General features: G+C 38.6%; 6 protein-coding genes, 1 long non-coding RNA gene and 1 pseudogene across 19 annotated transcripts; 3 read left to right on the top strand and 5 right to left on the bottom strand.

The window, feature by feature from the left end:
• Window positions 1–44,584: 44,584 nt before the first annotated feature.
• LOC141643852 (uncharacterized) lies at window positions 44,585–49,325 on the bottom strand. Of its 2 annotated transcripts, XM_074453175.1 has the most exons (6): window positions 48,908–49,325; window positions 47,087–47,184; window positions 46,912–46,977; window positions 46,515–46,729; window positions 45,774–46,484; window positions 44,585–44,775 (listed from the first exon to the last, which is right to left on the bottom strand). In XM_074453175.1, the coding sequence occupies exons 1-6, from the start codon at window positions 49,264–49,266 to the stop codon at window positions 44,764–44,766; spliced, it is 1,461 nt and encodes a 486-aa protein (XP_074309276.1). In that variant the 5' UTR covers window positions 49,267–49,325; the 3' UTR covers window positions 44,585–44,763. The 2 variants fall into 2 exon arrangements, with proteins under 2 accessions (XP_074309276.1, XP_074309275.1); XM_074453174.1 differs by having other exon boundaries at window positions 45,774–46,729.
• Window positions 49,326–53,362: 4,037 nt separating this feature from the next.
• On the bottom strand, window positions 53,363–56,433 carry LOC141631771 (multiple organellar RNA editing factor 9, chloroplastic-like). Of its 2 annotated transcripts, none has more exons than XM_074444400.1 (4): window positions 55,870–56,433; window positions 53,926–54,023; window positions 53,752–53,787; window positions 53,363–53,619 (listed from the first exon to the last, which is right to left on the bottom strand). In XM_074444400.1, exons 1-4 carry the CDS (start codon window positions 56,145–56,147, stop codon window positions 53,543–53,545), a joined length of 489 nt encoding a protein of 162 aa, XP_074300501.1. In that variant the 5' UTR covers window positions 56,148–56,433; the 3' UTR covers window positions 53,363–53,542. The 2 variants fall into 2 exon arrangements, with proteins under 2 accessions (XP_074300501.1, XP_074300497.1); XM_074444396.1 differs by having other exon boundaries at window positions 53,752–53,817.
• Window positions 56,434–57,542: 1,109 nt separating this feature from the next.
• Window positions 57,543–59,506, bottom strand: LOC141631783 (multiple organellar RNA editing factor 9, chloroplastic-like). Its single transcript, XM_074444407.1, has 4 exons — window positions 59,115–59,506; window positions 58,242–58,339; window positions 58,067–58,132; window positions 57,543–57,899 (listed from the first exon to the last, which is right to left on the bottom strand). Exons 1-4 carry the CDS (start codon window positions 59,447–59,449, stop codon window positions 57,730–57,732), a joined length of 669 nt encoding a protein of 222 aa, XP_074300508.1. The 5' UTR covers window positions 59,450–59,506; the 3' UTR covers window positions 57,543–57,729.
• Window positions 59,507–63,956: 4,450 nt separating this feature from the next.
• LOC141643866 (uncharacterized) lies at window positions 63,957–65,036 on the bottom strand. The gene is made up of 3 exons (XR_012543787.1): window positions 64,949–65,036; window positions 64,154–64,195; window positions 63,957–64,039 (listed from the first exon to the last, which is right to left on the bottom strand). It is a non-coding gene; the product is annotated as an uncharacterized LOC141643866 (long non-coding RNA).
• Window positions 65,037–65,061: 25 nt separating this feature from the next.
• Window positions 65,062–83,664, top strand: LOC141643865 (uncharacterized). Of its 10 annotated transcripts, none has more exons than XM_074453188.1 (35): window positions 65,062–65,188; window positions 66,235–66,331; window positions 66,780–66,973; window positions 67,328–67,939; window positions 68,032–68,157; window positions 68,263–69,462; window positions 69,654–69,821; window positions 69,912–70,010; window positions 70,110–70,469; window positions 70,712–71,116; window positions 71,567–71,800; window positions 71,901–72,005; window positions 72,348–73,064; window positions 73,402–73,617; window positions 73,745–73,960; window positions 74,089–74,277; window positions 74,421–74,636; window positions 74,769–74,987; window positions 75,109–75,324; window positions 75,448–75,642; window positions 75,747–75,962; window positions 76,088–76,300; window positions 76,414–76,623; window positions 76,758–76,973; window positions 77,103–77,318; window positions 77,451–77,654; window positions 77,789–77,995; window positions 78,073–78,177; window positions 78,594–78,968; window positions 79,248–80,324; window positions 80,514–80,765; window positions 81,045–81,149; window positions 81,229–82,245; window positions 82,525–82,704; window positions 82,784–83,664. In XM_074453188.1, the coding sequence occupies exons 1-35, from the start codon at window positions 65,147–65,149 to the stop codon at window positions 83,474–83,476; spliced, it is 11,112 nt and encodes a 3,703-aa protein (XP_074309289.1). In that variant the 5' UTR covers window positions 65,062–65,146; the 3' UTR covers window positions 83,477–83,664. The 10 variants fall into 10 exon arrangements, with proteins under 10 accessions (XP_074309289.1, XP_074309293.1, XP_074309291.1 ...); XM_074453192.1 differs by having other exon boundaries at window positions 81,229–82,236; XM_074453190.1 differs by having other exon boundaries at window positions 80,520–80,765.
• Window positions 83,665–84,186: 522 nt separating this feature from the next.
• Window positions 84,187–84,911, bottom strand: LOC141643867 (mitochondrial import receptor subunit TOM9-2-like). The gene has a single exon (XM_074453198.1). The coding sequence runs from the start codon at window positions 84,836–84,838 to the stop codon at window positions 84,527–84,529; it is 312 nt and encodes a 103-aa protein (XP_074309299.1). The 5' UTR covers window positions 84,839–84,911; the 3' UTR covers window positions 84,187–84,526.
• A 17,889-nt stretch (window positions 84,912–102,800) lies between these two features.
• LOC141643863 (uncharacterized) lies at window positions 102,801–106,207 on the top strand. Of its 2 annotated transcripts, none has more exons than XM_074453185.1 (2): window positions 102,801–104,868; window positions 105,348–106,207. In XM_074453185.1, exon 1 carries the CDS (start codon window positions 102,801–102,803, stop codon window positions 104,139–104,141), a length of 1,341 nt encoding a protein of 446 aa, XP_074309286.1. In that variant the 3' UTR covers window positions 104,142–104,868; window positions 105,348–106,207. The 2 variants fall into 2 exon arrangements, with proteins under 2 accessions (XP_074309286.1, XP_074309287.1); XM_074453186.1 differs by having other exon boundaries at window positions 105,354–106,207.
• LOC141643864 (fructose-bisphosphate aldolase-lysine N-methyltransferase, chloroplastic-like) lies at window positions 104,217–117,370 on the top strand (annotated as a pseudogene).
• The last annotated feature ends 4,526 nt before the right edge of the window (window positions 117,371–121,896 follow it).

Here is a 121,896-nt window from a genome sequence, read left to right on the forward strand (position 1 = left end):
AAAAAGGGAATAAAAGAAATAAAAGAAATTAACGAACAGGAATTAGCGATATTACGGATATTAGTCGAATTAATACGTAAACTAATTACACTACGTCAAGGCGAAAAGGAGTTCGGGGACGAAATCACCCTGGAACAGCGCAGCGAGCACTGCGCCCTTTGGAAGAGGTGCGGCGATTCTTTGTCTGCATTCCAAGGGTGAGTTACAGGTTTGTTTAATCGCAAACCGTTAATGTTAATTATTAATTTTAATGGATTGATTTAAATTAATTAACTCGGATGAAAGTAATTTAACGAGTTAATTTCATATGAAGGTGTCATAAAAGCAATAAAACATGGATGAGACGGAAATTAATGAATTAATTATGTGAAGGGACGATGTTAATGAATGAGTAATACAACAAACTAAACAATTAATTAGACTAAACATGATGAATGATGGCGAATATGGATGCAAATATATCAATGACGAACCTCAGAAACCCAATATGAACAGATTGAACTTCTAAAATTCGGGTTTGAATATTAATGACGAAAACCCGTAAATATTGATTATTAGGGATTTAAGTCGGATTTATGACAATTAAAACATGTTAATGATGATGAATAAAATACATATGAAATTATATACATGTGAATTATTAATGTCGACAATTGTACGAACGAATTAAAGAACAAACAAAAGAAAACAAAACAAAAGACGAATTACAGAGGACGAGGAAGAAGAAAAGAAGCAGGAACTGCGGCAGCCTCACAAAGAGGCGCAGCAGGTGCTGCGCTCCTTTGAAGAGGCGCAGCAGTTGCTGCGTCTTTTCTCGACGTCTGTCTACTGGAAATCCGCAAAAAAGGTTTTAAAGACAGTTTTAGAAATCGGTTTTAAGGAGGTACTTTCGACGTGAATCTTACAATGATGATACAATAAAATAAATACAAAAAACAAAATAAGGATTAATACACCCTCAGACTTACATGTTGACGGAACGAGATGAACTAAGAAAATCGATTAGTGATGCTCGACGCGAATGCAAGGAAAGAATGCCCTCTAAAGAGGAAAACGATTTAACAAATTGATTAATTAGATTGATTGAGTGTAGTGGTCAAATTGGTCGGTCATGCAACGGAGAGGTGGTACCGGAAGGATCCGAGCTTACGTGGTCGAAGGTTCAAGCACGTAGGCGCCAATTAGTAAGAACGAAGTCTAGAATGCAAAGGGAGAAGAGAAGGGCGGACACTCGCGTGAGAAATATGAGGAACGAAAGCTCCTATTTATACTAATCACGCGGAGGTTTAGGGTTTCGGAGACTCTTTGGAAGTGAATCTCGGAAAGATATAAAAAAGATACGTAAATCATGCAAAGAAGGGCTGGGAAGAGGCGCGGCGCCCCACTGCGTCTCTTGGAAGAGGCGCAGACTCTTGCGTCTGTTCCCGAGGAGGTTTCCTCTGTTTAAGAAAGATTTCCGTGTTTAAGTTATGGTAGGACGGATTTGATTCGATTATCTTTTGAATATTGCGGGATATTATTTGCCAAAAGATAAAATTTGAGAAATATGGAATAGAATTATCCGGAACATTCGAACATTCGACTCGGGATTTAACGGCTATCGAGAAAATGGAGACGGTTTTTGACCCGGACTCGAATGCACTCTAATTATGTCAAAACGACCGTATCGGGACGTAGATGACAATTAAGAGGTTGACATTAATATTTGAGCAATCACTTGACGATAATCTTACGAATTGTCACAAATCGTTCCGCGAATCAAACATGCGGCCCAATCATCACTGGGTGGTTTGCGAGAGGTGCAGAAACGAGGTGTCTCTGAGCCCCCACTTTGACCGAGGCTTGGACAAGGCGAAAGTCAAAGTATAGCCATCAGTTCAATCGAAGATTACAACTCGACGACTATGGCGACGCGAGGCGCTCAAGGGGTCCGAGCCAAGGACTGTCGTCGGGAACATTTTAGAGTCTGTCGACTATCGGGGAGGGTCGTTTAAAGTCCATTAGACTACGTAAGGAAGCTCGCCACCATAAGAAGAGACCATACCGAGATACCCCGGGTGAAGCGGGACCAAGACGCTTCGGAAAAACTCTTTGGTCCGAAGATAACTTGGTGTCCGAAGGCATTAGGGGTCTGAGGGAACTTTGGTCGAACTCTGCGGGGAACAAGAGATATATATAAAAAAATAACAGCAGGACGTCGGTAGAAGCTGCTGGGAAATGCTTGCGTCGGTCTCAAGCGAACTTTGGCGAAATTTAGAGGCTGAATTTGCTTGCGTTGGTCTCAAACAAACTCTTGTTGGGGAATATACTGATGATTTCGGGGGGAATCTGCTTGTCTCCGTCCTCAAGAAAACTCTCGTTGGGTGATTATTTTGACGACTAGGAGCATCTTGATCGTCGTGGGAGAAACTTCAAGTGAGCAGTACTGCAAAATACCACTGCGCTGGATAAAATAAATTGAGCAATATCGAAATCTTTGCTGTGGGGCAAAATGGGTTTGGACAATCGCAAAATCTTGTCGTCATTTGGGAGAAACATGGGCCGGAACGAAAGAAAATCGCCGAAACGGACCAAAATGACAAAATAGCATCGAGGAAGAGGCAAACCAAAGATGGGCCCACAAATAACGAACTCTCAACGAACTTTTGAAAATTCGTATGGAGGGAACAAAAGGAAGAGGCGCAGCAAGAGCTGCGTCTCTTGGAAGAGGCGCGCAAGACGCCGCGTCTGTTCAATTTGGCGGTCTGCGTAAAAACGCGAAATCAGAAAGGTTTATGTTCATTTTATTCGAAACATATTTTCTTCAATTTCTCTCTCAAATCTTCACCATTTCCGTCAAGGTTGGATTCAAAAGCTTGCTTGAAATATGACCAATCGAGGTATGCGTTTTAATCTTGCATTAATCATTCATTTTTGTCGAATTTTGAGCCGCAATAATTAGGGTTTTCGACCCATTTGATCGAAAATTTGGGGCTTTTCCCCCAAATGGATTTGTCTTGCCAAATTGATGCTAGGAATGGATAATAGGCAATGTTAGGAACATAACCATGTATTTGTTTTGAATTTTCATCGAGTTTTGAGCCCTTGGGCGAATTTTGAGACGGTTTCACAGCTAAACCGCTAATTGCTTCGAAAATGGCCTTAGGATTGCCCATTTGTGATGAAATTTGATATTTAGGACCCTTGGGTGATGGGTAAACGTCCTGTCACTTTGGAATTTTGGTTTGTGACAACTTTTGCAGGACACTCTTCTAGGGCATAACCGCCATTGTAGCGAAATGTTGCCGAATTTTCGACTTGAACCCGGAACTAGGCTTTAACTCGGACTTGACTTGACCCAATTTGTCACATGAATGATTGGGTTGGTGAGAACATGGCCAAGGATGGCCAGAAATGGGGAATTCTTGGGCCTTGGAGGCTCGAAATTTTCTTAATAAAGGCTTGTCGTCACGTGACGCGGCCTGAATTCACTTTAATGCTGCAGGTGATGATGCTTCTACTTCTGGGAGGACCCCCATGGATATAGACGCTGCTGCTGTTGAGGAGGCTTTGGAGCAGGCCTTCACCGCCGCGATGATGGCTGCTGCAGACGAGGTTCCCGAGGAGGAGGTGGCCGACGAGGAGGAGATTCCGAGACGGGCCCACCTCGGACGAGGGGGTCGTCAGCTGAGGGGAGCTCCCGCGTGGGCTGAGACCTGGGAGAGTAGGCACCTTGTGTGGGCTGCCGAGGGTCACTTGTCCTACAGGACGGTGAAGAGTTTGGTAAATAGGAATTCCCTAACTCATTACCTACCCCTTTCTTCTTTTGTTTAATCTACTTTCAAATTTACTCAAAACTAAAGATAGCTTTATTTCGAATCATAATAGGAGGCTGGGAACATCCGGTCGTTCTCGGGGTATACGACGGCGATGGAGCACTACGAGCGGTGTCGGCGAGAGGAGAGAGCCATGATCGAGCGTGGAGCGTTCGGTCCCGGGTTCAGTCCGGAGGGATATCGTGAAGAGGAAGTTGCGGGCCAACCTTAGCCTGGTTCGTGCTTTCTTGGATCGATTTTGGGATACGACTTCCACGTTTCACATGCCTTTTGGTGAGGTGGGAGTCACCTTGGAGGATTACGGCATGATTTACGGTGCCGTGCGGGACCGAGGAGATGGTGTGGCGGAGGGGTGGCATGAGGCGGATTCGGCCGAGGCGAGGAGGTTGATCGGCTGGAAACTGTCGCCGAAGGCTGTTGCGATGCCGGGCTTGGTACCCAGTACCTATGTTCGAGATTACTTTGCGGGGAAGACCCCGGCATCGGTGGTGATTGATGGGAGGGAGACTGCTCCTCCTGTTGGGAAATGTGTCCTCAACAATAGTGCGATCACATGATTTAATATCATAATTAAATCTCAAATTAAGAATACGTGAGGGATGATTCTTTATACGATGTCGACCGTCATTAATCGGTAATGATTGGCTAACTAGAGTTTGACATTCTTGTCGTGTGACGGTGGTGGTCAGTTGATCCCTTTAGGTCACACCTATAGGATGAGGCCCAAATAGATTTAATTAATTGTATGCGTCTGATTAATTAATTCCTTAATTATGGGAGTGTAATTTTGCGTCTTATTTTAATGTGATTAAATAAAGATTAAATTTAGTAATTAAGTGTTATATTACTAAATTAGTTGAGATATTAATATAAGTTTTGAGGTAGAGGTAATTAGTTATTTAAAGTTACAAGAAGTTGTAATTTTAACTAACTAGCAATTATGGGACCCATTATATAATGATGTAATGGTAGTATACTACTCAAAAGTGGAGTGTATATTATATTATTAATTGTAATATTTAAGTGTTAAATGATTACATTAATAATTAAATATGTAAGATAGTTAAACATATGACTTATAAGCATTTGTGGGACAAATGACAAAAGGCAAAAATGGTCCATAAAAGGACCAATATTTCGACAAAGACAAGAGCAAAAGATGCTCCAATTTGTCTTGTTCATTTGTTATAACAAAGTGATAGTGACTTATCCATGACATGTCTTACAAAGTAAAAGCCTACACACTACCTACAAAAACAAAGCAAGTAAAAACAAATGACAAAAGATTCCTCCTTTGTCCATGTAGCCACCGGTTTTGGCTAATAAAGAGGGGAATTTTGTTGCTCAATTTTACTATTACTTGTGTTTTTGCTTGAACATCTTGATATCTCTCTAGTTTTCTCATGCAAAATTCTTACAACCTCTCAATAAATACTAATACACCAAATCTATTACTAGAAGTAGTAATATAAGAATATTAGTATTATTAAGGTAATATTTCTACTATATATCTAGTTAATATTAGTAGAAATTTTTGGGATTCATCTTGGGTGCAATTTATTGGAGTGGCTTCTAAACTTGGAGTCTTAGGAGGATCATCCATCATTATAAGCTCAAGAACAAGTGAAGGAAGGTGACCTTACTTGTGCCCATAATTTCGAACCAATATACAATGTAAGGAACATTGTTTTTCTTATAAATCTTTCATTTTGTTATGCATGCACTAGATCTAAAGAACAAATAATTAACAAGTTAATTAGTTCACTATTAGAGGAGTCTAATAATAGGTATATGAACCTAACAAGTGGTATCAGAGCATAAGGATGTTGCATGCATAATCGGTTATTGTTTTTCCGAGTTAAAAGGTTAACATATAAAACTTAAAAATTTGTGATTTATAAGTATAAGCCACGAAATCACTATGCATGTTATATATTCTGGTCCTAAAATGTTTTTAGGTCATTTTTATGATTCATGGAAATTTATTGCTCATTTTAAGGATTTTTGGTCATTTTATTACATTTTTATGACTAAAATGGGAATTAAAATGCTAAAAATAGTTAAATTTCGTTTCTGGCCTTGAAAAATTTATATGACCTCACATGCATATTTTACAAGTTGTGTGTAAAAGGACGAGTTAATTTGATTAACTTTGCATGATTTATGATTTTTATGAGATAAAAATGGATTAAAAGAGGTAAAATGGTTAAAATTAGTTAAATTTCGAATTAAGCCATGATCTTTTAATATGATTTCACATGCAAGATTTACAGAGAGTATGTAAATTTCTAGATTTAAATATCTTCTTTAGCATGATTTATGGATTTTTGAGTAAAAATGGCATAAATAGTGACTATTTTAGCAAAAATTAGCTAAAACGTATTGCATGGCTTGAGAAAATTATTTTAAGTTGCATTAATATCCCACTAATCAGATCTAAAGTTGGAAAAATTATTGGTTTAATTTTCGTATACTTTATGTATTTTATGAGATAAAACCGATAAAATGCAACCATATTTTCTCAAAATTAATTCGAAAATTTTAACCATGTTTTTTGACATTATGAGGGTCATGGAATTATTCCAGAATGTTCAAAAATTTAAAATTCAAATTTTGAAACTTTTATGATTTAATTTGGATTTATTTCATATAAATAATGATTTTAAGGTCAAAAATGAGCATAAAATTAAATCAAGTTGAATTATTATCAAAAATTTAGTGATGACTGATTTTTGAGTCCTAAAATGTGTTAGGATAATTAACTTGAGCTTAGATGTGATTTAAGTGTTAATTAGTGATTTTAAAAGGTTATTATCACGCATTTCCATGAAACCTAAGGGTTATATACGACATAAGTTAAATAGGGCGATTTGGCACATGATTTTGCATGATAGGTACATATTATAATGCTGCATATTTCAATTGTTGAATGTCTTTTATTTATATAATTTTGAATTATGTAATTTTATCTTAGTATGGCCTTAGTTTTAATTAATATTACCCGTAATGAAAGGGAATATTGATTCGGTTGTAATTTAATGTGATCTCGTATCACTTTTATTTTTATTTCATTAGTTTTTTTCCATTTTACAAATGTATAATAGGAATAGCTTTGTATTTTTATTATTATTATTTGTAATCATGGAGCATCTTCAAAGACGGTGCCATTCGGAAAGGTGATCCGACAAAGACGGTGTCTTGGGAGGCGTGCCGATTGAAGATTCAAGGGACCAAAGGAGTTGGTTTCCGAATATGTAATAGATTATTTGATTTTCTATTTTAGAAAGGCCATACTAGGAATTTTATTTATTGCTTTACATTTCTTTTAATATGTTGCATGCATTGCCAAATCGCCATAACAACACATGCATATCATATCGAGTCATCGACCGTGTCAATTATAATTATCGTAGTTCACCGCTTTAGTTCACTTAAAACGTGATAGATAATAAATTGACAAGACCTCTCACATATTAAAAATTGAGAAAAAGCCTTACCAAATAGTAGAAACTCATGAAGTACCAATTTCACAAGGGAGTTAATCCGGCTTCACCGTAATACAAACCTTGTTACGTTGGCGAAATGGGGTAGTAAAAAGTTATTACATCGAAATTTGGATTGAGCTCAACGGAAGTATTGTTGACCGTAGTCGCATGTGTTACGGGCTAAAGATGAGAATTAGAGTAATTTTTATCGACCGAGAGTTCTAAAAGTAGAATTGATTAAAAGGTTAATCTACCGAGTTATATTAATAAGGGATGAATCGGCTCACCGTGCCCAAGTTAATATGAATTTGGATCTTGGAATCATTTATGTAGTTGGGTGGAGGTCACTATATAAATGCAATACTTGTAGTTAAATTTACGAGTATTATTAAAACGATAGATGTAAATTAATTCCTTCATTTCCTATTTTGTAGTAAAAAAATTTGTTTTTATCAACCGCAATGGCAACTCCAAACGCGTCCGCATCCACTAGTTCCACCCCGCTTTCCAATGTGTCATGGCTCCGATCCTTCATGGATCGATGTAAGTTAGAAAAGAATGGGTCCAATTTCGCCGATTGGGATGCACAACTTCGCTTGGCCGCGCAAGGTGACGACAAGCTTCGTTACCTTACCGAGGCATCTCCCACCGAACCACCTAATACTAGGTCCGCCGCTAGGCAATCCTATGAGGATTACCAAAAGGAGTCGGCCGCAATGAAAAATGTATTGATCTTTGCTATGGAGGCCGAACTCCAACGAAGTGCTATAAAGATTAGCACCGCTCATGAGATCTACATGAAGCTTGTGAACATGTTTTCACGAGCTCCTAGGGTCATTCAATATGAAGCGGCTTCCGCATTCTTTGATCTAAACATCAAAGAGGGCCAAAAGGTGAGCCCACATGTGCTCAAGTTGATAGAGCATGTTGAGACCTTGAAATCGCATAAGGTGGAAATTCCCGATGAACTCGTGATTGATCGAATTCTTCATTCCCTAAGCAAAATCAAAGCATATGTTCAATTCCGGGTGAATTTTAATATGCAAGATAAGAAGGTTTCCCTTGATGAGTTGCACAAAATGCTTGTGCAAGCCGAAAGGGATATGGGGCTAAGTGTTAGCACCACCAAAGATGTGCTCAATATCAATCAAAAGAGCAAAGGAACCTTCAAGAAAAGTGGGAAAAAGGGAAAGAAGCGAACTCCCAACAGGAACAAAGCTAAGACTTATGAAGCAAGCTCCTCCAAGCCCAAGTACAGTGCCCCATCCGGGGACAAGTGCCACTATTGTTGTGGTGTTGGGCATTGGAAGAGAAACATTCCAAGTATCTTGGCGACATCAAAGCTGGAAAGGTTACTCCAGTAGGTATATATGACTATCCCTATCTTTTATGTTTCAATCTCAATTAGTATGTGATACAAGTTGTGATGATTACCCTTTTTATTGTAAATGGGGCCCCCTCCTAGCAAGGACAAAGGCAAGGAGAAGCAAGTCTAGAGGATCACGAGGGAAGCTAGAGTAGCAGAGACCATGGTGATGGATCAATGGAAGCTTGGCTTTTAATTTGCTTTGTCTTTAATTTTATGATGAATTTCATGTTTTTAGAACTATTTTGATTTCCTTGTGTGACTTGGAAATTGGTTTGTATCCTTTAAACACGGGTTGTATTTTGGATATTGGTGATTTGGTTTTCAACCCAAATCACTTGCTTTATTATGTTAAATTGTTCTAAAATCATCATCATTAAATTACTTGCGTAGAGAAACATTAGATAAACAACTCAAATTGATCAAGTAGACGATTATGATGATGGGATCATTATATGTCCATAAGCTATGAATCGGATTCTCCTTATGTCCTTGTTACTTAAAGTAACAACTTGTTTATATAAGATCAACTCTAAGAGTTGTAATGAGTTTTTGAATTCATCGAGTAGGGAATTCTCAATACCAAATGGACATATTATTCTAATTGGATGGTCAACCGTGAGATACCTAGAATAGAGAATCTATTAAACCAGATTACATGGATCGATTTGTCATATTATCAATTTTGCCATGTTAGGATGGCCTTTTGAAAGTTAATATATAGTCTTTGAAAACTCCTAATACTCCGTTAAATATATGTTTGTGTCTCACAAAGCTATCTCTCAAGAAATTAGAAATATCTCTGAGAGATAGAGTGGGAGAAGATTGTATCATCACAAACATCTCTTATAGTTGAAATGTTACTTTGTGAAAGTAATAGAGTTATAGAGTTGGAGTGTACATGAACTATAGTCTATGAAGATAGATTAGAAGTATAGTTCAGTGGGAGTTTATCGCACATGTCTTATTGTTTAAAAATATTACTTTGTGAAAGTAATAGGATTATGACCATATTACATACGAGCCGAAGCATTACAATCCGAAAATTGTTACTCAAGAGTAGATTTACTTGAAGGCGCGGGTCTCCTTAAAGGTAAATAGAGCTTTAGAGTACACAAATGCATAAGATTTACATAAAGATGTTGATCAAGACAAATTGTGTTAGGAATTGCCACATTTCATTAAATGAAGAATGGCAAATAAAATTTCGCTTTTCTAAAATGGGAATTTTAGAGAAGGAAGTGTTTTAAAAACACAAAACCTTAGATGAAGATCTAAGAATCCTAACATATTATGCGTAGCTATCTTAAGTGATCACAAGATGGTCTTAAGCTAGCATTAAAGGATTATACTTTTCGTTCATGTGATTATAGTGAATTGTTTCATTCACATGATTGTAGAATCATGATATACATGAAGTTAAGTGGGAGCTATAATTGTTTCTCCATGTCTTATATGTAGATAACATATTACTTATTGAGAATAATATACCAATGCTCTCTTCTGGTAAGAGTAATTGGGAGACATGGAAAGGGATGCAAAGTACTCTAGATTTTGAATCTATGTGAGAATAAATTGGCATAGAATTGAGAGTCTTATGAAGATAAGTTCTATCGTATCTGTTTAACATCAACAAAGTTGAATGGCTTATTCATGATGATGAAAGTGGAATTACTATGATGAAATCATAGTCGTTCACTGAACCCATTAAGTTGTTGATTACATGAAATCGATTACTAATGTTTCCGCCATTAGAACGATTATGTATGCCAACAGACGCCTTTTTCTTTGTGATGTAACATATGCTAGGTGCATGATAAGTCAATAATAAGTTAATTCATAAGATGGGCTTGTGAAAGCCTTAAAGTACAATTGATGACTTGTACACATGTTTGGATGATAAACTAAGTTAAAGTGTTGAAGGGTTGCACCAACTTTAGTTTCCAAGCTTAAAAGGATTTGATGAAATCCTAAGTAAATGTTATTGACAAAGGAGTAAGAAACTAAGAAATGTGTTTTAGTTTCGCGCATTGCAAATTCTACAAAAGGAATCTAAGTTAGTTGTGATAAAATGGTCAACGTAAGGATTAAGGGTGAATCCCTCTACAAATGACTTTATCACATGTTATGCGATAACAGTGGGAGCTTCTTTCAAGTTAAAGAGCTCGGGTCTAGTATGAAGTCTAGACATATACTTAGAGAAATTCATGTCATTAAGAGATGACATTGATGTCATTAAGAGATGACATTAAATGGAAGGAAATAGCAATTAAAAGGTTGCAATATATGGATATCGGGTATATCCACTTTCCAAGCTTTTATTGCATTTAAACTGGTGTTTATAATACACTAGAGATTATAGAATATGAAGTAGTAATAGTGTATTGACTATTCATATGTGATAATCACATTTATCGTTTGAGTTTTATTAAACTCACCCGCTACTTTGTCGTATCCGAATGGGTTGTAGAGACAAATTGAACCCCATTAAAGTGAACTGGATTGACATGGTATTCGTCCCTAGTTACTCATATGAGGTGACGTCTCGAAGTGACTAGAGTGTGATGCGATTGATGGCAAGTTCAAGTGCCATAGAGTCATGTGGGATGACTAGTCGATCACATAGCAGCGGTATGACGGGACAACAATCGTCGGGCGATGACCGCTTATAGAGTTCGGTAATTCATAAAGCCTGGTCGTGGCAAGAGCTACTATAGTATTCTTATGAGTCAATTCTTTTGACTAGAGACTATTCGCCCAAGTTGGCACAACTTCCGATTAGCTTTGATTTATACTCTACGATTTCGTAAATGAGGTCAAACTGGGTATATTTTGGGTTATGATGGGTGTGGTGAACGAGAAGGGAATAGGGCGATAGGAATTGTCCACCCCTTGTCGGGTTGTTTGAAATCTCAAGGCCACTCGAGGAGTAGTTAATTGGAAATGCGTGGCCACGCTCGGAAGGTATCTATGATAGATAATTCCGGTCAGACGAGTTAATCTCCGGATCGAGAAAACCACTCAAGATATGATCAAATGTAAGTACGACCTGCAAGACACCTTGCATTGAGTGGGAGATTGTAATAGGACAAGAGAATTGGTGACGCACACTTGTCGAGGACAAGTGGGAGATTGTTGGGAAATGTGTCCTCAACAATAGTGCGATCACATGATTTAATATCATAATTAAATCTCAAATTAAGAATACGTGAGGGATGATTCTTTATACGATCGATGACCGTCATTAATCGGTAATGATTGGCTAACTAGAGTTTGACATTTCTGTCGTGTGACGGTGGTGGTCAGTTGATCCCTTTAGGTCACACCTATAGGATGAGGCCCAAATAGATTTAATTAATTGTATGCGTCTGATTAATTAATTCCTTAATTATGGGAGTGTAATTTTGCGTCTTATTTTAATGTGATTAAATAAAGATTAAATTTAGTAATTAAGTGTTATATTACTAAATTAGTTGAGATATTAATATAAGTTTTGAGGTAGAGGTAATTAGTTATTTAAAGTTACAAGAAGTTGTAATTTTAACTAACTAGCAATTATGGGACCCATTATATAATGATGTAATGGTAGTATACTACTCAAAAGTGGAGTGTATATTATATTATTAATTGTAATATTTAAGTGTTAAATGATTACATTAATAATTAAATATGTAAGATAGTTAAACATATGACTTATAAGCATTTGTGGGACAAATGACAAAAGGCAAAAATGGTCCATAAAAGGACCAATATTTCTAACCAGACAAGAGCAAAAGATGCTCCAATTTGTCTTGTTCATTTGTTATAACAAAGTGATAGTGACTTATCCATGACATGTCTTACAAAGTAAAAGCCTACACACTACCTACAAAAACAAAGCAAGTAAAAACAAATGACAAAAGATTCCTCCTTTGTCCATGTAGCCACCGGTTTTGGCTAATAAAGAGGGGAATTTTGTTGCTCAATTTTACTATTACTTGTGTTTTTGCTTGAACATCTTGATATCTCTCTAGTTTTCTCATGCAAAATTCTTACAACCTCTCAATAAATACTAATACACCAAATCTATTACTAGAAGTAGTAATATAAGAATATTAGTATTATTAAGGTAATATTTCTACTATATATCTAGTTAATATTAGTAGAAATTTTTGGGATTCATCTTGGGTGCAATTTATTGGAGTGGCTTCTAAACTTGGAGTCTTAGGAGGATCATCCATCATTATAAGCTCAAGAACAAGTGAAGGAAGGTGACCTTACTTGTGCCCATAATTTCGAACCAATATACAATGTAAGGAACATTGTTTTTCTTATAAATCTTTCATTTTGTTATGCATGCACTAGATCTAAAGAACAAATAATTAACAAGTTAATTAGTTCACTATTAGAGGAGTCTAATAATAGGTATATGAACCTAACACCTCCTCCTTGTACAGCTGAGCAGAGGGCTCGTCTTTGGCTTTGGTGGTTCTTGTCTTCGATTTACCTCGGAGACAAGGGTGAGAGGCTGTCGACGAAGCTTCTCCCCTTTCTTTCTGACTTGAGTTCCCTAGGGCGTTGGGACTGGGTCACTGCTGGTTTTGCGGTCCTCATCCGCTTTATGAGGGCCATGGTTCGTCCGGAGTTGATGGAGAAGGGGACTTCTCCTGGCGCCGTCGGACCTGGGCTACTGTTGGAGGTATGAACCTTCCTTTAGACCAAAGTAAACTCTTTTCTTCGTTGAATCACCAAAGATCGTTATTGATATTTATGCTTTGTAGGCGTGGGTGTACTCTTACTTTCCGGGCCTCGCGCCCAAGAGGACGGAGCCGCTGGAGAGGGCCTACCCCGTAGTGAGGGACTGGGTCATGTGCCGGACGAAGAGCAAGCGCTCTTCCCACAATGTCTACCGGCGAGATGTGAACGCTCTTCAGCCGAGCAGCGTGAGTATCCTATTTGTATGTATTTATTCTTCTTAGACTTTGTTTTGAATTGATCATAGGAATGACTTTTGCCTTCATATTATCGCAGTGGGTGCCCAGACCTTGGGCGGAGTACGCTGGAGCGCCTCCTTTTGTCGCTGAGGTCCTTCGACCTAGGAGCTCGAGTCGGCTGCTGTTGTGGACGTCGATGGGTCCTGTGTGGTATCTGGGCGAGCGGTTAGCTCGTCAGTGCTTTCGGGGCGCGTTGACGGTTCCGTCGATCCTCCCAGGACGATGTTTAGGGAGCCTTCGAGGCCGAGAGGAGGCGGACTTGGGCTGGTGCCAGTGGCGACGACCTTCTTCTCCCTGACGAGGATTACTCGGCGTTCCTTTACGGGAGGTTGGCGTATTGGCCGGTAGTGGTGAGTGTCTTTTGCTTCTTGTTGGATTTTGATTTTCGAGAATTGCGACGAAAGATCATCGATTAACGAGAGCCATTTGTCTTTGTAGGAGGTTGAGGCGGCGGGCATCGAGCCCCCAGAGTACCCCGAGACCCTTGAGTACACTGACGCTACTGGGAGGACGACGATCTCCGAGCTGCGTGACTTTGACGTGGCTGTGACGGACGCTGGCCTAGATGACTGACAGCATCTGATTCGGAGGGTGAGTTCTTATCTTACGCAGCTTTCGTGTAAGAACACATTTGATTGAACTTGTTCAGTTTACTGAAAACTCTTTTGAAATGTAGGTCGCGCCATCTCGGTTTGTGGCACTCTGGAGGGTGGCCAACCGGCTACGAGCTACAGCCATCGAGGCACTCGTCGGCGGTCGAGGTCGTCAGGTATGAACCTCATTTGTTTTTTCATTAATCTTTGGTTTTTCAGTTTTGTTTGAATTGATTGACATGAGCCAATTTCTTGTTGTCCACAGGCCGATCGTGAGCTGGAGCGAGAGTTGACCCAGTCTCGGGAGGAGACGGCTCGTTTGTCGAGGGAGCTCGAGTTTCGGGATGCCGAGATCGCCGCTCTTATGGCGAGGGTTGCCGAGTTGGAGGGCGCCCAGCAGTAGTCTGCTTGGTTTTGATTTTGAACATCCTTTTTTGGATTTGTTTGGGGCGCAAGCCCCCAGTTTACATTTGGACTTGTTTGGGGCGAAGCCCCCAGTTGCACATTTGAACTTGCTTGGGGCGAAGCCCCCAGTTTGCTTGTATATTTGCTTCTTTGTATATACGACGGCCTGAGTGCCTTTTGTTGCTGGGTTGCGTTATTTGTACCTGCAGGTTAGCCTTTGAACAGGTTTGGTAGACAACGGTTTACACCGTCATGCTGCCGAAATTTACATAGACAAATCACGTAAAACATACATTTTTATATACACATAAGGCCTTTAATTAGTGCAAAATGAGACTCGAAGGGATGCGAAAATGCAAAAAATTTGTCGGAAATGACCGGACGTTAGGGAGGGTTACCCCCGAAAAAAAAAAAGAAAAAAGGAAATCTATAAGTTAGAAATTAGAATTAAAAAATATTAAGAAAACGAAATGACTATAAAAAAAAGAATTAGAATGAAAAAAACAAATATAAAAGTGTGAGAAAAATGGCGGAAAATGTCGATATCGCCTCGAAATGCGCGCTTGCGGATCAAGGAAACCTGAAGCATGGTAAATTACTCGGATTTACCAAAATAAAATCCCGTAGGAATAGGAAATTATTCGCTCATAGAATTAGGAAAGATCTAAACGCGGGAATCACAGAGATAAGGCTGGGGAAGAGGCGCAGCATGAGCTGCGTCCCTTTGAAGAGGCGCAGCAGGTGCCGCGCCTGTTCCCAAGCAGGTCGGTTCTGACGGATTTTTGGAAACAACAAATAGTATAAATAGAAGCGTCGACGAAGCTTTAAATCATATAATTCATCCGGCTCCTCTTCGTCGATTTACACATAAAAATTCCCAATAAATTTTCAAGAGAAAATTATCATCATGAATACCCTAGAGATTCGCTTGAAGGAATGGACTAATGAGTTTTCGAATATTGAGAAACATGACATGGGTGCTTATAACCTTGGATCTTTGCTGAGTTTGAAACTCATTAAGGTTGTAAAACCGTTCTTGGACGCTTGCCTTGATTATTGGGACCCGAATTACCATGTTTTTGCGTTCCCAGGAGGTGACATTTGTCCTTTTCCGGAGGAGATTGCTGCTATTGGCGGGTGGGACCCTGAATATTTACCTGCCATCCCTTCTACTGCTCAGGGGTATAAGGGCAAGTTTAGAGATTTGCTTGGACTTACTAGACTTGAGGTAGATCGCCTTGTTACTCCAAAGGGCGTGAGGATCTTTGGACTTTATAGATCGTTTTATCAACAGGGCCGACCCTACTGTCTCTTATGTTGCTAGGAGGAGAGCATTTGGCTTCTGTTTGCTTCATGTTTATGTCTTTCGGGGACATGTTGATGAAGACTTGAGAGGTGATCCTCGTCTATTGGGTCTTATTGAGCAAATGGAGAGCTGCGCGCAGAGCCCACTTGTCTATGTTTGGGGGAGATCATCTTGGGCTTGGATAATAGGAAATCCAACCGCGATCTTCCATTTTTGGGGAGTCCCGTGATCCTACAGGTAAAAGACACCCTTCTTTGTTTTTTTTTTTTTTTTTTTTTTTTTTTTTTTTTTGTTTTTGTTTTTTTTTTTTTTTTTTTTTTTTTTTTTTTTTTTTTTTTTTTTTTTGTTGGTGTCTAATACCTGTTTTTTGGTAGGTTTGGCTCATGGAACGGCTCCGGTTGCTCGAGCCCCCAGTTCATGCACTTTCCTATCATGCCCGTATGATTTCGATGAGGACACGGCTGTACATGGTGGACTTCACCCGGGTCTGCGATTATTGGAAGAACAAGCTGAAGAATGATGATGGCCCGCTGATCAGATGGGTCGTTCCGTGGTGGCACCTCAAGTCTGTCACTGGAGTGTCTTCTTTGGATCCTACTAGGTCCGTCCGCATTCCTGGATTGGAGTTTATGGTGTGCATCTTTCCTGAGAGATTGATGAGGCAAGTCGGGTTGAAGCAGATGATCCCTAGGCTTGACACCGTTCCGCAGACTGCTATGGCGCTTACTACAGAGAGCCGAAGAGAGTGGGCTATGAAGTGGGCCCAAAGAAACATGTGGTTCTTGAACTTCTCCTCCAATGCCTTGTGGGTGTCGGACTCTTATCTGATGTGGAGGAAGGCTTCAACTTCGGAAGAGCGCGAAAGACTGAGGAAACGCGAGCCCGTTGACTACAAGGTGCGCGAGGGAGAGAAAGAGAAGGAGAAGCATCTGACTGAAGGAGAAGAAGAAGCCGGGTTCCAAGTCATTCATCCTTCGAAGAAATCGAAGACTACTCCTGTCGCAGAGATGGTGGTTGGCAAGAATGGAAAAGTCAGGCCTCGAGAAAGACCGTTGGTGATTAGGTCTGAAGTGGTGCAAGAGCGCCCGGCTCGAGGTCGTGACAAGAAATATGACAAGAACGACAAGGGCAAAGGAAAGATGGAGGAATAGCCCAAGTCTTATTTATTATTTGATTATTATTATTATTGTTGTAATAAAAGGGAGGGATTTTTAGAATCCTAGCCTATTCTATTTTTTTATATTATGCAACGTACTATTATTATTAGAAATTGAATGAAATAAAAGAGGTTAAGTGGTTACGAAACCGTTGTGATTTTCCTTAATTATTCTTGTCGAATTTCAAATGCAATGCAAATGTCATTCTATTTACATTTTAAATATAATGGTGGGTTGAATCTTGTGAAGGATTGCCTACGTATTCACTTTAAGAAAGCGAAATCAAACCCTTGCGCGTAGTTCAAGTAAATGCAAAAGAATAATTGTTCGAAGCAAGAGCTTGTTAATGAACATGGAAAATAGGCATGAGCCTTTGCTTACTCGGGAGGTGCGAATTTAGTTTGTTTGATGATATGAGGATGACAAGTTTGCCAAGATGCACGAGCATAGCGACATTCAAATGGGCCAGGGGCCGTTTATTTAGTGCCACAGGAGCGACACGTAGGTTTACGCGAGGCGCGTTTTTGTCCCTATTCTAGGCATAGTATCGTTTCAGCTGGTCGAGATTTGTGGGGTTTGAGAACTCATTCCCATCTAGGTCTGTGATTCTAACCGCACCCCCTGGGAGTATTGATTTGACTAGATATGGTCCGGCCCAGTTAGGTTTGAATTTTCCCCTTGGGTCGACTGGTAAAAGAGCTCTGACCGATTTGAGGACTAAATCTCCTTCTTTGATGTTTCTTGGCCTAACCCTTTTGTTGAAAGCTCGTTTGATACGTGCCTGATATGTTTGGACATTATGTAAGGCACGAAGCCTACGTTCATCCAGGAGGATGAGTTCTTCGTATCTATCTTTCTTCCAATCGGCCTCCGGGATTTGACTCTCTAGTAGGATGCGCAAGGATGGTATTTCTAGCTCGACTGGTTGTACGGCTTCCATGCCGTAAGTCAAATAGAAAGGAGTAGCCCCAGTGGGCGTCCTGACAGATGTTCGATATCCCCACAAAGCGAAGGGTATTTTGCTTGGCCAATCTCTATAGTTGTCAGTCATTTTCTTGAGGATTGTGACGACATTTTTGTTAGCCGCTTCTACCGCGCCGTTAGTCTGTGGTCTATAGGGCGAAGAGTGGTGATGCTTGATCTTGTATTTGGCTAGCAATTGTTCGGTTTCGGCCTGGAAGTGGGACCCATTATCACTGATGATCTCATGTGGGCAACCATATCGACAGATGATGTTATTTTGGATGAATTTGGCTACATTTTTGGCTGTAAGAGCGGTGTAGGAAGCCGCTTCTACCCACTTGGTGAAGTAGTCAATTGCTACTAGAATGAAACAGTGACCTCCTGTTCCTGCTGGGGTTATTTTCCCAATTATGTCAATTCCCCATGCGGAGAATGGCCAAGGAGATGTCATCGTATAGAGTAACGAGGGAGGGACATGTTGTACATTCCCGAAGATTTGGCAATTGTGGCAATGTCTCACATATTTGATGCAATCGGATTCCATTGTGGTCCAATAGTACCCTAGACGTGTGATTTTCTTTGCCATCATAGGTCCACTCATGTGAGGACCGCATTCTCCGTCGTGGACTTCTTCCATCACCTTTCGTGCCTGTGAATGATCAAGGCAACGTAGGATTACACCAAGAGGTGTTCTTTTGTATAATTCTCCTTGCATGAGGACGTATTGCGAAGACAATAGGCGTATAGCTCGTTGTCCCCTCTTATCCATATCTGGTGGATAGGTACCATTAAGCTTGAAGTTCAAGATTGCTTGGAACCAGGGCTCCTGTGCGATTTCTTCTTCATTGGTAATTTGATGGACATAAGCCGGCTCCGACCGTCGTTCGATACACAAAGGCATTTCCATCATGTAATCTGGCATGTTTATCAAAGATGCAAGTTTCGCAAGAGCGTCTGCAAATTGATTTTCCTCTCGAGGTAGGTGTAAGTAGGTTACGTGATCAAAGAATTGAGCGACTTGGTCTATCCTAGCCTGATAGGGTGCTAGGCTCTCACTTCGGATTTTCCAGGATCCCGTGACTTGGTTGATGATTAGTGACGAATCTCCATGCACTCGGAGGTTTTTGATGCCTAAGCTTACTGCCGCTTGTAGTCCAATTAGACAAGCCTCATACTGCGGCGTTGTTTGTCACCTCGAAGTCGAGTTTGACAAAGAATCGGTGTATGCTCACCTTCAGGAGAAATGAGCAACACTCCTATTCCAAGTCCTCTTAGGTTGGATGCTCCATCAAAGTATAGGTCCCAGGAGTCTACATCTGTTTGAAGTATATCCTCGTCGGGAAACGACCAAGTATCTATGGTTTGTGCGTCGTCGATGGGATTTTCTGCGAAGAATTCGGCGACGGCGCGACCCTTTATTACTTTCAGTGGTACATATTTGAGGTCAAATTCCGAGAGCATCATGGTCCATCTTGCCAGGCGTCCGTTGAGGACGGGTTTCTCGAAGAGGTATTTGACTGGATCCATTTTGGAAAATATCTTAACGGAGTAGCTAAGCATGTAGTGACGTAGCTTCTTTGTTGCCCACACAAGAGCGAGGCATGTCTTTTCGAGTTGTGAGTATTTGCACTCGTACTCTAAGAACTTCTTACTTAGATAGTAAATAGCTCTTTCTTCACTTCCTACGGTTTGAGCTAGCATTGCGCCCATGGCGGTTTGGTTCCGTGAGATACAAACCAAGAGGTTGATCTTGTTGTGGTGGCATGAGCACTGGTGGTTTAGCCAATATCTCCTTGATTCGGTCGAATGCTTTTGACAATCATCATCCCACATGGTGTGGTCTGTTTTCTTGAGTTTCTTGAAGATAGGCTCGCAAATCATTGTAAGTTTCGATATGAATCGACTTATGTATTGAACTTTTCCCGGGAATCCTCGACTTCTTTTTTCTGTTTGAGGTTGTGGCATTTCAATCGAGCTTTGATTTTGGAAGGATCTATCTCTATACCTCGTTGGCTAACGACGTATCCTAAGAGTTTACCAGATGTTACCCCAAATGTGCATTTCTGAGGGTTGAGTCTCATGTTGTACTTCCGTAGCCTTGCGAAGAACTTGCGAAGGTTCGCAATATGTCCCTCTCGCTCCTTGGACTTGACGATCATATCATCTACGTATACCTCAACTTCTTTGTGCATCATGTCGTGTAAGAGCGTAGTTGCGGTGCGTTGGTATGTAGCTCCGGCGTTGATCAATCCGAACGGCATTACTGTGTAGCAATAGGTTCCCCATTGGGTGACGAACGCGGTCTTATGCATATCTTCCATGGCCATCTTGATTTGGTTATAACCCGCATACCCATCCATGAAGGATAGTAATGCATGGTCTGCGAGATTGTCCACCAATATGTCGATGTGAGGCGGAGGAAGTCATCTTTTGGACTTGCTTTGTTCAAATCCCTAAAGTCAACACAAACTCGGATTCTCCCATCCTTTTTGGGTACGGGTACTATGTTAGCTACCCAGTCAGAATACTCGGAAACTTTGATGAACCCGGCTTTGAATTGCTTATCCACTTCTTCCTTAATCTTTAGAGCCCATTCTGTTCTCATTCGTCGGAGCTTCTGTTTCACAGGCTTGAAACCTGGCTTAATCGGAATTCTATGTTCGGCAATATCCCTGTCGATCCCTGGCATGTCTTTGTAGGACCAAGCGAAGACGTCTTTGAATTCATTTAGGAGGTCTATGAGGTCGGCCCGTTCGGTAGAGCTCAAGGTAGTCCCTATCCTAAGTTCTTTGGGTTCTAGTTCAGTTCCTACATTGATGGGTTCGGTATCTTCAATTACTGGTCCCCCTTCCCTTTCCTGTAATATTTCTTTGGCTACGTAGGGAGGTATTTCGGTCAAGTCTGGGTCTTGGTCATCCTCAGTATCATCATAAACAGAATTGCACTCAAGATAACGCAAAGAGTAAGCAGAACCTGATTTATTCATATTAAAATTTGAGTAAAGTTGAAACAAAGAAGCCAACTGATCCATGGTCGGTGGCGGTAAAAGGAACAGTAATTGGGGCATTTCCCGAACTACCGTGACTACTTGATGCTAGGCTAGGAGAAACGAAGGGAGTGGGGATGACAACGGGAGTAGACTCTCTAATGACTTCTCTAGACTCCGACTCTGACTCCGACTCCGACTCGAACTCGTCGTCTTCTGGTTCTCCTTTGAACATCTCTCCTTCTCCAGTAGTGAGCTTGAAGAGCCTTCCTTGATTGTTGGTCCATTTGATGGATTTCCTCCATCCTTTCTGCTGTTTTGTGTCAAGTTCTGTGATCAACGCGGTGGGGTTGAAGCGATCGTCCTGAAGTATCATAGTAATGATCTCATCCTGCGCGGCCCTAATGAATCGGTCCTCTCCAAACAATAGGCTAACGGCTTGTTCGTCAAAGCAAGGTGCTTGACGGGTTTTGACGGTAGGAACCGTTTCGGGAGGGATGAAGTAGCAATCGTGAAAGATCTCGATTCCGGCTAACTTCCTCTCAAGGTAATGCCAAGGTTCGGGAAACCCGTGAAAGAGTTCTGAACTTCCTTCTTGAACGAAGTATCCATTTAAGGTGGGGAGATATGGCCTCATTTGGACTCCTACATACTTGCGATTTTGGACTTGAGCGAGCATTTCGAGAACTTCTTCAGTTGTGGGTTTGTACCCTAGTCCAAGTGGTATTCTCGATGAGTTGCCTTTCTTGTATGGCGCGAAGGTGTTCTTCCGAATCGGGTTCAAAGGCATTCCAGGGAAGTATCCCTGATTTTTGAGTATGTGGTTGACCACCAAGTTAGAGTAGGGATTATAGTATAAAGGTGCCAACTCACTTTCTATGACATTTACACTTTGGAAGCCCCCAAGTTCATATATGGGATCCGTAAGGACTTGATTGTTTGATTGCTTCTCAATTATTGCCTTGATGGGCGACGAAGTGATCGTCACAACTTTGCCATTGAGCGGGATCTTGATCTTTTGGTGAAGGGTGGACGTTACTGCTTTGGAAGCATGAATCCAAGGCCTTCCCAGAAGTATGTTGAATGAAGCTTCGATGTCCACTATTTGGAAGTTGACTTTTCGCTCGATTGGTCCCGTGGCTATGGTTAGGCTAGTAAGTCCAACCACTTTTCGTCGTGTACCGTCGTATGCACGTACACCTTGATTGGTGGGAGTCCAATCCGACTCTTTCATGCCTAATTTGTACGCCGTTTTGAGGGGTATGACGTTGACCGCGGAGCCATCATCTACCAAGGTCATTGGCACATTCTTCTTTAGGCAAATGACGGTGATGTATAAAGCGAGGTTGTGACTAGCGCCAAAAGGTGGCAAGTCTTCATCTGAGAAAGTAATAGGATTACTTAACCTCGGTGATTCTTGGAAGACCAAGTTGACTACATCTTCGGGAGTAGAGTTATGCGCTACATTCAGTTTGGCCAATGCTTGCAGTAAAGCTTGGCGATGCGGGAATGAGCTTGCCACTAGTTGCCAGACTGAAAGATCAGCCTTGGTTTTCTGTAATTGCTTGAGCAAATGATCAGTGGGGTCGTCTTCGTTGTCATTTGGTGTGATGACATTGGTTGGACCGTTTTGAGTGGTGCTTTGGTATGGACGACCCGAGCGAGTTAGGTGATCCACATCTTGGTCTTCGCCATTTTGGACTATTTCTTTGACTAAGGAGTTTTCAATGAGATACTCGTCCTCGTCGTCATCGGCCCAAACCCCATTGATTGCAGCTAGTTCCTTCATCCTCATGATGTCACTTTCTAGTTGTATGATTTGATTGACTAGCTTGTCGACCACGGTGACTACTTCTTGCATGGTGGCGTTTTGAGAGAAGGTTAATGGTGCACGTTCTTTAGGCGTTGCCCTAGGATCACGTAAGTTTGTTGCCATATTCTCTAGTTCCCACACTTGTCTATCTACACTCCTTGCCCATGCGATGAAGTCGGAAATGGTAGGGGAGATGGTAGAGTAGAGTCTTTCTTTCTCAATTGCATGAATTTCATTTTCGGTGGGAGAAATGAGATGTGAGCAATCTAAGGTAGATTCGTCACTTGTAATCACTAGAACTCCAAGAGGATTCTGAGTGTTGTTGGGTTTACCTCCTGGTGGAATTGGAAGTCGACCGTCTTCAATCATATCCTGAAGCACGTGTTTCAACTTGTAGCATTTTTCTGTATCGTGCCCCTTGCCCCTATGGTATTCACAGTAGGAATTTTCGTCCCAGAATTTGGACTTCCTTTCAGGTTCGGGAGTAGGCCCAATGGGTTGGAGTTTACCTTGCTTCATTAGTCTTTTTAGAGCGTTGGAGTATGTATCTCCAAGGTTTGTGAACTTCCTTGGTGGGCTAGTTTTCTTGGATGGCTCGAGAAGGTTAACTTCGTCGGTCTTGCTAGTAGAGCCGTATGAACGACTTGTGGACCCTTGGTATCCTCGACCCACCGTTTTGGACAAGAGTCCTTTACGGATGTCGTCTTCAATTCGTGTCCCCGTGATGAGTTAAGTCTTTGAAGGTTTTGATGTTTTGATATCTCAAATGGTTGGCATATATGGGCTTGAGATTGTCCACGAACTTTTCCACAAGAGTGGCCTCATCCGGGCGTTCAACTAGTTGGGTACTAGTCTTCCTCCACCTACTTAGGAAGTCGGTGAATCCTTCTTTGTCATTTTGGGTAAGAACCTCTAGAGTACGCATGTTGACTTGGATCTCGGCATTATCCGCGTATTGTTTCGAGAACTCGATGGCGGCGTCCTCCCAAGTAGCGACCTTTTTGTGATCTAAAGTGTAGAACCATTGCTTTGGGATGGTGTCGAGAGATGAAGGAAAGATCCTTAAGAACATCTCAGGTTTGATGCCTTTGATAGACATGTAGTCCTTGAATGCGCGGATGTGGTTCAAAGGATTCTCTTGTCCTTTAAACTTAGGGATATCCGTCATGCTAAAGTTAGTGGGCAATTTGGAATTGACGGCTTCATACTTACGATTGTTCTCCCTGTAAATGTCATTCCCCTTAAGGTACATCAATTGCTCCTCTAGGTATTGGAGCCTTTTCTCAGCTGCGGTCGTCCCTTGGAAGGGGTTCTCATCTTTAGACTCATCATCGGAAAATTGTAGTACTTCTTTTTCAGGAGAAGGTAACTTTCCCTCTACATCAAAGATGCGGCCTTCGATAAGTTCGAGGCGGTCATAGGTTTGTTCTTGAGTGATTTGCATTTGGGCTATCGCGGCTAGGATTCGATCACTATTTTCTTGAAGTTGCTGGAGGTTCGTTTCATCACTTGACCCAGGCATCTTGGAAACTGGATAAGAGATCGACGACGAATCAAAACACGATCGACCATTCTATCACACTTGCTAAAAGAGGAAAAGTTTTGACTCGTGAAGTGGGTGTGTGCCACTTGTGTTGAGTGATTTTTTTGAAGAAAGAGAAGGTCTTTGAAGATGTGTGTCCTAGCCAACTGTAGTGTAGTTGTAGGAGTGGACTCGAGGTGAGGTTTGAAATGGGCTTGTGGCCCGAATTTTGACGCGACAAACGGACAGAGTTTTGACCGGATTTTACGCTAATTAAAGGCCCCTTTTTTTTTCGAAATTTTTGATTGAAATTGGGTTTTGATTTTTTGAAAATTCGTCATGATTTGTTTTGAAATGGTGATCACGTAAGGTTTACACATTTATACAAGCATTATAACGGGATGCTGAGTGCATTTAGAAGGGTTTTGGTTTAAAGGGTGGGTTGCCATACCGAACCATCAAACCCGAAGTCGTGGGAGAGGCTCGTGCCAAACAAGAGTAAGGCCGATTCTAGTCCATTTCCTCAAGTAGTGAAGGCCCTTGATACAAACAAGAGTAAGCATCATGGTATGGATGACGTCAATCGCTATTCATCCTTAGGCCCAAATAAGAATTAGGACCGTTTAGACGGGACGATTGGTCGAAAGGGTTGGGTTGGGCCTAGGAAGGCCGATTTAAACGGTCTAGGAAGACCGAGTTATGAAAACCGACAATTGTCTTGTACAAACTTATTCCCTAACCTTGTTCAAGTTTCACCCTAGCTACACGTAAGTGTATTTCCCAGCCGGAGTCGCCAAAGCGTGGACAGACGGGCCGCCCACGGGGGCGCTTGGTTGAGAAACGAGGGACAAGCGTTTGCATTTTGTATGGAGTCGCCACCAATTTTTATGGGAAATTGGAACCGTTCGAATACCTCGTGTCATGTCAAGACACAAAGTAGTGACATGAACACTAAGCAATCGTTACCCTTAGCATTCTATGTCTAGAATGACTCTCGTGGATGCCAATGAACACGGGTGCTCACGGAGATCTGGAGTAAGGGGTGAGGGTACGTATTAGGAAGCTCTTTTGATCGAACACCTAATCCCGCCCGCCTCGATAGCGGCCTCTACTAATGATTAGGGAGTTTATTCGTACTTGATATATCGTCGGCTATATGCATGCAATGCAACACCCATAGATTAATCCTAACATGTGAAGATTTACTAAGTCGGTTAACAATTAATTAGCATACAATTGGGTCGAAGTTGGATTTAATGTCGATTTACATGTGGAAAACATACAAGCAATAGGATAAATGAAATAAAAGAAGAATTACAATAATGAAAATTACAATAATTACATCGGAAAAGGCGATTTATGTCGAAAATACCTTTAAAACGGATGATTTAAGAAAAAGGGAATAAAAGAAATAAAAGAAATTAACGAACAGGAATTAGCGATATTACGGATATTAGTCGAATTAATACGTAAACTAATTACACTACGTCAAGGCAGAAAAGGAGTTCAGGGACAGAAATCACCCTGGAACAGGCGCAGCAGGCACTGCGCCCTTTGGAAGAGGCGCAGCAGTTGCTGCGTCTGTTCCAAGGGTGAGTTCTGGCTGTGAAGCCGGAACTGCAAACCGTTAATGTTAATTATTAATTTTAATGGATTGATTTAAATTAATTGACTCGGATGAAAGTAATTTAACAGGTTAATTTCATATGAAGGTGTCATAAAAGCAGTAAAACATGGATGAGACGGAAATTAATGAATTAATTATGTGAAGAGACGATGTTAATGAATGAGTAATACAACAAACTAAACAATTAATTAGACTAAACATGATGAATGATGGCGAATATGGATGCAAATATATCAATGACGAACCTCAGAAACCCAATATGAACAGATTGAACTTCTAAAATTCGGGTTTGAATATTAATGACGAAAACCCGTAAATATTGATTATTAGGGATTTAAGTCGGATTTATGACAATTAAAACATGTTAATGATGATGAATAAAATACATATGAAATTATATACATGTGAATTATTAATGTCGACAATTGTACGAACGAATTAAAGAACAAACAAAAGAAAACAAAACAAAAGACGAATTACAGAGGACGAGGAAGAAGAAAAGAAGCAGGAACTGCGGCAGCCTCACAAAGAGGCGCAGCAGGTGCTGCGCTCCTTTGAAGAGGCGCAGCAGTTGCTGCGTCTTTTCTCGACGTCTGTCTACTGGAAATCCGCAAAAAAAGGTTTTAAAGACAGTTTTAGAAATCGGTTTTAAGGAGGTACTTTCGACGTGAATCTTACAATGATGATACAATAAAATAAATACAAAAAACAAAATAAGGATTAATACACCCTCAGACTTACATGTTGACGGAACGAGATGAACTAAGAAAATCGATTAGTGATGCTCGACGCGAATGCAAGGAAAGAATGCCCTCTAAAGAGGAAAACGATTTAACAAATTGATTAATTAGATTGATTGAGTGTAGTGGTCAAATTGGTCGGTCATGCAACGGAGAGGCTGGTACCCGGAAGGATCCGAGCTTACGTGGTCGAAGGTTCAAGCACGTAGGCGCCAATTAGTAAGAACGAAGTCTAGAATGCAAAGGGAGAAGAGAAGGGCGGACACTCGCGTGAGAAATATGAGGAACGAAAGCTCCTATTTATACTAATCACGCGGAGGTTTAGGGTTTCGGAGACTCTTTGGAAGTGAATCTCGGAAAGATATAAAAAAGATACGTAAATCATGCAAAGAAGGGCCTGGGAAGAGGCGCAGCAGCCACTGCGTCTCTTGGAAGAGGCGCGCAGACTCTGCGTCTGTTTCCCGGAGGTTTCCTCTGTTTAAGAAAGATTTCCGTGTTTAAGTTATGGTAGGACGGATTTGATTCGATTATCTTTTGAATATTGCGGGATATTATTTGCCAAAAGATAAAATTTGAGAAATATGGAATAGAATTATCCGGAACATTCCAGAACATTCTGACTCGGGATTTAACAGCTATCAGAAAATGGAGACGGTTTTTTGACCCGGACTCCGAATGCACTCTAATTACTGTCAAAACGACCGTATCAGGACGTAGATGACAATTAAGAGGTTGACATTAATATTTGAGCAATCACTTGACGATAATCTTACGAATTGTCACAAATCGTTCCGCGAATCAAACATGCGGCCCAATCATCACCGGGTGGTTTGCGAGAGGTGCAGAAACGAGGTGTCTACAGTACGCTCACTTCTGCATTTTTTTTAGGTTCTCGAGATTCTCAATGATCTATTTGCAAGAGATGGTGTTCAAATAGCCGTTTTTTCATAACCCGTCTTTGAAATAAAGAATATGCGCTATCTCGTACGATCTCACGAAGCCGCTGACGCCGAGTCGGCTCATTGAACTATAATGTAGACGTGGTTCGTGGTTTCTAGTTTTTTTCTTTGGATCAATTGGTGGAACGATCACAAGTTGATTCGTGAAACCTTTTTTTTAGGGCAAACGGTGCTCTCTACGCCTTGTCCATGTCCATTGCTTGGTTTAAGACCCATCTGAGCATAAGCCCAAGGAGCGCTATTAGCAACGTAGTTTAAGAAGTGCGAAACGAGTGACTAATCGGAAGCACGAAACTTTAAGTCCGAAGGAGCCGGGCGACTCATAGGCAGTGGCTTGGTTAAGGGAACCCACCGGAGCCGTAGCGAAAGCGAGTCTTCATAGGGCATTTGTCACTGCTTATGGACCCGAACCTGGGTGATCTATCCATGACCAGGATGAAGCTTGGGTGAAACTAAGTGGAGGTCCGAACCGACTGATGTTGAAGAATCAGCGGATGAGTTGTGGTTAGGGGTGAAATGCCACTCGAACCCAGAGCTAGCTGGTTCTCCCCGAAATGCGATGCGGACTACCTGCACCTGGACAGAAAGACCATATGAAGCTTTACCCTTCCCTGACGAAACAGGATAGATCGCTTGCCGCATTTGGTTTCAATCATATCAAATACCGTACCAAAATCACGGGGTTTTGTGAAAAGTGAGGAATAATCGGCTGAGAGAGAATGCTTGGTAGCATGGCTATTAAATGATGACTTTAGTTTACTAGAGGCTTTAATATTTTTTGTAGATGGACTGAACCGAATGGTGGCAGGGAGAGATCCTAGTAAGAAATCGTAATATTCCGGTTTCGTACCGCTCCTAGATCATGGGAAAGTTTGAGCGGGGCACAACCCATAAACCAAACCCGAAATTCTCAGAAAAGCGATAACTGTTCGGGTAAAATACGGGTCGGGTCTATTTCGGGTTTGAAAAATACGGGTTTATACGGGTTTTAGGTCGAGTTTAGGGTCAGAACGGGTCAGACTAACGCCTTTTTAAAAAAAATCATTTTCTTTAATTCTACTTATAAACACATAATTATTCTTAAATTTTTATTATTATCTAGTTTAATATATGATATTAGTAAGATTAAATATTTTTTGCTTAATATTTTTAATATCAGACCGTTATACGAACGGTTCGATACGGGTTTCGGGTAAAAAAACGGGTCGATCAACATTTTTTTCTGTCAATTTTTAAAATTTCTTTTATATCGTAATTCCTACCATTTATACGTTTTTTCTCATCTTGCTCGTCTTAGTCAACTTAATTGTCACCATTCTCGCCATCACCACCTCGTCATCATCATCATTACCCTTACTAACTTTATAAGTACGACAATGAGACTCAAATAAGATGACAATGATGACGTGGCATGTGATCAGAGGTGATGAGGTGGTTGTGCTGACGTGGAGTGCGGTTCCACGTAATACGATGAAAGTGACGGTGTGGTACACACTTCGAAGTGATGACGTGGCATGTGATCGAGGTGATGACGTGGCAGTGCCGACATGGAATGCGGTTTGATGTAACACGATGAAAGTAATGGCGTGACACACACTTTAAGGTGATGACATGACATGTTGCCTGAAATGATAACATGGCAATGCTGACGTAGAATACAGATCGACGTAATATGGTGAAAGTGACGGTGTGGCACACACTTTGATGTGATGACATGGCATATGGTTCAAGGTGATGACGTGACATTCCGTATATATACATATCTTTCTTTAAAATTTATAAGTCAATACCTGTAACACCCCCATATCCAGAGGAGCCTTAACTAGGCCTCCCTTAGCATATAAGGGCGTTACCATCTCGGTTACCCGAGGAAAGTAGTTATCGAACGTCAATAAAAGAACTATTAAGTTATATTACAAGTGACTCAAACCAAAATACAATACAAGGTACAACTCAAAGGCTACTCGCTATGACCATCATATCTCGTGGAGACTCATCCCTGCCCGGACTCCAGCTATCCACAACATCAACACCTGCTAAGACCGACTGCTCACCATAAGGGATCACGGCAGACACATAACAAACAAACAACCAAATAAGGTCAGTACTGAGACAAGATAAAACAATGGCAACTACAATCAACAATACAAACAATGACATCAGTCACAATCGCAATCACAACACCCCAACCAACTCTGTCTCTGACTGTCCACTGGACCAGCCCTGCCAGTGGGGGACCGCAGCCGTTCCCACCTAAGCCCCGCTCATCATACGAGCGATAACCCTGTCCCATTAATGTGCACATCCCATTCCGTGGCGGGTTCCACGAAGGGCGAAACTAGGGCGTGAAGTCACTCCCGCAAGCGACCCCACTCAGCCGAGAACGCATCTCGAGAACCATAGACAACCAATCACCACCACAATCACGATACAACACAATCACGATATCAAACAACCACAATACTACCACGACGACCGACACACTAGACCATCTACAGAAACTGAGTAGGCGAACCTACCTTTAAGCAACCGCAACCAATCCATGTCGACAGATAATACGTCCAGCGATCAAGCAACGCCTATGGCCACCATACAAATATCTATTACTAACAAGCAAACCCTAACTATAGAGACAAGGACACGGATGATGATTGTGACATACCTATAGGGAGAGACAAGGCAAAAGACCGCTACCCGACTCAAGGGAGTTCTCCTAAGGCACAAGGATCTTCACGAAGGCTCCCATGGAGGTTTTGAGGTGAAGGGAAGGGAAAGAGGCGACTGAAGGATAGGAGGAAAGTGGCGGAAGTGGTTTGCGGATTTAACAAAACGCGATATAAAACCCTCGTTGAAAACCCGGCACTCGATCGAGTGCAGGACCTACTCGATCGAGTGGCCCCTACTCGATCGAGTACCCTAGCTACTCGATCGAGTAGCCTCTACTCTATCGAGTACCACTCTTAATACGCACCCCAAGATGGTTTTGGCATACTTCCCTAAGGTTACTCCCGCTCCCAAGGACAGTCAACGTTGGTCAAAGGATCCCTAAAAGGGCGGGTATTACAGTCTTCCCCCCTTAAAAAGAACTTCGTCCCCGAAGTTCAACTCACCTCTCCCGCTCATGGCACGGAACCAACACAATCTCACCAATCTTCCCGGTCAAACCATCGCTCCTTTTAAACACCATTCCCCCCCCCCCCATGTCATCATCATCACCGTCCACAAATAACCCTATCGACTCTTGCCACTATCATGCAAGCTTTATCACAGTCAACCGTTATTTTATATACACATAAAACATCCGACGCATAGTGCGAATCGTTACTCACGATCTCCCAACATACACTAATTACTGTCCAACTATCAATCTAGAACATGTCTCATATCAACTTTCATGTGATACAACTAATGCCACCATGTTACTTGGCAACGTGATTCAAATACGATCACACTCACTTTAAAGAACCAAAGAAAGTAAGCCGTTATAATTTCAACAGCATTTTTTTTTTTTTTTTTTTTTTTTTTTTTTGCCACACATGACACCAACCACATTATACACCACTACCAACAACATTATGAACAAGTAAAACATTATTCACAACCAACAACATTATAAACAAGCAAAACATTATTCAAAAACAATCTTTTTATTTCGCGACATTACTCTTCCCCTCTAAAAAGGAACTTCGTCCCCGAAGTTCACCACCCAAATTACTACGCATTTTACTTATTATTTGATTCATGTCATGGGTTAAAACATGTTACCTATCGCGGACATTACTCGTTGAGCACGCACTCGTTAAATTAGCAATTATACACTAACCCCCGGACTAGTTAGCTGCCTTTCAGAAGGCACGATATTATGGTATGCACAAGCATAGGCGAAGTTACAACGCCGACAAATAGATCGTAAGGAGGCGTATGCAATATTAAAGTAACAAGAAATTATTACCGCCTTACTAATTGTGACAAATACGCTTATAAACTTCAAGCACGACTTCCAACATATGAATTTAACAGTTCAAAGGTGTTACTACGCACTAATAACCACATTAAACATTAAACTTGCCATTATAAAACAATTGAACATTTTAATTTTCAAAAAAACTTTTGTAACAGTGCCACTCGATCGAGTAGGTAACGGTACTCGATCGAGTGCCATGCTACTCGATCGAGTGTCTTGGCTACTCGATCGAGTAGCCCGAGATCAGAATGTTTCCTTTCTTCCTTTCCTGCAGCTACTCGATAGAGTGTGGGGTACTCTGTCGAGTACCTGCAGGCCAAGTGCCCTACACAACCTGTCATAGACCGACATATATACACACGATTGTCTCACAAATTGAGTCGGGATGATGCCCCGACCCTTAATTATCCTGCAAAAGGTTAGAGTAGCAAATCCGGCCCTATGGCCTAACGATACAAGTTCTCAAATAAAGTTTCCACTAAAAGAAAACAGCCGAAAAATCTAACTCCGCTACCAACAACTACTACTAATAACAATCATGAATGAAGATAGAAACAAGGAGTATCACTCCTCCTGCTGCTGCTGCTGCTCGATCATCACCTCATCTTCACCACCACCACCTCTAGCCATACCCGCACCTGATGAACCCACTCCCGCATCACCTCCTGCTCCTGCTCCCGGGCCCACGTACCACGGGGTCAAGCCACCGTAAGGGAAGGACTGAGGTGCCCCCCACGTCGACTGATCCACCCCGTAGGAATGGAAAACCCCTGAGTAGTTCCCAACTCCACTCCACCAAACTGGATGCGGTCCCTCGGTCCCTATCCCCTGAGTGTATGCCATCTCGTGCATGTTCCGGAGTGTCAAGGTAGATGACACTCTCTCCGCTGTAATCGGATCGTGTCTCGGGGTGTCGAGGTAAAGGTAGCATGGAAAAGGCCGCTGCCGCTGCTTCTTCTTTGTCTTCTTTGGGCGTGGCGTGGCCTAGTCTCCGAGGCCCTCTCTCTCACTCGACGGGGTCCCCTCACCACTCTAGGTCTCTCTACCGCCTGAACCCCCGCATTCTCACCCTTCGTCGGCTCCGGCATCTCCTCGAGAATGGCGCCGTCAATGAGATAGGTCTGTAGCTGGCGAGGTCCGTCATCATCCTCCTCCTCCTCGTCATCGGAGTCCACCGTCACTACCGTCGGCTCCAAGGGCTCCGTGGGTGGGAGGTGCTCAGGAGCTGGAACCTTCATCCAACTCATGCCATACACCCTCCATGCTAGGCTACCGTCAGCCAAGGTCCTCAACCATTTCAAGTCGAGATAGTATTCACGATCCATGGTAGGCACTGGGGTAGCTAGAGGCACGTACGCCGAAGAAGCCTCAAAGGAGGTTAGCTTTTTTCCTAACCGAGTGGCAATGGCACCACAACTCAGGTACCGGGAAGAGGAAGAAGCCATCAAGGCAAGGGCAGCACAAACTATAGAAGGAGCATTAAAGACCACCTTTCTGGCCCGCTCCGGGTTGAGGTAGGACATTAAAAGCAAGACCTCATGGTTATTCAATTTACTCATATCCTTTCGGTCGTAGAGGAGGTTCGAGAGAGAACGGAGAAAGACCCTCAAGGTAATATCTTTGAACATCGTTAATCGGCATGTTGCTCGAGGTGGGAGCTTGCTTCCCAGTCAAGCAAGGCATTAGGCGGCAGACACCGCACTCAGCTGGAATGTCAGTGATGGAGTCCTTGGGAGGCTTGGCCAACCCAAGGTGAGAGGCAAACAGGTCCATAGTCAACAGAAAACTGGTATTCATCAATCTAAACTCAACAGTCTGACCCGCGGGGTCATAGTTAAAAGAGCTCAGGAACTCCAAGGTAAGAAAAGGGTAAGTATGCTTCCTCAGCCTATACAAGCCCGTAAAACCCAAGGTCTCGAATATGTGACGGACATCCGTCTCTATCTCCAACTCCTCTAATACACTGGTGTCTATACACTTTGTAGGTCTCAACTTGCGTTTTTGTAAGGCTACAAAACGCTCCCTTTGCTTGAAGTCAACAAAAACAACTGTAGGGTATTCGGGGACTGCGGGTACCACAGGTCCACTTCCTTCCCCTAACTCAGGTGGGTTACCCCTCCCCCGTTTGCTTTGGCGGTTTCCAAGGTTTAGTCTCGGCATCTGCTTTAGACATATGTTCAAACAATTTGTATAAACACGCAAGCATATACTTCATGTAATTTGAATTCAACATATTCAGCTAAGTACTCGATTTCACCAACAATTTGACATGTGAGGTACATACTTCATGCTACTAACCTTGAATGTCACATTATGTACACACATTCGTCAACAGTTTCCAATTTTGACATACAAGTTCAGTTTACTACTACTTGCTAGCCATAGTTGTGAAAGAAATTATCATGGTGACTATATATACTTAACAATTTTAGGCATCCTAGCATGATTCTAAGCTCATTCTAAGTACGCTGTTAAACACATGTGAAGCAGTCTTACTAGTTCATGAACAAGAATAACTTATAACATGTCGTTATGACCTTCATATTATGTCTAGCAACTCAATTAAAATCTTCAGACGGTCTTTACAGCTGTGACAATTTGGGCATATTTTCATCAATCATCGATTCTATTAGCATAATGAAGTTCAACTCATGCTTATACTGTCAATTACAACACAAATTGTTCAATTATAAATCACGAATTTCCATTTAAGGCACTTTTTAAGACGGAGTTTTAAAGCAACTTTCTAAAGGTAAAATCATCAAAATCTATCTTTCAACATGATATAATCAATACTTAAGGCTCAACTCTACCATCAAATCATTGTAAAACAACCAAAGATCAATTTCAATTTTGGAAACCCTAGAAATTTCGATTTCTACTTTGCAAATTTCTAATCTAATTTACAGCAATTAGTCACCAACAAGCAAGAATAGGAGGCATATGAACCATATTTCAACCATCAAAAACAACAACTTACTAATGTGAACCGAGACTTTCAGATTATTTCATCATTCTAACACATTCAAAGTAACAAATCACATAAATTAAGAAGAATAACATACCTTGATTGATTAGTAAGGTAAAGAAACGAATTAAACAAGAAAATCAACCCCAAGAATTACTACTAGCCCAAGAGAAAGAGAGGATTTGAGAGGGAATAAGGGATTTAAGAGTGATTTAGGATGGGTGTGTCGAAATATAGAGGAATAAGAAGAAGAAATAGAAAGATGGAGGGTTTTAAGAAAACCCGTAGGAATTACTGCACAGTAACCTACTCGATCGAGTGCCTGGGGTACTCGATCGAGTACCACCCTACTCGATCGAGTAGGAGCTAAATCATCGAGTAACTGCAGGAATTTTCCCACGTCCCGACATCATAGCTTCCTAACTAGATCGAGTGAGGTCTACTCGGTCAAGTAAGCACTCGCACTCGGTCAAGTATAGTTAAGTACCCGATTAAGTACGAAGTAACCTAAAGATTCCTGCAAAAACAACACCGCGTGTCGATTCCAACTAAGTTCGGAATTCGGCACTCATTATCAAGTTCGTTCACGCATTACTATTATTAACAAAGCCTATCATATTGTCAACTGGAGTTTATTCCACTTACACTACACTCATCACCCTACTCGGTTTACCTGCTACCGAATCTTCCATAAACATAATCACGTCATCGTATTACATTTAAGCTTACTTTATATATATTACTACCAAATTGAAACATTTAAATTAACATTAGTTCATTCTTTCATTTGACATGTAATTGCATAATTTTCATAACAAATTAATCTACCAGGTCTCACATTCTATCATAAGCAATTTATCTTACATAATCAATTATTACGCAGCGGAAAAATTTCAACTAAATAGCAAAGCATATACACATTACCATATACCATGGTTCGGATTATTACTCGTCTATACTATAATTATCATTATAGTCATCGTGGTAGGATCTATAATCTCACTTACAACTTTTGTCATCATAAATTTTATGGCAAACACCTAAGTGTTCACTATTCGTATTACACATTCGATTTACACTTGCACGCATCTCCATGACGTATAATTTCGTCACATACCTTATAGCTATCATATAAGCTCACTAATCATCCAAAGAACCTCACTAATCGCATCGACAATTATCATACACGGCCTGATATATCGCTAACACACCCCTATTAATTCTAACAGAGGCTTAACCGGAGGTAGCTCCGGCACAATTAACATACATAGCACACATAGACATACGGACTCCACATTCCCATCCCATGTGACTGGCTTAAGTGTCATGGGGCCAAGATTTTGAAATGAGGGCGCCTACTCACCCAAAATCTAGCATCGGTAGGGGCTCCGTTACACATACACCAGGTTCATTTTATTAGACTCCCTACGTTCATTATGTTCATTTGTTACAGGTTCCAAAATCGTCGCTCTGATACCACTTTGTAACACCCCCATATCCAGAGGAGCCTTAACTAGGCCTCCCTTAGCATATAAGGGCGTTACCATCTCGGTTACCCGAGGAAAGTAGTTATCGAACGTCAATAAAAGAACTATTAAGTTATATTACAAGTGACTCAAACCAAAATACAATACAAGGTACAACTCAAAGGCTACTCGCTATGACCATCATATCTCGTGGAGATTCATCCCTGCCCGGACTCCAGCTATCCACAACATCAACACCTGCTAAGACCGACTGCTCACCATAAGGGATCACGGCAGACACATAACAAACAAACAACCAAACAAGGTCAGTACTGAGACAAGATAAAACAATGGCAACTACAATCAACAATACAAACAATGACATCAGTCACAATCGCAATCACAACACCCCAACCAACTCTGTCTCTGACTGTCCACTGGACCAGCCCTGCCAGTGGGGGACCGCAGCCGTTCCCACCTAAGCCCCGCTCATCATACGAGCGATAACCCTGTCCCATTAATGTGCACATCCCATTCCGTGGCGGGTTCCACGAAGGGCGAAACTAGGGCGTGAAGTCACTCCCGCAAGCGACCCCACTCAGCCGAGAACGCATCTCGAGAACCATAGACAACCAATCACCACCACAATCACGATACAAAACAATCAAGATATCAAACAACCACAATACTACCATGACGACCGACACACTAGACCATCTACAGAAACTGAGTAGGCGAACCTACCTTTAAGCAACCGCAACCAATCCATGTCGACAGATAATACGTCCAGCGATCAAGCAACGCCTATAGCCACCATACAAATATCTATTACTAACAAGCAAACCCTAACTATAGAGACAAGGACACGGATGATGATTGTGACATACCTATAGGGAGAGACAAGGCAAAAGACCGCTACCCGACTCAAGGGAGTTCTCCTAAGGCACAAGGATCTTCACGAAGGCTCCCATGGAGGTTTTGAGGTGAAGGGAAGGGAAAGAGGCGACTGAAGGATAGGAGGAAAGTGGCGGAAGTGGTTTGCGGATTTAACAAAACGCGATATAAAACCCTCGCTGAAAACCGGGCACTCGATCGAGTGCCGAGCCTACTCGATCGAGTGGCCCCTACTCGATCGAGTACCCTAGCTACTCGATCGAGTAGCCTCTACTCTATCGAGTACCACTCTTAATACGCACCCCAAGATGGTTTTGGCATACTTCCCTAAGGTTACTCCCGCTCCCAAGGACAGTCAAAGTTGGTCAAAGGATCCCTAAAAGGGCGGGTATTACAGTCTTCCCCCCTTAAAAAGAACTTCGTCCCCGAAGTTCAACTCACCTCTCCCGCTCATGGCACGGAACCAACACAATCTCACCAATCTTCCCGGTCAAACCATCGCTCCTTGTAAACACCATTTCCCCCCATGTCATCATCATCACCGTCCCACAAATAACCCATCATTATCGACTCTTGCCACTATCATGCAAGCTTTATCACAGTCAACCGTTATTTTATATACACATAAAACATCCGACGCGCAGTGCGAATCGTCACTCACGATCTCCCAACATACACTAATTACTGTCCAACTATCAATCTAGAACATGTCTCATATCAACTTTCATGTGATACAACTAATGCCACCATGTTACTTGGCAACGTGATTCAAATACGATCACACTCACTTTAAAGAACCAAAGAAAGTAAGTCGTTATAATTTCAACAGCAATTTTTTTTTTTTTTTTTTTTTTTTTTTTTTTTTTTTGCCACACATGACACCAACCACATTATACACCACTACCAACAACATTATGAACAAGTAAAACATTATTCACAACCAACAACATTATAAACAAGCAAAACATTATTCAAAAACAATCTTTTTATTTCGCGACATTACTCTTCCCCTCTAAAAAGGAACTTCGTCCCCGAAGTTCACCACCCAAATTACCACGCATTTTACTTATTATTTGATTCATGTCATGGGTTAGTTTATGTTCTTACTGAAATAAGTGCATTTGACCAAATGAATCAAATGCCATCTGTATAAAACTTTCTTTACGGTTGCCAAAAAAAAACTTTAAAATCAATTGATAATGGAGAAAATAGTCTCTTGAGCTTTGATACCATATTAGATGGTGTAAGCGATATTGGGCACACGCCGCACACCTAAATGAAGGAAAGAAAGTTAGTTCACTTCATAAACCCAATAAGGGTCCATTTTTAAGCTAAAACTATTAGAAAATATACTATATACAGCGTATTATTATTGAATAATATTTGTTACAATTAGTATTGTTATATTGCTGAATTATATTTTTCATAATCACTACATTAGAGATGGAAGTGGGCACGTGGGTCGTTGGGTTTATACACCTCAGCATGACCCATGTTCCATTCTAACACAACACTACTGGAGTACTGGATTGACATGCACGACCCAGCATGGTACGACCACGACCGTGCTTTAGGCCGAAATTTGAAAAAGAAGATTGTGCCTAGCCCAGACACGACACAGGCACAAGACCCACTTAGACACGCTTGAATACGCTCAAAATACAAAGAATTAAGGTTGAACTAGAGCAATTGTTTAGACACGCGCGCCCAAACACAACACGTTACACGCCATGAGTCGTAGCCCGTGTCTGAGTCATCATTTCTATTTCACTAGTACAACACAAAGCCAACTTTCCATTCCGTGTCATTTTTCCCTTTAGGCACGGTCGGTCACTCTGCCAAGATGAGATATGACCCGGCACGACTCGACCAGCTTGACTAATTCCACTAAAGATAAACCCCTTCCTACCTAACCGCGGTTATTAACCTTTTTGTACTCCATAATAATTATTAATTGCTTTTCAAATCTGTAATCGTACAAACACAACATGCATGTTGGCATGAGAAATAAGTTATTAGTAATAAAAAATGAGTGATTGTTACAGAAAAGAACAAAAAGTGTGCTTCAAATACAAGTCTCCAGCGTGGACTCTTGCGTAACAAATTATTGTAAGCACAAATGTTGGTTCAAGTATGAAAGACAAAGCAATAGACAATTCGTGCTAATTATTTATTAGGGGTTGCTGTTAGCAATCGGTGGTTGGAGCTTATTACAATTTACATCCTTTGAATATTATGCCAAGATTATTACAGTTAGTCTCTCTTATGACGGTTCCAAATACAATTATTTTAAAATAAAAAGTAATACCTCATAAAATGTTATTCATAAATAATGGTCACATTTTCTCATTAAAATGACCACATTTGGCTCCGTCACATTTCTTTACGAAAAAAAGTCTGTCAACAACAACAACAACAACATCAGAGCCTTAATCCCAAAATGATTTGGGGTCGGCTGACATGAATCATCTTTTCGAACCGTCCATGGGTGCACGCACGCCTCAAAATGCGAATAGAAAAGGGAAGATGAAAAACAAAAAGGAAGAACGAAAATGTAATTGAAAGTCAAGGTGAACTTAGGGGTTTTAAAATCGAATTCCGTCTTTCTTTTATAAAAACTTAAAATTTAAATCGAGAGAAAAGATTAAAACGATTTTTAAAAACCGAAATAGAGTGAAGGATCCGGAATGAACCAGATGAAATCTATAAGGAAGTGGTTGGTGAAAAAGTGTAATAAAGGAGAGAAAAATAAATTAATTAATTTCTTTAAATTAAATAAAAAACACTAAATATGTCAAAAAACATCAAATACTAAAAATCCACATGTATCCTTTCCCTCCATTTTGCCCTCTCCGTCACCATACTCTCCTCAAGCCCAGTAACTCTCATATCGTGCTCTATCACTCTCAACCATGTCTGTCTCGGTCTTCCTCTACCTCTAGGGACCTTTTCTGTTCTCCAAGTCTCCACCCTCCTAACCAAAAGTGCGTCCATAGGTCTCCTTCTCACGTGGCCAAACCATCTTAGTCGGTTTTCCATCATCTTGTCCTCTATTGGCGCCACTTTTACCTTTTCCCTAATCACCTCATTCCTTAACCGATCTTTCCTTGTATGTCCGCACATCCACCTCAACATGCGCATCTCCGCCACACTCATCTTTTGAATGTGACAATGCTTCACGGCCCAACACTCGGAGCCGTAAAGTAGTAAGGGCGAGCCTAATTGCCGTGCGAAAAAATTTTCCCTTTAATCTTTGGGGCATATCTTTATCGCATAGAAACCCCGAAGCACTCTTCCATTTCAACCATCCCGCTTTAATTCCGTGAGCCACATCTCCGTCTAACTCCCCATCTTTTTGAATAATAGATCCTAGATATCCGAAGAAATCCGAACCCTCAACAACATTCCCATCGAAAATAATACTCCCCGCCTCTGTCGATCTCAACCCCGCCACCTTAGTGAACGGACACCTCAAATACTCGGTCTTATTCTGCTCGGCTGAACCCACGAGTCTCTAAAGTCCGCCTCCACAATTCCAACTTTCTCTCCACCCCGTCTTTTGTCTCATCAATCAACACAATATCATCAGCAAACATCATACACCAAGGGATGTCGTCCGGAATATCCCTTGTCAACTCATCCATAACTATAGCAAAGAGAAAAGGACTAAGTGTGGAACCTTGATGCACCCCGATGGTAATAGGAAATTCTTCCGTTCTCCCAACATTAGTGCGAACACTTGCACTAGCCCCCTCATACATGTCCTTTATGAGGTCAATATATTTTCGCGACACACCCTTTCTCGCCAAAGCCCACCAAAGTACTTCTCTTGGTACCCTATCATATGCCTTTTCCAAGTCAATAAAAACCATATGTAAGTCCTTCTTCTTGTCCCGATGGTATTCCATCAACTGTCTCATGATAAAAATCGCATCCATAGTCGATCTCCGGGGCATAAATCCAAATTGGTTATCCGAGATGTCTACACATCTCCTAAGCCTTTGCTCGATTACCCGCTCCCATAACTTCATCGTATGACTCATAAGTTTAATTCCCGATAATTGGAACACTCTTGAACATCACCTTTGTTCTTGTACAAAGGGACAAGAGTGCTTCTCCTCAAGCCGATGGCATCTTGTTGCTCCTCCAAATCTTGTTGAAGAGCATGGTTACCCATTCGATCCCTTTCTCCCCAAAGCACCTCCAAACTTCTATGGGTATACCATCCGGTCCCTCCGCTTTCTTTGACCCCATCTTCCTTAACGCCTTTCTAACTTCACTCTTTTGTATTCTACGCACAAATTCCCGATTAATCATGCTTAGTGTTACCTCTACATCCCCAAAACCTTGTTCCTGATGTCCATTGAATAAATTATCAAAGTAAGAACTCCATCTAGCCTTTATTTCGGTATCCGAACGAGAACCTTGTCGTCCATATCTTTCACACACCAAACTCTCCCAATATCTCTCGTCTTTCGGTCTCTTATCCGAGCGGTTTATAGATATCCTTCTCTCCTTCTCTCGTGTCCAACCTGGCATACACTTCTTGGTAACTTTTGCCCTCGCATCTCGTACGGCCTTTTTAGCGGCTCGTCTAGCCTCCTTGTACTTTTCAAAGTTCTCATCACTCATGCATTTCCCTTAACCTTATAGCATTCACGTTTAGTCTTTATCGCTTGTCTCACCACATCGTTCCACCAAGATGTGTCCTTACTTGATGGTCTATTCCCTTTAGATTCCCCTAACACCTCTCTCGCCAAATCCTTTACAACATGCTCCAATTTATCCCACGTTGCATCAATATCTTTCTCCTCGCAATCCGACCAAATATCGCTACTTCCAACCTTATCCAAAAACGCTTGTTGGTTTCCCCTTTGTAGCTTCCACCACTTGATCCGTGCCTCACCGATTATCTTTCTCTTCCTCAAGTCTCTCTTACCCCGAAAATCAAGAACCACTAGTCTATGTTGTGTTGCGGCACTTTCCCCGGGTATGACCTTGCAATCGGTGTACTCTTTCCTCCACACATTCCTTACCAAAAGGAAGTCAATTTGACTAGCATTACCTCCACTTCTATAAGTCACCAAATGAGAATGTCTTTTCTCGAACCAAGTGTTCATTATACCCAAGTCATATGCCAAAGCAAAATCCAATATGTCACTTCTTGCTTCATTTCTCTCCCCGAACCCAAAACCTCCATGAATGTTCTCAAAGCCAACTCGACTAGTACCCACATGCCCATTGAGGTCACCACCAATGATCAATTTCTCTCCAATAGGGACTCGTTCTACAACCTCTTCCAAATCTTCCCAGAAGGCTCGTCGAAAGAAGCATCCAAACCTACTTGAGGTGCGTAAGCACTTATAACCGTCACCACCTCATCCCCGACTACAAGCTTAATGCTCATAATCCTATCACTCTTTCTCGATACTTCTACCACATCATCAATGTAATCTTTATCAATGACAATACCCACTCCATTACGACTTTTGTCTTTACCCGTGTACCAAAGCTTATAACCCCAAGGCGCTATCACCCTTGCTTTATCTCCGACCCACTTTGTCTCTTGTAGACACATTATATGCACTCTCCTCCTTTTCATAACCTCCCCTACCTCGGCCTAATCTCCTGTCAAAGAGCCAACATTCCAAGTACCAAAACGTAACCTACTACCCTTCCTAAAGTCATGTCCCGATTTCTTTACCCGTTCTTGACCATGCTTCCTAGATCCAAACCTATTTGACACCACACCCATACTTCGAGGTGGCGCGCCGCTTTTGGGCGACGACCTAACAACCCTTGCATATTTTTCACTACACCCGGGTCTAGAAGATGTAGCGCACCCTTGCCTATTTGACACCACCCCCAGATGTAAAGATGGCGCGTCGCTTCCGGGCGACGACCTAGCAACCCTCACATACTTTTCACTACACCCGGTCTAAGAAGTGCGGCGCGTCGCTTCCGAGGAGACGCCCAACGATGTTCAAATTCGATTCATGTCCATAAAATGTGACTAAGTTTTTATGCTGGCTGCCACAGACCTACCGCAACCCTCCTCCTTTATCCGGGCTTGGGACCGGCAGCGAATGCCCGAAAACACTCATAGGCGGAGTTGAAAAAAAGTCTGTCACAAATGAGAATTTGCATTTCGATTATATCTTAGTCTAGAGATTAAGACAGAGATATTGCGAACAATAGGTTCCTGGTTCGAATTCCTCTCTTCTCTATTGTAATACGATTAAGTATCCTTATTTGTTTTCTTTTCAATTTTCACCATACTTTTTATTTGTTTATATTTGAGTTAAATTAAGTGTCGCTAGATTTTAATATCGTTTTATTTTGAATTTTTAAGGTTTCAAACAATAGAGTTTATTCTCGGTAGATTTTGTATTACTTGAATCAAACACTTATTAGGGGTCGTTTGGTTCAAAGTATTGGAATGGTATGGAATGGATTGTGATACTATAGTGGTATGGAGTTAGAACCCCATACTTGCTCATGAGCGTTTGGTTCGACCTTGGAATGGATATAGAGGTAGTAATAATATGGAATGGAGTTAGAAACTTGAGTCAAAACATGGGTATGAGATTCCAAGGGGTTGGAATGGAGTTAGAATCCATTGGGTATCTAACTCCATTCCAAAAACCTCCAACCAAACACTAGAATGGATTGAATCCATTCCAATCCATTCCAAAAGCTCCAACCAAACACCCCCTTAGTCTCTTTTGATAACGTTTTAGGTTAACATTACGTTAAACTAAAAGTATCAACTATTGAAACAACCATATTAATTTAAATGCGAAACACACTAAAAGAAAATGTTAAAAACAACTACAAACTCATAACCTAAGATATTTATTATGTACAAAAATACCAAGTAAATGTGTTTACATGAGAAGAATGCCCAAAAAAATAATGAAGTTAATCGTCGATTTCATTTTCTATAGTCTGTCGATTTCAATCAATTTTATGAAAAATTGTGTCAAATCAAACTTGATTATACAGTTCCACAATTCGTATAATTTAGAATTGCTTATCGTTCATTGTATTAAAAACATTCTCATTCTTCTAATTTATAATCAAAAACTCGATTATAATGTCCCGCCCAGACTCAGTATACCATACTGTACTTAACATGAGACGTAAAAGAAAACCTTGTAACAGTGTAACTACACAAGTATCAGACCTCTAGAATTTGTGAATTAATGTTCGAAATTAAAACGTAAACTACTATAATATCGATCATAAAGCTAGTGTAAACCTATTTCACAAATGCAGCGAATAAACTAATCCAAGTCCTAGTAGAACAATAAATACTGGCGTCTAAACCCAGATTCATATAAAGTGAATCACATAAAATAGAGCAAGACAGCAGAAGAAAACAATATACCTAACGGCTGACACGATTCAGGCTCGATTGTATTAGTGCTGTGCCTCTCTTTAAGAAGGAAGATTTCGACATTCGTGAAGCAGCCCAGAGAAAAATCTTGTTTCATAAACGTTTTCCGTTCTGGGGTGTTCTCATTTAATAAAAGGGGTCTACTTCTAATAGAATACCGGTCTTCACTGTAGAGAGAATCAGTGAAAAAAAAAAGCTTATAACTTCTCGAGGTTAAGCATTCAACAACACGATCGCAAGGTTAAGCAACTTCTCTGAATCAAAGCCCTACACGAGATATTTTACTCTTTATATGAAAATAAACAAAAGAGTGAAGGCTATCCAACTGAGAATTTCTGGACTGCTGAATCAAGTGAACCGTGTCAATATCTTCCCTGCAGAAGAAAGAGGCAAAAAGCGATAATCAGGTCATACTGACAACAATCAAGGAAGCAAATACATTGAACACCAAGTTAAACCCGGGTCAGCTGACAGAAACCTGATTAAACCCATGCCCAAACTAGGGAATAACCCAAAAATGACCCAATCTGAATGAGGAAATAAGGCTACGACAGGAGGTCGTATGATAGTTTATGCATCTCATTTATTGTCATTTAATAATATTAATGAATGAGGTGCATAAATTTGTAGACGGTCTTATTTTAGAATTTATTTAGAATGGTTTAAGCGTAGAACAACTCACTTCGCATTCTAATGTTTTTCCCATTTCCAAATTCCAACAAGAAGTGGTGTCCAATTTGACTATTTCATCAATAAAACCACATCCGACCGTTTCACATTTACATTTGTTTATCAGAAACTCCACAAAATTATACCTCAACAGAACAAATAGGGATTTTCTCCGTATCCCCATGCCCCAACATGTGCCCTTGATTTTTTAAAATCATCCAATATACATTACTCCTAAACTCAATGAAATGTCTTTCAAATAACCTAAATGCTCAAATTTGCCATTTCAAATTTTATGCGTACGCACTTTTACCTATTTAACCCACCCAATAATTCAAAAACCTACTTAACAATCCATGAAATCCCCATAATCACTTCATATTTCATGAAAAAGGCACTAACGGTAATTTGTGGTTGTTAAATGTGGGTTGTGAGGGTTCTCATCGAGTAAGGTGAAGTTAATGAGTGATAAAAAAGGTTGAAGGAAGGTTGTTAGAAGAGGATGAGAGTTAACGTAGTGAACAAGGTCACAATATTTTATTTGGATCTCTTCTATAAAAAGACGGGGCTATGAAACTCAATAAAGCAAAATAGAAGTTCCCGACTCAAAAGACTGTTTAGATATTCTATTTTTCTGACAGGAAGACACTACCTAAGTTAAAAGTTAAAATAGAACTGAAAAATAAAAGAAAACATGTCTTACTTGATTGAATCCCGTTTGTGCACCAGGAGAATTGATTCCATGATCCATAGGATTTTCTCCATGAGGTATATATCCTGCTCCAGGGCCATAATTATTCCCACTAGGTCCTTGTCTGTATTGCGCAGCTTCATTCTGCTCAAAGTTTCCAGCCCCTGTTTGACCGTTGGCTCCTGCAACTGGGGATGAAAAGCTGCTCCTATTATCACCAAGGTTTCTCACTTGACGAGGTTTATAATCATCAAAGTTTCTCATTTGATTGCCCCTCTGTCCTTCGGGTTGGTTATGTGCATAGTTTCCTAAGTCACTGCGAAAATTCACCGGTGGTGCATAACCGCCATGATTTCCCGGCTGATTGCTCATCTGACCTTGGGGATGGTTATAATCACGGTTGTAATTCCCTTCTTGTGAAGGTAATAAATTTCTTTCACCACCCTGGAACCCATCCCTTCCTACGCTTTGATAATGGGCACCACCAGGCACGGGAGTACCTCTATCTCCTTGACCAGATGGTCCATAGTTATGCTGAGGAGGATAATTCTGCTGTGGAGGATAATTCTGATAATTCTGCTGTGGAGGATAATTCTGATAATTCTCCTGTGGAGGATAACTCTGCTGTTGTGGAAAACCCTGTTGTGGGCCCTGCGGTGGATACCCTCTTCCGCCTTGTGGCATAGATCCAAGTTGATTATAAGCAGGAGCAGGGTTTCCTACCTGATTATAAGCAGGAGCGGGGTTTCCTACCTGATTATAAGCAGGAGAAGAGTTCCCTAGCTGATTATAAGCAGGGTTTCCTTGCTGATTAGAAGCACGATTTCCTTGCTGATTGTAAGAAGGATTTCCTTGCTGAACAGGCATTGGATCCCTTGGAGGCCGATCATTCGGCGTAAATCTCTTTGGTCTTACATTGTGGACAGGAGGTGGTCTAGGTATAATTTCTCCATTAATGTACTTGTCTCCTGCTTATACAGACATATATAAGTGGTATATCGCTTTCAAAGGTAAAAATAAGGCATGTATTAACCAAAGAATTCTACCATCAGTTCATCACGAGAGGGAATCAGAAACAAGAAATTACATATTTGGGACTTGGGATGACATCTTACAGAAAAGTGATGACAAGGAGTAACACACTTCATACCTCCATACTCCTTGTTCACGGGATCTATGTAGGAATCTGGCAATACAAACGTAACCCCAGGAAGGCCTGCAAAGATTTAATTTATGATAAGTGATCTGTTTTCATTTTATTAACATTCTAAACATTATACTGTTTGATTGGTAAAAATTTAGTCATTCATGTAGGTACACATTACCATCAAACTTCTTAGATGTCTCTTCATCCACCTCAACTTGAAAACCAGTATAAGTAGTTGTGCTGCATGCATATATCTTTCTTTTCGCCTCTTCGACACTGATAGCATATAGAAGAAAAATGGTAAACCATACACGCCATGAAACAACTCACGCTTAAATTAAAGCCACTCAAGTAGCATAGACTAAACTTTCCATTTCCGAGAATAGAAATTTGAAGAATACGTGGATTTTTTAGCAACAAGACTGTTTGCTCTTGAAGCTAAATCCAAGTGAATAGCTTTATTTGACAATTCTTATTCAGCACATGCGACAACAAAATTAATTAAAATTATTTTACATTGAAGTTAAAAAAATGACAGGACATCAGGCAACTAGAGGTCAATTTCCAAGGCTACCCTGGACTATGAGTAGCAAGTAGGTTGCCCGCAGAACACTTCCTCGTAGAACAACCTCTAACAATAAGAACCGACACGGGGGAGAAATCCGAGATGGAAAGTTGAATATTTTGCAACACTTCACTTCACAGTTCACACGCCTTCAAATAATATGATACTTACACTATGGTGATTAATTCCGTAGGTCAGTGGCAGTGATATTTCATCACCGCATCTTCATATGACCTCTAATCAAAAGGATACATTATAAACGAGATGGAATAAGTATAACACAATCTCGCTAACATTCTAACAACACAATCCTCCAGCTCCCTAACACACAAAAGCAAATTACCAATCATCTCACTTATCATCTCCCTCATTTCAAGAAAAATAAAGGAATAAACTTCAATGTCTCTCAATTCTAAACCTTGCCCTATCTCACACAAAGCAATATAATTCCAACATAAGCGATCATCCGCATCTTCACAACAGGGAAAAAAAACATAATCTCCCCATTTAATTTTCATTGTCTCATTTTTTTCTTCGTTCATTCCAAATTAATTGTCACTTTCTAAATTTAGTATATAAATTGAGTAAACCTCCATAACTACCACTCCTACCATCGTAATAACATTGCTCATTTGCTCCCGTTCTTTTTTAATTCAAGGGGTAGAATTGTCAACTTATCACTTTTCCTTAAATCATTCCATTTCCGCCATTACAGTAACTTGTATTCATTTTCCAAAATCCCCCTTGCATATTTACAAAATAAAAACGTATCCAACTCGACAAAACAGAAATAACCAGACCTAAAGTAGGGCTTTAGGGATTAGGACTTTGACAAATCAAAATCAGCTGACATAAATCAATCAAAGTATGCATACATTTTCCGAAATCTCCCTCGCATATTATAAAAAAATAAAATAAAAATGTATCCAAGTCAATGAAACAAAAGACGAAACAGAAATAACTAGGCCTAAAAAAGGGAATTAGGGTTTAGGGCTTCAACAAATCAAAATAAGCTGACAGAAATCAATCAAACTAGGTATAATGTTCCAAACTAGCTCGCATATTTTGGAACGGGTTTAGGGCTTAGGATTTCGGAATTTAACAAGCCAAAACCAGCTGACAGAAATCAATCAAATTAGGTAAGACATTTTCCAAAATTTCCCTCACATATTAAGAACAGCGTTTCGGGTTTAGGGTTTCGGAATTTTAAAAATCGAAACCAGCTGACAGAAATCAAACTAGGTTATATTAATTAATCAGGTATAGATTTTCCGAAATCAAAAAACCGAAACCGGCTAACAGAAATCAATCAAACTAGGTAAGCATTTTCCGAAATTTCAATCACATATTAGGGATTAGGGTTTCGGAAATTAAAAAAAACCGAAACAAACAGACATAAATCAAACTATGTTAAATTAAATAATCAGAAATTACCTCCCAAAAACTTGAGCAGCAGTTTGAACATAGGTCTCAATCATCTGATCAGGAGGAGGTCGTTGATTAGGATCTTTGCCGAAATCCATGACAATTAAAAAATGATTGTAATCGCAACCTTCGAAGAGGATCGTGTCAGCATCGATCTTATCGATGTCGTTGAACGATCGCTGAGCGTAGGAGTACCAGAGTTGTTGAGTCGAGTGGAAATGGCGGACAGCGGAGATTGTGACGGCGGGGGTTTGATTAAGGGTGGTGGCAACGGCGGAGAGGGCGGAGATGACGGTGGTGCGGCGGGTGGGGGAGAGGAGGGCGGTGGAGAGAGAAAGAGCGCGGCGGAGACGGAGCGCGTGAGCCATTTTGGTAGATATTTTTGGGGGAAGTGAGGAAATGTGGCTACGGATTGGATGCTGCTTCTTGTATTTTGGGGTTTTAAGAAGGTTTATCAGTTTATTTTTCTCAGTTTGGGTATTGGATTTAAGATGTTAAACGGGTCGGGTTTAATACGAGTTGGGTTGGACTTTATTTCAAGAATTTTCAAGAAGATCAGGGTTTGTGATCTTTAGTTATTGGATTAGAATGTTAAGTGGGTCGGGTTTGAGAGAAAAAGGATTACGCATCTGAGGTAGTACCTCAGATGTTGTAGTTTTTGAACATATACACACTTTTTTCTGAGCATATTACCATTTATAAATATAATTTTTGAGCAATATTATATTTTTTTAGTGTAATGTTTTAGTAAATGTGCTCAAAAAATTTATATTAAAGCAGAACTCAAAAATTTTAAAATAAAACTCGGAAAATAAACAATAAGAGGTACTACCTTAGATGTATAGTCTATGAACTGCAGGTTTGATATGAGTTGAGCTGGACTTTTTTCCGAATTCTCAAAAATATCAAGGTTTATAATTGATTCACAAATTTCGGGAGTGTGTACGAGTTTGAAAATGTTGAATTCGTTTTATCTTTTGGTATTAGACTAATTGTATGTCCAAATTAACGAGAAAAATAACATTATTTTTATCGGAATTACTTTTTTTACATACGGATTTTACTTTTTTCACATACATTTTTTTCCATTAATTAATTTTCCACCTGATACCCTTCTACCCTAAAAAGGTTCTGGGGAAATGCATGAGTGATGAGAACTTTGAAAAGTACAAGGAGGCTAGACGAGCCGCTAAAAAGGCCGTACGGGATGCGAGGGCAAAAGTTAACCAAGAAGTGTATGCGAGGTTGGACACGAGAGAAGGTGAGAAGGAGATCTATAAACTGGCTCGCATAAGAGACCGAAAGACGAGAGATATTGGGAGAGTTAGGTGTGTGAAAGATATGGACGACAAGGTTCTGGTTCAGGATAACGAGATAAAGGCTAGATGGAGTTCTTACTTTGATAATTTATTCAATGGACATCAGGAACAAGGTTTTGGGGATGTAGAGGTAACACCAAGCATGGTTAATCGGGAATTTGTGCGTAGAATACAAAAGAGTGAAGTTAGAAAGGCGTTAAGGAAGATGGGGTCAAAGAAAGCAGAGGGACCGGATGGTATACCCATAGAAGTCTGGAGGTGCTTCGGGGAGAAAGGGATTGAATGGGTAACCATGCTCTTCAACAAGATTTGGAGGAGCAACAAGATGCCATCGGCTTGGAGGAAAAGCACTCTTGTCCCTTTGTACAAGAACAAAGGTGATGTCCAAGAGTGTTCCAATTATCGGGGAATTAAACTTATGAGTCATACAATGAAGTTGTGGGAGCGGGTAATCGAGCAAAGGCTTAGGAGATATGTAGACATCTCGGAAAACCAATTTGGATTTATGCCCGGGAGATCGACTATGGATGCGATTTTTATCATGAGACAGTTGATGGAATACCATCGGGACAAGAAGAAGGATTTGCATATGGTTTTATTGACTTGGAAAAGGCATATGATAGGGTACCAAGAGAAGTACTTTGGTGGGCTTTGGCGAGAAAGGGTGTGTCGCGAAAATATATTGACCTCATAAAGGACATGTATGAGGGGGCTAGTGCAAGTGTTCGCACTAATGTTGGGAGAACGGAAGAATTTCCTATTACCATTGGGGTGCATCAAGGTTCCGCACTTAGTCCTTTTCTCTTTGCTATAGTTATGGATGAGTTGATAAGGGATATTCGGGGACGACATCCCTTGGTGTATGATGTTTCTTGATGATATTGTGTTGATTGATGAGACGAGAAGAGGGGTGGAGAGAAAGTTGGAATTGTGGAGGCGGACTTTAGAGACTCGTGGGTTGGTGAGTAGGAGTAAGACCGAGTATTTGAGGTGTCGGTTCACTAAGGTGGTGGGTTGAGATCGAGAGGCGGGGAGTATTATTTTCGATGGGAATGTTGTTGAGGGTTCGGATTTCTTCAGATATCTAAGATCTATTATTCAAAAAGATGGGGAGTTAGACGGAGATGTGGCTCACAGAATTAAAGCGGGATGGTTGAAATGGAAGAGTGCTTCAGGGTTTCTATGCGATAAAGATATGCCCCAAAGATTAAAGGGAAAATTTTATCGCACGACAATTAGGCCTGCCCTACTTTACGGCTCCGAGTGTTGGGCCGTGAAACATTGTCGCATTCAAAAGATGAGTGTGGCGGAGATGCGCATGTTGAGGTGAACGTGCGGACATACAAGGAAAGATCGGTTAAGGAATGAGGTGATTAGGGAAAAGGTAAAAGTGGCGCTAATAGAGGACAAGATGATGGAAAACCGACTAAGATGGTTTTGCCATGTGAGAAGGAGACCTATGGACGCCTTTTGGTTAGGAGGTGGAGACTTGGAGAACAAAAAAGGTCCCTAGAGGCAGAGGAAGACCGAGACAGACATGGTTGAGAGTGATAGAGCACGATATGAGTGTTCTGGGGCTTGAGGAGAGTATGGTGACAGAGAGGGCACAATGGAGGGAAAGGATACATGTGGATTTTTAGTATTTGATATTTTTTTGGCAGATTTAGTGTTTTTTTTGTTATTTATTTGATTTAAAGAAATTAATTTATTTATTTTTCTCTCCTTTATTACTCACTTTTTCAACAACCACTTTCTTATAGATTTTACCTGGTTCATTCCGGATCCTTAACTCTATTTCGGTTTTTAAAAATCGTTTTAATCTTTTCTCTCGATTTAAATTTTAAGTTTTTATAAAAGAAAGACGGAATTCGATTTTAAAACCCCTTAGTTCACCTTGACTTTACATTACATTTTCGTTCTCCCTTTTTGTTTTTCATCTTCCCTTTTTTTATTCGCATTTTGAGGCGTGCGTTCACCCATGGACGGTTCGAAAGGATGATTCATGTCAGCCGACCCCAAATCATTTTGGGATTAAGGCTCTGATGTTGTTGTTGTTGTTACCCTTCTACCCTAAAGACTAAAACCTAAGCAAATTAACTTTTCTATCAACTTTTTTACCAAAAATTGAATTTATTTGTTCCAAGAACTTGAACAATGGATCATAATTTTATTAACGAAGTAATTTACTTGTTTATCATTTGTGAATATTATATGTTGAGTTCAAATCGTTATGAAAATCGGTATTATTCCCTCAAGTTTACTCCCTACGCAGCCGAGATAAAAAGTGACAGGCCTCGATGGCTTGCTAACCAATCTCAACTGGTTAATCAAACTAATCATCTTTGTTTAGTGCTAATCTCTTACTCCACTATGACACTCCCAATTACCCAATCGTGGTAAAGCAATTACCTTATACGGAGTATTTGATTACGATTAAGAATAACAATCCATCGTGGGAGTGTAATTGGCTAAACCCCACAACTCTTGAACGTAATTACTTAAACATTTGGTAGTTAATGTCAGAATTGATTTTGTGGTCGGTGCGGTAGTTTATGTCAATTAGTGGTGGCTGGAGGATGGGATATGTCGGAGGGAGGGTAGACCAGTGGGTGGAAGGGAAATGGTGGGTAATTAATTTTGATTTAAGGCATGAGATAAAATGACAAGGGTAAAATTGTAAAAAGTATATGTAAAAGAGTAAAATCCGTATGTAAAAAAGTATAACCCATTTTTATTTGTGTTTCTTTCAATTTTGGCAAGCCAATAGTTCTATGCATTGGTGTAAATCTATATATCCCTACTGTTTTAATATATATTTTTTTTGAAATCCCAAAATGGGTTGAACTTATATTATCAAGATCAGAAACCGCACAAATATCAGCCGGGAGAGGGCAAGATATTACCCCAACTCCGTCTCCCTAGATGCAACGAGCCCAAATAAACAAGTTCATGCGCTACACTGTTGAGTTTTCTACTAACAAAAGACCAATGAACTAAATGAAAAACATCACAAAACGAAAGAATAAATCGATCAGAAAATGAGTAATTCTCATTTTTAGTGACTTCATGGTTCTGTACTCTCATTTATTTTGCTAACGACTAGTAACTTCCATTTCGAAGTAGTCTAATTTCTGATCGATTTATATCGCAAGTGGCTTTTCAAAATTAGAAATGAATGTGTCACATTTACAAGGGTCACACGAAGAAGAAATCTCGCCCCATTTTAGTGCAAAGATGTAATTCCAGGCACATCCGTTGGATGAAATGCAAAAACCTGTTGAATAGGCATTGGATCCCTCGGAGCCTTGGAGGCCGATCATTCAGCTTAAAATCTATCTTCTACGCTGGACAGGTACTTAGGAGGTTGTCTAGGTATAATTTCTCCATTAATGTACTTGTCTCCTGCTCATCCAGCCATAGATAAGTGGTATTTCACATTCAAAGGTATATAAGGCTCTATTAACCAAAGAATTCTACCATCAGTTCATCACGAGAGGGCATCTTACAGAAAAGTGAGAGTAACACAATTCATACCTCCATACTCCTTGTTCACGGGATCTAGGTACGAATCTGGCAATACATACGTAACCCCAGGAAGGTCTGCAAAGATTTAATTCATGATACGTGATCTGTTTTCATTTTATGAACATTCTAAACATTATACTATTTGATTGGTAAAATTTAGTCATTCATGTAGGTACACATTACCCTCAAACTTCTTAGATGTCTCTTCATCCACCTCGACTTGAAAACCAGTATAAGTAGTTGTGCTGCATGCATATATCTTTGTTTTCGCCTCTTCGACACTGATAGCATATAGAAGAATAATGGTAAACCATACACGCCATGAAACAACTCACGCTTAAATTAAAGCCACTCAAGTAGCATAGGCTAAAATTTCCATTTCCGAGGATAGAAATTTGAAGAATACGTGGATTTTAGCAACAAGACTGTTTGCTCTTGAAGCTAAATCCAAGTGAATAGCTTTGTTTGACATTTCTTATTCAGCACAAGCAACAACAAACTAGAGGTCAATTTTCATGGTTATCGTGGACACTGAGTAGCAAGTAGGTTGCCCGAGAACACTTCCTCGTAGAACAATCTCTAACAATAAGAACCGACACGGGCGACATCCGAGATGGAAAGATGAATATTTTGCAATGCTTCACGTCACACGCCTTATTCAAATAATATGATACTTACACAGTTACACTATGGTGATTAATTCCGTAGGTCAGTGGCACTGGCAATGATATTTCATCAGAGCATCTTCATATGACCTTTAATCAAAAGGGTTCAATATAAACGAGATGGAATAAGTATAACACAATCTCGCTAACATTCTAACAATACAATCCTCCGGCTCCCTAATTCAGTAACACATAAAAGCAAATTAGCAATCATCTCACTTATCATCTCCCTCATTCTTAGTTTAAAAATGCGCAAGGCACACAGAGGCGCTAGGGTGCCAAGGCGACGAGGCGCGCGCCTTTTTGACACGAGGCGCGCGCCTTTTTGACACGAGGCGCCCTATTTTTGATAACAAATTTGTAATTTCCAAATATAATTTTGGAAACAATAGCTTTTTTAGGAGTTTTCAAGTTGGCTAACATGTGAAAGGACTAAAGTTAGGGATAATGGAGAAAAGAAAATGTGAGCCTTGTCTAAAAGATATGGAAAGTGCATACTAGTTAGCCTTGTTAAGTGAGCCTTGTCTAAAAGGAGCACCTAAAATGGACGAGGCTTTTTGGCTAGTGCCTCATCCAAGGCGTGCTTTTTTAAAATGAACCTGCATTTCAATGAAAATGAAGGAATAAACTTTAATGTCTCTCAAGTCTAAACCCACAAATAACATTATACCTCCGGTGGTACAATGACATCATACAACCAAGTTATATCTTATCGAGCTTATGTGTAATTTTTTTGAGCTTTCTTAAAGTTATTTTTTTATGTTTAAGTGAGGAGTTCAAAAATTTTATGGTATAGCTCGACTTCTTTAAAACAAAACTCGAAAACTCTATTATATAGCTCGGGTTCTAAAGCATACAACTGGGTACAACTGGTTGTAGGATCTATTAACTGGTCTAAACCTTGCCCTATCTCACACAAAGCAATATAATTCCAACATAAAGCGATCAACGCATTTACAACAGGGAAAAAAAAACATAATCTCCCCATTTCATTTTCATTGTCTCATTTTCCTTCTTCGTTCATTCCAAATTAATTGTCACTTTCTAAATTTAGTACGTAAATTGAGTAGACCTCCATAACTACCATTCCTACCATCGTAATAACATTGCTTCCATTCTTGTTTAATTCAAGGGGTAGAATTGTTAACATATCACTTTTCCTTAAATCATTCCATTCCCGCCATTACAGTAACTTGTATGAACTTGTATACATTTTCCAAAATCCCCCTCGCATATTTACGAAAAAAAAAACGTATCCAACTCGACGAAACAGAAATAACCAGACCTAACGAAGGGCTTTAGGGTTTAGGACTTCGACAAATCAAAAACAGCTGACAAAAATCAATCAATCAATCACATGGTCGAAACTTCCATCATTTAGGGTTTCGGAATTTAAAAAACCGAAACCAGATGACAGAAATCAATCAAACTAGGTTAAATAAATAAATTAATAAGAAATTACCTTCCCAAAACATTAGCAGCAGTTTGAACATAGGTCTCAATCATCTGATCACGAGGAGGTCGTCGATTAGGATCTTTGCCGAAATCCATGACAATTAAAAAATGATTATAATCGCAACCTTCAAAGATAATCTCGTCGGCAGCCTTGTCCATATCGTAGTACGATCGCAGAGCGTAGGAGGACGAGAGTTGTTGAGTCGAGTGGAAATGGCGGACGGCGGAGACGGAGAGCGTGAGCCATTTTGGTATGTTGGGGTTTAAAGAAGGGTTTATGGACATAAACCTAGGGATGGGCACGGGTCCAAAATCGGGTCAATGTGTACTGCATTAGAGGACACCACAACAGCCACCGTGCCGCACCTCCTTCACAGCCACCCATACGCTGATTTGATTTGATTGCAAATTACATTTCCACCACCCAAAAAGCCAATCCAAACCCTAACCAAACCAAATCAAAAACCCCCTAAAAGAAAACAATCAAATTCAACTGATAACTCAAAAAGCAATGTTCTGTTGAATAAAACGTAATTTGTGAATAAAAGATTTGTTCTTTATTCAAATTAAGTCCATAATCAATGAAGTTTGTTGGATCAGGTTATGTCGCGTGAGACATAGAAAAATTAAGGTTATTAGGTGTTTTTTTTTATTAAGGGTATGCAAATGGAAATTACGTGGTAAAAAGTACTAAAATGAGTAAAAAACGTACTGCGAAAATAAATTACGTATTTTTAACCCAACATTTTATCATAAAAAATCAATGAATTTTTATCGTATGATTCTTTAAACAAAAAAAATTCCTTTTTATATCATAAAAAGATTGGAGACAAAATTTGTGTAGATTGTGAAATATTAAATGACATAAATATATAAATCTAAAAGATTATGTATATTATCGCCTACCATACTTATAGAATATGCTAAAAAAAACTAACCTTATTTTAGGAAATATGTTTAGGCGGGAAAACTCAGAGTTTCACCTATTCTTTTAGTAAATAGAGGATTTAATATATACTACGTTTAGGAGTGTTCATTGGTCTGATCCTGGATTGGACTTGACTTTACCAAATTTGGTGGACCAAAGACCGGAACTATTATTTTGGTGGGGTCCGAGTCGAAACGCATATATAAGTTGACTGGACCAGACCAAATTGACGAAACTTTTTATGTAAATGTAATGAATAAACAATAACACGTGATATTATAAATTTATTATTTTAGTTTAAAGTATCAGTGAGATAGTTCATCTAAATTTTAAATACCAACTAATTAACAAAAATTTATAACTTTTTAGAAAAATATATATTTTATATTATAGGCGCATAATTTATATTGGAAATCAATTCGGTCCGCGATCCGATCCACGGTACCATTTGGTTTGGTTCAGGACATGACCAAAGACCGAGTTGATCAAAATTGTTGGGGAATGGATCAGACGAAATAAACTATAGCCGGGTCCTGTCTGGACCAAATTGTGACTGAGAGCGAGTATATTTTATTGTGTGGCATGTTAAATGAGAACAATATAGTGACTGAGAGGGAGTATATTTTACTGTGTGGCATGTTAATAATTTGAAATGAGAGTCATTTTTGAAATGAGAGTCATTTTTTCCATTGTAAAAAAGTGTATGTGAAAGAGGAAAATCTGTATGTAAAAATGTAGAACCCATTTTTATTTGTGTTTCTTTCAATTTTGGCAAGCCAATAGTTCTATGCATCGTCGAGAAAGCATGAACATGATCAAATTGAAGCATGTTGTTTTCCCCATAATAGTGCAAAGATGTAATTCAAGGCCACATTCGTTGGATGAAATGCAAAAACTTGTTGGATAGGCATTGGATCCCTCGGAGGCCGATCATTCAGTTTAAAATCTACTCCCTCTGGCTTGCTGTTTTCTTCCCATTTCATTATAATACTCCTCACATATATTAGAGAAACGGGAAGAAAAATAAAAGCCAGAGGGAGTATCTTCTATGCTGGACAGATACTCAGGAGGTTGTCTACGTATAATTTCTCCATTAATGTACTTGTCTCCTGCTTAAACAACCATATATAAGTGGTATTTCACATTCAAAGGTAAAAATAAGGCTCTATTAACCAAAGAATTCTACCATGAGTTCATCACGAGAGGGAATAAGAGATGAGAAATTACATATTTGGGACGATATCTTACAGAAAAGTGAGAGTAACACAATTCATACCTCCATACTCTTTGTTCACGGGATCTACGTAGGCATCTGGCAATACAAACGTAACCCCAGGAAGGCCTGCAAAGATTTAATTCATGATAAGTAATTTGTACTCATTTTATAATCATTCTAAACATTATACTATTTGATTGGTAAAAATTTAGTCATTCATGTAGGTATACATTACCCTCAAACTTCTTAGATGTCTCTTCATCCACCTCGATATGAAAACCAGTATAAGTAGTTGTGCTGCATGCATATATCTTTCTTTTCGCCTCTTCGACACTGATAGCATATATATAGATGAAAAATGGTAAACCATACATGCCATGAAACAACTCACGCTTAAATTAAAGCCACTCAAGTAGCATAGACTAAAATTTCCATTTCCGATAAGGTAGTGTTTGGAAATACGAAATTGATTTCATTTTCATGATTTCGATTGTAGAAATTGAAATGTTTGAATTCAATTCCAAATCCAATTTCAAAATTGCGTTTGGGAAACCCGTGGAATTGGAATTGGAATGGAATTTGGGCGAGACGGGTATGGGTCGAGACCGTTGGACGTTTTATATTTGAAAAAATTAAATATTGTCTCGCAAAATATTTGCGATCGGAAAAAATATGATAAATAAAAATATTGTGACGAAATTTGCGTCACAAAATAAAACGTAAGAAGTCATGGAATTGAAATGACTAGTATATGGTAGGTATTTGAGAACCCCAAATTTTAACTAGCTTGGAATTGATAAGGAATTCAATCAATTCCAATTCCAAATTCTAGGGGTTCCCAAACACTTGAAATATTTCAATTCCGAAATTCAATTCTAATTCAAGGTTCCCAAACATAGCATAATAGAAATTTGAAGAATACGTGGATTTTAGCAACAAGACTGTTTAGGGTTTAGGACTTCGACAAATAAAAACAGAAATCAATCAATCAATCAATCAATCTCATGTTCGAAACTTCCATCATTTAGGGTTTCGGAATTTAAAAACCGAAACCAGCTGACAGAAATCAATCAAATTAGGTTAAATAAATTAATTAATCAGAAATTACCTTCCAAGAACATTAGCAGCAGTTTGAACATAGGTCTCAATCATCTGATCAGGAGGAGGTCGTTGATTAGGATCTTTGCCGAAATCCATGACAATTAAAAAATGATTATAATCGCAACCTTCAAAGATAATCATGTCGGCAGCCTTGTCGATATCGTTGTACGATCGCTGAGCGTAGGAGGACGAGAGTTGTTGAGTCGAGTGGAAATGGCGGACGGCGAGGGTTTGATCAAGGGTGGTGGCGACGAGGGTGGAGATGACGGTGGTGCGGCGGGTGGGGGAGATGAGTGCGGTGGAGATAGAAAGGGCGCGGCGGAGACGGAGAGCGTGAGCCATTTTGGTAGATATTTATTTTTGCGGGAAATGTGGATGCTGCCTTCTTGTATGTTGGGGTTTAAAGAAGGTTTATGATTATCTGTTCGGGTGTTGTATTGGATTTGAATGGTTGTTAAACGGGTCTGGATTAATACGGGCTGTCAGGATGATATGTAGCCCATATGGGTTGGATTTCTGGTTTTAGGCTCCGTCTAGCAGGACATTTCATATACTCCCTCCTATTCATTTTAACTCTCCCCTTTCAAAAAGGGCACGTAAATTAAGGGTAGGATTATTTTATTGTAAAATATTGTGGTGGTGTACGGTAATTGGAGAGAGGGAAGGTATTATTGTGGGGTAAGATGATTAAAATAAGTATTGTTGTGGGGTAAGGTGATTAAAATAAGATAAAGTATGAGTATTGTGAGGTATTGTTGTGGGGTAAGGTGATTAAAATAAATATAAAACTTTACTAAATAAGGAAAATGGGAGAATTATATGAATAGATGAAAAAGGAAAGGGGGAGAGTTAAAATGAATAGGAGGGAGTACCTTATTTGACCAAAATTTCAGCTATCTGATTTTTTTGCACAATTGCACGTGTTTGGCAAGTAGGTTATTTGGTCAAATAAGGTAGCTGAAATGAAATGCTACCTCATATAGCATTTGAGAAATCAGGTACCTGAAATGACTTATTTTCCATTTTGTACCCCTTTATTCTATAATATTAAATAATTTTCATATCCTTTTACGTCATTTTACCAAAATAAGCTACCTTTTCAGTTAGTGTGTTATTTCAGTTAGTTTGCCAAACACATTTTTATATAATCAGTTAACTTATCAGCTCCTAATTTTCACCTACCTTATCAGTTACCTTTTCAGTTTTCAACTACCTTTTTAGGTTTCAGCTACATTTTTAGATAATTTTGTCAAACAGAGCCTTAAGAGGGGTTTATGTTTGTACAATCAACCAATTTGATAAATACTTCCTTTATGTGCGTTCATTGGTCTGATCCTGGATTGGATCGAATCGGACCGAACCGAACCAAATTAGGCGGTCTGAAGACCATATTGCGTTGGTTGGGTTCGGGTCAAAACGCATATATGAGTTGGCTGGATTAGACTAAATTGACAAATTTTTTTATGTTAATGTAATGAATAAACAATAACTTGCGTGATATTATAAATTTATTATTTCAAAATTATAGTTAGATAGTTTGTCTACATTATAAATAGCAACTAATTAACAAAGATTTATAACTTTTTGGAAAAATATGTATTTCATATTATGGGTGCATAATATATAATGAAAATCAATTTGGTTCGTGGTCCGGTCCACCACACATTCGGTCTGGTTAGGGCCAAACCAAATACGAATTAATCGGAATTGTTGGAGCGTTGATCGGATATAAATTATATTCTCATCCTGTTCGGACAAAATTGTGTAGTTCGGTCTGGTGTTCGATCCAAACCATCAAGTTTGTCTCGATAATCTACCATATTCTTGACAAAGTTTTAAATTGAGTATAAGAAATCCAAGACTCAACTAGACTTTGCATGAATATTGACCCCACTTTCAAAGGAAATTATCCAATTACTGGATCCTATGTGTTATTTTATTTTTGTTCATTTTTTTAACCCCACATTTTCTCAAATAAAGTGAAAAAGTAGAGTATAAGCTAAGTTTGACTGATAATGTACAAATCTGCGGTGAATTTGAACTATAAAAAAAGAATAAAAGTTTGTGAAAAGCTATTGTAACATAATCTTAATGCTAAGAAAAGTCTTGCCAATCAAAGTGTCTTGCTTGTGACGGGCTAATTCCGTCACAAGCTGAAGACCTCTCACAAAAAGGGAGAGGGGACAAGGTGGGGCATCCCCATGTGTTTCCCCACTCACCTCTCATGGGTATTTTGTGAGAGGAAATGGTATCCGTCACAAGCTTGTGACGGATATCGCCGTCTTCAATGAGATTTTGTGCTTGCCAATAATCATACCCTTACCCTTGGTTTCAAACTTCATTCCTTCCCTTTACCGTATTAGATTAAACCAATGGATTTGGAATCACACACCTCTATGGTACACTCTATGTTCTAGTGAATAATTTACATTTGATTTATTTTGTGATTAGAAAATAAACAAATGAAAACCATGACCGCCGGTCATTCAAATTGGCATAAACACGTACGATTATCTACCAAAAATTTGGTGGCTTTTCAAGAGTGCGAATCTCAATATCCCAAATTGCTACAACTCTAATTGAAAAGATAAATATTCCTACCACGAGCCCAATTTCTCTCCATTTCCTAAAAAGAAATGGAGAGGCAAGTTCCTATTAATGGTCCGGATCGCATCTTGGCAACATCTAACGGTTCTCAATTTACGCATAAAAGTAAAGGAAAAATAGGAATGTAAGGAATAATTATTATTAAAATAGATTGTGAGAGGAAATGGAGAGAAAGGAAATGGAGAGGATCCAAATCCTCCTACCACATAACAAATTTTCTTCGGAAAATGCACGCGATGGCTTTGAACTTTGATGTTTTATTCGAAATATCCAATTTTTTGATCCGGACAACTTTAAGAGGTTACAACTCGTATTTACGAGTTTAGAAAGTTACGTTTTTTTTAAATTGATTATCTTTTCGAGAACTACGACTTGGAAAGAAAAATCGTCGAGTTTGGAATTCGTGACTAAGAGCATCTCCAACGGTCAGCTACAATGCATTGTAGGCTTGTAGCTTGGTTTGTCATATCGATTTTTAAAGCTACTCGGCTTTCCGGCAACATAACGCTTTAATGGCAAACTACAATAAATGTAGCTTGTATGGGTTCCACATACTTGCTTTCATCCAATGAGAATTTACCTTTTATTTTTTTTTTCTAAAGCAAGCATGTAGTTTGGTAGAACTACAATGCTTACAAGCTACATCTCACTTTTTCATCTCCAGTGGTAAGCTACATGCTTATTATTTTGCAAAAATTGCAAGCAGGTCCTTGTAGAGAATCATTGGAGATGCTCTAAGAGATATAGTCATTCAAAGTTTGTTTGGTAAAAAAAACTTTGACGTATAAAAAGTCCTAGCCACGGGATCCAAATACGACAATTTTTTTTTTTTTCAAATCGTAGTTCTCGGTAAGATAGTCGATTTGAAAAAAAAAATTTATCACTTTCTGAACTCGTAGACACGAGTTATAGCCTCTTAAAGTTTTTCGAAACAAAAAATTGGGTATTTCGGGTAAAATTCGAAACTTCAAGAATACCGCGTACATTTTCCCAATTTTTTCTTTAAATTCTCCCAAGCCAATAATTCTAGTCGTGAAAGCATGAAAATGATCAAATAGAAGTATGTTCTTTTCCCCTACGCATTGGGCGGCTTAAAAGATGCTCATTTTTTAGAGTCCGTTTTTGAAATAATGCTCAAAAATAAAAAAATTGTCGTTTTGGGTCGGTTTTGAAAACATTTATCGAAATGGTGTCCACGTAGGCTCGGTTTTGACGAGCCTGTATGAGGCTTAAACACGCCATACGTATTGGCGTGTTTACTTGAATGAACACGCCATTACATATGGCGTGTTTAGGCAGTCCAGAATTCCAACCCAAAGTCAGTAGCTGAACAACATAAGCAAAGGAAACACGCCATACATAATGGCGTGTCTTAAGACCAAAACACGCCATTACGTATGGCGGGTTTCAGCAGCTTTATTTTCTAGCCCAAGTCCAGTGGCTGGGTTTTTGGAAAGAAAGAGAACCCGCCATTACGTATGGCGTGTCTTCTCAAAGAAACCCGCCAATACGTATGGCGTGTTCTGTGTCTTTCCTTATGTTGCTACTGACTTTGGGTTAGAATTCTGGACTGCCTAAACACGCCATTACGTATGGCGTGTTCATTCAAGTAAACACGCCAATACGTATGGCGTGTTTAAGCCTCATACAGGCTCGTCAAAAACGAGCCTACGTGGACACCATTTCGATAATTGTTTTCAAAACCGACCCAAAACGACAATTCTTTTATTTTTGAGCATTATTTCAAAAACGGACTCTTTTAGTAAGCAAAAAAATGATGGAAGTTGAAGTTATGGTCGGTTATGATTTGGTTGTAGTTTTTGTTGTTTTTCATACTTTCCATTACTTTAATTGTAATCAGTCTAGTCATGACAGCAACAACCACTAATAATTCAAATATATCCCTACTGTTTTAATTTTGGATTTACTTAATAATTATTCCACAAACTCTCATCCATTTTGCTAACGACTATTATCTTCCGTTTCGCCGTAATCTAATTTGTAATCGATTTATATTACAAGTGGGTTTTGAAAATTATAAATGAATTATGTCACATTTACAAGGAGTCACACCAAGAAGAAATCTCGACCATCTTGGTGCGAATATGTAATTCAAGGTACATCTGTTGAAGGGAATACAAAACTTACACGACTCCAATGAAGTATTAGACAGTTCTATTATACACTATAAATTTTATTATGAGAACTATTATCAAAGGGTTATGCTTTTTCACATACACGTGCCAAACCCAATTCCTTCAGCAGCTACCAACGTGTTGGTTGCTCCACGTCCAACAACTCCCCGAGTAGACCCCCTAGCGACACCTACTTGGTTTTGATAGCAGGAAAGCATTAGGCCAAACAACGGCTTTAAGGGAAGCTATTGCTTCAACCACCGGTTTTACCCTTCGGATTTTGTTAGAGAGAGAGAGCATTCACCTGATTTCTACCCGGGCCACCGGTTCAACCAACGTCCTCATCCTGCTTAAACTAAAAACTTAAGGGAAGTGATGAATAACTTGAACTTAGAGCATAACAACAACAACAACATCAGAGCCTTAATCCCAAAATAATTTGGGGTCGGCTGACATGAATCATCCTTTAGAACCGTCCATGGGTGATTGAACTTAGAGCATAAAAATTTAAAAAAAAATTGAAAAGGTTCCAACTTACAACCCTTTAACACACATCAAATAATAATTTGGCAAGTTTGTAGTCCCACAAATTCTTCTTCAAGACAGACATATCCGTTTAAACAATAAAACGAGTCAAATAGAGGAATAAGGATCCTCTGTCCCATTTTTGTGTCTCATTCTGTGTGTCACTCCACTCATCTTTTGACACATCACTTGTTGCAAATAAAAAAATAACCCACAAATATGCTAATGTGTTGAGGTGTCAAAATGTGTATGGAGTGGGACACAGAATGAGACACCAAATGGGACAGAGGATCCTCACGGATGAGACAAAAGGCAGAATGCCTAAGAAATGACAAACACTTGTTCCATCTATCTAGATACTATTTTACCCATTTTACACTTAAGACGGTTATAACCGTAACAGTCTTAAGCAAGATCTATTGGTGTTGGCCTAAATTACGGGCAAAAACCTAAAAATCGGTGGGAACTACCCTATTCCTTGATCAAAAGTGGTGAGGTGAACTACTGCTCAAGTTACTGAGGTTAGTCCACAAAGGATATGATCAATAAAATGTAAGTAGGACCAGTTTCTTACCTTGCCAACTCATCATAGATAGCTCCACTGACAAGTGGTTTGTCGTCACTTTTTGAAATGTTGCCAATCCTACTACTACTTTAAGAACACACCATGTTATGCTGCATAATTATGATATAAAGCTCATCTGCTAAGACAACAATTTTAGTAAAACTTCATACAAGAATCTGAGAATCTGTCATTTAAGTTAAATGCAGAATGAAATTAGAAGTTGCAGCATCAGAATCTGAAGTTATACAAGTAAGAAACTTCTATTCTTATGTTTCTTGTCGTTAAATCAGTTTATAAAATGTTTGCGTTTATTATATGGGGAAGTACTAATCACAGTTCACGTCAGTATAGTTCTCAACGTAATTTTTATAAAAAGGTTCTCAGGAAACAACCTATAAGTAAGAAAACCTGTATTTCTACTAGTTCATGGGAGGGAATTTAACTCGAGAAAAATTAATGTACTACAGTAAGAAAATGGAGCTCTGCAGACTGCAGTCTCAAATTCGCTTCCATGATGGTTCTGTTTTTACGATGATGTTAGTGTTGTTGAAGTATGAATGATATATGCATACTAGAATCAGGATCATGCACATGAGCTAAGAGCAGTTCAGTTGATGACTAGCTAATGCTTAAACTTGAAGCATAAGTCGTAAGATCTCAAGTCGCTTTCTTAAAGGTTGATGAGCATACAAGATAAAAGCGAAATCATAGTCAGGAAACAAGTTCACTATCAGGAATGCATGCTTACAGTTTACAACCATGAATGAAAGTTTGCTTGTAAATTCACTAATAAATTTAATCATGAAAAAGTTACTGTTTGATAAATTTAATCATGAAAAAGTTACTGTTTGATGACCTAACTTTTTAACTAAATTCATTTTTATGTCCTAATATTCATTAGTTTTATTACTTTGGTGTCTTGAGGTGGATTGTACTTTAGCAACCTTAAGAATAATACGGAGTACTATGGTATAACCGAAAGTATATAGTACTATATTAATCAAAAGCGTATCAACTTTTAACCAAATAAAGTATTTTTTTGGTAATTTTTTTCGTTAAAAGTGATCTTAGCATCCATTTAAGGCTAGCACCCTTCACTATGTTTTATGAGAACTTTAGATGAACTTTTGAGTATATACCAATAATACCATACTGAGTATATTAATAGCTAAAGTTATCAAGGTGCGAAATTTTTTAAACCTTAAAGCACCAAAATGAAATTAGCACAGACCTAGAGGAATTTTTCTTTTTTTTTAGATCTTTGTGAAATCACTCAACAGTTTCGGTGATTGCAGAAAGACGATGATTTTTACCCAAGTGACACCATTGTGGAACAAGCTGGAAACCAACGTGCGCAACTGAAAAACCCAATATCCAGTGGACGGAACAGTAGTAAGTGTTTTCAAACTAATCTCTGACGATGATTTTTTTTTTTTTTTTTTAATCTTTGCTAATTAGAGCTTTCAAAGTAGTGATCGTTACAAGTGTCCATAGGTTGATCATGCCATTATAAGAGCCTTCATGGTTATGTCCGACTTAACAAGCTTTCAAAGTTACTGTTTTTGAGACTGTCTAAAACTGAGATCAAATATCTTACTTAATAGCTTATGCATCGTGTGAGATTTTACAGACGGGCTGGATCCAGTGGACGGAACAGTCCATAGACACCTCTACTGTGATCTTTTGTAATACCACATGTCGTGGGACTTGTACCAAAGCATATAGTATAATACCAGCAGTCAGGGAAACAAAAAAAAAGTTTGACATCTAACTACTTCCAGAACTTGTCAAAAAAGATGAGCAAGATGATATTATGATAACATATTAATTGACATTGCAGTGGATAAAGAGGAAGAAGACATATCTGGAGATGCTTCTGAAGAGGTCTATATATCGCCAGAGACGACAGCTGAAAAGATTAAGGCTTGCCTTTCAGAAACAGGGATTAAATTAACCGCGCCATTCATTAGTTCTGTGGATGACACACAAAATACACATGATGACATCAGGAATGATATACCCTCAGCTGAAAAGGTAAACAGACTAAACACGTAGTAATACATTTCTCCAGAAGAAATTTAAAAAATTGTGGTAATTATCTTTCGACGAATTACTTTAGCGTCTCAAGCGCTTTCACAATGGTGAGGTAAAGGGGGTCAGATGTACACAGACTTACCCCTATGTTAACCACACATAAACAACCATAAAGGTTGTTTCCAGATGACTCATGATGAAAATTGAAAATTGCTCCAATCCAAGGATAGCGAGTCTTTAACTTCATTCGGAGTGTAAACTGTAAACATGCAGTGATGAAATAAGAAAAGTAATCTATTCCATTCTATGAAGTATTCCTCAATTTGCATAATATAGAGAGTAAACTTTACACAGGGAGACATGGACTCAACACTTCCAGAGGAACAACGAGCAGAGATTATGCAGACCTCCTTACAAGAGTGTTCGTCTACAAATATGGGTGACAACATTGCCAACGACTCAAAAGTTGTAGAAGTCGAGCATGAAAATAATGAAATTAATGCTGAAGTCAGTCAAATGTCAAGCATGCTGTTAAAACCTGACATTGAGAAAACTGCTGAATATGTGAGTGATGAAATGGATGAACAAAAATTCTCTGAGAAGATCCTACATCCCATAGAAGAAAAATCAGTAGAACAACCGTTTTATGAAGAAAGTTGTGAGGCTGGAGATATTAGTGCGCAACTGAAAGCCGAAGATGACAGTTTAATGAAAATGACAGAAATTCAGGTGGAAAATAAACACATAGCCTTAACAGCAGATCAAGAGGGTAAGTCACCAAAAGACTTAAATTATGAGAAAGAGCGGGATAATGAGGGTATGTCACCCAAAGATGCTCAACAAATTTCTGAAGAGATAATAGAGAGCAGCAACGTAAGTTGTGCAGATGAAGAAGCTGAGCCTACCAGTGAACCCCAGCAATCCTACCAAGAAATATTAGAGCCAAGTCAGATTATACACGAGGGGGTAAGAGGAACACTGAAATTTCATTTTTAATAGTTGCAAATTTTGCATCTTGGTTTATAAAATGCTAATGGAAATAAAATGGTCTTCCGAAGGCAAATGACTCAAAGGAGAATGCTAATGATAACTCTACTGAAAGAGAAGTCACGAAGTCTACAGAAGAGATGCTGGTTGATAGCAGTTCAACCATTGAAGAGTGCTCAAAACCGATCGAGTCAGAGGTTAGTTTGAATCAATTGAGAATGTACATGCCTTTCTGAGGACCAATATCCTAGCTTTTACTATTAGGCCATTGTCACCATGACGAGATCTTCATTGTTGTACAGACATATGAATCCAAGACTATCAGATCGGAAGATGGTGCTTATGTTGACCAATTGGCTGAACATGCCACAATAGAAGCAACAGAGAAGAGTAGCCAAGTAGGTCTTGCTGCTGTAACAGGACCTGCGAATATACAAGAGAATGATGAGCATCAAACTTCTCAGACAGTGGTAGAAGAGAATGAAACTGTCTCGGAAATGATTAAACAAAAACAGAGTTTCCCAGAGTCTGATTTGCTGCATTTGCAAGAGAAAAATGTAATATCAACAGAATCTATATCACACGATAATGCCAATATGACTAACACAGCTCTGGAAGGGGATAATGACGAGAGGGTTGAGTTAAAGGCTGAAGAAACTGGATACAGTTTTGAAGAACAAAACGTTGAAACTGCGACACGTGAACCATATTCCAGTGACCAAATATCTAGCGCAGATGAAATCTCAGTTCCATTCTCAGAAAAAGGAGATTCTGCTATTTCCACAGACAGTGACAATATATCCAGCTTGAATGACCACGGAAATATGGAATCCTTAGATACAGAAGCAAAGCTAGACATGATGCAAGAAGTTGAAAATAAAAGGGAGATTGTTGTGGAAACAGCTTCCAATGACATCACAGAAGAAATTAATGAGGAGTCATATATGCTGTCAGAGAATCAGGTTGACAATTTGACAAATAAGGCCACAGATGAACCCGGCCTTATAGTAGATAGCAGACAGAACATCCCACTCCCAGCGGAAGATCAGATCAACAAGTTAACTGATGTCAGGGAGAAGGCATATGAGTCAGTAGGAGAAAAGAACGCAATTGAAGAAGAAAATGACAGCATACGTTCTCCTGACAAAGACCCTGAAAAAGATTCTGAATCCAACAACGAAGAAATCCAAAATGATAGTAAACCAGGTCAGTCATGTAGAAATGAACCCGACATAGTGAAACATTTGGAGATAGTTAACCCAGAAATTGAAGAGACAAAGTTAGAACAGGGAGAACAAAATCAAGAGAATTCTATTCATAATGATGCAATAGGCCCAGACGAAGATGCTCAGTCAACATTTACAAATATAGGGCCGACCAGCCTTGAAAATCACGAAGTAAAGATTGATGAAATAATGGAAGAAACCGTTTCTGAAATAGAGCAAAAGAATATTGAGAATGTGGAACTCCGCAGTGTTAGGGACGTGACATCAGCAGAAGAGGCAAGTTCATACTTTCCCAGTTTTTTCTTAATTATCATACATGGAGTGTATTATTTTATGATACGATTTTCTTGAACTCTGCAGTATAACGGACTATAAATGACAATCCCTCAGGACGTAGCTTAATCTATTTTAGAAAATAATGATGTTCTTAATCTGCTAATGTTTAAATACTTCCATTCTTTGAACAGAATATCGAAGATAGCACAAATTCAACAGCTGCTGAAAATAATGTCACATATGAAGACGGTATAAACAAAGGCGATGATCAGAGTGAGAATCAGTCCTTGAATGTCACTTGTGTACAGACTGGAACAGAGGCTGAGGACACAATAAACAAAACGGATGATTCTGAAAAGGTATTTTCTTTGTGCTTGCACATGTAAAAGAGGGTAGCTCCTCAACCATAATTTCAGAATCTTAAGACATAAGATTTCTCCAATGTTCAGGAAGTAGACTTACAGTATACGGAGGAAACGCAAAGCACCAGAGATGCTACTGTAGAAAGTTTTCAGAGTGCCATAACTGATGAAATGGAAGATGATAAGGTCAGCAACTCAGCGTGACAGGCTTGTCTTGCGTCTCTTGTCAATTTTACTTACTTTCCTACTACCATACAAAAATGATGCGATAAAATGGTACTGCAGAACTTGGAGAATACCAAGGCAGATCCTTCTCAGGAACATGATGAAATTAACAATAAGAACTCAAACTACGATGAAGAATCAAATGAATACAAAGAACAAGAACCCAATGAGGCAAATGAGTTTCATTTAGAAGAGGAAAGTAAAACTGAGGAGGCAAAAACTCAAGTATACGAAGAGGGAAGTTCTAGCAATAAGGAAGGAATTAGAAACGTTGAAGTTTCACAAAGCCAAGATGAATGCAGTAAGGTATATGAGGATGGCATAAATGTTATTGAAGTTGAAGAAACTACAGATAAACAACATCAAGAGCAAGAAGAAAGTAGTGCTTACGGTGAACATGACGGTGTTCTTGCAGACCAGGTCAGAACATGCTTCTATATTAGTCTCCATGTGCGTTTTAAGATATCCACAAGGTAATTTCTTGAGTCGAGTTACCTCAAAAAAAAAAATTCGAACTTTAAGGAAGCTTCATATGAACTTATTAAGTATATAAAAAAAATTACCCCCTTTCAACCATAGACCTTGGATGTGTCAAAAAGGTTGTTTATTTGAGACATTACGATACTTATGTTGTTGAACCAACTTACTGGGTGGTGAACCAGATGAAAGCAATGAATGCTGGCATGGACTCTCAGAATGAGATTGAACTGAACACAAGTAACTCAGATGGTGTGCATGTCCAGGAGGATCAAACAGAAAGAGAATCCTGCAAGTATGACGAGATGGATGAATCAGACTCTAGAAAAGATAAAGAGATCATAAGCCAGGAATTTGAACAGGACAAACTCGTCAACGCAATAACAAGTCAGGAATCATCCCCACCTATTGAACCATTAGAACATAACTTAGGAGCTGCAATGGAGGATCCAACAGTAAGCCAGCCTTCTGAAATTGTAGATGACGAATCCCTCAGCGTTGAAGCTAGCCAAGTAGTAGGACTTGAAGCAGAGCAACATATCCAGACAAATGAATATCCTGAGCAAGAAAATGATATCTCTGCAGATACGGTAAATCATTTTTGCTTTTAGTTCATGTACGTCATTCTTGCTTGTCCGCATGCAAGATGCATCATGCATGCATTGTTCTTAATTTTCTGTGCACTGATTAAGGAGTTCTTGGCCTAATGGTTGAGTTTGAGTCTTTGAGCCAATGTGTATGAGGTTGCAAGTTCGAATATCCTCTCCCCCTTTTCTGTGTACCCCTACCAAAGCCACATGTTTGGTAAAGTGAAACGGTTGCTTATATATTTTTCCACCAACTTAGTTGTATCTAGGTTCAAAGATAACCAACCAGTTCCATTACTTACTAAACTTCATAAACCCAATAAACATAGTAAAAGAAGAGGCTGTGTAGGACTAACACTTCAAGCACTAAATGCGCTTTTAAGCGAATAAGCAAATGGAATGTGTAGGGCTAACAGACATAAACAACTGAAGAAATTTTCACCTCTCTTGCAGCAGATCATTCAAGGTGATTCTGCTGAACATATCACAAATTCTGCTATTGGCTATGAAGACAGCACAACATTTGCTGAGGCCGGACCTGGAAGTGCTGACCACCTCAAGATTGTGGACAGCAAAGATGATGAACATGCTGAAAATATTCAGGAATCAGAAAGTGAGAATCAAGGTTTGGCTTCGAAGGAAGTGGATACTGCGATAGAGGCAAACAAAGATGATAATTTTGACCAGGTAACTTTTTCAAGCTTGGCATTCTCTTGTCAGAAAAATCTGTCCTTCAGGGCTTCAGGCTTACATTTCAAAATAATATTATGACACACTCTTCTCACAGTTGCCAAAGGATCTTCAGCATAACAATGATGCTCAAAATTTTGAAAACGAAGGAGCTCAGAAAGATGGCCAACAAGTGTTATTGGAAGCAGGATCAGATGTAGAGGTCAGCATAACAAAGCTATCACCCTTTAGTAACAAGTATTACTCCCAGTCATTCTTGTATATATGACAGATCCGATTTAAGGCGGTGGTTTGACTTTGAACCTTTAAGCTAGTAGTAACATGTGTTACCATGAGGTTGTATATTCAGAACACACACACACACACACACACACACACACACACACACACACACCACCCCGTCATTTGCAGAGACACACTTCATAATATTTGGTCGTATATTTGAAAGCTAATATAGAAAGTGAGTGTCATGATATATGAGAACGCCATGGATACAAAACAGAGTGACATATAACGAAGTAACTGACACTGCCAAAAAAACCAGGAGTTTCAGGAAATGAATGCCAATCCTATGGAACTTAGTGAGAACACTGGAGCTGAATCAGACAATATTGAAGTCCAAAATGATGGAGGGGATGATGAAGAAGGTGTGCGTGATGATACTGCTAAGACAGTCCCAGTAACGGACCCAAAGATAGAAGGTGATTTATCCACAGGGATTCCCTCTCAAAGTGGAAAGCTAGATCAGGAGATTAATGCTGACAACCCTGTCACAAGCCGAGATGAAGACACTGGGGAGTCAAGTGAAGCGATGCAAATAGTTGACATCCGTGAGGAAGTATCAGCTGATTGTCATGTCTCGTCTACGGATCCTGGCACGGATATTCAGCAAGAGAATGAAAATAACACAGCTAGCTTGGATTGTCAGCAAGATCAGGAGGATCAAAGAGGACATGAATCTTTCAAGAACAGTAAAATGGATGAGTCACAGCCAGAGAAAGATATAGAGCTCATTAACCAGGGATTTGAACAGGAAAGTATCAGCAGTGAAATGCCATGCCAAGAAACTTCCGCAACCATTGAAGCATTAAGACAAGACATAGGAACCGCAATAGATGATCATACACAAAACGAGCCTTCTGAGATTGCAAATGACAAGGTTCACATTGTTGAAGTTAGCAAAGAAGCAGACTTGGAAACAGAGCAACATAATCAAACAAATGAAGAACCTGAACATGAAAATGAAATTTCTGCAGAAGAGGTAAAAACACTTATCAGTCCGGTATCTCCCAAACAACGGCAAGTAGTATATGTTTTTTTATAACACGTGTTAGCATCGCTCTCCTCGTATTGTTATCAATGTACCCTAAAAAAGCCTACCTTTCTCACTTTTATCTCTTTATAAGGTTGCATGATTGCTTCATATTGCATGATCCACGCTCGTTTCTCCATCACTTAGCATTATCTACCTCAAGTAGAACTAAAAAAAAATTATGACAACTAAAACTATGAGAACTAAAAAAATAGTTTCTCTTTCAAGTTGAAACATTCTGATACACTGCCATCTAAAGCTTTTACATAACAAACCTTTACTACAGAGCATGGACGTTGAGAACCGTGAATTTATCCCAGAATCAGCAGAACTAAGAGAAGTGAATATCACCAAGAATGAGACAATTAATAGCAGAACAGCGGATCTAGGTTCAAACACTGTTGAAGACCTTAGTGGAAGCGAAAATACAAACTTGGAAGTTTCAGAAAAGGTGATAAACTTGGATGAGGATCCCAAAGTTAACACAGAAGTCATGACTCAGGTAAAAATTAGAAATTTACGAACTTCTAAAACTATGAAGAAATAGAAAAACAATAGGTTTCTATTCAAGTTGAAACATTCCGGTGCACTGCCAATTCAAGCTTCTATGTAACATACCTTTACTACAGGACAAGAGCGTTGAGAACCGTGAATTAGTCCCAGAATCAGCAGAGCTAGCAGAAGATAATGACACCGAGAATGAGGCAATTAGTAGCAGAGCAATGGATCTAGGTCGAAGCACTGTTGAAGACCTTAGTGGAAATGAAGGTACAAACTCGGAAATTTCACAAAAGGTGACAAGCTTGGACGAGGATCCCAGAGTTAACACAGATGCCGTGCCTAAGGTAAAACTTAGAAATTTATCAACTTCTACAACTATTAAGAAATAGAATAATTATAGGTTTCTGTTTCAAGTTGAAACATCTTAATGCACTGCCAATTCAAGTTTCTATCTAAAGTACCTTTACTACAGGACATGAGCGTTGAGAACCGTGAATTAGTCCCAGAATCAGCAGAACAAGCAGAGGAGAATAACACCGAGAATGAGATAATAAATAGAAGAGCAGAAGATCTAGGTTCAAACACTATTGAAGACAGTGGAAACGAAAACACAAACTTGGAAATTTCACAAAAGGAGATTAACACAGAAGATGTACATCAGGTAAAACTCGATAATTCGTGAACTAAAACTACAAAGAACTAAACCAAAACTACAAAGAAAAAAAATAAAAAGTTTCTCTTTTAATTTGAAATATTTCGATACACTGTCAACTGAAGCTTTTATGTAACATACCTGTACTGCAGGACATGGACGTTGAGGACCAAGAATTAATCCCAGAATCAACAAAACAAAGAGAAGAGAATAACGCCGAGAATGAGGCAATAAATAGCAGAGCAGCGGATCTAGGTTCAAACACTGTCGAAGACCTTAGTGGAAACGAAAACATATACTCCGAAATTTCACAAAAGGTTGCAAAATTGGACGAGGATCCCAGAGTAAACACAGAAGTCATGCCTCAGGTACAAACATAGAAATTTATGAACTTCTAAAACTATGAAGAAATAGAAAAAGAAAAATTGGTTTCTCTTTCAAGTTGAAAATTTTTGATGAACTGCTAATTCAAGCTTCTCTGTGACATACCTTTACTACAGGACGTGAGCGTTGAGAACCGTGAATTAATCCCAGAATCAGTAGAATTAACAGAAGAGAATAACACCGAGAATGAAGCAGTTAATAGCAGAGCAGAAGATCTAGGTCTGAACACGGTTGAAGATAGAGGAAACGAAAACACAAACCTTGAAATATCACAGACGGAGATGGAGATAAGCTTGAACGAGAATCCAATATTAAACAGAGAAGTTGTACTTCAGGTAACACTCGAAAATTTATAAACTAAAACTATGAAGAACAAAAAAATTAGTTTCTCTTTCAAGTTATAACATTCTGATACACTGTCAACTGAAACTTCTATGTAACATACCTTTGCTGCAGGTCATGAACGTTGAGAGTCACGAAATAATCCCAGAATTAACAGAACTCAGAGAAGAGAATAACACTGAGAATGAGGCAACCAAGAGCAGAGGAGAGGATCTACGTTCAAACACTATTGAAGACCTTGCTGGATACGAAAATACAAACCCAGAAATTCCACAAAATGAGATAAACTCGGATGAGGATCCCACAGTTAACACAGAAGTTGTGCCTCGGGTAAAACTCAAGAATTATGAAATTCTAGAACTATGCAGAACTAGAAAATAGATTTTCTTTCAAGTTGAAACATTTCTGATACACCGTCAACTGGAGCTTCTATGTAACACGCCTTTATTGCAGGACATTGAAGTTGAGAACCACAAATTAATCCCAGAATCAACAGAACTAAGAGAGGAGAATAACACCAACAACGAGGCAATTAATATCAGAGCAGAAGATGACCTGAGTGGAAACGAAAATACAAACTCAGAGATGTCCCAGAAAGTGACAAACTTGAACGAGGATCCCAAACTTAGCACAGAAGTCATGCCTCAGGTAACACTCCAAAATTTATCAATTTCTAGAACTATGAAGAACTAGCAAAAAATGGGTTTCTCTTTCAAGTTGAAACAATTTGATGCACTGCCAATTCAATACAGGACATGAGCGTTGAGGACCACGGCTTTATCTCAGAATCAACAGAACTAAGAGAAGAGAATAACACCGAGAATGAAGCAGCTAATAGCATAGCAAAGGCTCTAGGTTCAAACACTGTTGAAGACCTTAGTGGAAACAAAAATACAAATTCGGAAATTTCACAAAAGGAGATAAACTTGGACGAGAATCCCATAGTTGACACAGAAGTTGTGCTTCAGGTAAAACTCAAAAAATTATGAGCTTCTAAAGCTAGAAGAACTAGAAAAAAAATAGATTTCTCTTTCAAGTTTAAACATTTTGATGCACTGCTAATTCAAGCTTCTATGTAACGTACCTTTACTAGGACATGAGCGTTGAGAACCGTGCATTAGTCCCAGAATCAGCAGAACTAAAAGAAGAGAATAATACCAAGAATGAGGCAATAAATAGCAGAGCAGAGGATCTAGGTTCAAACACTGTGGAAGATAGTGGAAATGAAAATACAAACTTGGAAATTTCACAAAAGGAAATAAGTTTGAATGAAAATCCAACAGTCAACACAGACGTGGTACTTCAGGTAAAACTTGGAAATTATGGAGAACTATTAAGAGCTAAAAAAAAGTTTCTTTTTCAAGTCAAAACATTATACACTGTCAACTGAAGCTTCTACGTAACATACCTTTACTGCAGGACATGGACGTGGAGAGCCACGAATTAATCCCAGAATCAACAGAACTAAGAGAAGAGAATAGCACTGAGAATGAGGCAATTAAGTGTAGGGCAGTGGGTCTAGGTTCAAACACTGTTGAAGACCATAGTGGAAACGAAAACACAAACTCGGAAACTTCACAAAAGTTGACAAACTTGGACGAAGAGAAAAACACAGAAGTCATGCCTCAGGTAACCCACAAAATTTTAACTTCGAAAATTATGAAGAATTAGAAAAAAAAAATCTCTTTCAAGTCGAAACATTTTGACGCAACAGAATTATGCACTGCCATTTCAAGCTTCTACGTAACATACAATTACTACAGGTCATGGATGATGAGAACCTCGAATTTATCCCAGAATCAACAGATATAAGAAAAGAGAATAACACCGAGAATGAGGCAATTAATGGCAGAGGAGAGGATCTAGGTTCAAACACTATTGAAGACCTTACTGGAAACGAAAACACAAACTTGGAAATTTCACAAAGGGAGATATACTCAGAAGAGGATCCCACAGTAATCAAAGAAATTGTGCCTCGGGTATAATTCAAAACATTAAGAAATACTAGAACTATGAAGAACTAGAAAAAAAAAATAGTTTTTCTTTCAGGTTGAAACATTCTGATACACTGTCAACTGAAGCTTCTATGTAACATACCTTTCCTCCAGGACATGGACGTTGAGAACCACGAATTAATCCCAGAATCAACAGAACTAAGAGAGGAGAATAACACCGAGAATGAGGCAATTAATAGCAAAGCAGCGGATCTAGGTTCAAACACTGTTGAAGACCTTAGTGGAAATGAAAATACAAACTCGGAAATGTCCCAAAAGGTGACAAACTTGGACGAGGATCCCAGAGTTGACACAGAAGTCGTGCCTCGGGTAACACTCAAAAATTTATGCACTTTTAAACTATGAAGAACTAGAAAAAAATAGGTTTCTCTTGTAAGTTTAAACAATTTGATGCACTACCAATTCAAGCTTCTACAGTTCCGTAACATACCTTTACTACAGGACGTGGATGTTGGGGACCACGAAATTATCCCAGAATCAACAGAGAATACCACCGAGAATGAGGCAATTAATAGCAAAGCAGATGATCTAGGCTCAAACACTATAGAAGATTCTAGTGGAAACGAAAACACAAACTTGGAAATTTCACAAAAGGAGATAAGTTTGAACGAGGATCCCATAGTTGAGACAGAAGGTGTGCTTCAGGTAAATCTCAAAAAAATTATGAACATTCTAAAACTATGAAAATTAGAGGAAAAAAAAAATAGTTTTCTTTTTCAAGTTGTAGCATTCTGATACAGTGCCAATTGACGCTTCTATGTAACATACCCTTACTACAGGACATGGACGTTGAGAACCACAAATTTATCCCAGAATCAACAGAACTAATAGAAGAGAATAACACCGAGAATGAGGCAATTAAGAGCAAAGCAGAGGAATCAGGTCCAAACACTGCTGGAGACCTTGGTGGAAATGAAAACACAAACTCAGAAATGTCACAAATAAACTTGGATGAGGATCCCATAGTTAAGGTAAAAGAGCTTCAGGTCAAACATAAAACTCCATTCTTCGTCGAAACAAACTAGTTTTGTACACCACAATAAAATTTGGTTATTCTAAACAGACCATGGAGAAAATTCAGGACGATGAGGAACCCGAAAACACTGAACGAGAAATTACACAGGAAGGTTCTCAGCACACTCTTGCAGAAGAGCATACAATTGACCAGGTCAGCTTGAGTACGAAGATTCTCTTGTATTCTCTCCGTCCCATTTATTTTCTCCCTTTTGACTTTGGTCAGTTGTACGTTCTTCTGCAAGAGTTTTGGACAACCTTCTTCTGTAGTTTCTGTCAGTGTTTGGGTTCCTCATCGGTATATCAGCGTTGGCCAATGTTTTCCCAAAATATACAAGTTGTTACTACTTTATAAGAATGATAATAAGAGACTAGTAGTTATTTAAACTAACCAAACATGACAAATTTACGCTGTACTCCGTAACATATATTTCGACAAAATGGTCAAAGTTGCCATCAGCTAACCACCAAAGTAAAAGGGATCAATAAATTTGGGATGGAGATAGATCACTTACGGTCTTATACATGTTTGTATTTGAGTTTCACTGACTTGGTGTTCTGGTGAACCAGGAAAAACCAATTGACACAGCTGATACTTCCCAGCTAGAGAATGAAGAAAAGACTTGCATGTACGATGAAGAAATTCAAGAGGTTAAAGAAACACATGAACAATGCAAATTCAATGAAATGAATGAATCAGTCACTTTCAAAAATAAGGAAATTGAAAGTCAAGGATTTGAAGATGATTGCACTAGCAAACGAAAAGAAAACGAGCAAACTCCTATGCATTCTGAAGCATCTGGACAAAATGTAGGAGCTGAAACGCCTAATCAGGATAATGAAGAGTGTAGAATAGATGCTTTCGAGGTAATTAACGCACAAGAAGTGGCAGAGCATGATGAGCATAGAAACGAGGCTTTATTAGACAAAATCAATGAACAGGAGGTATTTCCCTTCTTTTACACATTTCATTTAAGAAACAAGAATAAAAACCTCATGAATCATGACAAGAACGATTTTAGACTGCACTTGAGCTTTAGTAGATATACAAAAATATACCAAGTATAAGTTTCATGGATGACAAGTCATTTCTTTTATAAGCTTAGATCAGTTTTTTAGATATTCTGTGGACCTGTCTGATTGTACTGAATAGTTTCAAGGAAAGGTCGTCGATATCCCTTGATGAACTAGACTGAAGTCTGAACTGACTAAGACATAAAACAGGTCATATGTCCCAATGCTTCAAGTTCAGGAAATGAAATGGACACAAGTGCAGAACAGACGACAGAACCACCACTAGAAATAAGTCAGACAAACAATGCTGACCAAGGCCCCGAACTAGGTGTTTATGAACAAAGCATCGAAGGAAATGAGGAGGAGGATAAACTAGACTCCAACAAACCTAAGTTCAACATGGAAATGGTTGTCAATCCAATTGAAGAAAGTCAACTCAAAGATGACAGAGAGAACGAAATAAACGGACAACCTACACAAACTCAATCTGGAAATGGGATTTCAACAGCTATTGAACCAAGCCAATATATACAAGAGTGTGAACCAAATGATGCCAAACAAGACGGAAATGTTTCAAATGTGACAAAGTCCTATATAGATGGCCACAGTATTGATGAAAGTACCCCAGATGAGACTGTGCAAACACAAGGAAAGCAACCAGTTGAACCACAAGAGAACATTTTAGAACCATCATCTCCTTCCGAAGCTACAAGCACAACTCAAGGTAAAGAAGACTGCTCGGTGACTTTGCAAGATCTGAATAAAGAGAAGGAAGAGGATCCCATACCAGAAAAGGCAACACAAAGAGAGCTACAAGTATCCTCTGGTTTTGAGCTATATGGGGACTTGCCTTATAAACCAGCAGTTGGAGATGTGAGTAAAACAGAAGAATATTTAGTTCCAGAAGCTCAAGGTGCTAACGATACCCTAGACAATGAAAAGATGGAACCTCGTAGCTGTACAAGTAGTTGCTCACACGAGATCAACAGTGATGCCGATCAGTTTCAGCATAATTCCCAGCAGACCGCTAGAATTTCTTGTGCAGATGAGCCATCCATCAGATCAGTTTCAGAAAATTATGGACATGCCTCCGAGGAAGTCACCGAGAATCAAGAAGAAACAAAAAGTCCAGAGCAATTAATAGAGTTGAATAATGAACAGACTATGGAAGATATCATTGACGGAAGCGGTCGCCAGGCAGTGAAGAGTGAGATGACTGTAGAAGAAAGTAAGAGCGGGGAGAATTATGGACCACACGGTACATCAGCATATGACTCAACTGAAGAGGTAAGATTGAATTAAGCATTGATGTAAAGTGATTTTTATTTTTTAGGCGAGATTTTTCACCAAGACAAACAAGTGAAAGATATCATGATATGAAAACAGCTAACAACCCCCTTATGACAAATAAGATTCACAATGAGATACCTGACTCCAGGCCAAGGAAGTCTCTGACTAAACATCTCTCCATTATAGAAACAGGTAGCTGCTGGCTCTATAGAGATAGTCGAAAGATCCTCAGAACCAGTACCCTTCAAAGAAAGCAAAAGGGATGAAGATGAGACTACGGAAGAGAAAGAAGAAACAAGTGCAGATGCTGAGAGTCATGAACCTGAATTCTACAAAATTGACAATGATGCCGACAGATATGAAAAGACATTAAGCAGCACAGAATGCAACACCAAATCAGATGAGTGTTCCATCACCATCAGTAAGAATTCAAAAGAGGTACAAAGTCAAACTTATATCATCCCATTTGATAGTGACGGTCAACCGATGTTGCTTTGATCGATATTATTACTCACATTATACAATAGTTACAAGATTTTAAAAATGAAATATTGTAAATAGTTGTTTTGTGAAAACAAACATGACAAACTTTTACATTGTTTTCAACATATATTTGGTATTGATGGCTTTTGGCAAGGGAGGGAGAGGGTCAATAATCTATGATTAAGGATTCATAGTGGATTCAACTTTTATTCTGAAACTATATTCTGTGTACAGATCTCTGAAGAACCACACATCCTTGTCACACCCACAAGTTTGGAAGGAGAAGCTGTTGGGGAAAATTTCCAACAAAGTACATCGGAAGAAAGAACAGAAAATGAGGTGAGCAACCCTAAAAATGTAATTAGTTATGCTTTAAGTATGATACTTTTTTACCACAAATAGTCATGTGATGGAACAGGTAACGCCTATGGAACCCAAGATGCATGCTTCTGAGCTATTACATCAGATGAATGTTCCTAAGCCAGATAATATGGACGACGAAAAGGGAAAACAGCAAGAATCAGCAAAGGGCCTGGAGTGTTGCTCAACTCTGGAGTCTCAACAAGGGAATGACAGAACATTGTTCACTGAAATGGAGGTACCAGAAAATCCGAGTTCAAGAGAAACAGATTCAAGTCACTTCAAAGCAAAGTTGAAGGTAGACGAAATACAAAGTGAAGGCATATTTCCAAATGAAAGTGATGTGCACATGGATTGCCAAGAAAAAGAGAAAATTAGCACCGCTGAAATAATAGCGAGCCATATATGCCAGGAAATTGAAACAGAGGAGAAACTAAATCAACCATCATCTGAGCATCAGAATCAGAGACCTGAAACTAGTACGTTAGTTACAGATGCAAATGACGACCATCACCTGAAACTAGAACAACCATCATTTGGAGAGGAAGTGCTGCATGAAGAGAGTACAGAAAACAGTTTCAGGTCTTTTGATAATCCAACCAAAATTGTATGCGCTCCAGAAGAAAGGGAAATTGAACACCCAAGTTTGGAAGTTGAGCCAGATAGAGACTTGGAGCAAACACAAGATTTGAACGAAAAACTTAGAACAATGGATAACTCAGTAAGGACAGACCCTAATGAACTGCCATCAGAGTTTCAAGGTGTTGAATCTAGTGCAGAAGTAGAGAGTGATAAAGAGGACTCTACACTAGAAAGACTGAATGTTAAGGAAGTCTGCCATTTGAATGAAAAAAGAGAGACTGACGAATCCTCTCAACTTAACTTTAAATCACAACCAATTTTTGGAGAAAACCTAGTAAACTCATGCGAGACATCAGAAGAAATCGGTAATGATACACAGCTCCAAACAGTAAAAAATGAGCTCATGGGTGAAGGCAGTCCTTCGAACTTTGAAGTATATGAAGCTGTAGTGACTGATGCTGCAAGAGAAGAGGAGATGCACGAAGTAAATACAGTAAGAAACTTTGTGGAAATTCTGTAGAATATGTAGGCTTCATAATATTTTCCACCTTTAGTTCCCTAAGGGTAAAGACCCTACAAACCTGAAGGATACATAGCTCGGATTCCAAGTGCATGAGCCCCACCCAACCCCCCCCCCCCCCCCCCAGTCCCCCTCCTCCTTAATCCTCCTGTTTACACCAAAAAAAGCCTAAAACTAAGGCATGTTATATGTGATTGTTCCAAAGTATAAATCCTACAAATCTAATGATTAGCATATGTTTTATTCATTTAGACGGTTTCCAGTGAAGACCGTGCATTGGAGCAACCTTCCCTGCCCACAACAAAGTCATGTGATGAAACAAAGAAACCTCTGATAGCAGATGAACATTCAGCAAATACCACATTCAGTGTTTCACAAGTTTCTGGCATAAATAACCCACCACCTACTGAAACAAATGCAACAGAAGAGAAGGTATGCTTTTATTTGACACGAAATATTTCATTGATAAGGGACACAACCAGCAATATATGATACAACAGTTGCTTCACAGGTCTCAGAAGAGCAACCGATGAAAAAAGTGAGCAATCATGACAGCAATACTCCACAGACAATGCAGATTGATAAAGAAGAGCAGCTCCAAGAAAATTATGATGACTTACACCAGTCATCTCGTCTCCAAGAATTGTGCGGAAAAGACTCGGTAAATATGAGGATTGACGAGCCTGTTGATACCGTAGATGTCCTTTACAATGGAATGAATGTAGAGAACTTCACTAAAGAAGGATCCGTATCAAGTATGAATGAAGTTCCCTCGCTTGAACCAGTGCAATCACTCACTAAGAGTAAAGAAGAAATAGCAGATGAAAAATACAATGAAACGGAGGAAAAGCCAATGCTTCCGTCAATCATTGACGAGAAGAAATCAGGAGAGTGGGTTGTTGTTTCACAAACTCTGCAAGACGACGCAAAAAGGGCAGCAGATGAACCAAAAACTGAGAAGGAGAAAGAAGACACGGAGAATGACCATGGCGAGGAAGATTCAGAGCTGATACCAATGATCTCAGAAGCTTCAAGAGATATCGAACTTAAGACACAGAATAAAAAATCACTGCACATACTGTCAGGTATGGGTTCAAAGATGAAAAATTCAATTTCAAAGGTGAAAAAGGCCATGGCTTGCGCATCTCCTCAGTTTTCACCAGACGACGTAATCATCAAGTTAAATAAAAGTAAGAAAAGTTAATTCAGATCTGTCAAAAGCTTTACTGTTTCCAATTTTTGCTCATATCATATTATTCGCCGATTGTTGTTTATACATATTAAAGCTCACTGATGTGTTTGTACTCGTATATTCAGGCTGCTGTTGAAAGAACTGATGTGTTTGTACAGTGATTATGAAATGTTGATAATATATACTCGTATATTCTATAATGATCTGAATCGCTATTTTTTGCATGTTTCCTACTTAAAACACTAGCCGTGCCGTTTGGTAGATGGAGTTTTCTAAGAGCAATGTAACCTCTGGTGGATCATTATAGCTGTTCATATTGAAGGGTGTTTGAAGAGTTAACTACGTAGCGAAACATTTAATAGCAAAACCATTGAAGGTTTAAAGTCAACCTAAGATGGAAGAAACTGAATTGCATCAAGAATTCATTTGTAAGGAGTAGTTTCCTTGTTGTCCTCTTTTTACACAATCCATTGAAAACGGAACTTAGGCTTGCTTGGGACGCCCGTATAATATTACTACTCTGAAATGATGAAAAAATAAACCACTGAGGACGGGCAGAAACGGTTATAGTAGTGAAAAAAAATAGGAGCATTATTTTCTCCTACATCATCACTTGGACACACATCCGTGTCACATACTTCTAATCGAGTATGCGTAAATAGAACTTATACGGAATATAACATATATGCAACACTAATTCAATTCAATTCAATTCAATTCAATTCAATTCAAAAATTACGCTTCATTCAAATCAAATCAATTCAAATCAATTCAAAAATTCTGCTTAATTCAATTTAATTTAAAAATTGCGCTTTATTCATTGCCGAGCTTCTGTAGGTAACAATTCACAAGATACGAGCTCATATGATTAAAACCTTCGCATTTAGTTCAATCTAAAACCTACTTGCAATTTTGATATGCAATTATAACAGAAATCCTGATTCTAACAGAAAAACAATTAAAAAAATAGCGAAAAATATCAAAAATACCATGAATTGCATCATCATAGAGTTCAATGAAGCTCGATTGCTCGTCTATTCAATCGAGCAAGCTAGGGTTTCATTAGTAGGGTTTAGCAGCGGGAGAACCGAGGAGAGAAGCCTGGAGCTCAAGTTGATCAAGTTGACTGTCGCGATCAAACTCAATAATGAGAGGAAGGAGGAGAACAATGGCGGTGGTAGCGGCGATCCAAGCGGCTTTTCCGGTGCTTTTCGACAGTTTCTTGCCGACGAATAAAGCGTCGGAAGCTTTATCCTTGCTCTTTTGGACGATGGAGGATTCGGAGACGGTGGAGGTAACTCTGCTGATGATAGAACTAGAATTGTCGGCGGATGAAGAGGATTTGATGCTACGTCGTTCGCTTGTTGACGCCATTGTTTCAAAAGTTTTTGAGGAAGGGGGTTCAAAAGAGGGATTTTTTCTGTATTTATACGTTACTCTAATGCACCGTATACGATGCTGTTCCAAAACCGACCCTGATGTGTATTTTTTTGGGAAATTTTCACCCGTTAATAGATCCTACAACCAGTTGTATGCTCTAAAATTCGAGTTATATAATAAACTAGTTTGAATGCCATAATGCAAAAAAAAAAACGTTATAAGGGTTTAATGTTTACATTCTATGTCTAATGATTTGTTTACATATTATTAAATATCTCTTTCAAAAAAAATAAAAGATTAATATGTACGTGGGTTAACTCTTATTTATAATCATATAATCACCCCACCTTATACTAATCTTTTGATGTGAGACAATTCTACTATTTATAAGTAATATATTCACCAAACTTGAACTTTTTTCTGATGTGGGACAATTCTACGATTTATACGTAATATATATTCATCAGACCTGCATTGTTTTTCAATGTGGGACAAATAACATACTCAGAATTACACCATCTTTTTTGCACTTAGTTCGACATCCAACCAGATCTCGAATACCGAATACAGACAATTGCTACTCATTATATCTAATAGTTATATTTAAATTTAATAATATGATCAAGTAATCTCCATTAATATTTGTACGTTGTTTTTCTTCAAAAAAATTTAACATAATTTAGATACGGAAATTTTCCGTGGTACCCCTTAATTTTGTCAGATTTTCTATGTTACCCCTACTTTTACGAATCTGCCTATGGTACCCTTGATGTTCCATTTTTTTGCCCATAGTACCCCCTAATGTAAAGGTTGTTAAATGGACATTAAGTTTGATGGCGTGGCAATAAAATAACAATTAAAAAATAATACCACCTTTATTGTTTTATTGGTACGGATATCTCTCTCTTTTAAATGAAAATTTAATTAACTATATCATTATAATATTGGAAATTTCTCATGGTAACCTCTTTGATAGATTACACATGCTACCATGGACGTTTGTTTTCTATTTTTTTTTTATCATAATTAAAATATGTGCAAATGATAGGAACCTATACTCTAATGATAGAATATTTTTTAACACAATTCTAATTATATTATTTAAACGTAGTATATTTACCACACCTACATTATTTTTCAATATGGGACATATAAAATCTATAGGTAGAAAATATAATGATATGAACTTTTAAAAGTTCTCCAAGACAATACTTAAGAGACTCAAAAGATTTTGGGTTAATGCCTAAGTTCCAAGGATGCCTCCTATTTATAATCATAGAATCACCCACCTTATGCTATATTTCGATGTGGGAAAATTCTATTTTTTATATGTAGTATATTTATCACACCTATATTATTTTTCAATGTGGGACATATAACATACTATGAAATACACCATCTTTAATATGTGCAAATTATATGAAATCTATATATACTCTAATGATAGCATTTCTTACCATGAATCTAATAATATTATTTTCATAATTTTTTTACCGACATTATTTTGCCAAATGAAATGTAAAAGTTTTTATATAAAAATTAGAAACATCACTTGAATATAAAATAAGAAATACAGAGTATATATTATAATGACTAAAAGATTTTCCAAAGATTAACTTAGGTTAGAAATCATTATTGTAGAGACAGTAATACAAACTCTTTTAAGAGCTCTCTCTGGCAATACTTAAGAGAATCAAAAGATTTTGGGTTATGACTTCTATTTATAATCATAAGATCACCCTGCCTTATGGTAATCTTCTGATGTGGGACAATTCTAATATTTATACATAGTATATTCACCAGACTTACATTACTTTTCAATGTAGGGCAAATAACATACTAAGTGCACCATTTTGTTTGCACCTACTTTGACATCAACCCGATTTAATAACGAGAAAATACAATACAATACAATCTACATTCTAATGATAGTATTTTTTTGTCACAATCTAATTATATAATTTTCATACGATACTTTTTTGTCAAATGAAATATAAAGTTTTTAAATCAAAATTATAAACATCACTTTAATATAATATAGAAAATGTATATATATGAGACAGTTCTATTATTTATACATAATATATTCATCACACCTACATTATTTTTCAATGTGGGACATATAACATACTAAAAAGTACATATCTTTTATATCAAAAAAATTTGGGTTAATACCTAAGTTTCAAGGATGCCTCCTATTTATATTTATAGAATCACCCTACCGTATACTATTATTTCAATGTGAGATACATAATTTAATTATTTAGACGTAGTATGTTCATCATGCCTACATTATTTTTCAATGTGAAAGATATAACATACCAAGAAATACATGTCTCTTCTTAAAAAAGCTACTATTGTATACATATTATTTTTCTTTGAAGGTAAAACCACTTAGTCTCGATCATTAGATAGGGATCTCTACATCGTACATATAACGACTCATTAACGCTCTATTACTGCATTCAGAAGACAACCATTAGTAAAATCTTTAGTTTTGTACTGTGTCAGGAGACTACCATTAGTAAAACCTTTAGTTTTCTATTTTTTGATTTTCTTGTTCATGTTCTTAACTCTCTCCCGGGTAGTTCCCTGCAACGATTTCCACTTTATTTTTTATATCATATTGTAGATACACAAATTCTCATTATAGACGGACACTATCCGTCTATACGTATAGACGGATACCATTTTCTCTCACAAAATACCCATTTGCCATAAAGTGGGAAGCGCATGGGGGTGCCCCACCTTGTCCCCTTACCCATTTTATTAGAGGTCTTTACCCGTATGTTCGCCACACTCGTCTATACCAAGACCTATTGTTGTAGATAATGATAGAAAATCTTAAGAGCTCTTTAAAACAATATTTATGAGACTCAAAATTTTTTGGGTGGATACATAAGTTCCAAATATGCCTCCTATTTATAATCATAGAATCACATCACCTTATACTAATCTTTCGATGTGGGACAATTCTACTATTTATATGTAGTATATTCACCACTCCTACTTATTTTCCAATGTGGGACAAAACATACTAAAAAGTACACAATTTTACGTATTAAGAATTACACTATCTTTAATATGTGCAAATAATATGAAATCTATACTGTAATGATAGCATTTTTCTCCACAAAGCTAATTATATTATTTTCATAATTTTTTTAACATATTTTTTTGCCAAATGAAATGTAAAAATTTGATATAAAAATTGGAAATATCACTTGAATATAATTTAGGAAATATACATATTATAATAATTAAAAGATTTTCTACTTTATTTTTTACATCAAAAATTATACTTTCCTAAATTGATTTTTGATGATGTGGACGCTCTCAGATCGCTCGAAAAAACTCTCTTTTATATATATATATAGATAGATTTTTCGAGTCTTGTTTTAAAGAAGTTGAGTTATACCATAAAATTTCTGAATTCACTCACTCAAACATAAAAAAATTAACTTTAACAAAACTCAAAAAAATTAGATTTAAGCTCGAAAAAATATAACTTGGTTGTAGGATGCTATTGTACCACTTGAGGTATCATGTTATTCGTGAATTTTCACTTGCACCATTTGCTATGGGTGGTGCTCATTTATGGACGGATTTAACTCTTTTATGGACGTAAATGAATATTATACCCTTTTATTTTAATGTTTCATCTACTCTTTCATTTCTACTCGATCTATTCTCTCAATTTCCTCCCTCTAACTTCCACCATCCAATCACCACCGCATGTCAGCCACCATTCACCACCCTCACCGCCATCTCCCCTGCGCCATCGGCCGGTCTTGACGACCTCCTCAGACAAATCATTAAACAATCTCATAGATTAGTTTGATGAACATACAATATGCGTGATATCATCCAACAATGGTGGCAATTTTCTTATGGATCTAAATGCGGTTTCTGACATACAATACATACTTTATAAAGCCAAAATATGATTCAAGACGCACAAGTACACTCAGAATGACAACGGATGAAACTATGCAAATTGCTGAACTGCTTCAAGTCTTTTAATTCATCAGTGCATTCTTCTAGATGAAGTGAGTCATAGACTTATGCATCCTAAAGTCTTGACGAAGCATGTCGTAACTTTAAGCATGAAATGGATCCTACTCATCCATGGCAAAACTGACATGATCTGATCAGACCTCACTGGACTCGAATAGTACTACCTGATCCCAACTTACCAAACTCGTAAATGCTCAAGTTGACTTGTTCAATCAGGAAAAACAACTCACATACGGTGTTACAAACCCTTATTTTGGGACGCCCCTATCTCCCCAATCCCCCTACCCTGCCGCCACCAGCATCACCGACAGGACGCCGAGCCTCTCCCCAACGTTGGCGACGACCGCCATCCCTCACTCCAACGGCGACGACGGTTTAAGCAAACCCTAATTTAATTAGTGTAAATTAACTCCTTAATTTGATATAATATAATTAATAAAATTAAGAATTTAAATTATTACTTGATCAATACGAGAATTGGCATAAATAATGCATCTATAATTGTGTAATTTGATGGATTTGATTAATTTTGTGAGGGAGAGTATCAGAGAGAGTTTTTTCCCTGATTCTAGGCAAAGGGCATGCAATGGAAAAATAATGAAAAAAAGTATCTGAATGAGTAAAACTTGTACATGAATGAGCAACTACGTTTGTTATGGACTGGTACCCTCCAACTTTCCTAGTTAGTCTCACTTATATAGTTATATCCCTTATTAATTCTTACGACTGAAAATTGAAGTGTATAGTGGATTTTTCTGATTACATTATTTTTGAGAAACGCCAAAGTGCTCAAAGAAAATTTAACATAATTGTTTTGGATTTTGTACCATTTTGAATGATGTTGTAGTGTATGAAACTTCATACTAAGTGTCCTCATCATTGATGACGAGACCTCTCTTTGTATTCAAAAACGAAATAAGTAGTCAACATGTTAAGCATGTTATTCAGTTGGATTTTTGATCGAGTTAAATCAAATCAATTCTACTTATGCGAGATTTAATTTTGATTTGAGTATAATTCAATTCACGATGATTTTGATCACATTACAATTGATTTGAGTCATCTTGGGTTGATTTGATTTTGTATAAGGTCTAATGAAATTCAGCTTAGACGTACTATGTATTTGGTTAAATATTTGAGGGTATAAGTAAGAATAAGGAAAAATTATAAATAATCACCACATATTTGCGTATTTTTACAAATTACCACTACATATTTACATTTTTACAAATAACTCCCAACCTTTCATGTATACTCCCCAATTACCACATAATTGCAATTACCACCTATATTTGTCCCAAAACTCGTTTTTCTTATTTTCCAACTCGTTAAGTAATGATTTATGTGAAATACCCAAAATACCCATATCAATTACTCACACACAACATTACGACTACTCCTTTCCTTTCTTAAAATTGTTGACACCACAAAAATCCGTCATTTTTGCATTTGCAAATGTAATTCAAGAGAATATCTATGGGTTTGACAGTATACACAATGAGCAGCTTTAGACTTTCATATCAATTAAAGTTAGTGCATAGTAACACTTTTCTCTCCAATTTTGGCCATCGTATAGAACAAATCTCTCTTCCTCAACAAATCTATACTTTGCTGCTAATAAATCCTCCTGATCTTCTTCTGATATAAGGTTTTCGTTTCTTCAATTTTTCTTCTGTGTTTTTCCATTATTACTAAGATAAAGAAATTTGAGCGAAAGAGAAAGAGGGAGATTCAGGGAATGAAAGGATTTAGGGATAGAGATTTGGGGATTTGGGGATTTAGTAATCAATTGGGAAATATGGTATTTGGGAATTTTATACTTCTTCCATTCAACTCTACTCTACCATATTATATTCTATACACTATTCATAGATGGGCATTCAATTCCATTTTTCTCTCAATACATAAGTAACAATATATTCATGTGGGATCTGGTTTGATTCGTCTTTACGAGTACATTAAAAATATCTTACTTTTATAATTTTTGCAAATATGTAGCTAACGATATTTAGAGCGTAAAACACGCATTGACAAACGTGAAAAAGCAAAGTGGTAGAATGGAGTTGAATGGAGGAACTATGAAAGAGGGATATGTTGTGTGGGAGTAATTAATAAGGGTAATCTGGGTATTTCACATAAATCGTTACTTAACGAGTCGGAAATTAAGAAAAATGTGTTTCGGGACAAATATACGGTGGTGATTGGGGAGTATACATGAAAGGTTGGGTGTTATTTGTAAAAATGTAAATACGTGGTGGTAATTTGTAAAAATACGCAAATACATGGTGGTTATTTGTAATTTTTCCTAAGAATAACTAGTAAATTGAAGGGTATAAGTGGGATTTTCTGAAAAGTAAGGGTGCACATGGGATTAGCCGATACTAGAAGGGTACAAGTGAGAAATTCCCTTTTATTATGTATAAAAACGGCCGTATTACAGTCTGTTTTCTTTCTTTTTTTTTTGGTGCACAAGAACGGCTGAAGGGCGAAGCCTTGTGAATACAAAACTAAATCGAAATTAGACGGGGGAATGCAACCCCTAGAATATCTTCACGGATAATAGTACGAAGACCGCTGGAGGAGTATCCAAGAATTTGGTGGTAGGGGACGAATTAATGCCCATATTAGCTAGCCAATCTGCTGCCCGATTTACCTCTTTAAAAACGTAAGCGATCTTGATGACCATCCTTCCATATTGATTAACTCTTTGCATCGTTGTACTAATGGATGAAGGCTATTAGTGAGGAGCTAATCTTCTCGAATAAAATGAACACACGAAGAATTGTCCATGTTCGCTATTTTTAACTTATGGAACCCAGGATGCCTAGCCCGCTCGAGGCCGACTACTAACGCACGTATCTCGGTCCTCATCGAATTGCACTCCCCACATGAGAAAAAAAGAAGGTATTAATAAATGATAGGTCCATTTTATATACATTTTAACCCCTATTTTACCTCTATTTTGCATGTCATTTGCACTAATGTTAGTGTTTGTGAGCTAATTCCGTGTTCTAGTTGTGCTTGCTTGTTTTCTATTGTGTTTTGTAGGAAATTAAGCTTTTAGTAGCTTTTTCCCGTCAAAGTAGCAAGTACAAGAGTTCACGAGGCTAATGAAAGCAAGTCTTGATCATGCAAAGGAGTTTCGGGAAGCATAGGGGCATTTCGGGAAGAAATTGGAAAACCCGAGCAAGAGGAAGCCAATCTTAGTTGGTGGATATGGAAAGAAATGAAATCCAAATGAAAGCCCATGATAAGAGTTTGCATTGGATGCCAAAGGATGCTTAAGATACCATAGACGGACGCATTAAGACATAAGCATCGGATTCCGCATCAACATTAAGTGCAAAGTTAAGACGGAATTAAGAGAAATTTGAGAAATACCACGACCCCGATCGGGGTTAGCCCCCTGTAGCTTATTTCCGTTACTCCTTTGGTCGACACTTCTTGGGGACCTCTTACACACTCTTACATATATTTTTCTTCCTAAATTCTCTCTAAATATTAGTAGGTAGTTTAGTTTAGTTTAGTTTAGTTTTAGTTTATATTAGTTTGTTACAACATTTCTATCATCAAGTTCAAGTTATATTCAAGCTTCATTTCAAGTTATTTCCATTTGAATTTGTTCTTCATTTCCATTTCCTACTTCAAGGTAATTATATTTCTTATTTGCACTATGTTATATATCATTCTAATTAACATTAGTTTAGTTTACAACTACAACATGTTAGAGTAATTTCCTTTGTCTAGGGAATAAAGGAAGTCATGCATGATTAAGTAATATGTAAATGTCAAAATAAGGATAAGTTAATATTGTATAGTTGTTTCTATCACATGTTTGCACCATAATGTTTAATCTACGTTTAAAGGCCTTATTCATAGATTAAGTTTGTTCATTCATTCTATAAGTCGAGAGGCACAGAATTGAATTAGACTAAGCATGTGTAGTAGGACGACCTAGTCATGGACGAGAGTTTCTCTAGGACCTGTTCTATGGTTGGGACACTAATGCCGAGAGGTGGGTTTCTAATGACCTAAACAATTAGTTAACGTTACCTAATCCGAGTTTAACATGATACATTTATAAATTTGCATGTGTGACCCGATTTCCCTAGACAATCTTTTAATCATATTGTTTTTGCATATTTTCATATATTGTTTTATTCACAGTTTTTACATCATTATTTATAAATCAACTCAATCCCACCAACCATTTTCTATTAAGATAAAACTCATTTCATAACAACTAAATAATAACCACCGAGCTCTCTGTGGAATTCGACCCCTTAAATACTACATTCATTTGTTGTACCAAAGGGTATTTTTGCATAGGTGTGCGATAAGCCTATCAAATTTTGGCGCCGTTGCCGGGGAGCACGGTTTTGTTTGTTATTTAGTTGTTGAGTTTTATATAATAAATTTTTCGAGTTTTGTTTTAAAGAAGTCGAGCTATACCATAAAATTTCTGAATTCACTCACTCAAACATAAAAAAATTAACTTTAAGAAAACTCAAAAAAATTAGATTTAAGCTCGAAAAAATATAACTTGGTTGTACGATGCTATTGTACCACTTGAGGTATCATGTTATTCGTGAATTTTCACTTGCACCATTTGCTATGGGTGGTGCTCATTTATGGACGGATTTAACTCTTTTATGGACGTAAATGACTATTATACCCTTTTATTTTAATGTTTCATCTACTCTTTCATTTCTACACGATCTGTTCTCTCAATTTCCTCCCTCTAACTTCCACCATTCAATCACCACCGCATGTCAGCCACCATTCACCACCCTCACCGCCATCTCCCTTGCGCCATCGGCCGGTCTTGACGACCTCCTCAGACAAACCATTAAACAATCTCATAGATTAGTTTGATGAATAATATACAATATGCGTGATATCATCCAACAATGGCAATTTTCTTATGGATCTAAATGCTGACATACAATACCTACTTTATAAAGCCAAAATATGATTCAAGACACACAAGTACACTCAGAATGACAATGGATGAAACTATGCAAATTGCTGAACTGCTTCAGGTCTTTTAATTCATCAGTGCATTCTTCTAGATGAAGTGAGTCATAGACTTATGCATCCTAAAGTCTTGACGAAGCATGTCGTAACTTTAAGCATGAAATGGATCCTACTCATCCATGGCAAAACTGACATGATCCGACCAGACCTCACTGGACTCGAATAGTACTACATGATCCCAACTTACCAAACTCGTAAATGCTCAAGTTTACTTGTTCAATCAGGAAAAACAACTCAAATATGGTGTTACAAACCCTTATTTTGGGACGCCCCTATCTCCCCAGTCCCCCTACCCTGCCGCCACCAGCATCACCGACGGGACGCCGAGCCTCTGATGCGAAATAAATCTCAACAGAAATAGATTCGCAGGAAATGACCAGATTGATTAGTCGGACGAAGTGTTCGTTTTAACGATTCTGGGTTTAATTAACGGAATTGGAGATTTTTATGTGTTTTTTGGTTTGATTTGTAAATACCAAAAAACAATAAAAGGGATAAGCAAACACCAAGTTAGACCTATAACTTGATGAACGAGATTGGCTAACCAAGACCTATTGGTTCCAATCGAGTAACAATTAGGAAACGCGTCCTAATTAATCACTAGTTTTGGATCGAACGCATCAATCCGACTCAGTAATTGCACAAGGCAAATACCAAACAAGCAACAGCTTTCTTTTTTCTTAATTTTCTGATTCATCAAAATACAAAAAATCCATGGATATAAATAGCCTAGCAACACATCGTTTAGGCCTCTTCATAACCCCCTAATTATGACAATAAACTAGCTAATTAAAACTTCTAATAATAGCAATTAAAGCCTACATAAAATACCATAAAGCTAGTGAACTAAATAGAATAATCAATCCCTTTTATTAGCTAGAATAAACTTATAATAATAACTTGTAGATGGCAAGGTTCGTCCGCCTTTTAACTCGTCGATTTAATGCTCAATACGAGCAGTCGATAAACACGAGCAACCATTACTTGTAATTTATTTATCATCCAATAAAGCTCACTCGTTTAACGAAATCTCGAAATACATTTAATCATTCTCGAGAATAATTAAACCGATTTCCGACTTTCAATGAACTCGTTCCTTCATTGACCCGTAGCCAGACGCGTATCAGCCTCTCCCCAACGTTGGCGACGACCGCCATCCCTCACTCCAACAGCGGCGACGGTTTAAGCAAACCCTAATTTAATTAGTGTAAATTAACTCCTTAATTTGATATAATATAATTAATAAAATTAAGAATTTGAATTATTACTTGATCGATACGAGAATTGGCATTCATAATGCATCTATAATTGTGTAATTTGATGGATTTGATTAATTTTTTGAGGGAGAGTATTAGAGAGAGTTTTTTGCCCTGATTCTAGGCAAAGGGCATTCAATGGAAAAATAATGAAAAAAAACACATGAATGAGTAAAACTTGTACATGAATGAGCAACTACGTTTGCTATGGACTGGTACCCTCCAACTTTCCTAGTTAGTCTGACTTATATAGTTATATCCCTTATTAATTCTTACGACTGAAAATTGAAGTGTATAGTGGATTTTCCTGATTACATTATTTTTGAGAAACGCCAAAATGCTCAAGGAAAATTTAACATAATTGTTTTGGATTTTGTACCATTTTGAATGATGTTGTAACGTATGAAACTTCATACTAAGTGTCCTCATCGATGGCGAGACCTCTCTTTGTATTCAAAAAAGAAATAAGTAGTCAACATGATAAGCATGTTATTCAGTTGGATTTTTGATCGAGTTAAATCAAATCAATTCTACTTATGCGAGATTTAATTTTGATTTGAGTATAATTCAATTCACGATGATTTTGATCACATTACAATTGATTTGAGTCATCTTGGGTTGATTTGATTTTGTATAAGGTCCGATGAAATTCAGCGTAGACAGTACTATGTATTTGGTTAAATACTTGAGGGTATAAGTAAGAATAACTAGTAAATTGAAGGGTATAAGTGGGATTTTCTGAAAAGTAAGGGTGCACATGGGATTAGCCCATACTAGAAGTCTAGAAGGGTACAAGTGAGAAAATCCCTTTTTTTATGTATAAAAACGGCCGTATTACAGTCTGTTTTTTTTTTTTTTGGTGCACAAGAACGGCTGAAGGGCGAAGCCTTGTGAATACAAAACTAAATCGAAATTAGACGGGGGAATGCAACCCCTAGAATATCTTCACGGACGATAGTACGAAGACCGCTGGAGGAGTATCCAAGAATTTGGTGGTAAGGGACGAATTAATGCCCATATTAGCTAGCCAATCTGCTGCCCGATTTACCTCTTTAAAAACGTAAGCGATCTTGATGACCATCCTTCCAAATTGATTAACTCTTTGCATCGTTGTACTAGTGGATGAAGGCTATTAGTGAGGAGATATTCTTCTCGAATAAAATGAATACACGAAGAATTATCCATGTCCGCTATTTTTAACTTATGGAACCCAAGATGCCTAGCCCGCTCGAGGCCCGACTACTAACGTACGTATCTCGGTCCTCATCGAATTGCACTCCCCACATGAGAAAAAAAGAAGGTATTAATAAAACTACTAACAGTCTTTTTTCTTTAATTTCTGCGGGGAGAATTACTTAAATAAAGACGTGAGAGGGAGATAGGTGGCGATAGTTCATTGTTTGATGGTCAGAGTAAGGAGAATGGAGACGGTTAAGGTAACAACATGTCAAAGAAGCAAGGGGATTGAGGACATTCGTGTTCTCGCACAGAGATACCTATCAATTTCATACAAAAAAACATCTTCACACAGAGTATTTTTGAGGTTGGGGATCAAAGTCGGAAATCAGTAAAAACGAATACATCTAGATCAAGTCGAGCCGGATTGACATATTACTCAAAAATCGGGATAGCCAAAATCAATGGAAGCCAACTAAAGGTTATAAAATGCGGGCGCAAACTGGACTTAGGTCAGACCCACGATAAATTTTCGGCCCACAAACAAGGGAGTTAGTGGGTCTGGGAAAGGGTTACTGGGTTAGTGAGCTGAGTCTTCATAAGTTTCTTAAAATATTTTGTCTGTACCCACTTAATTTGTAGGCCAATGGACGGGATTAATAAACGGGACGACCCCAAACCCAAGAGCAACGAACCTATGAATAAAATAGGTCGTTATCTCCGATTTATTGTCATTAACTCATTATTATGATATTCGGTGACAAAAGAGCAGCAACCATAGTCGCCATACGTAGTGAGATGGTCACCATAGTTAGTGTTGTTCGAGGATTCGGAAGAAGTCGGTGATTTCGTTAAGGATGATCCAGGTCTGCTCGTATTGATCATTTTTAATGGTAATCAATTCGTTCTTGAACTCATAAATCACTCAAGATTAGAGCTGACAAGTCTGACCTGACCCGAATCCGAGTAAACCCGATTTGACAGGACCTGAAAATATTGTGGCCCGAAACCGACCCGTAATCCGATACGCCCCGATTATCAGTGACCCAAATCCGATCCGATATTGACCCGACCCAATGCCGACCCGATTAAATTGATAACCCGACAATTATTAAGCTTAATTTTGATCAAAATGAAAGTGATTTTGTGTTTAGATTGATATGTTTGACTTAGTAATGAAGTAATTAAACCAAATAATAGGTTAAAAGCTAAATTTAATGGTAAAAAATTATAGTAATGCGATTAAGTTACCGGACCCGATAATAACCCGACCCAACACATCATTTAACTCGAAGTGACCCGTTCCAATAACGACCTGAACCCGAGTCGACCCAAAAGGGTATGTTGACCCTATATGGCCCGAACCCGATATGACCCAACCCGACCCAACCCGACCCAAACCCGACCAACCCGATTACCAACTCTACTCAAGATTACCAATATGTGCGCCTTTATTACGAAAGTTTTCGGTATTCCGATTTTAAAGTTGTTTTTTCGAAATCCGTTTCAAATTTAGAAGGTCATATACTGATTCATATAGGAGTAATATGTATGATCAGCGATAGTCCTATACTATTAGGAAACTAGTACTTATGCTGGTCATTTGTTTAACAAAACATTCCTAAAATAAAAAGGGGGTTAATTGATATAAATAATCCAAACTGTTGCCCCTCTTCTAGTAATAATCTGGATTATATTTTAACTTACAATAAACCCATATTTAAGTACAATTTTCTCAAAATAGACGAAGTAACTGGATACCTGTTAATCAAGTCAACATTTCTTTTACTCCCTCTCAGTCACTTGATAACTCATATTTTAGCGTCATTTTACTCATACTTTAACCTTTTATTCGACTCGATTTTGTGTGCTTTTATCGAACTAAAGCTCATTTAATAACTAATTTATAATTATTAGCCGTCTTAGTCATATTTAATAGGTAGTCGTTTGTTATTATAATATTAGTTTTATTACTATTATTTTTGTTCTGGGTGTAATTCCGGAGCAGGATTATGACCGCGTAAGCTTGTAGAATGATGTCTTTGCTTGTCTCTTCCTTTCGCTCTCTCCTGTAAGAATGAACAAACTGAGGGCTCGGCTTGGTACCGAGCGTACTCACTCCGACGCTCAAGTCAATAAACTTAAAGAGATAAGTTGTATGTTAACTTGGCAAAGTATTTTATAGAGAGATAAGGGAGTTTATACCAGATTTTCGGTTAGTTTTGGGATCCTTTTCTCAATGAGAGAAGTGGAGTATTTATAGACTTTCACCTTTTGTCACGTAGTGGCCAAGTGGCCAGCAGTGGAAAGATCTTTCTACCCTCGCGAGGGACCCATGGCAGGCCGGCTGGCCTGGTTGACTCCATGCCGAGGGGACTGGATGCGAGTACGCGGATATGCATCTCGGCCGGCTAGTTGCCGAGACCGAGACCCAAGTGACAGGCCGATAGGCTGCGTCGGTTAGGCTGTCTAATACGTTGACTTGCTGTCTTTTGGCTTTGACCTTGCTCAATATGTTGACTCGGTCAGCGGGTGCAAAATATGTCCCATCAATTTTATTGACATATTAATATTATATGTAGGTGAGACGGGAAAGCAAGGCGGAATAATGAGATAGACGCGAGCCAAGTCGAGTAAAGACGACATTTGAGGAAGGGTCAAGGAAAGAAAATAAGGTGGAAAGTCAACCATTGACTTCTCACCTTCATTCACGAACACCATCTCCATTTCCACTTCAGTCACCATCATCACCAACTCAACAACAAGCTTCATCACCATATTTGCCCTCCATCAATTACCACCATTTCCATTCACCATTTCAACATCATTCATCATCATGACTCGCTCCTCTGCCCTTGCTGCTCCACACACTCCCAAACAAACCCAGTATACTACACCACCTCCATCTTTCATTTTCTTCTTCAACAACCATTAATGCATCACCATCATCACCAATCCCGTACTCCATCAGCTACCCAACTCCGTTTCCGCATCAAAATTCCACTGCCACCATCTCCTTCAATCATAATCACCCTTCGATATTCATTCGCCACCACCTCTACCACCATTCACAATCACCATTTTCGTCCGTCATCACAGCAACAACAATACCAGCAGCTCCTCCATCTCCTCCGTTCTCCTCTGTTCGCACATCACCAGCAACATCATCATACATCACCATACTCATTTTCATCACCATGGCTGCTCAACAACCCACCTGAAGCCACCAGCAACAATCATTTTCATGCCCATCAACCCATAAATCCCCACCTAATTCACCACTTGCATCATAAATTCACAACATCACCTATTCATTCACATACTCCACCTCCATTAATCAATTCAACACCACACACCTTGTCCTTCACCATGACAATCACTGCCACGACTCCACCATTAACCACCATGTCGTCACCTTCACCGTATCACCATCACCATCCTTCTCCCTGCTTCATCACAACAGCAGCAGCTCGAAAACCCGACACTTCCTCAACCTTCTACACCGTCATCAACAATTCATACCACCATCTTCATCACCATTCGTCCTTTCACTCACTTCCACCTCCATTAACAAACCCGCACCCGCAACAGCGATTCCGAGCTCGGAATTCAACCTCGGCATCAAACAGTCAACACCAAGCAACGACAACCATAACAACCACCCCACAGCACCGCCCAAGCTCCACCAATTCTACCCCATCAATCACCAATTCAATTCAGCAAATTTGAAGCATTGTTCTCTATGCCGGCCAACCGACAACCGACTCCCTCAACCGGCAGAACACACCAATTTGCTCTTTTTTGTGAAGTTCTCGCTACCGGCATAACGACCGGCAGCCGGCCAGCCGACATAACGCACCAAATCAACAATCTCGCATCAATCTTTGTTCCCTGTACCGGTACCCCGGCAGCCGACAGACCGGCTTAACGCACACCAAGTCAATTTATTCCCCTTGCTTCATTGCCCTCGCTGTCGGTGTCAAGCCCGGCCGCCGGTGGACCGGCAGAACACCCTTTTGGTGATTTTGAGTCCCGTTTTCCCCTTCCCCTTTTTGGTCTTTGTTTTTGTTGAAGATCCGTTTTTGTTGTCCACGGTGAGCATAGGAATTAGAGTTATTATTATTAATATTATTATTAATAGGGTTATTTCATAATAATAATCCATCCTATTGGTGGTCTGCAATAATCACTCCATCCTATCAATAATCCCAATTAAATCCAACCTAAGCACCATACCTACTAATAACGAACCAACTGATATGTTTTTAAGTTTATGTTGGAATATTTGATAGTTTTTGGACAACCTAGCTGGTATATGTGATGTTTATGTGTAATATTTTCAAGTGATGAATCAAGTACTTAGTTTATTTAATACACATAAACATAAAAAAATATCAGTTGGTTCGTTATTAGAAAGTATGGTGCTTAAGTTGGATTTAATTGAGATTATTGATAGGATGGAGTGATTATTGCATACCACCAATAGGATGGATTATTGTTATGAAATAACCCTTATTATTATTATTATTAGTATCATTATTAGTAGTAGTAATTAGATGAGTATAAAAGACCTACCTCATATTACAAATCACACTATCATTAGTTTTATCTTAAAAAGTAGACTAGAAAATTAGACTAGTTCATCATTCTCTCTCAATATTGTAGAACCCTAATATTTACTCTCTCATTTTCATTCAATAAAAAATTGTAATCTTTCTTTAATTTTAGTTTAATTCTTCAAGTTCTTCATTTCTCATTAGTATACAATTAGTCATTTGGGTTGTATTTGGGAGACTAGAAGAAATTCATTCTTCCATTATTGTCCAAGCTTGTTCCTTTCCTCTTAGTTGGTACAATTACATCTCTTATTTACATCTTATTTTTATTTGTTTACATTTCTTATGTTGTTTAATTGTTATTCATCCAAAGTATTAGTCTTTATCATGTTTGCAATGTTTACTTGTTTATTGTTGCAATTTATTGTTGAATTCTCACCCTTAAACATGTGTGAGTAGTCTAATCTAGGGTCTAGGGGGAATTTGGGTAATTAAGGGGATGAATTTGGGTTGTTAACCTTTTGAATTGGGTGGTTATGTGGTTTATACTCTTAATGCATTTGAAGTGTTTGTGGAAATGCTTCAATGAAAATTGGACATTTCATTAACATGTTTGGCTTACCTTGGTGCATTGTGCTATTAGATAGTTTTAGAAGTGCTTATCGATGAGTTTTAATGAAAGTTAGAACATCTCTTTGATGCATTCGATCCGTCTTGGTGCTCATGCTATTGGGTAGTCTTAATGCTTTATTTGTAGCTAGTTCATCTCGATCAAGTGACAACTTATTGAGGAGCTTAAGGTGACTAAGAAATTAGTCTTAAACCCTTGACCACCATTATTACCCTTTTCTTGTTAGACCTTGTTTCTCCCCCTAATTGCCCTTTGTGAACCCAAAGACCTTAGCCTTCCCTTATTAATTAAAAACAATTTCATTTAGTTTAAATTTTATACCTTGTTGCATCTTAGTTTATAATTAATAAATCCTTTTTTTGTTTGACTAAACTAAAGACTTAAACAAACCAAGTATCTAACTCCCACCATCTTTGTGTTCGACACCCGAATAAATACTACTTTTATTGGGTTCTTTATAAATAGTTTTTGGTACCGGAAGTGACGACAAAAGCCGGTCATCATCACTATATTGTTCCCGTTTGATATAGGCACAATACTTAAGGAAAAGTATTAAAATAAGAGTAAAAGAGTTGTGTGGGGTTGTTGATAAGAGAGAGAGAAGAATTATTAGTAGTTAAATAAAGAATTGTGGGGCCAAAACATAAAAGAAAGTAATAAAATAAGAGTAAAAAAGTTGTGTGGGGTTTGGTGATAGGAGAGAGGAATGAATAAAATAAGAGTAAAATTTTCTAAAAATAGAAATGAGAACATTAGTTGAATAATTCGTTTCGGAAAAGAGGAAACATTATAGTGACTGGGAGGGAGTATTAAATTTTAGAAATTGTAATGATGATCAATACTGATATGAAGCTCAGACATATACCATACACTTAACCCTCTTCTAGGCGTTTTAGCACCAAATTAAGTTAAAGACCCCAGCTATTGACTCCATCGCCATCAAAATTACATACAACGCTTCCCTCCAATTACAACACATATACAAAATTTGCAAACCCTAAATCAAACTCCCCCAATTTCCCTGCTATATTCTTCTCCCAAATCCTCTCAAATTGAGCTCAATTCCCAATTCAATACCCTCAATTTCATTTCCCCCTTTTAAGCGACCACAAATTTGAGATATGGCGGCAACACCAATGCTTCCGCTGCAAAACCTTAATCTCGACGTAATTCCGCCGCACAGACATGACGAGAATTTGCTTCAGATATCAATTATGGCTTAATTCTTAATATGATGGTACTTGTAGCAATGAACAATTGTCGGCATTACAGTGTATGAATTAATGTCTTCCCCTTTTTCTAAATTAGGGTTTCCATTTCACCCTCATTTCCGTTCTAATTCCCGTTATTTCTCCAATTCTGCTCATTTTAAGGATACTGCTGTTATTGTTGATGATTCTCGAATGTTTCTGGATTATGTTAAACAACAATGTAAATTAGGGTTTCCTAATCTTCAAAATCCCCTAAATCTATTCCACCGAATGATGTCTCTTCTTCCTCGTCCTTCAATCGTTGATTTTAATCGGTTATTAGCGGCAATGCTCAAACTCAAACGACTACAACCTCACGCTACAGTCATTTCTCTCTATTCACATCTCGACTTATCTGGTACCCGACCCGATTTACATTCCATGAGCATCCTCGCTAATTGTTACGGCCACTTAGGCCGTGTTGATTTCGGATTTTCTCTCCTTGCCAAGTCTCTTAAGCTTGGCTACCCCTTTGAAAATGATTGTGTTATCTTCAACACCTTAATCAATGGCTACGTTCATAATAACCAGCTTCAGGAAGCTGTTAAGCTTTTGGATGTAGCCGTCACTAAACTTGGCATTCAGCCAGACATAGTTACGTATGGTACCATGGTGAAAGGTCTTTGCAGGATTGGGGACAATTCCGGTGCTCTCAACCTGCTCCGCCAAATGAAGTCTCGGTCTCGCCCCTCTGGTTGTAAACCTAACCTTGTCATCTATTGTACCCTTGTTGATTCGCTGTGCAAGGGTCAGTTAGTAACGGAAGCCCTCAACCTCTTTTCAGACATGAAAACTGAGGGCATTAAACCAAATGTATACACATATACCTCATTGATACGAGGTATGTTCAATCTAGGTTGTAAGGGAGAGGCTAACCAAATGTTGGTTGAGATGATGGAGAGCAACAATGCACCCGATGTTGCTACATATAACATGCTGATTGATATGCACTGTAAGGAATGGATGTTTGATGAAGCACATGCCTTTTTACAGATAATGATCAAACGAGGATTGACTCCTAATGTAGTCACTTATAATGCTTTATTGGATGGATATTGCTTGTCGGGTCAAATAGACAAGGCAAGAGATCTCATGAATTTGATGGTAAAATGCCAATGTGAGGCTGATGTTGTGACTTTTTCTTCTTTGATCAATGGATATGTTAAACATAAAAGCATCGACAAGGCCCTTGACATTTTTCATGAAATGTGTGAGCATGGGATTGCCCCTGACATAGTGGTCTATAACATTCTCATACGCGGCTTGTGTGACGCTGGCCATGTTCAACAAGCCCAAACCCTTGTTTCTGATCTCTTATACAGGGGTTTGGTACCAAGTCATAGAACCTTGTTACTGCCACTTAGGTCGTGTTGATTTCGGTTTTTTTAAAGGGTGTAGTGGCGCTCCTTTGCTACCCGTACTCTGTCATCGTGAACATGGGTTTCAACATATCCTTGCTGCATCTTCTTAAGATCTCTTCATGATCTGGGACTGCTCTTCCTCCAGGTTTTGTCTCTGGTGTTGTCATTCTTGTTTTGGGCTTGATATTCTACAAGGTATTCTAAAACATTGGAAAATATGTTTATTTTGTGTAACATGAAAATGATGTGATGTATAAAAGTCTACAATCCTTTTCCTATAAAATATGCGAAGTTGCCTTCACTATAGCTTAGGAATAGTGACTTCCTTAAGAACAATGCTTCTCCTTAGGAATAGTACTCCATCCAGGCCACACATCTCAGCCCTAATTTTCCATCTCTATCATCCACTTCTCTCACACTCCCAGTCACTCATCTCTTCTCGTCCATCTCTCAATCTCTCAATCTCTCTTCCTCTATCTCTTTCGCTCTTCAATTCACCACCCATAGTCTAAGTGCCGACAGCATGAACAAATCTGGTTGTTTCATGCTCCAAAATAGCGGTTGATCTAAGCCTTAATTAAGCTATATGCTATCTAAATCTGGTGGACGAGGATAAGAAGTTGTGAAGAAGAGGAAGGGGACGAGGGATCGTGTTCAGGGGACGGCGTTGACGGAGGCCAAGAGGAAGATACTGGTTGATGATTGTCGTCGAGCCAAGACTAAGCGTCAAGTTAATCTGGGTACTTTTAATTTTTTGTGACGCCATTTTTAGTTATGTGCGCGCCATTTGTTTGATGAAATGCCTAACTGATATTTCTCATAATCTGTGTTCTATGTTTTGCTGTATTTGCGTGTCTTTTTATGGTTTGTACATTTTGGCCATTTAGTTAACGAATCATCCAATTCTCGGCGTAATTTTCATTATGAGTAATTTGTGAACAGCCTACCTAAGATGGCTTATTACAGCCGACTCCATTAACCCATAATATGCTTTTCCTGGTCTAAATTTGGAAGCTTGTGCGTGCACATAGTTCAACCAGATATTATCTTAAATAGTGAGGGTGCTGTTGTTGTTTTTGACTGTTTCTGCTGCCGTGGAGGGAAATTGGTGGTGGGTAATGATTCTGCATAGGTGTTTCTTTGTCATCTTGTTCATGGACATAATTCCACCTGGTAATATTCTGGTGAATAATAATTGTGTAATTTCTGTTTTCTGAAGGTGCAGTTACCGTGAAAGATGCTAATAAATAGTACGAGTTTTTGATGATATAATTGCGAAAACTGGATGAAAGGTTGCGTCTTTTAGAGGTTAGAAGAGGATGCAAATGTTGGAATTTAAGCAATGGAGGTGAAGCCTTATGGAATGGGAAGTTTTTATGGTTTGAAATATTGATGCTCATTGTTAGTTAATAACAAAATGTCGATTTTGTCGAGCTCAAGCAGTTTGTTTGTCCAGTTTGAAGGACATTGATACTGATATCTTTCAATTGAATGATAATGATAGTTACTTTACTTCGGAGATTATGGTTTCTCTTGAAATGTTTATGAATTTGGGTACTTAGAATGCCATAGTTATACTCATGATGATATAATTTCTTGGTTGGAGTGTCTAAACTTGAATTAGTGAACGTGTAGGCTCATAATAGAAATCAAACATGTATTATGTTCGGTTAGGCATATGTTTGTAATTGCTTGCATTTTGATCATCTGCATCTTGGAGCCATGATTAAGTGGTTGTGTTGGTTGAAATTGTTCAAGTTTCCTGAACATTCGTCAGCATTTGTTGATGGATTCCGGGTTTCTTTAGTTCATCTATAAACTTGACAGTTTAGCATCTGTGAGAGGGTATCTGTTAACCTTGATCAGGTCAGTAAGGTTGTACTGTTGAAGTGTTTGGCACCCAAGTCTGATAATTAGTGGTAGTTTGTGTATGTGCTTGATTATTAGCCCAAAATCTCAGCACAAAACAATACGTAGAAACGGAAAGGATGTGTCTTTGGGTATTGGACTAACTGTTTTATCATCTGTTTAGTGAGAATTTCTCTCCCAGCTGACCATTTGTCAATGTTTCTTGACTATACCTTGTTGGCATGTTACTCTAAAACCTTGCTAGCCCGAAGTGTTATAAACTTGTATTAAACCTTTTTAGCCTTACTTTGTGCCATATTTTCCAAGATGTTAGAAGTTTACAGTTTACACATGCTAATTTGCTGGAAAACTATGCTGGATCAGATTTCTTTCTGTTGCAGTGTCTCTTTATTGATACTTTTTGCATGAGTTCTTATATTATAAACCGTGATTTGATCGCAACTGTATAATTGAATGCTCAAATGTCAATAGTGACCCGTGAGAGTTTCCGACATGCTGAGCTTGGAGGGTAGCTAATATTCGCCTTTGTTATCTTAAGGGAGTAAGTTTTCACCTGCCAACATGTGGTTGAAGCCTCAACACCCTCTATCTCCTTGAGCAGTTAGTCTTGTATGGAACGGTTTCATACGTGAGACCTGCTCCCAATTCCACATTAAATCCCTGATAGTCTCATGTAAGTTTTAATGCGTGATTAGTGACTATTCGGCCATCCATGACTACCTCGCCTCGTTGCACAAGGATCAATTCTCTTGACAGTTACCCCGCCTGGCCGACTATCTATTATAGCCGCTGTATTCGGTTATTGGCAATCTCAAGTGATTGTTCTGCAGGTAGAGACTAACCTACATTCGCCCAAACAAGACCCTCCATTTTCTGTGTCTAGAACGAAAGAAGTGTCCGAGAAATTCTTACTTTCTCGTCCACTCAGGGGTCGCCTTGAGTTTCAGGAAGAGGAGCAGGGCCAATTTCCCTCACGTTATCCTCTGATAATTGTTGAAGAGAGTACTTGTTGCAAAGAAAGATTTTGCGGTCGCCTTGAGTTTCAGGAAGAGGAGCAGGGCCAATTTCCCTAATGTTGTCCTCTGATAATTGTTGAAGAGAGTACTTGTTGCAAAGAAAGACATTGCTCGTAACGACGTTGTTTTGGAAGTGCCTAAGAAGTACTGGATTAATCCTGATGCTGTTGCTGTTTCAGAGATTGGAACTGTGTGTAATGGACTTGAGCCCTGGGTCTCTGTTGCTGTTTTTATGATTAGGGAGAAGAAACTTGGTGATGCTTCTTCTTGGAAGGCTTATATTGATATACTGCCTCATTATACTAACTCAACTATTTATTGGTATGTCTTTTAATCTTCATTTTTCGATGAAATACTCATGTTAGATACTCGACAGTTGATATAGTGACAGTAGGATACAAGAAAGTGAATATGCTAAGTGAAGTTTGGTTGTTGCTTTGCAGAGTAGGTCAGAAGAGGAGTTAGCTGAGCTTCAAGGTTAGTAGTTAATCTTTTCTTCTTGTTGGCTCATCTGTTATATCTTATGGAATACTCCCTCTGTCATGATCATTTTTGTTGCCTTTTTTATTCTTTGTGAGCGATATTTTAATAAAAGGTAAACAATTGATTAGGACGGAGGGAGGTTAAATATGCGTGTCTATATAAGTTCACATAGGTATTGATGCTATATTTTTTTTAGTGACTGAAATGAGAGCCCTCTTAAGGCAAATTAGGGTCAAGGGGAAGAGTTCAGAAGTAGACATGGTAAACTATCATTCGGGTTGGGTTAGCTTAGTCAGATCAGTTTGGGTCGGGACATTTCAGGTGTGTCAAAGGACAAAGACTCTTAAATAGTACTTAGTAAAGGCCTAAAGTAAAGGGTGTTTCAGATAGTGTTGTAGCATGTCAAGTGGCAACCTCATTTTACTAAGCATCTATGTGGCAGGAAGCCAGCTGCTGAACACGACGTTGGGTGTAAAGGAGTTGGTACTAAACGCGTTTGAGAAACTGGAAGAACAAGTAATACTGCCCAACAAGAAACTTTTCCCTTTCGATACAACTATTTACGATTTCTTTTGGGCATTTGGAATGTTGAGATCAAGAGCATTTACCAGGCTGCAGGGCCAAAGTCTTGTTCTAATACCACTGGCCGACTTGGTAAATCGTCTTGTACTCTTGTTCTGCTCCTATCTTCTTGAATTAGTATACAGAAGCTCTACTTAACTGACCTGCGAAACTGATGATTCATATCAATCACAGTCAGAGTATTACACAGAAAATTACGCTTGGGAAGTTAAGGGAGCCGGTTTATTCTCTAGAGAACTCTTGTTTTCCTTGAGGAATCCCGTTCCAGTAAAGGCTGGTGAACATGTTGGTTGCTTTTCTTCTCATGAACTGATCTAATAACGCCTTTCCCGTTTCCAATAAAGCCGTTGGTCTGTTGTTTTCTGTCCCTTGCAATAAGTCATAAACAGTTTTTTTGGGTACAGGTAATGATACAATATGATTTGGGGAAGAGCAGTGCAGAACTGGCCTTAGATTATGGATTCATAGAAACAAGGTCGGAACAAAATGCACACTCTGACACTGGAGATACCTGAATCAGACCCCTTTTTTGGAGACAAAGCTAGACATAGTAGAGTCCAACGGTCTAGGTGAAACAGCGTACTTTGATGTCGTTTTAGATCAGCCTCTTCCATCAAAGATGCTACCTTATCTGAGACTGCTTGCTCTAGGAGGATTTGATGCCTTCATCTTGGAATCTACATTCAGCAACAAAGTGTCGTGACATCTTGAACTTCCTTTAAATGAAGAGCTCATATGTCGGGTGATTCGAGACGCTTGTAAAACCGCTCTTTCTGGGTACAGCACAACCATTGAAGAGGTAAAATCTTTTTTCTGACTCTGAGTTTATATTTCTAGACATTACCATGGTTCCCCTCACTGGCGGAAAACTTAACCTTTTGCATTTTGTTCAATTATTCGAACGGGTCACCGGGAAAAAAGCACTGTAAGTCCACCGACACTGTTATTGAATTGGAAACGATTGTGGTGGGCAGGATGAGAAGCTGTTGGCGGGAGGCGAACTCTCTGCAAGGGGTGCCATCGCGGTAGGAAAAAGATTGGGAGAAAAAAAGGTATTGGAGCAGATGGACGGGTTTTTGAGGAAAAGGATGAGGAGCTGTTTGCATATGAATATTATCAAGAGAGGAGGGTCAAGGATCTCGGTTTGAGCGGAGCACAAGGAGAAAAGCTACCTTGGATAGCTGAAGTATAGCCTTGCTCTTAGCGACTAACATTCGATGTGTCAAGCTGCCATATAAACGAGGCCAGAAACGAGAAAAGGACAAGAGTTCTGAGTACCCCGTCTCGACCTCAAGTACAACATATTGACATGAAAAATCAGCGACCCCTACCTTATAGCTCCTGCATCAGTAATGATGCTCTTAAGTCAATAGGGTAATGCTGCTCTTAAGTCACTTGGGTAATGCTTCTTCTTGCAATACCCAAGAGCCCCCTTGAGTCATGCTTTGTTGTTTTCCGTTACCCTGTATTGTTTGGTTTCCTCAAGATTGTTGATCTCTTATTTGAGCATTAGGTTTATACTCCCTATCATTTGGAATTGCAGATGTGGGTAAGAGTTGCCTCCTCTGTGTTCCTCTGATGGTTTCTTCAGATCAAGTTTTAGCACAACCATTGGAGGTAGGTGTCGTGCTTGAACTACTTTCTTTCATACCATTTGAAAATATGGTCATTTTCCTTGGTGTGTGATAATCCATTTCTTTTTTGCAGTATTGATTATAAGATCCGAACCATTGAGTTTGATGGCAAGCGGATTAAGCTTCAAATATGGGACATTGCTGGTCAAGAAAGGTTTAGGGCTATCACAACCGGTATTTGTTTTGAAATTTATGCTCTATTCAGATATTCGGATTTGCAATATTGAACAGTTACAATTACAATTCTATAGCTATAAGTAAGAACATAGGTTTACATTTATACAGGTTATGCCAACAGCCAACTGAGCCAAGTGACAAGGTCTAGCCAAGATCCAAACCATTTAGATTCATGCGAGTATGCAAAATGCAATTGATCTGAGGTAGAATGCTTTTTAAATTTGCTCTAATTGTTAGTTTGTGTACTCCATCACAATCTGTTCTTGATAGTGAGCGGAAAGGTGACTACCGTAGCATGTGATGTTCAATAAAAAGTGATAGACTCCAAGCTGTTGAGGTACTGGCCTTGACCCATAGTTTAAAACTTAGCTTGTCTAGCTTAGTCTGTGTTGAACCGCCGCCGGTTTCTTCACGCCTGCTCTTATATACATGTGAAATGTTCTAAGCTGATATTAGATAGAGCCGTCTTTCAACGGAAGCGTTTTAAGTCTTGGTGGCACCGTAGCATGTGTTGTTGAATGTTTACCGTCTGATAAAAAAACAACTATTCATCTTTACTTGAGTTGTCTCAGTCAGTTTTAAACCCTCTCTATTTTCGCTTTCCGGCCACAAGGAATCAAGATATAGATAGATATATAAATTGGGTGAATCAAGTAGTGGATTTACATTGTAGCCAAGGCATCAACATATTTAGAATCTGTTTTGGCTTTGAGAGCAGCGATTCTAATCACATTGACAAATGGGTGAGATTTGCAATTTCGAAGAAAGTTAAGAACCTAGAGCTGGACTGCTCTATACACTCTTACTTTCGACATCGTGAAGCCATCACTAAATGTCAATGACAGTGACATCAAGTTCCTGCAATCCCTTTATTTAAATAAAATTAATTAATGTAAGTCGAGATGTTCTTGAATACTTAATGGCACAATGTGGTTAGAATGACTTCATGTCGAGTGGTTGGTTTATGTCGCAAGTTAAAGCACTTGACAATTTTACGTTGCTGGAAATTAGAAGTAAAGATTGAGGCTGACAATCTTCCATGTCTTCATTCTGTTAGTAGTTACCATTGGTCAAATATCGTGTTCCAAGAAAATACCAAATCGTGTTGAAGCAAGGGTTGATGCAGCTTGTGTTTCGGATTTTGCTCCGATATTCGAGCAAAACTCACACCTTACACAAATCTCCAAGCTTTCCCCTGCTATGCAGGTCAGTTGATTAATTTCTTTGGTTCTTGTTATCTTTTTATCATCAAGTTTTGTTTATGCATATTTCCCCTTCTATAGTAGTTATAGTGTGTGACCGTTGTATGGTGCAGCAAACGTAACCCCTTTACAGTAAACAGTGATCGTTCTATACCTTTAAACGTAGTATCTTTATAGTACAGGGTAATAAAAAGTGGGCACTTTTTGATATAGAATGATCACTTTTGAAGCGGTCGCAGAACACGAACGTCTTGGAGTATAATTTGTGATATCAGGCACTCTTATACTCCCTCCTATTCTCAATAACTCTCCCCCTTTCCTTTTTTGTCTATTCAGAATACTCTCCCTATTTCCTTTTTTTGGTAAAGTTTCATACTTATTTTAATCAACTCACCCGACAACAATACTCATTTTAATCACTTCACCCACAATAATACCCCACAATATCTTCCCTCTCTCCAATTACCTCACCCCACCACAAACTTAGCTTATTTAATTCGGTTTCCTTAATTTCCGTTCCTCTCTTGAATAAGGAGGGTTATTCGGAATAGGAGGGAGTATGAGTTAACCTTTTGAGCTTACGGTGATCCATTTTTTGTGTCATAGTACTGTAAATGATCTCCCTGATCTCTTCCAACCTTCTGCAATCCCAAGCAATTGACTATAATGGTTGTTAATGCATTCGGTTTATCGGTTATAAGCTTACTCCTATAAATCAATTACTAAAGGCTTGCCCAAAGCTTCGTGAGTTTAAGCCTTTAAGGTGGAGGTTATGGACATATGTACTAACTAACTTACCTAACTTAGATTAACTAACTAGTTTAGGTATAAGAAGTTAGTTAGAAAGGTCAGTTTATAACAAACTACCTAAGCCGACTTACTCTGCTATATAAGCTAGAGTTTGTTATGTAATCATTCAGAACTTTCATAGTAGAAAAGTTAAATCTTTTTCTCTCAATTCTTTATCATTCTTCATCCTCTACAATTCAATCTTCATGTTTGCTCCCAAGTATTGCTATAGTAAAGGCAAAAGAACGATCCAAAATCTGAGAAACAAAGGTGAGACTTGGTACAACAGTACATCCTCCTGAAAAAAATATCAAGAGTTAAAAGATTCTCCGAGACCCATCTTGAAAAAAGATCGACTCGAGAGACAAAGCCAAGATGTACATCACCCCTATGCAAAAAATAGCAAAGATAGTACATCACCCCTATGCAAAAAATATCACAAAAGAATGTATACCAGGATGCATTCTTACAAAACCAAACTCTAATAAAAACATAATACAAAAGAGACTTCTCTCCCTTGAAATAGTCCACGCTACTTCCCAAAGCAAAAGCCAACAGTAAAGAGAGATTAAGGGGAAGCAAAGTACAAAACATTTACAGACGGTTACTCTAGAGATCAAATTCATTACGTTCAACCGCAAAAAACAAAAAACAGAAGACTATCATTTAAAAAAAATTGAAAGGGAGAGGAGATGGGCGTCTGGGAGAAGTTGAAGCCGAATCAACTTCCTTCACATCTTCCACCTTTCTCTTTGATGATCCCGAGTCTTTGGATGTAGAAGCGCACTTGGCATTGTTAACATCAAGAAAACCAATTTTATGGATAAAAGAGCTGGACGAATTAATAGAATTGAAGGAGGAGTCAGCCAATTCATCGTCATATCAAGCAGTCGCCGTCGTACAAATAATCTGAGTCCTCGTCGTTCGAAAAAACAATATCCTTAGAAAGTGAAACTATAACAAGTACTGGACTAGACTAGTGGCTGGAATAGTGGCTAATGACAGTCACACAAACCAGTTCTTTACCCTTGTCTAGATTGGATTCAATATGACCATGATCTAGGACTGAGACAAATGTACTTTCTTAGTTGTAACTTTAGCTTTAGTCTTAGGCACACTCCTCATTGGGGCATGGATCACATCAGCCGTCTCGGCCGTGATTCCATGTGATGCTACCCAAGAGGCTCTCGCCAAAATAGACTGAAAGCTAACCATCTTAGGCTCTTTTTTAATAAAAAAAAAAATTTCCCTTTCGGGAGAGATAATAAGGGGCAAGTACCGATAATATGAGAGAGACTAGCAACAAGAACATCGAATGGGAAAATCCTCATACCAGACCACAAAAGCATCATTTAGACCACCAATACAAGCAGTTTCACAAGACTAATGGAATTGTCACATTAACCGAGACACAAACTCTTACAAATTTGATTCTAAATTTTTTTTCGTTACAAATATCCAATTTAATGAGCTTGCCAATGTTATTAGCTTCAAAAAGTTTACAAATTGGAACAAAGCTATCTAATTCGATTGGAAATCTAGGAAGTCTGACCCATACATCAACGTGAGTGATAGATTCGCACTAAGGATCAAACATAGGTCTCATCAACGTGAGTGATGACAAAAAGATCACATTGAACATGCCAAGGTCTATCGTGCCAAATATGATATTTGTCATTAGGGTTAGCACACTTAATAAGCACCCATCCACTGGTTACCCATATCTAAGAAATCAATACTAGCAGTAACAAAAGCCTATTCAATTTAATCAATTTTAAGACGAGCAATTACAAGCTTATAATCAATAGAGGTTTGGAACATTTGACCAATCAAACAAGATTTAATTAACATGATAATTTCATTCTAAACCTCATCGTGCAGACTAAAATTTGACTAAAATTTCAACCTAAAATTCGACTTAAATTTTGACTTGGCTCATCATCGTCGTCTTGCTCCATATGAGTCTAGAGTATCTCAGACTATTGAGTCCTTGGCTGGCTCCCACCAGGAACTTCCATAAAGGAGTTCGAGGTTCTAGCCTCATCAACCCGAGTTACCCAAGAGGATGAGTCATTTGCTAATGGAGCATTTATAAAACTCAAATTGGGATCCATAAAAAAATCAGGTCTAAAACCAAAGGATTATTCCTAAAAAAAATAAACTTTGAAAAGAGGAAGAGGAGAGTTCCAATAAATTCAATCAGAACACTTAGAAGAGGAGAGAAAACCAACCTCGATCTTAGAAAGTTAGAAGAGAAGGAGACAAACTACCAAGGATGAAAGGGGAAGTGTTAGTACTCCGAAAACTTGATCGAAAGGTTGTAAGAGCGCCTTAATAGAAAGATGCAGACAATCCCTTGGATAACAGTCGAAGAACCGGTCACAAGAAATAGGAACCTCAAGTACTTTTAGATCGAAGGGAATAAACCATAGTGTACAACAATAATTGAAAACAAACATGCTTGATTTCTGCAGAATCACCCATCTTTTCTTATAAGAATTAGAAAATAAGGCTACAACTTTAGTTTATCGCAGTAGAAAGCCAAAATTATTAACTAAAAAGTTCTCCATATCTTCCAGAGCCCTCCTAAACCTTCAACATTTATTGGCTTTTAGAGAAAGAAACTAAATCGATTTCACAAACAAATCTCCTATTCTTTTGCTCAGAGATTTCGATCGATATATTGCAAGATTAATACGAGAATCCACAGTGCAGTACGATGCCTAATAGTTTGTATTCCATTAACTCGGGTTGATGAGGCTAGACCCTCGAACTCCTCTATAAAAGTTCCTGCCAGCCAAGACTGGTTGACTCACCAGTCTGCTCATATGGAGCAAGACAAGGATTATTTTCGGTTCAGAATGAAATTATTAAGTTAACTAAATTTTGTATCGTTGGTCAAATGTTACAAACCTTTGTTGATTTGCTCGTCTTAAAATTGAATGGGCTTTTGTTGCTGCTAGTATTGATTTATTAGATATGGGTAACCAGTGGGTGGGTGCTTATTAAGTGTGCTAACCTTAATGACAAAGATCATATTTGGTGCGATAGACGTTACATCTTCAATGTGATCTTTTTGTCATCAACCCTTGGAGACCTATGTTTGATTCTTACTGCGAGTCTATCACTCACGGTTATGTATAGGTCAGACTTTTCTAGATTTCCAATCGAATTAGATAGTTTTGTTCATATTTGTAAACTTTTTAAAGCTAATAACGTTGGCAAGCTCATTAAATTGGATATTTGTACTGAAAAAAAATTTAGAATCAAATTGCCAAGAGCTTGCGCCTCGGTTAATGTGACAATTCCATTAGTCTCGTATGTTGAAATTGCTCGTATTGGTGGTCTAAAGGGTGCTTTTGTGGTCTGGTATGAGGATTTTCCCATTGGATGTTCTTGTTGCTAGTCTCCCTCTGATATTATCGATACTTGTCCCTTGTTATCTCTCTCCCGAAGAGGGAAAATACATTTTTTATTAAAAAAGAGCCTAAGATGGTTAATTTCTGAGTCTATTTTGGCGAGAGCCTCTTGGGTAGCATCCCATGGAATCACGGCCGAGACGGCTGATGTGATCCATGCCCCAAGGAGGAGTGTGCCTAAGACTAAAGCTAAAGTTACAACTAAGAAAGTACATTTGTCTTAGTCGAATACACAGAAAAAAAACACAGAAAGATAATGGTTTAAACAAAGTTAGTGTTATTCAAGAATCTTCTGAGGTGCCTGCTAAACTCCCTGTTTAGAGCCTCTCTATTTTGGCTTTCCCGCCACAAATAATCCAGATATAGATAGATATATAAATTGGGTGAATCAAGTAGTGGATTTACATTGTAGCCCATGCATCAACATATTATGAGGTTGTTTCTGCTTTGAGAGCAGCGAGGCTCATCACATTGACAAATGGGTGAGATTTGCAATATTGAAGAAAGTTAAGCACCTAGAGCTGGACTTGTCGTTGTCTGGGAAATCTGTATAGTCTCTTACTTTCGACATACTGAAGCCATCAGTAGATGTCAATAATAGTGGCATCTGGTTCCTCCTATCCCTTTATTAAATAAAGTTCATGTAAGTGTAGATGTTCTTGAATACTTACTGGCACAATGTCGTTTCTTGGAACGACTTCATGTCCAGCGTTCACAAATACTGGTGAGATTAAAGGTTGTAGGTTCATGTCAAAAGTTAAGGCACTTGACGAATTTAAATTGCAGGAATTTAGAAGAAATAGACATTGAGGCTGTCAATCTTGTATATCTTCATTATAGTTGTGGTAATCATTGGTCAGAGGCAGTGTTCAAGAACATACCGAATCTTGTTGAAGCAAGGTTTGATGGATTTCATGTTTCTGATTTTGCTCAATTCTTCCAGCAAAACTCACACCTTGTACAAATCTCCAAGCTGTCCCTTGCTATGCAGGTCAGTGGATTATTTTCTTTGGTTCTTGTAATAATCTTTTTTTCACCAAGTTCTGTTTATGCATGTTTCCCCTTCCATAGTAATTATTGTGTGCGATCCTTTATTCCCTTGTATGGTGACTTGTTTGTAATGAAGAATGACAATTTTATGTTAAAAATTGATCACCTTTAAACGTAGTAACTTTATAACACAGTGTAAAAAAAAGTGGTTACTTTTTAATATAAAAAAAGTCGTCGCATTGTACGCCGGTCTTCCAGTATAATTTGTGATATCGAAGCACTCTTATACTATGAGTTTACCTTTTGAGCTTACGGTGAAACATTTTTATGTCATAGTACTGTAAATCTCCTGCCGGATCTCTTCCAACTTTCTGCAATCTCAAGCAATTGACTATAATGGTTGGTAACACATTCGATTATGAGCTTGCTCCTATTAAAGTCAATTAAAGTCATAAGAAGGTTGTTTAGATTGTTATATGCTAGCTTGTTTGCTATACTCATTTATTTACGTTTGTTTTTGACATAAAGACAAGAAAATTGAAGGAAGTTGCAAATCTGGGAAGAAATCGAAAAGAGTGAAAAATATTGTCTATGGTATGCTGCAGTTGATACTTCTGAAGATGCTAAAGACAACTACTTTTGGGGATTTTCATTATAAGCGGCATCATTAACACGGCACGATAATACAACACGTACCCAGCATGAAGCTAACGGGATTGGATCAAGTGTGTTTATTAACACGACAACATTAGTTGCGACTATGAATAACAAACTAATTAATTTACATACGACTATGTTTAGTACTCTCAATTTACATATCACTCTTGTGTTCGTTCCCCCTCTTTTACCCTTAATTCAAGCAGACTCATTGGAAGAGTTGACAATTCAACCATTTTTATAGTGTCAACCAATGAACCACTAAACATAGTCGAAGTCGTTGAAGCCTATTGGATTGTCGTAGTCGATGTTGATAGTAATGTCGTTAAACGGGAACGTCTTTGTTTGTCGGACGTTGATTTCAATTCGAATGAGAACGAGGATATTGTATTTTGAACTTGTCGGAATTTCGTTGTTGAAACGTTATTTTTTAATATTGAACCGGACAAAATCCAGCCATACGAGAAAAACATCCGTCAATTTCAATCGTTTGAAGACATCATTCTTTCCAAGTAAAAATATCCATCCAACAACGAGCATTTTTGAGGTTGGGGTCAAAGTCGGGAATCAATTAAAATGAATTGATTTGGATCAAGTCAAGTCGAGTCGAGTCGAATTGGGCCATTATTCGAGAATCGAGATAGCCAAAATCAATGTAAGCAAAGTAAAGGTGATCAAATGCGGGTGCGATTTGGACATGGGTTAGGCCCACGATAAATTTTCAGCCCATAGCAGGTCTGGGACAAGTTAGTAAGCCGAGCCTTCGTAAATTTCTTAAAATAATTTCTCTATACCCGCTTATTTTGTAGGTCAATGAAGCGGGTAAATGAACGGGACGACCTTGAACAACTCTAAAGTAAACCCATTGCAAATTTCGAACACGCCAAAAAAACCCAAGAGCAACGAACCTACGAATAAAATAGGTCGTCATCTCCGATTTACAGTCCTTGTGATATTCGGTGATAAAACAGCAGCAACCAAAATCGCCGTAGGCAGTGAGATGGTCACCATAGTTGGTGTTGTTCGAGGTTTCGGAAGAAGTCGGTGATTTCGTTGAGGATGATCAAGGTTTGCTCAAATTGATCACTTTTAATGGTAATTAATTCCTTCTTCAACTCATAAATCACTAAGGATTGCGATTATGTGCGCCTTTATTATCGAGTTTCCGGTATTCCGATTTTGGCGTCGTTTTTCGAAATTGATTAATTATTGGTCATATAAAATGTATGATCAGCGATAATCATCTATTAGGAAATTAGTACTTACGCTGTCACGGTCATTTGTTTACCTTTCAATCTTATAATTGCTTTATTAAGCTCAACAACTTATACCATAGCTCGATAATTTTGTTAATAAAGCTCTTCAACTTTGTAACAACGCTCAATTACATTAAGTTGTATATACACATTAATTGAAGTTGAGTAGAGTTGAATTTGAGAACATATAAAAGTAGTTAGGCTTATAACTAACTAACTAACTAGAGTTGTAACTAACAAATCCTAACAAACACTAGTTAGCTCTAACCGACCTAACTAACTACTATATATAGAACATCACCCTCCTATTATCAAAAACACTTGTATTACACAAAAGATCATTAATAAAATTACTCTATATTCTCTGATCATCATCAATCAATGTTTCATATCAAGTTTAGTTCATTAATTTGGTTTCATATGGTATCAATCGCTCGTTCGTTTCTGGGATATTAGTTCTTTCTTCCGCTGTATTTTCATCTTCTTGGATCATTCTGGTATTGATTTCTTCATTCACAATCATTATTATCAAGCTTATTTCTTGATTCCTTCATATCATTCTGTTTTCTGTTCTTGTTGAACAATATAATCATGCCTGAATCAGTCAATACTTCTGATGCTTCTCCATATGCTTTCTTTGATGATCCATTGTTTCTGTCAACTAATGATCAACCATGTTTAAAACTGATTGATTACAAGTTTAATGGTAAAAAATTTCTGAATTGGAAAAGGGATACTTATGTTGCTTTGATTTCCAAAAACAAAGAAGGGTTCATTGATGGGTCTGTTAAGAAACCTGATATTTCTGATAAAAAGTATCACCAATGGATGAGATGTGACATCTTGGTTAGGCATTGGATGCGTAATTCTATGGATGATGATATTAAAGAAAATATGTCATATGCTAATTCGTCTAAAGATTTATGGGATGAGATGATTGAGAGATATGGTGATGTTAATGCCATAGAAATATATCAGTTGCGTAAGGATTTGAATGCTATCAGTCAGGGTAATATTAATACTCCACTGGTTGAGTATTACAGTAATCTCAAGAGGACATGGGAGAATCTTGACACTCTTGACCCTATTCACACCTGTACTTGTGGAGCTTTGTCAGCTTGCACCTGTCAGTTACTCAAAAGAATTCTTGACAGGGACATTCACACCAAGTTAATACAGTTTTTAATGGGATTAAATAGTGGGTATGAGGGTGTTAAGACCAATATTTTGTCTATGGAACCATTACCACCACTGAACAAAGCATTGTCCTTACTTCAAAAGATTGAGAGGCAGAAGCAAGTCTCTGATGCTGTTGATGTGCTTGCTGAGGCAAATGCATATGTTGCTAATGCTGAGGTCAGGCAACCAGATGCTAAAAAGGCTAAGATTGATAGTTCAGCAGTTGTTGATACTGAAGCTGTTGTCAAGAAGTGTACCCAATGTAACAGAAAAGGGCATTCTATTGATGAATGTTATCAACTGAAGACTTGTTCTTTCTGTGGTAAGAAGGGTCATATTCAGTCTATTTGCACCTGGTATAAGCAAAGCAAGGGCATTAGAGGCAGAGGTCGAGGTGGTTATCATAGAGAAGGTTCTACTAGAGGAGGTTATTCTGGCAGAAATGCAAACAATGCTGATGTCTTGCAGTATAATGAATATATCCAAGATAAGCCTTTAATGGATTTTGCTCCACATTCACAAGTTAATTCTGCTTTTGATTCTAACATGGTTGATGGTATTGTTGACTCAGTTGTGCAGAAAGTAATGCTGACAAGACTAGCACTAGTTCTACAGCCACTGCAAGTTTTGCAGGTAAATTTGGTTGGTCCAATGCTTGGTCAACTGTTTTGATGCTTTTAATTGGATTGTTGATACTGGGGCGTCAGACCATATGACATCTCAAATATCTATTTTGAATAATGTTCAGAAATTAGAGAAGCCCCTTATTGTTGCCCTACCAGATGGTAGTATCAAATTTGTTTACCAGATGGGAAGAGTTGTTCTAACTCTTACAATTACATTGACCAATGTTCTAGTTATTCTTGGTTTTAGGCAGAATCTTCTCTCTGTTAGTAAGCTTGTAGAACAGTCTAAAATGACAGCTATTTTCACTCCTGCTGAATGTATCTTACAAGACCTTTCAAGTAGGAACATTTTGGGGAGAGCTAGACGAATTGGAGATCTCTACAAGCTTAGTCCAGCAGCAGGGAGCATAGCTGGCAGGAATAAACCAGTAGCAGGGAGCTTAACTGGCAGGAGTACTAGAACAAGTAGTTGTAGTCTTAGACAACTTCAGCATACTATTAGTAGACAAGTGTTCAATGTAAAAACTATTGAAACTCAGCTAATTCATGATAGACTGGGTCATACATCTTTTGAGAAGTTAAGGCATGTAGTGGGTTTGAATAAATATGCTATTAAACAGTTTCATTGTGACACTTGTGCTATTGCCAAGCATCATAATCTTCCTTATCCAAGAAGTCTTTCTCATGCTCATGCTCCTTTTGATTTAATTCATGCTGATTTATGGGGTCCTTATAAGACACTTGCTTTGAATGGAGCCAGTTATTTTCTTACACTGGTTGATGATTGTTCTAGGTCTACTTGGATTTATCTACTTCAGAATAAAATGCAAGTACCAGCTCTCCTTAATCAATTTTTAAACCAGATAAACACACACAGTTTGAGAAAAAACTCAAAGTGTTTAGAAGTGACAATGGATCTGAATTTATTCAAGCACAATGCCATGAAATGTTTTGTAATAAGGGTATTATTCATCAAACTAGCATGTCAGGTAGACCACAGCAAAATGGCCGTGTTGAAAGGAAGCATAGGCACCTAATAGAGACAGCTAGATCCTTAAAATTACATGCTAATTTACCTGCAAAGTTTTGGGGAGATTGTGTTTTGGCTGCTACATATCTCATAAATAAGATGCCAACCAAAGTCCTTAATTGGAAAACTCCATATGAGATTTTATTTCAAGAAAAACCCAAATATGAAGAGTTAAGGGTATTTGGATGTCTATGTTATGCAAGCATTCCATTAGGACAGCATGATAAATTTGCAGGGAAAGCAAGGAGGTGCATTATGATTGGTTACCCATTTGGCAAGAAAGGGTACAAAGTTTATGATCTAGAGACACACAAGTGTTTCTTTAGTAGGGATGTGAAGTTTCAAGAGGATATATTTCCCTTCAAGAAAGTTTCAGTCAATAATTTCTACAACACATCAGACAAAAATAATTCTGATGATCCAGTGACTGTGGTCAATCCTGGTGCATCTCAGCATCTTATTTTTCAAAGACCAAATACTATGACTTCAGTTGCAGCTAGTATTGATATTCCATCATCTGTAGCTGCTGATATTCCATCATCTGTAGCTGCTGATATTCCATCATCAGTAGCTGATGATACAAGGACAACAGAACAGGTTATTACACCCACTATTGCAATAGAAATGCCTAACACAACATCAACTACGCCTGCAATGAATTCAGGGTCTGCAGGGTCAGATAATCTTACAGCCACTGAGACTGAAATAAGAAGGTCTACAAGACCTGTTATTCCTACAGGAAAATTTAAAGATTATCAATGCAGCATAAAGCTTCCTACCAGATCTACTTCTGGTCAAGCAAGACAAGCATTGCATGCATCTATATTAACTGATCTTATTCAGTTTGATCAAGAATATG

The sequence above is a fragment of the Silene latifolia genome, chromosome 2 (genome assembly GCF_048544455.1).
Source record: "Silene latifolia isolate original U9 population chromosome 2, ASM4854445v1, whole genome shotgun sequence".
NCBI classification, from domain to species: domain Eukaryota; kingdom Viridiplantae; phylum Streptophyta; class Magnoliopsida; order Caryophyllales; family Caryophyllaceae; genus Silene; species Silene latifolia.

Excerpts from the sequence above, each read along its gene's own strand:
- LOC141643852 (XM_074453174.1), bottom strand. The coding sequence starts at position 49,266 with ATGGCTCACGCGCTCCGTCTCCGCCGCGCTCTTTCTCTCTCCACCGCC. Across the intron at positions 46,978-47,086 it reads GACATCTAAGAAGTTTGATG|GCCTTCCTGGGGTTACGTTT; the intron begins GTAATGTGTACC and ends AAATCTTTGCAG. Across the intron at positions 46,730-46,911 it reads CGTGAACAAGGAGTATGGAG|GAGACAAGTACATTAATGGA; the intron begins GTATGAAGTGTG and ends CTGTATAAGCAG.
- LOC141631771 (XM_074444396.1), bottom strand. The coding sequence starts at position 56,147 with ATGTCCATAAACCCTTCTTTAAACCCCAACATACCAAAATGGCTCACG. Across the intron at positions 53,818-53,925 it reads GACATCTAAGAAGTTTGAGG|ACCTTCCTGGGGTTACGTAT; the intron begins GTAATGTGTACC and ends AAATCTTTGCAG. Across the intron at positions 53,620-53,751 it reads CGTGAACAAGGAGTATGGAG|GAGACAAGTACATTAATGGA; the intron begins GTATGAATTGTG and ends CTGGATGAGCAG.
- LOC141631783 (XM_074444407.1), bottom strand. The coding sequence starts at position 59,449 with ATGGCTCACGCTCTCCGTCTCCGCCGCGCCCTTTCTATCTCCACCGCA. Across the intron at positions 58,340-59,114 it reads GCTGCTAATGTTCTTGGAAG|TGTCGAAGAGGCGAAAAGAA; the intron begins GTAATTTCTGAT and ends ATATGCTATCAG. Across the intron at positions 58,133-58,241 it reads GACATCTAAGAAGTTTGAGG|GCCTTCCTGGGGTTACGTTT; the intron begins GTAATGTATACC and ends AAATCTTTGCAG.
- LOC141643865 (XM_074453188.1), top strand. The coding sequence starts at position 65,147 with ATGAAATTAGAAGTTGCAGCATCAGAATCTGAAGTTATACAA. Across the intron at positions 66,974-67,327 it reads ATATACCCTCAGCTGAAAAG|GGAGACATGGACTCAACACT; the intron begins GTAAACAGACTA and ends AACTTTACACAG. Across the intron at positions 80,766-81,044 it reads TCAGTAAGAATTCAAAAGAG|ATCTCTGAAGAACCACACAT; the intron begins GTACAAAGTCAA and ends TTCTGTGTACAG.
- LOC141643867 (XM_074453198.1), bottom strand. The coding sequence starts at position 84,838 with ATGGCGTCAACAAGCGAACGACGTAGCATCAAATCCTCTTCATCCGCC.
- LOC141643863 (XM_074453185.1), top strand. The coding sequence starts at position 102,801 with ATGTCTTCCCCTTTTTCTAAATTAGGGTTTCCATTTCACCCTCATTTC.